Raw genomic sequence first — 143434 nt, forward strand, 5'->3', positions numbered from 1 at the left:
GGTGACCCTGCTTTGGCGGGCGGGAGGGTGTGGACTGGATGATCTCCAGAGGTCCCTTCCAACCTTAACAATTCTGTGATCCCACCGGGATCACGTCCATGACGGCTGGATTTCCTGCCACCCTGCAGCTGCCGGCACCGGCAGGTGTGTCTGCGCCACAGCGGGCCGATTTCCCTCACGGTTCCCGGTGTGTCTGTGGCACGCCGGCCCTGTCTCCCCTCGTGGTTGCCGCTGTGTTTTACCGCAGCGGCGGTTTACCGCCCGGTTCCGTCCCCGGTACCGCAGCGGGCCGGTTCCGCCAGGGTTCCCGGCGCAGCGGGCCGGTTTCCCGTACCGCAGCGGCCGGTTTCCCGCCAGGTTCCAGGTACCGCAGCGGCCGGTTTCCCCCCAGGGTTCCCAAGCGGCGGTTTCCCCAGGTCCCCCCGCGTCCCTCCCCTCCTCGCGCCGGCCCGCCCGCCCGTCACGTGCGGGGCGCGCACCGGGTGCCGATGATGGTGGCGGCGGCGTCCGGCGGCGGCGGGTAGAAATGGCGGATTTCGAGAGAGCTGCGGGGTGAGGGGAAGGGGGGGCGAGAGGCGGCGGCGGGACAAGATGTCGGCGCGGGGGGGATCCGCGGCTTCCCTGGGAGGGACGGAGGGCGGGGCCGCCCCGGCCTCCCCGGGGGGCGGCGGGGTCTGCCCGGGACCCTCCCTCTCGGTGCCCGGTTCTCCATCTCCGCCGTGCGGGCTGTGCTGCTGCCGCCGCCGCCGCCGGGGGGGTTCTCCCCGCGCCTCCCGACATTTTAGAGCCGCCTCGGCCCTGCCGTGCGGCCCCGGGGCTCGCATGGCGCCTGCCGGGAGCCGAAGGGAAGGCGATGAATAACCCCCGGGTTGCTGAAAATGCTGATAGTTGTGGAATCTGTGGGAATCCGTGGACTGCTTTCCCGCCGGGAGAGCTGTGCCTGCGGAGCGCGGTGTTGGCTTTTCAGACCTGTTTTATCTCCAGTTCAGTGTCTTTCATGTTGTGCTGTAGCAGATTTGTCTGTGTGTGTGTGTGTGACCTTTCATTTTTTAAGGTGTGTACACAAAAAGCTGACTGCACAGTTTATATTTTTCCTCCCGTTTCCTGAGCAATCCGCGGGTATCTTTGTTCGGAAGGAGGAGGTTGTTCCTTCTGCAGCATCCGCACCTGCAAAAGTGGAATTCTTCCTGGGAATTCCGCGGGCACGCCAACCCCTCACCTTGTCCCCCCGACCTAGACTTTGCTACAGAAGGGATAAAATCTGGTTAAATAGGAACTACTGTGAGCTGGGCTTTAGTTGAGAGGAAGGTCTGAGGGCTGAGCTGATGTTGGTGCGACCAGGGGCGGGAAATGTGCTGCAATCGCCAGAGAATTTCCTACACCGAGGCTTCTTCCAGCACTAACACGGCTGGGGTGCAGCTGAGGAGCTCGCTTGTAAAAATATAATGGGAAGAACTGAGTTTCTTTGTCTGAGGACAACAGCGCTCTGTCTCAGTTTTAGGTTTAGGAATGGTTGGTTCATTTTTTCCTAAGGTAACCTTCTGTTGTTTGTTTTTTATTTTTCCCTTTAAACTTGTTTGTGTTTTTGCTCGGTGTCCTCATTCATTCTCAACCCTCATTCCAAGGTGTCTCCAAGGGTTTAGCGAACACCCCAGTGTAAACTTTGTGGCAGAGATGACCCTTCTTCTTTTATCTCCTCCTCTTCAGGTTTAAGTTGGAGCTGTGATCCATGTTTCTCAGGGCACTGTGATGGATATCCATAAGTATTGATAGTCTCCTTCTGGGAATTAGATACCTAAATACCTTTGAAATTAACAGATAATTAATAGCAACTCACTTGAGTTGCTTGCCAGAAATAGTATAGGAGGTATGGAGGGGAAAAGGAACTGGGTTTCAGGCTGGCTGCAGGGCTGCCCTTTCATCACTCAAAAGAAGAGGTGCCAATAGTTAAAAAAAAAAAATTGTCTGAAGACGTGTTTTTGATGTTCCCATTCATCCTATTTGTAAACTGGAGTGCCTATGGGATGAATCTGTTAGCCTGGAGCTTTTCTAAATGTTCAACATACGTTTGATAATAATTCATGTCCTGTTTTGGGAAGGCTCTAAGTATTTTTTTGGAAGAGAATGTAGCAGTCTGCCTCATGCCTGCAAGGCCTTAGCTGCCTTTTTTTTTTTTTTTCATAAAGAGGATACATCAGATACACCTACGGCTTAATGCTTTGGAACAGTATTTCTGCTGATTAATCATGGTTGCTAAAGTTTAGTAATAAGAAACTTCATATGACCTTCAAGTATGAATTTCAGGGGGAAAAATGTTTCTGGAATATAAAAGTGCTTGAATTATGTAGTCTGATTTCCTTCTTTAGAGTTCTGTCAAACTACTCTTTGTGTTCATGGAGAAACATTAAAACTAGAATAGCTTTGGTCTTCTGTGTTAAAAAGGCTTTTTTATTGGGCTGTGCAGCTGTAAAGAACTTCTCTTAAGAGAAAATTGATGGCATTTACACGACACAACTTGAATGTCTAATCTTAATTGAGTGATGTGAAAAGCATGTTAATAACTAGGCTGCAGTCTTCTGCAATATTGCTGGAACCTCAAAAGAAAATAACTTGTTAGGGTTTGTTGGAAGCAATACCTGCCTTGCACCGTAATTATAAATGCTCCAAAGTGTATGTTGTGTCCATAAAACTGTGTTGATGATAAGAGTGTCCACTTTATGTCTGTAAATCGAGTAAGAAGGTAAAATGTGTATAGAATCATGGATATGTTTGGGTTGGAAGAGACCTTCAAAGGCCATCCAGTTCCACTCTCTCTGCCACAGCAGGGACACTTTCCACTATCCCAAGTTACTCCAAGCCCTGTCCAGCCTGGCTTTGAATGCTTCCAGGCATCTAGGGACAGCCACAGCTTCTCTGGGCAACCTGTGCCAGGGCCTCACCACCCTTTCAGCCAAGAATTCCTTCCTCATATCCAATCTAACAGTGCCCTCTGGCAGTGGGAAGCCATTCCCCTTGTCCCAAGTCCTTCTTCAGCTCTCTTGGAGCCTGTTTAGACACTGGAAGGAGCTCCAAGGTCTCCATAGAGCATCACCTGGCTGAGCAACATTCTCTACCCATGCTGTGTTTGTGCTTGGGATTGCCCCTACCCAGGTGCAGCACCTTGAACTTGGCCTTGTTGAACTTCATGAGGTTTGCACATTCTCGCCTCTTTTATTTCAGATTTGTCAGGCAGAATTGGTTGATCAGATGAGGTGTGTTTTCATTTACATGGTGGTTGTTGCCTTAAAGTGAATGTAGAATCAGCTTTAGGGGGGAAATGTTGTAAAAGCCAGTGTTTAAATACTTACAGTAAACCTTACCCTTGCAAGACTTATTTCAAAAGCCTGAAATGGACAAAACCATGTGTATTTTTTTATACTCCCAGGCACTTCTTAATGTAGGTGTTAATTTAAAATTTTTCTGACCATGGTATTGAATCCAGCCTGTGTCTTCTAATAAAATGGAATCCATGGTGTAGTGAAGTGCTAGTTTGTGGAATTTCCCTGTGAAATGTTAGCTGTTTTGAGGTGTGACTGACTGCACATTTCACCTTGATTAACTTGCAGGAATGCACAGAAGGCAGCAGGCAGGGTAATAGATGGTATTTTGCAATACATGCTGTTTCCTTAATCTGTGTAAGGGATTATTTTGCTCATTTGCATTCTGATTATGGAATCCAGAATCATACTTACTGCCTGCTTCTGAAATAAAGGAGCTGGAGTTGCTATCAAACTTCTGCAGCCATCTACAGAAAAATGTAACATCAAGTTCTCAGTAAATTCATGAATATGAGTATTTTAACACAGCTCCTCTTTTATGTGTCATAACTATAAAGCTATTATAGTGCTTCAAACCATTTTTTATGAATGCTGAAACACTTTTTCCTCACCCTGTTTGACTGAGAGTAAGGAAAAGTAGAAGGGGAATGCCAGGTGGAAACTAAACTTCTCCAGCAGTTTGCAAACTCTGTGGAATTCTGTTTCCATCTCCTCTTGTATTATATTATTTTCCTGTTGAAAGAAGTTGCTGGGATGAAATTAAGGTGACATCTGCTGTTGAGCTCTTCAGAAGTTTGGGTGAGCCGCTCAGTGCCAAATGTGACTGTTTTCTCTGCCTCCTGTGTCTGTGGTGCATTTATAGCCAGGGTGTTGGGGGGACTACTTGTTTCAAGGCTGCTGTGTTAGCTCTGATCAAAATATATGCTTGATAGAAGCATGAGTATATCTTAACAGGCTACCTGGAAATGTTGAAATTCAGTGTCTGAATTCATGTCTCCTCAACAATGAAGAAAGGGTGTGCCTGATGAGAGTACTGCCATAGTATTTTTAGATGGCTGTTTTGATGTGCACAAATAATGTGGCCTTGAAAAGTCATGTCCTGGCTACTTATTCCTGCTGTCTTTTAATGGCACAAGAAATGGCCATTGACAGCAGCTGGACACGAGCCCAGGTGTGCCCAGGGGGGCAAGAGGCCAGTGGCCCCGGGGCTGTCCCAGCCGTGGTGTGGCAGCAGGGCCAGGGCAGTGCCCTCCCTGTGCTGGCACTGCTGAGGCACCTCCAGTGCTGGGGCAGTTCTGGGCCCTCAGACAAGAGAGACACTGAGGGGCTGGAGCGTGTGCAGGGAAGGGAACGGAGCTGGGGAAGGGTCTGGAGCAGCAGGAGAGGCTGAGGGAGCTGGGAGGGCTCATCCTGGAGAAAAGGAGGCTCAGGGGGGACCTTCTGGCTCTGCAACTCCCTGACAGGAGGGGGGAGCCAGGGGGAAATCGGGCTCTGCTCCCAGGGAACAAGGGACAGGATGAGAGGAAACGGCCTCAAGTTGCATTGGGAGTGGTGATAGTGCTTAGATTGGATATCTGGGAAAATTTCTTCATGGAAACAATTGTCCAGCCCTGGCAGAGGCTGCCCAAGGCAATGATGGAGTCCCCATCCCTGGAGGGATATAAACACTCTGTGGATGTGGCACTTGGGCACATGGGTTAATGGGGGCCTTGGCAGTGCTGGGGAATGGTTGGACTCTGATCTTAGAGGGATTTTCCCACCTTATTGATTCTGTGGTTCTAAGTTCAGTTTTCATCTGACACAATTTGGTGGTCTGTCTTACTCTCAAAACAATTTTCACAATGTTAAGGGGGGGGGGATAGGGACCAAACAGCCAGGGGCACAGGGGAAGTTTTGAGTTTTTTGGTGATTGACTCCATGGTTGAGCCATAGTTGTGTTATAACTTCAGTTGAGATCAGATCTGTGTTAGAACACATGGGTGTAAGCTCTGTGTAGTAAGGATTAGGGAAGGCAAAGTCAAAACACCATAGTTCAATCCTCAAAGTCTTCCACAAGTAACCGAGATCTTTGTGTCACATGTTGCCAGAATGTGATACGAAAAAGACAGGAAGATTTTTGTGACATTTGAAGAATCAATATTGTTGGCTAAACAGTCTGTGTCTATTGTATGATGTATATAGAATGTATACAGTAAGATATAATGTGGCTTTTTAAAAACTCTGCCTTGCTGTGCCATATTTTCAGCAGTGAAACCTGATGTGCCTGTCTCTGTTCATGCCTGCTTTTAACACTCTGTCCAAAATAAAGGGAATTTCACAACAAACTATGCAGAAATTGAGAAATAAAGTAAGGAAGTGCTTGAAATGTGTTGGAAGGCAGGTCACAGTACTGATTCATCTGATTTTTTTGTTGTTGTTGTTTGCTTGTTCCTTGAAGTGAGCCAGTTACTTTGTGTTACAGAATGTGCTTCTGCCTGTGAGTTTAAGGTAATGCTCCATGAGTTGCATTAAAGGTTTGTTAGTATTGTTTCACTGTGGAAACGAGTCTTTGAAGTTATTAACTCAGCCGAACTCAACCTGCATCCTGGACACTTTGTTTCTTCACTTTAAACCAGCCGTGCTCTTTTGTTTTGTCAGGGTGCAGGTAGTACCTAAGGTGCGATGATGGAAAGTAGATGCTTCATCATGCTCCTTGAAAAGGCCTCCTTGGGGCACTCTTGGCTCACCTGTGCTTATCTCTCTCTCCTCTCTAGAATATGGTATCAAGTTTTCGTGTTTCTGAACTGCAAGTGTTGCTGGGGTTTGCTGGACGTAACAAAAGTGGGCGCAAACATGACCTCCTGATGAGGGCTCTGCACTTAGTGAAAAGCGGCTGCAGCCCGGCAGTTCAGATCAAAATCCGAGAACTCTATAGGCGACGGTACCCCAGGACGATCGAGGGACTTTCAGATTTATCGGCAATAAAACCCGCGGCTTTCAACTTGGACAGTAGTTCCTCTCCTGTGGAGCCTGACCTGGCCGTTTCTGGCATTCACACACTCCCTTCCACTTCGGTCACGCCTCAGTCTCCTTCCTCGCCTGTCAGGTCCGTGCTCCTCCAAGACACTAAGTCCCACTTTGAGATGCAGCAGCCGTCCCCTCCAATCCCACCCGTTCATCCTGATGTTCAGCTGAAAAGCTTACCTTTCTACGATGTGCTTGATGTGCTCATAAAACCCACCAGTCTAGGTAAGTGTTTACCACCTCTGCGGATGGCTTAATTCGTGAAATAAGTGTTGCTTCTGACAGTACTGAGCCCAGACCTAAATGGCTTTTTGCTCCTGGGGAGAAGTGGCAACACCCTTCCTTTCTCATCTTTACGCTTGCCCTCTCTGCACCACTTGTCCCCAGAAGTGCAAAGCTACACTTCATGGAAAATAGTGCTCTCTTTTGTAAATGTGATATGATTAAAGACCTTTGTCTTTTGAATATTAAATAATAGAGCCAGGTAGTTTAGTTGGAAGGTACCTACAATGGGCATCCAACTGCCTGACCGAAAGTTGAAGAGTAATATTTAAGGGCATTGTCCAAATGCCTTTTAAACACTGACAGGCTTGGAGCATTGATCACCTCTCCAAAAAGCCTGTTCTGGTGTTTGATCACGCTCCTGATAAATAAATGCTCCCTAATGCCTTGTCTGAACCTCCACTTTTTGGCTGAAAGATTTGGACCTGAAAACTCTGCCTGTTACAGATGAGGAATAGGTCTGGCGGGGTCAATAGGAAAAGGATTTCAGAGTCTCAGTAACTTACAAGTTGCAACAATGTAAAGAGAACAAATTCATTTGTCTATTTTACCCTTATCTCACTGCAACAATTCTGCAGGCTCTGACATCTGTCACTGAAAGAGATACTTTGTGTTGGGATGTTCAGTGTTGAGCTCAGAGTGCTGAAGGTTTCTTAACCTGAAGGTTGTTGCCATACTGGATGTTACAGCGTGGAGTGGACCTTTGTCTTCCAAATAACCTGAAATCCAGTTTGTCTTCCTCAAGTGCCTCAGTCTTCTACGTTTAATTATTTGGAACTACATTTTCTGTCTTGAAATTCAATGTGGCTTACCTTAAAAGGCAAAAAAAGTTCCCTAACTATTTAGTAATAAGCTGTTTGCATCCTATTAAACATTTTATTTTTTGAAACTGATCATAAAGCCTTTTAGTCTGTGACTTATGTTTCAGTGAGGCATATACTGATCATTGGTCATACTCCAGTACCTAAAGCAGAAAACTTTACTAAGAAATGTTATTTACAGTGCCAGTTGTCACTTCTTTGTGTCTGTTGTGACACCCTGTTAGAGGAGGGTTTAATATCTACCTGGGTATTGGTGCAATAGCTATTTTGGTGTTGGACAGCTCTGGCTTGTGCTGTCATTACCCTTGCAGAGATAACCTGTCAGTGCCACAATGTACTGGATGAGCATAGAAATCAGATATGAGGAGTAATTGATATGCAAATAATGGGCCCTTCAGATGTTATAGGGATATGGTAACACTGACTGAGAATCATGCTAATTGAGGACTCATGTGCAAATATGGCATCTTTTATTTAATATTTTTATATTTATGTGGATAGCTTGTATTCCCAGTTAGTAGACCTTGGCAACTGGGACGTGGAACAAACAGTTTTTGGGTGTTTGGGAATTAAGGATTCAAATAACAAGTAGGTCAGAGAGTTCAGTCCACTTCACTGCAACTCTTAAAAGGCATGAGTGTAGGTATTGTTTTGCACTAACATGAGAGCACAAGTGTAGGTGTGTGGTTTTAACCCCCACTTAATTAAACAGCAAAATATTTCTATGGTCTTTTTGACATGTACTCAAGTATTATTTTAAAATATCAAGTGCCTCCTGTGGTGTGTATGTGTATGTGTGCACAGTGTAGCTGTTTGTAACTGTTTGAAGAACTTGATGTGTGTTTGCTCCACCTGGGCTCTATTTCAAGTTTGTCTTCTTTTTTGTGTGTTTTTTCTGGGCATAGAGATATCTGCTCAATACTACAGTGTCCAAGGCAGTCCAGCTCTCACAAGTATGCCTGGTTTAGTTGTGCTGTTTTTGCATATGTCCTCCTTGCTGCTTGTTTTAAATTGGACATGTCTAGTCTTCCTTTATTTCAGGTCAAGATTTTTAAGTTTTCAAGTTGAAGGAAAGTAGAAAAGTAAAACGTGCGTAGTATTGACCTTTAATACTAAAATCTTGCTGCTTCCCATCACTGACAGACAAGCTGGACTCTGATGTGAAAGTTGTAGTTATTTATTTTTTTGCCAGATGCTACTGATGGGTAATTCCAGACACAAAGTCTAGCTGGCTTCTCTGGCACTAGGGGTTGTGGTGTCTCCCTCCCTCCCCAAAGGTTTAGTTACCTTTAGCTGTTTCTGAATTTCCCAGCTGCCCATTGATAACTTCTGGTGCACATTTTCTTCCTGTAGTACCTTACAGAAGTTGTCAGCATCTCTGTGGTCCTCCTTATGTCAGGTATCCAGTGTAATATTCTGTTGTGTGTTTGTTTGAGCCTTCCTCCCTTGGGAGAAAGGATTGTAACACAGTTTGCCAAGCTGCTTTAGTACTGAAGTGTAACATGATGTTAAGCCATCTGAGTGTAGTGGAATGAGTGATTTGTTCTGTTGCTTTCCTTGTGACAGTTACATGCAATTCAGCCACAATTTGAGTACATTCAATGACTTCTGCCTGATTCCAGGAAAAACTCAATTGCAGATCCTGCTATAATCAATGACTTTAATCACTGTGGTTCAACCTCTTTTGTGTCTCTCTTTTTCTAGTACAGAGCAGTATTCAGCGATTCCAAGAGAAGTTTTTTATCTTTGCTTTAACACCTCAGCAAGTCAGAGAAATCTGTATTTCCAGGTAAGAAATGAGTGTGGCATAATGTAAGTACACTTCTGCAAAATTTCAAGAGAAAGTGTGCGGGTTTTTGTTCATTTTGTTCATCATGTGCTCTGTAGATGCAGAGTGATAATCCTCAAGTTATGCTGAGTTTATCTGTTGTGTTTTCTTCAGGAACTACTGTGCATAGAATTTGTGTGCATTTGGGGTAAATCCTACCCCATTAAAGAGTTAACATTGACTGATTTTTAAATAATTGACACTATTTAGAGGGGTGGAAAGCTTCTCTTCCCTGCATGTTTCCTGTCTGCAGGAATGGAAGACTGCTTTTATCGTTTGTCCCAGGGTTCATGTTGTTGCAAGACCTGTTGGTGTAAACCAAAACAATTCATAGGTGCTTTTTCCTCTCTGGCATCATCAAACTTTATGGCTACTATAAACTGTTGATAGAGGATGCCGATACTGAAGTCCTGCATAACTTAGCAGTAGCCAAACGGAAGTGTCACTTGTAAGACTTGTTCATAGATCAATAAAAGAAAAATGAGAGCAAAGTTTAGTGATGCTGGGGCAGGTGTGCCAGTTCTGTCTGTGTATGACTGGGATATGAGTCCTGCTGTCTTAATGAGTACTTCTCTTTTTTTTTCTTCTCTTTGTCATAGGGACTTCTTGCCTGGAGGCAGGAGAGATTACACAGTCCAAGTTCAGCTAAGGTACCTTTTCTGTAATGTTCTCTTAAAACTTCTTAATTGGCTAATGTAACATAAGTGTTTGTGGGGACACTTGAAAATGATGCTTTCTCTTTTTTGTGTACACAGGTTATGCCTAGCAGAGACAAGCTGCCCTCAAGAAGATAATTATCCTAATAGTTTGTGTATTAAAGTAAATGGGAAGCTTTTTCCATTGCCGGTAAGTGTTTGCATCATTTGTGCCTTCTTGGTGGCTTATGGGGGGGAGGTTGCATTCCTCTGTAATGTTGGCTTTCTAAAATAGTCAAGCTATTAGTCAAATAGTCAAATTCTTCTAAGGTTAGGCATGTGGTTTGTACATTTGCTGTATGAGATAGTCCATGTAGTGGCTGTAACATGATTAATAGCAGTAATGGCTAACTGTGTTGTAGCCACCTATGGTGAACCTCATCTGTTGCAGTTAACATAACAGAATATGTCAGGAACAAACCAGTGTCTGCATGGAGAATCCTCCTCATAAGTCCTTAGACTGAGTTTATTTGCGGGTGGTATTTCTTACTGTGTGGGCAATCTGAGTTTGTGATAGGCTTGAGTTCTTCATTGTCACAAGGGAACGGCATCACCTTCTTGTGTGCCACTTGTACATTGCCATGCATCTGTTCTGGGTAGAGCAGAGTTAATTATGGGGATGAACAGGCACTTCTTAGGCTTTCCAGCATTTGCTGATACTGGGACAGAACGGTGTTGGCAGTCACACTTCACTGGTGTCTGATGTTGCGGTACATGGGCAGGGTCACCTGCTTGGATACATGCAGAAAGGGAAAAGCGCACTCATTCTCGAAATATCTCTGGAATAGGTTTCTCTGTTCAAGAGAACAGAGAGAAGCTCTTACACAACCCACTCAGAAATAGTTCTGGAACCTATAGAAGATGGAAAAAGTCATAGTACAGAGGTGTTTTTCAGCAGTGGGTTTGCAAAGATGCTGCTTGGCAGGAGAAAGTGTGAAACTTCTTTTTCAGAATGCTTGTAACCGTCTTGGTGTGTCAGATGTGTTGTCCTGTACCTTCCCTCCTCCCTTATGCAGCCATGACTTTTTTTTTTTTTTTGTGCCTCTATGCAGCTTCAATGAGACTCTTCAGTTTCTCTTCCCCCTACTTATGTCTTCAGGGTATAAGAGGGTTTCTTTTGTATGTTTTCTGGTCAGTACTTTTTGCAAGTGCCACTTACGTTCTCTGCCATGACCTTGAGCATTTTCTCCTTTCTTTGGCAGATTGTCTTAATTTCTTGCAGCAACCAACCAAAAAGAGTTGAGTCTGTTGTTATCTTGTGGACATCAGTGTCTTGTTAATACAGTTTACAGTTTTTATAGGAGTTAATATAGTTTACACCCTGCTGTGCTGTGTTGTACTCTCCATTTTGTGCGTAACTTGTCACAGTCACGGCAGAAACTGTAGCCTTGGATTATTGCTTTGCTTTGGATCTAAATCCTGTAGATTCTTCCTGCATGTCATAAGATGATTCTTTCATCTGTTTAGCAGAACTTTAGGTGAGAAAGTGAAAAAAACCCACTGTTGTCTTGGCAACTTCCTTTCCCCTCCTCCTTCACTATGAGCTGAATGAAAAATACAGTCTCAGTCTGAGTGCTTCTGCAGACATTTTTTAGTTGATCTGGTCACTGTCTGCGTCCTCTCGTGGTTCCTTTCTGTTGCAAGAAGAGTAAGATAACCTCTTTGCCTCAAAGACTGGCATTGTCCACCTCAGTAGTGTTGGTGTTAGGTAAGTAATGATACCAGTCTCTGGTGCCAGCTTGCACAGTTCATAAGTGAGCATTGACCTGTCTTTCTCTGGTATGGCAGTTCTTGCCTCTGCAGGTGTCTGTACGTTATTCTTGGTCATCTCCTTGGCTGCAGTCCTTACCAGAAGCTTCATGGAAATGCTGCCAGTGTGCTAATGCTGGTTCAGGTTGTGCCAGCTCATGTTAACACAGTGTTTCTTTGTACTCCTACATCTGTGTCCTCCTCTTAGTGTTGGATCTGAATTAAAACGAATAAATGTAGAGCTTGCCGTGCTGGTAACAAGGATTTGATACATGTTGCATTACAGCGAGGGCTTCTCCTGTCGAAGTCTCCTGTAGGGAAGTCAAAAGTGACCTCCGTAGGCCACTGCAGGTCCCTTTCAAAGGCCAAAGTCCAGTAGGGCAGGGCAAGTTGGAAATAGCCAGATAGAAGAGCAGTCTTCTTTCTGTTGATAAATTTCCTGGCTGTAGCAGATGATACCTGCTTTGAATAATATGGTTCTTGGAAGAAGCATGGAAGACTTAAGGTCCAAATAATGTTGGCAGTTGCCTGCCACTGGAGTTGGCAGCCTGACTAAACAGGCCATTCTGGTTGTGAAAGGCAAGCAGAGTGCTCTCAGCTCCTGGAGGATAGGAAGGGAAGGCTTCAAATTTGTTGTAGGAATTTTAGGGTGAATCTGTTCTCAAGAAAAACGTCTGTGGAAGAAAACCTCAACAGAAGCTTCACTGAAATGAGTCACGTGCACTGCAGAGTCTGTCTCTAAAAAAAAGAAAAAAATTGGGAAACGTAAGGGAATTTGCATTCTTTTTCTTCTGAAAGCAGGGCAGCTTCACTGTAGGTTGGAGGCAGCAGGGGTGTTTTGGCTGGTATGGTATGGGTGGAAATACCCTCCTAAATATTGCAGGAATGGTGTATTCATCCACATAAGCTCATTAGTAGAGAAAGACCTACTACAGCAAAGCAATAGGGATGTATACTCTGTAAATGGCTGCAGCTGTTTTGTCTGGTTAAAGAAAAGGCAAATCATTCCATCTTTTAAATGTGAAATTGTCAGCGGTCCCCTTGAGTCTGCTGCCTCTGTGTTCTGGGGTAAAGCACACGTGGTGAGGTTCCTGGTCACTCATCTGTGGTGAGCACCACTAAAGGCAGTGATTATCCTATGGTCTGCTGGTCTAGGGGGTGGAAGAGGCTGTTTTTATCTTTTTTTTTTTCTTTTTTTTTTTTTTATTATTACTGTTTTTATTTTTAGACTTACCATATTTCAAAGTGACTCCTTTCCCAAGCACTAGTCTGTGAATGCATGAGTTTCTCTGGGTAAAGAAATACACATTTTTCCAGCATATTCTTTCTGGGAGCATTTCTTGTATAAAACAACACCGTCTTGAACTAAATGAAATCTGTCAGTCAGTTCTGTGCAAGACAAAGCTGCAGTCTCCTGTTGGATCCATGCTTCCCATGGATCTGTTTAAAACAAGTCTGTGTCAGCAGACTTGGTAACACATTAATTGTCCTTTCTTCCCACAGGGATATGCTCCTCCACCAAAAAATGGAATTGAACAGAAGCGACCTGGCCGTCCCTTGAATATCACATCTCTAGTTAGGCTGTCGTCAGCAGTGCCAAACCAGATTTCCATTTCCTGGGCTTCTGAAATTGGAAAGGTAACCTGTGTGTTCTGTAGGGTATGGGAAGTTTGTCTAAATAACCTCTTCTAGCATTCCTGTCCCCCTGCTGCCTGGCAAGGCAAACACCAGCAAGTGTTTGGTGTTAGGTGGCTGAACTCACCATCAGTGCCAGGAAACAAAGTTTGCTCTAAAACTGTGGTAGTTTTCAGTAACACATATATGTAAGATTCACATACAGATGGAAAGACTTCCTTATGGGATTCACATTAGAAAGCTTCCTTTAAGGGTTTGCCTGAAATGCATGTCAAAAATAGCAAATTCTTTTTGTGTAAATAGTAAATCCCCTTGTGGATTTATTACAGAAAGAAAGGGAGAGTGCAAGGAATTTCTGACTTCATCCTAGGTTTAAATAATTGTTGCAACACTCTTTCAGCTCTTGGCAAGTCAAAAACTACTTATTCCTTTATCTCTGACTAGTTGTGTAAATTCTGGATTCAGTTAGCAAAGTAGTTTGCTGCTTAAGTTGTTCTTCAAAATCAAATTCTTTGGACTGAAGTCACCGCATGTTTCAAAGTGAGACTCCAGTATAAGCTTTTATATTAAAATTTTGAAAATAAATTGCAGAGAAAGCTAATGTTCATAAAATAAATGAAGGGCAGTGCTGACATCAAAGGGTGATTTTTCTAAAACAGAAGTGGAGGGAAAGATCTAAGTTGTTGCTTCCCAATCAAAGCACAGAATCTTTAGATGACTCCAGTGCTGTGTGTGGTCTTGGCTCTCCTGCTGACTCCTGCTTTCTTTCCCTCCTGTACTGCCAAAGCAGATGACTTGGAATGCTTGGACATCCTCCCTCTTGCCCTGAGAGGTGAAGCGAGTTCTTTGGTTTAAAGTTGGTGCCAGAACTTGCATAGCAGCCGTTGCTTTTCATCCTCAAAGTGAGACCCTGGGGGACAGCGTGGGGTGTCAGCAGCTCATGTGGTGTTGGCATGGACTGGGTTGATAGTGAAGGGCTGCTGAGTGAAGGGGGTGTAAACCCCTCAGAGCTGGGCAGACTTGAGCCTGTAGCATCCTCTCTGTAGGTAACAGATGGTTGTTCCTTAAAAAAAAAACAACAAAAAAACCCCCCAGAAATCCTTGTTTCTTAGTGGCTTCACATGCAATTAGATCAATTTATATGCTTGTCTAGGTAAGAGCTGGTTTTCCTCTACGTGGTAAAGGAAGAGCAGAGCTGTAGGTGTTGTCTAAAATGCCTGTGCAGTACCCAGGCAGTACAGGAGCCAGAGGGAAGGTGGCCGGCAGAGAGTGGAAATAAAAGGTCATGGATTGTGCTCATTATACAGATGAAACCATTATTATCCTGCAGCAGTGGGGCTTGCAGACTTTTCATTAGTGACCTCAAAGAGGGAGTGAGCACTGAACAAAAGAAGCTGGCAAGTGGTGTGAGTTAGGGAGGAGTAGGAAATGCCAGGGAGCGGGGCCAGGCTCAGCAGAGTGAACACGGTGTAACAAAGCTGGGCTTAGAAGTGCAGAACAAGGTAAAGAAAAGGTACAAAGAAACTGGGGCAGTTCTGTGCCATCTGAAGGTGTACTGTTTGCACCATAAAGACCATATATCTTCTGTCATGTGATCCTTTGAACTCCCCGCTGACACTGGTGAAAAGGGAAGGATTTAGGATACAAATGTAAGGAGTTCCTAAAGACTGTGTGTATGAGATGTGTCATTATCTAATTGATCTTTTCAAGAAAAGAGCCAAGGTTGTCTCTTGGTTGTGGAATTATTTTTCTTAGTTGTCATAACTGGAGTGAGACAGTTGAATTTGATTGGCCAGAGAATTCCGGCACAGCCTTAGTCTTCCACAAAATTGAAGTTGTCTGTCAATGCTTTTAATAACAGTTAAGCAAAAAGTCAGTTTTGTTTTTTTTTTTACTGTATGCTACAACTAGTGTAAATAGTGATCTGTTGACATAGTGGAAGTACTGTATGAAATCAACATTTCACCTTTAATCACTCTCTTTGTAGAGTTACTCCATGTCTGTGTATCTCGTCCGTCAGCTCACTTCAGCTATGCTTTTGCAGAGGTTAAAGCTGAAAGGTATCAGAAACCCTGACCATTCCAGAGCGCTAAGTAAGTCTCATTAACTTGCCTGTCTGTACTTTTGGAGGGTGGTTGGTGTCTCTCTAAAGCTAAACCTGGTAATACAGAAGGGATTTGCAGCATTTTGAGATGAAAGTTCGTGCCCAGGTTGTCACAGGTTCTCTTTGCTGTTGCTGAGGTGTCACACTTTTTTTGAGTGGGGGTCCCCTGTGCTGGTAGGGAGCACACCCAGAGATCCCATCTGAAATGTCCTTATGGGAATGCCATGAGCACCCCTTACTGGACTGTGAGGTGCAGGTAAATATCTTAAAATTCTCTTCACTCGTACCTTACTCATCGATAATTGTTTCATTTCTCTCTTCACATGTTGGGTTGAGTTTGCTCTACTAACCATGTGGCTGTTAGTGCATCTGCAATCAAACAGCATCAGATAATGTTGTGATGCAGTTTGCCAATTGCTGATAAGTAGTGAAGCTGTTGTTTGATATTGCTACGAACTAGTTTCCTAGATGCTTAATTTTTTTAGATGGCTGGAAGAAAGTACATGTACCAGTGAATCAAGATTAGCATTTGAAATAAGGATGTCTGTGTGTAACTTCCTACTTTATTTTAATAGTTAAAGAAAAGCTAACTGCAGATCCTGATAGTGAGATTGCTACAACCAGTCTGCGGGTATCTCTGATGTGTCCTGTAAGTATGGCTGGAAATTTACAGATACAGATTTGTATTTTCATCTGTAGTGCAGAATTGGGCTGCTTTTCAGAAGCCCTGCTTTAGAAACCTCACTGGCTTTATATTTTATATTAATGAGCCAGTATAAAGTAGTGGGGAGAAGGCTGCATCTAAAGCACCTGGCTGTAGCAGCAGTCACCCATCTGTGGTTTAGAACTGTGAATGCCTCAGTTGTGAAGCACCGAGGCAAGTTGCTGCTTGTGCCTGTATAGTGATGTCTGTAGAGGGAGTAACCTTGTATATTGAGGTGTTGAGGCTAATGGGGCAGGCTGGTTTATAATTAAAGGATACAGTAAAAGTAAGTAAAATCCATACCTCCTCGTCTTGATGGCTTTACTGCAGCTACTATAGCAAACAAAAAGTTGATCATCTTGTAACAAGGTATTGCTGCCTTGGGGTTTCTGTTCTCGGGCAGAAATTGGTCATTCTGAGTCTTACTAGTACATGGAGCTCGGGAAAACGCCTGAATTTTTCAGTTAAAAGAAAATTGTGAAAGCAGGTACTGCAGTAGGTAATTTATTAAAAATAGGATCCTAGAAATAACGTGGTTGCAGGTCCATTAGAAATGTTCCTGACTGTTTTCTGCTTTGGGAAGCCTTTGAATGTAGATTAATTGTTCCTTTAGGAGCATTGTACGTCCTGTGGTGGGGTGGATTTGTTGGCAGCACCCTTATCCCAGGGCACCTCTGTAGGAGCAGAGAGAGCTGTTTCACCCAGTGCCTCTGGATTCATTATTAACCATCCAGGCCTGCTTCTGTCTTCAGTTTTGACACTCTTTAAATGCATCTCCTGCAGCTGGGAAAAATGAGACTGACAATCCCCTGCCGGGCTGTGACTTGCACTCACCTGCAATGTTTTGATGCTGCTCTTTATCTTCAAATGAATGAAAAGAAGCCTACCTGGATCTGCCCTGTCTGTGACAAAAAGGCAGCTTATGAGAGCCTAATACTAGATGGGTAAGAGACTGGGTTTGCAGATTACACAGTTACTTAAAAGTTTTCATTATGTACTTGACAACTACTTTCGTCCTTGAGGTTTAGCCATTCCATACTGTTTTTTGTCAAAATGCTTTAGTCTGGGAGGAACTGTTAGACTCTTAATTTCTCCTCTCATGTAAAGAACTATGTGAGTTATCTCCTAACGGCATCATGAGACTCTTGAGCCTCAGTGTATTTCCTCTGGAGAAATCCAAATGTGACATCTAGGGATAGGTCTTCCTTTCACATGTCCCTGTCTCTGAAAGCTGTTAACTTCAAAGTTTAACTCATAAAAAAATTGCCAGACTTGGTTCAAATGGTGATGATTTCTGCTTTTGTATGAAAATCTTTGAATTACAGTAATCTTGGAGTGAAAGAAATATGGATAGGTTGGGATAATCTTTTCTGATATCTGCAAAGGCTGTAATTACAGGCTTTCAGGTAAGCAGGAACTAAGGAGAGAGAAGAGTGGGTGGAAGGTGATCATAATTATCTTTTCTACTGTGTCTCCTTTTCACTTAGAAGAAAAATTTCACTTGGACTCAAAAGGGAAAATTTATTTTTCAGGCTCTTTATGGAAATTCTTAATGAATGTTCAGATGTGGATGAGATCAAATTCCAAGAAGATGGCTCCTGGTGCCCCATGAGGCCAAAGAAAGAAGCTGTGAAAGTCTCAAGTTCTCAATGTACCAAAATAGAAAGTATGTACATCTGGGTACTGATTGCAAACCAGCAAAAAGTCTTGGAGACTTAATTGTAGCTTGGATAATGTATGTGGGTGTTGGTGTTTGTTTTGTGGAGGGCTTAGTACTTCTGACTGTCTTGTAATTTGAACTAAGAAACAAAGAGTGCGCTTTTGGGCTTTGTCTTTCCTCTTTATAATAGCAGTTAAGAAAATGAAAAGGTTGCTTTTGCATCCCTTAACTGATAAGTGAAGACGAAAGTTTGTGCTTTAATATCCTCAGTGGGACACAGAATGGTCACAGAACAGTTACTGGGCTGTAACATTCTCTGTAGTGGCCAGGAAGGTGATCTATAAAGCAGGATCTGAGTTCCTGGTTGTGTTGCAAATAGAAGCTGCTGATGTCACCAGTGCTTTATTTTCTTCTTCAGGTTCCAGTGTTGTTAGCAAACCCTGTCCTGTGACAGTGGCCAGTGAGGTTAACAAGAAGAAAGTTGACGTTATCGACCTGACAACAGAAAGCTCTTCTGATGAAGAGGAAGATCCTCCTGCCAAAAGGAAGTGCATATTCATGTCTGAAATACAAGGGAGCCCAACCAAAGGGTTTGTCAATTTTAAAGTTAGTTGTTATTCTGTAATGTCTCAGATAAACTGATGTGTGGAGAAATGGACTGGGGATCCAGCTCCACACTTCCAGAGGAGAACTTCTAGGCCTCTTCTTGCAGAAGGTTTTATTGATACGGTAACTTTGTGCAGGCAAAACACTGTTAAATAGTTTTACACTTTACAAAAGACTTGCACTGACTGTTGCTGTGTTTGCAGGGATGTTTCTCCATAGAAAAGGAAGCTGACTAATCTAGTGGACAGTGTTCCCATGAGAAAGTAGATTATGCCGTGTGGAGGAGTTTTGTGCATTCTTACTAAGTTAGTGTCATCTTAAAGTGTGATCCTTTATCTTGCTGTTTGTTACACCCTTTATCTAATCTGCTCTGGTGCCCAGGGAGCGAGGCTGTGTGGTGTCTTTCATCCAAGGGAGGCACTTTGCTGTTTTGAATCAAGACAAACTTTTCCTCCGTGTCTCTGATAAGCTCTGGAATGTCTTGAACGCTGTTGTTGGCCGTGGTTATCAGTCAGTCCTGCACCTTGCTTGGCACAGCAAACGACTTCCCAAGTTCTCTGGCAACTGCTCCATCTTTATAGTCAGGCCTGACTTCAGCACCAGGCTTAACTTTACTGCTGTGCCACCTTTTCTCTGTCCTGATCTGTGCACCTCGGCTCAGGTACTGTTTGTGGCTTCCATACTGTTCTTGCTTGTGGCCTGTGGGGCACTGGAGACCTGCAGGGAGCGAGGGGCACTGGTCAGGCTTGCCAGCACTTGCTGCTCCAAGCTCAGCTTTTAGTAATGGCTCATCAGTTAGTGTTGCTGCATGCGTGTCCATGTCTCTCTTATGTCTTGTACTAAAATAGTAGTAAATAACCCCAAACTCCATCTGTTTTGCCAGAAGAAATGAGCAGGTGCTCTGTGTCTCTAGTCCACAAGAATGTGTGTGTGGGCTTAGGTGAACAGAGAGTTGGTCATCTTCAACCACTTTCAGCAGCAATACTGAAATGCTGTTGCTTTTTTGTGAGCACTGTGGAGGAATCCTTCTGCAAGAGACTCTATTTCTTATTTTTACAAGAAAAAATAGCTACAAGTGCATCTCCTAATGAAGTTTCAGAAGGCACCAAGATTTTTTCCATGCTCCTGTGTTTGACATGGCTGCCTGCAACCGTAATTGTAGGAGGACTGAGTTTTTTTGTCTCTCTATGACCCATGTGTTTTCCTTGCTTTTTGGGTATGGATATGGCATTTTCATTTTTCAAATCCAAGTCAAAGCCAGGCTTTTGGGCAACAACTTGTCTCCTGTAAACAGTGTTGTCTGCTGGTTTTGGCAAAACCGTGGGGTGTCTTATAGGCAGGTAGGTGAAGTGTGAGAGGTGCTTATGAAGGGAGGGTCTGAAATCCAAGTTTCTGACACCAGAAGTAGCTTAAAGACAGGAGTCCGGGGAGGAAGACATGAGTGGATAACGCTCATGGCTGGAGGGAGTGATGTGAAGCAGCTGGGTGCAGGATTCTGGGTGTTTCCACCTGACTTGGAGTTTATGAACTACTTTATTCATGTGGCCTGAGCACCCGTGGTGGTGTCTGTTACAGTGTTGTGAAGAGATCGGGCAGCAGGAGGAAAGGCAGTAAGGTTGGAGCTGCTTGTATGCTCCTGGAGAGCTGAACTTAGCTTGGGCTCAGGCTTTGAGTAAGGTGGGCTTATATTTAATTGCCACATGTATAATCTGTACTCCGGGGGCTGGATAATGGTCAGTCATGCCCCTGGCATGACAGATTGGCGTTGAGGAGGAGTTCTGAGGATGAATCAGACTGAGCACTCCTGACTTTGGCCACCTGCACACCCCTCTGAGTGTGCTCACAGACACCCATTTCTGTCTTTGTCACCAATGACTCCAGCACTGTACTTTGTTTTAATGCCAGCTTGCTCTTATGTCACAGCTGCTGTTGAGAGCCAAGATACGGTCATGTTATTATGAAGACTGTTATGAAAGAGGAAATTAGAGTGGATACTTTGTAGTGAGTAGCCACGCTGGAGTTGTGTCGTAACCCAGTGACTTGTGAATGAGAGTGCACAGCAGTGTGTGGTTTCCCTTCTGCAACTAACGGCCAGGTTGTTTGTAATTTCCCATGCTGTCTGAAACAGGGTTCTCATGTACCAGCCATCCACTGCCAGAGTGCCCAGCGTGACGACGGTCGATGCTGTTGCAATTCCTCCTTCATTAACAGAGTACCCAGTACCATTCCATCACCCACCAATATCCAGTATTTCATCGGACTTGCCAGGTAGGTGCTGGATGTTTTTCGTGTGTGTTCTGACAGCATTATTAATTTAAGGGGGCGGGAGGAGGGGGGTAAAAATTGAAAAATTGATTAACACTTTGTTGGTTTTTTTTCTAATGGAACAAGACTATATGCAGTATTGCTCTGATGTGATGTCTAGACAAGCCCAGTACAGGCTGTTTGCCCAGTTTCAGGTTGCATTTTGCAACAGCAGTGTGACAAACGTTGCTTTTGGGGTACAAATTGGCACTTGGGCACAGCAGCCAGAGACTGCTCTCGCTGTGCTCAGTCAGACTTTGTGTAAACATCCTGTGGTTATGCTCTGTAGAAGTGAGGGAGAGTAGTTGCTTGTTTAAGTTAGTAGAGTTGTGAAGGTGCTGACTCATCCCAGCCCTTGGTATAGATACTCTGCTTGCTGATTGTGGTGGTGCTCTGTCTAGACTGTATGAAAAAGGTTAAGGTGAGCTACAATCTGTGAGCTGACCTCTATTGACTTTCTTTACCTAGACATACCCTAAATGCCTATGATGTATTCTTCAACACTGCTGCTAAATATCAGACAAAAGGTGGGGATACTGATTGTTTTCTATCCTGGCTCCTTGAAAAGAACACTTGTATATAGGGACTCTGGGGGTTCTCTTGGCCGGCTGTAACAAACCCAGAGCCCAGGAAGTGGTGACTTGTGGTGACAGGTGTCACTTTGGCCTCCTGTACTTCCCCTCTCCCTGCTCCATTGCCTGTTTCCATGCCTTCCCTGCAACATCTCTGGGTTTTTTCCTCTTCTTTCAGCACCAGTTTGGCAATGAGATGGATATCATTCCCCTTGTTTCTCTGTCCATTTTGGCTCCCTTACTGCTCCCTCCCTCCACTTCTCCCTTGTTATGAAATCAGTTGTTTTCTCAAATTGGTTAGGAGAGTAAGCTGAGAGAATGGAAGTCTAGAACTGTTGTCCATCTGTATCAACAGAAGTTCTAGAATGCGCATGAACAAAAGAAGCTGTCAATTCTGTAAATGCAACTGAACTTTAAATCTCCTTCAAAATTTCTCTCTAATGGAAAAGAGGAGGAGAGATGTCACTGACCAGAACAGATGTGGAGGTGAGGGGAGAGGGAGGGAGTAAGTCGATCATTTCTTTCTGTTGACATAGCAAACACAAGGCCAATATTTAGAAACAAAACAAAAAAATGTGGTAATTTCTCATTGGTTTCATAATTCTAAACATCTTGCCCTAAATGCTTACACGCTAATGGTGTTTAAGATGGACGCTAGTTGTCACTGCTCTTAGAGGATATACTTTGAACTACTTGTAGTTTCCTCTTCTTCGTTCCTTTTATTTGTCTAGACACAAAACGGGGATGATATTAGAAATGTTTCCTTATTGGCTGCCCGTGGGTGGAGGAAGAGACCTGCTGCTTGTTTTTGGACTTGTGCATGTTGTGACTTTACTTCATTCCAGCATCTTTAATGTGATGACACTCTTCATGTCCCAGTTTGGCCAAGTCAGGTACAATATGCAGTGAAACTTGCATTATGAACCAACAGCTCCAAACGGCAACCTCCATCTAAGCAACCACATTGAACCACCCTGCAATATCCAGTGAATAATACATCATTGTCATCCTCATTCTTAAAAAGAGCCACTTGTACTAGATAACTTGTTTTGCTGCTGCCTGAAGTAGTCATTGAGAGTGGTGTCACAGTGGTATATTCCATTTAGAAGCTGTGTATCAATTGCAAAATCTGTTCTACAACCACAAAAAAAAAAAAATTCCTTAAATTTGTTGTATGTGAATAAAAGAGAGACTTATCAATTTATTATCCTTCTCTTCCTCCTAGGTCTGGATTTTCTTTCGCTAATCCCAGTTGATTCACAGGTAAGTTTCTGAACTGCTGTGGCGTTAATTTCCAAGTCTGATTTTTGTGACATTCTGCTCCAGTAATTATCAGGGTGCTGTTGTCATCCAAACCATGTTTGCAGTCCACTTGCTTGGACCTAACCACAGCCCAGGAAAATCCGGTTTCCCAGTGAGAGCCAGTAATGTAGGTGCACTGAGGAGGGTTCAGTTTAGCCTTACTCTGATAAATCCAGGCCTGGAAACTCGCTCCTTACTGGCAGTTTGCTTTTTTAAAGCAAGTACAAGATCAGCACTAACTTGAATACAGCCAGGGTGGTGAGGCCCTGGCACAGAGAAGCTGTGGCTTCCCCATCCGTGGAAGTGTCCAAGGCCAGGTTGGACAGGGCTTGGAGTAACCTGCAATAGTGGAACGTGTCCATGCCCGTGGCAGGGCAGTGGAACAAGATGAGCTTTAAGGTCCCTTTCAACCCAAACCATTCTGGGATTCTTTGAAAAGCAGAAAGGGGAGGATAGTGGGGAAGTGCTTGTGTATGCCATCCCCGCTTGCTTACTCTCTTTGTACAAGTCTGGTTCTTGCTGTGCACACCCTCAGGGTGTTCCACTAGAAACATGTCTGGTGCTTGTTGTAGGGAAGATGTATCTTCAGAGAATACATTTCCCTTGTGCAGTTAGTCTCTTCACTCTTCATTGTTTGTTTCAAGCAGTACTGTCCTCCTATGTTTTTGGATAGTCTCACCTCAACCTTAACAAGCAGCACGCCTGGCAGCATCATCACCTCAGCCAGCCACCAGGAGAGCAGCACGCTCGTTAGCTCCTCGGGCAGGGCCGAGCCCGAGGCCGGGGTGATAACCAGCAGCAGCAGCAGCAGCGCTCCTGACATCATCTCCCTGGACATCATCTCCCTGGACTGACACTCGGGGCAGCACTGGACTCCCGCAGGCATTGCACAGAGCTGCAGCTCCTCCCTCTGGAACTCCAGCGTCATCACCCCGGAGGTCAATCCTGGTGTTTATTTTGAAAGGATTTCCCTTCTGGAAAGGGGGGTAAATTTGTTGATGCCAGGAGACAGAAGCGATAGGTTGGATGGTTGGTTTTGGTTTTTTTGTTTTTTTTTTTTTTCCCCCTGCTCATTAAGTAGCTGGTGTAGAAAAGGCCCTTGGAGAACATGTGTTTATGCTTTTGGTTTGTTCTGGGAGCACTGCCTTTTTCTTGCTAGGTGGATTCCATACATGTTTTCTAATTTGGTTGTAAGAAACAGCAATAATGTAAAAATTAATAAGGTTGTGGTTGTTTTTTTTTTTAATAAATAAAGGAACTTAATCACTCTAGAACAACAACCTGGATAAAGGTGCAGAAGTGTATGAGTTAGTGAATTCTTAATATTTTCACTGGGGCCTGTAATAAACTTCATTAAGACAATGAAGCTTTGAAATAGCCATGATGTGTTGTTTGTCTTGTTCCCCACCTCCCCCTTACCTGGGGATATATAAGAAACCTCTGTAAATGGGATTGTTTGGGGGGGTTTTTTCCTAATTTCATGTCTTTCTCAAATGCAACAAAATCCTAGGCTGTGACTTCTTCCTCTTTTGTGTTCTTTGGGCTGGGAAGGGGACAGACTATCTATGCAAACCCTGCATCACACGGTCTCTGTGCTGCCATGTCGGAATCAGGACACATCCCCACCACAAAAACTCCAACTGTGCAGTTGAGAGTACAGTTGCTTTCTGTGCCAGCTGTAAGGAGATAAAATGGGAATTAGTTTCTCAAGTGCAAATGTATTTGCAAGGATTTCTTGCTCATGGTTTCTGTCACTTCAGTAACTGCTGTATCCCACATGGGAATACTGCACTTAGACTGTGGGGGAGGCTTGGCTTTTTGGAAGGCAGAAGCCATAGCTGCACAATGTCCCCACCTAATTGGAATTATGTGTTTAGGGCTCAATGATGCTTTGTCCCATGTTTCCTGGCCTCCTGATTGTTGCTTTTCTACTTCAAAGGGAACAATTTCCTCCTGTTTTACTCCTCCAAGTGTGCTGCTTTGTTCGTGTGTGTGCAGTGTCTGCCATACACCTGGGGATAACCTCAGCAGTACTGTATGTGGAAGAGGTTACAGACTAGGAAAAACAAGTCATTTCCATAGAGCTGGAATAATGGTATTGTCTATGTATGCTGACATAGCAGCTTTTCCAAGTGGTGTGTTTCTGTTGAATAAATGTATTTGAGATTATTCCTTCCCTAATGTGAAGGTTTCACTTTTTTTCCTAATTTTATGTTCCTCTTTCGTTATTTCTTTAATTGGATGTCTGGTGCTTTTTGCTCTCCATTGCTGTTACAGTGTTGAACGAAGTACATGGATGAGAAATATTGAAGCAGAATGTTTTGTAACTCTTGTCTGCCCTGTACTCCCACCTTTAATGCTGCATTACTGTTCCTTATTGCCTTTTTTGTATGATATTTCACAGCAGTCTTGAGTTCACATGTTGGTCTTAATAGTGCATCTAGTCTTTCTTTCTTCTCCTTATCTGTTTAATTTTTTGTACCTGTTAAGGATCAGTTTTCAGCATGATTTATTTCCTATAAAACCATGCTTCTCAGGAAGTTTTTCCTGATGGCCTGCAGCAGATCAGTGCTTTCTGCATCACCATTGCACAGTGACTTGACCTGTAAGTAGAGTGTGGAGAGGGGCTCCAGAATAAAGCATTTAAAACTGGTCTTTGTTGTTGAAGATGCTTTTATTTGCTCTCCTCAAGACACCAGAGAATTTGTTGGGGTGGGTGGAGAGGGTGGATGGAGGAGGCTGCAACTGAACTGAGGCCTGCACCTCTCAAGCCCTGCTAAGCAGGACTGCAGGACTGTGCTGTAGCTAGATGAGGTTTTGGTTTACTTTTCCTTTGGCAAATTCCCAAATACATTCTTGTCTATCCAAGAACTTCTCACACAAGGAAAATCTTGGAGAAAAAGTTAGATGACACCTTACTACTTTGAGTGAACTGTATCAAACCTTCAGGCCAACTGCAGAAGGAGATAAAGGTGAGATAATTAAAAATGCAGTGAGATAATTAAAGGTGCAGTGAAAGCCTTCCTACACCAACTGGCCTCTTTTTTTTTTTTTTTTTTTTCTTTTTCCCTCACCCATCAGTTAGCTCACTTCCAGGAACTGCAGAAGTTGTAGCAATCTGCTAAAATCCTAGTGACAGAAAGGCTCTACCTTCCTGAAGGCTCTCAGCCTGAACTGGCTTCTGATTTTCATACTCCAGGAGGTTCTGCACCTGTCGAGCAGCAGGAATTTGGGTGTTTCCTGAATGGGAAAACAGTGTGTCCAGTGGGACCAGGGGGCAGTGCCCTCCCTGTGCTGGCACTGCTGAGGCACCTCCAGTGCTGGGGCAGTTCTGGGCCCTCAGACAAGAGAGACACTGAGGGGCTGGAGCGTGTGCAGGGAAGGGAACGGAGCTGGGGAAGGGTCTGGAGCAGCAGGAGGGGCTGAGGGAGCTGGGGGGGCTCATCCTGGAGAAAAGGAGGCTCAGGGGGGACCTTCTGGCTCTGCAACTCCCTGATAGGAGGGGGGAGCCGGGGGGGGATCAGGCTCTGCTGCCAGGGAACAGTGATGGCTGGCCAGGACAGGGTTAATTTTTTGTGCAGCCAGGAGGGGCACAGCCGGGACCCAGAGGTTATTCTGTACCACATCAGGTCCTTACTGCAAGTGGGGGGAAAGGGATTCTCTCCCAGTCAGGGTAGTGCCAGGTTGGGCTCCCCCCAGAGCATTTTGCATGTGAATCTCTTTTGTACCCTTTAGTTATTAGTATTGTTGCTGTTACCATTGGTTTTCTTATGTCATTGCCATTTCCAGTAAATTCTTATCTCAACCTATGATCTTTGTGCCTCCAATTTTCCTCTCCAGCCACCCACAGGGGCCTAAACTAGGACTTGGGACAAGAGGAAAGGGCCTCAAGTTCTGCCAGGGGAGATTTAAATTTGATATTAGGGGAAAATTCTTCACAGAAAGTGTTGTTGGGCATTGGAAGGAGCTGCCCAGGGAGGTGGTGCAGTCCCCATCCCTGGAGGTGTCCAAGGAAGGATTGGACGTGTCACTCAGTGCTCTGGGCTTGGGGACAAGGTGGGGATTGGGCACAGGTTGCACTCAATGACCTTGGAGGTCTTTTCCAACCTAAATGACTCTGTGATTTCAACATTAGTGGGAATTCTCTGTATCTGCTTTAAATCTGGGTGGTGGATGATCGAAAGGTTACTCGGAACTTTCCAGCCTTTTGCCATCAGTCTCCAAGAGCAGGGAGGATTCCAGTTGGGAAATTGAAGAACCCGTTTTCTGGCTGAGAGGGCAAAACCTCAAAAAATTCAACAGGAATTCCTGCAAGAGCAGCGGGAGGGAGATGCTTCCTAGGCTAAAAATGACTGTGGATTAGGTAAACTGTAAAGATCACCATTACTCATAGGTGACTGACTTTTTTAAATGTGGATTTTTGACACAGGTAGGGGTGATCACAAACAAGATACAGGCAACAACAACCACATAAATCGAATTAGAATGTAATTTTTATTTCTTTCATTTAGTGGGTAATCATGCCATCACTACACTCGGTTAACAATGTGTGTGTGTGTTCAATGTGACCCTCTAAAAGCTTTCCATTTCCTTCCTGATTTTGTGAGGAAACAATATCAGGACAAAACTGGGCATGAAACAGAAGTGATTATAACTTCTCTAGGAAGTTACCCACAGGTGGAACACCTCCTGCAAGCCTTTGCTTTTATGTGTTTCAGCCACAAGCTGCCAAGGATAAGAATGCATCACAAGGATCTCCAGGCAAAATCTGCCAGTGATCAAAGACGCACTGGAAAAACCTGCCTGCCAGTGCTGTATCTCAAGTTGGCAGTAAAACCTAGTGGGAAGGAAAAAATTAAAATTAAAAAGGGATGAGCCAGCTACAGGGGAAAAAAATAAAACTGGCTAATTGTGAGTTTCTGCACAGACAAAACCCTAAAACACTATTCCTAACTGCAGTTAGGAAACTACTACTTTGCAGGTTATTCTTTCAAGGAGGTTAGAGGTTAAAGGGAGGCCAACTTCCAGCTGCAGAAAGATCTTGTGTGACCAAGTAAATTGGCAATAAAAAGGCAAACAAAATTCAATTTAGATGGATAGAAAAGTATATGGGGAAAAATATGTTTCGTGTGTCTCAGGAACTGACCTGATAAAACTTAAGATCTGTACTGCTTACCATAACTCCAAGAAGTGTTAGTTTAGTGTTCAGAAGTGAAGTGAGAAGTACCTATTAGGCAGTTCTTGTACCTAGTAAGTGCTTGTACCTGTTAGGAAAGGAACAGGAAACAAAACATTGTGTCCAGTGAAAGCCTGTCCCTTTATTATGTGGTTCCTTTATTATCGAAGGAGTTACTGCAGCGAAGGTTCCAGAAGGGGAACAGAGGTGACCAAAGCCCTGGGCTGGCTTCCACACAAAGAACACACCTGAGCAGCTCGACTCTTCAGCTTGGAAAAGGCAGCAGTGTAGCAGGCAGGACACAGAAGGCTAAAAATCAAGCAACATGTAAAAAAAACCCCAAATACTCAAAACCAGCCGTACAAACACACATATAAATTATTCTTCTAAGATGTTAAATCACCAGTTTATACTTTAAAAGTCAACCATCTCTTATTTCATCACTGATTATTTAAGCAGTTACCACAGTCATGTGCTTTGGCAGAGAAGCACTCTCCAAAATAAAACACATTTTTTATAGTTTTATCATGTGAGGAGTTCCAAATGTGCCCCATGAAGCCAGTAAACTTTATGTCCCACTGTCACAGGCTACCCTTGAAGTGCATTTTTAAATGGGGAGGAGGGAAATGGGTCACACACACTAACCCCAGGGCTCTGTACCACACTGAAAAGCTGAAAGTTTCAGGGGCAGTATAAGAAGGATCACATTATAATTTTCAAGGTAGTCTTAGGATTGGCAGAAGGGTGTAATGCCATAGAAGCTGCTCAGGCTGGCACTCTGTCCTCCCCTTAAAGATTCAGATTGGTACTGAATTTTCTACCCTGCTGCTGCTGGTGACCAATTCTTTCTTCCAAACTTGCTGCAAAGGAAAACCTTTACTTAAAATGATGGAAACCCAGCCTGGTGTGCAAGGAAAAGTCAGAATGTGCAAAAGCTGCTACATTTTTCTGGCACCCTCTGCTGTCACCAAAGCCTAGGGGAGCTGGCTGCCAGGAAAAAGGGAGTAAACTATCTGTTCTGAACTGGAGATGCACAGGCATAACAGGCTGACAAGCACTCTGATAAAAACTGTGCCCAAAAAACCCTGACGCTGGCTTAGACACGTTATCACTAAAGCTGCAAAACTCCCCTGCTTTGTCACAATGGGTCTCACGAAGCCGTCAACGTGAAAAAAATTCTCCATTTTGCTGTTTTGTCCTTACTTGCACAAACCTTTTTCAGCCCTGATGGCCAAGATATTTTTTTAAGCGACTGGTCTGGTAGATTTCCTGCCCATCACCCAGCACTGCAGCCTGGATTTTATTTTTAAAGCAGATTTTAAAATCTTGCAATTGCTTTTAGGGCAGTTAAGACAAACTGGTAAGTGAATAGGTGCACTTGTTGATAAATAAATACTTTCAGGATCGAATATATTTTCCAGGCTTTTCATGGAAGAATTTAATGTACTAAGAAAATCCATTTATTCAAAGGACAGAAGTTAATGTTTAAACAGTTCAAAAAGAGCTTGTTAAAAAAAAAAAATCTTTGCTGCTCTTTGTGATTTTCTAGGATATCCACTGTTTGTTATCCCGATTGTTTACAGTGGCAGAAAGAAAGGAGGGGAGAAAAAACCCCACCCAAATCACAACTTTTCCAATGGTACTGGTAATTCATACAGAACAACAAAAAATGGTGGTGTATTTGTATTTTTGGTAGCCTCTGGTATTCTGGGAATGTGTTTTTTACCCATAGCAGCTTCATCATCAGGTGGCCCCTCACAGAGAAGTTTAAAATTCCTATCAGAATGGGTTCACACACAAGACACAGAAATCTTTGATCTAGTGAAGTGCAGAATATGTTATTCCAGCTAACAGACCATTCAGATTTGCTGTATTCTGCTTCTGTCCCACCTTTGTCACATTGTTCTTACTTCTTGTTTCCAGTCTCCACAGGAGGTATGGACCCACTTTAGAAGAGAGGTATCTTTCCTAGAAGTTAACCTGCTAAATTAAAAGAAGTCTCCCCTTACACCCCTGCAATTAAATGAAGACAAAATAGTATTCTACCCTAAAAACAGGATCCAGAACTAGTTGGCAGAATGTCCTTAGCAACTTCTTTCCATGTGGCCTAGTGGCTGATTTACTGAATTTTCCAGCTGCTGGATCAAAACACCTAAAGGAGATGTTTATTTTTATTCAGTCAGTTTGAACTTGAGGAGTATCCATTTCTCCTGCAAATTTCCACTTAGTTATTTTAAAAAAGAACCCCAACAACTTTGCAAAGTTTCATATTTAAGCCAAGATTAAAATAGCAGAAGGTGGCTAATTTGAATATAGCCATAACTGTTAGAAGTTTGGGGAGGCAAAGGATGGCTTTTTGTTTGTTTAGGTTTTTGAGGTTTTTTACTATAAACACTGGACTTCAACATGCATTTTTCCAGGTTGGACTGGGCTTTGAGCAACCTGATCTACTGGAAGGTGTCTCTGCCATGGCAGGGAGTTGGAATGAGCTGATTTAAGGTCTCTTCCAAGCCAGACCAGTCTATTCTATTATTTTTGGGCTTTTACAGAGGACTAGGCCCTGCAAGCAATACTGCTGTCAAGAATTCTCTTACTTCACCCTGTGATCTTTAACTGTCTTTTGAAGCCTTGCTAAAATACCATCCAAAATGAATCCTGGAAGTATCCTGTGAGCTAAAGAGAGTCAGAGTAAGTTAATTTATTATAAGGCCTCAGAAGACCAGCAAATACATTGGGCTTTCACACAGGTATAAAGAATTCAGCTAATTGTGTACACATCTAATAGGAAATTCACTCCACCACTCATGAGATACGGTTTCAGGTTTATAAAATGCACAGAAATACTCACTGAAATCAAAAGACTGTGTTTGCTCCACAGTGTTGTGTCTGTGTAACTCAGTTCAGGAAAAGCATTTGTGCTCTGAAGCTGTAGGAGTGAACCTTCTCTCTCTGCTCTTATGGAGCAGGTTATCAGAGAAGGCTCTCACAGCATATCTGCTCAACAAATGCCTCTCTCAGTGTCGTCCTTGAACACTCAAATGTGTAAATGTTTTTGTCGTAAGAGTTACAAATTCCTGGCTCTAAGTGCCTGTGAAAGCTCAGTTTTGCAGGCTGAGCAGGCACTGGTATGCACCACTGACATCCTCAGAGTGTCACTGTGGTATCTAAACACGGACCTACAGCCATTCCATGAGTGTTGTAGTTCTCACTCACCACCCCAGAGGTTTTTCATCGTGTCTCCCTCTTTCTTTGGATGCTCAGCTGGAGCTTTGAAGCAAAAACCTCTCTTTGTTCCGTACGGTGGGAATGTTTTTAGCAGAGGCTAAAATAAAAACTTCAGAAACACATTTGTAGAGCCCTGCGTAGGATTTGGGGGATGATCACTTTGACAAGAGTATTAACTGAATTGTTAGTGAACTTCCTCTGGCAATTAAAGTAGAGGTGGCTCATTCCTGCCAGACAGACAAGACTGAGCTAAGAATGGCTGAGGTTCATAGAATCCAAGTGTCAGAATTAAATCCTGAACAAGAGACCTTTATTTCAGCAACTAGGTTAAGCTGCAATTTTAATTGTAAAACAAGCTAGTACAGGACAATCACATTTGCACAAAGGGAAACAAGTCTAAAATCTGGTGAGAAGGTCTGTCTTGTAGCTGTTAGCTGAAAAAAAATAGTATCTGAAGTGACCCAATTCTGACAATTTCTCACTCTAACAGTTGGACCACCAGAGAAGACTTCTGGTTGACTTTCCTTTTTTTATTTTACAGTTCTCAGCTGCAATACAGGAAATACTACTTGTCTTTCTATCAAACCATCCTTCCAGAGACATCCAGCACATTATGATACAATTACTGGTAGAAAAACAGACACTTGCATCTTGGTATGAGAAAAGAGGAAATTAAATGTCTCATTGATCAGGGACAGCAGAAAGGCCATGTTTCTTGTTGTGTGAGTGACATAGGCAGCAAAGTGAGGCACAGAAAGCCCATGTTCTGGCTTTAAAGACCCACAGCTTCCCTTCAGCAGTTTGCCCCAGGCAAATGTCTGACATCTGATGTTTGAATGACACTGAGAAACTGGCTTGAGGTATACACATTCTGTCAGAGAAAAGCATCACTAAAGGATGATCTGCTTTGTGATTTCTGTCCTCTCTCCCAGCTGCTTTCACTCCCCAGCTGGCTGGTCTGAAAAAACAACCCCAAAAGGAATAGTATGGAGCAGCGTGGGTGGGAGGGGATGGAAGAATGGCTCCTTCAGGTTGCAGGGATCTGAACTGCCATAAATATATGCCGTTGTTTCCTATCAAGGCTGGCAGTTTCCAAAACAAGACTTCAGCCAGAGCAGAGCTTTAAAGTTTTCTTTACAAATAATATCACCCATTGGTCCAGTTTCACCTTCTCCATGTGTGGGAATGATGACAGTGACATCTTCCACAGTACACTGGCAAAGTTCCTCCATCTCCAGCTGCAATTCCAGCACACCAGGGTCCATTTTGTTCATCATCAGTAGTGGTTTGACATGTTCTGCAATACCCTGCCCCGGAACAGTCTCTGCCTGTACACAAAGCCCTTGATAAAACACAGGCACAATTAGCACTTGCATTATATACAGGGAAGATCTCTAGTCTACTTGATAGAGTGGTGACTGGCAAACTCAAATTTGGAATTTGGTGGTATCAAACCCATCATTCTCAGTTGCATGCAGAGCTCTGTTTTCTGATGGAAGGAGAAGAGAGACAGGCAGCTCCACTCTCCAGGATTTCACTGAAAAGTTGTCTTTATTTCCTCAGTTACTCTATGTTCAACCCAAAAGTTGGGTATGGGGTGGATATAATGCCCTAAGATACAGGAAATGCCATGGGCTGAGGAGGCATATCAGAGCTCATATCATTAGAAGTTAAACTTTCAGAGAAACAAGCTTCTTCCATCATGATTTTTCCTTTTTGAAGAAGAGGAATACAAAATACTCTGATTGCACTCTGAAAACTGGGAGCCTCCGTTCTGCAGTGCCCAGCTTGATTCACATGTCAGCTTAAAAAAAAAAAATCTGGCAAAATGCAAGGCTTTGAGAAAACTCTTTTTCTCTCTCCAGATTTTGAAGAAAACAAAAGGAAGAGAAGAAAGATACAAACAGAATCTTACGTAGACTTGATTCTCTTATTTCTGCGTGTCTGTGAATCAGGTTTCTTCAGCTGTGGCTGAAGCACATAGTATGACAAGGTTGATTTGGTCTGGTCTGCTATGAAATTCACCTGGAAGTGGGAGGAAAAAAGTTTGGAAAATCAGCTATCACTTCCTTTAAAAGCATACAGATGTTGATGTGAAGTTTTAAACTTTTACTGAATTCACGATCTAAAGAGGAAACGAAGTTGTTCATACCTTTAAGCTTAGTATTACAAATATCTACCCATACTTTTGGCATGTTTGTGTAAGTATGAGACTTAAAACAGAGCTCTGACTTCGTACCACAAAATGTTGACTACCACGGTAGTGAAGAATCCACCCATGGAGGCAGAACGGCTCATCCCTTCCAAATGTTTCTGGCTTCCAGAAAAGCCTGGCTCTTCTCCTTTCATATACCAATATACCAAAATTTTTAGAGCTCCTCTCGCAGATTATATCACAGAAAGAAATAGTTCTTGTTTCCATAATTATTCTATCTCTGGCTGAGAATAATTCCCCTCCTTCACTTGCAGAAAAGAAAGAAAAACTACCCCATAGAAATCTTGACCCCCAGAGGTGCTGGTGATTGTCTATTAAGCACATGACACCTTAGCAAAGGCAGGTGAGATGTCACTAATCTCAGCCTGCCTCAGTCTGTAATGAGTCACTTGTAAATCACAGGAGTGGCTATTCTTGTAAATCCCTTTCAATGCAGGAAGTGCTTCACAGGAACGGGGAAAAGGATAGAGCTGGAAGGAAAAATAATAGGGAAGAGTAAACAGGCAAATACAAAAATCACATGCTACATCAGTAGTTCATACTTGTTCAAGTGAAGAAAAATAGACCTCAAGAAACACCTAAATGTGTTCCTAGTCTGCACTGGAGCTGCAAATATCATAGAAATAAAATGAAATGCATTTCTACTGCTACACCAACAGAAGTTTCCAACACAGCTGGGCACATCTGAACACAGGGAACCTGTCTTCACACAAGGATAAGATCTTAATTAAAAAAAAACCAAACAAAAAAGCAAACAACCCAGCCCAGCTAAACGTATACTTATATGTAAGGAACAAAACAGGATTTTTTTTTTTAAAGAACAGATACACTGCTGATATATGTATTGCTGCATATTCTCATATAACTTCAGATTCAACTTTTGCATTATATATTTTCTCAAAAATTGGTTCTCATTAAAAAAATGAACACTTCTTATTAAAGTAGCCAAGTTCTTTTCAGAGATGAGAAATATCTAAGCAGCAGCCTGCCCTCTTCACCCCAAAATGTATTATTTTCCTACTCTCTCTCACTTTTACAATTTTTTTCCTACTTCAAACTCTGCACAAATCAACCAACCCACCTGCCTTCTTTTGCTGATAAAGAAAATTTAGTACAAACAAGACAATTTTTAGTGTGTGCTTATGCTTTCATCAGTGACTCATCCCACACGAAGGTACTTCATTTCTGAATTTGATCCTTTGAGTTATTCTTCAGCTTAATCAGGAAACAGTGATATTTCTTTTCTAGAACATTCTAGGATGTCTCATTCTCACACCATTTACACACATCTTCTGAGACCTTGAGATATTTCTTTGATCTCTTGCTTTTCCATTTAGAGAAAACAGGACCCCTGCCATTCTTTTCTACTTTTATAATTTTCCCACTTTTAAATTGTACTGTGCTAAAACAATTAAAACCAATACTTACAATTAATACTACAATTAAGTATAATGCCAGAACTTGCTGTATACAGTTATTTCACAATGCAAATAAATACTTAGGTGTTGAGAAGTACACCTACCTGCTCTTTGTTTTAGCTAATTTTACACTTTCTTAATGATACAAGTGAAATTCACTTCTGATTGACATTTAACCTGCACAGGTGCCACATTTTGAAATGAAACCTGTGTTTTTCCTGTTGTCTCCAAGTTTCCAAATCATTTATACACACAGGCTACACTATTCTTTTATTTTAAGCCTCCTACAGGTTTCCATTTATGCTAATTCTAAATGTAAGGGTCATGGACATGTTACTCCAACAGGCCTGGATGTTCTCCTGTGGTAATAGTAATGTTCTACCAGACCTTCTGTCAGGAACTTCAGGATTATGTTTTAATAAATGCTATCTACTTACAAACATTTTACTTACCACTTCACCTACACAAATGCCAAAACAGACCTTGCTGCTCTGTGAGAGAGAAAGGAACTGGTGTCGCAGTTTTTTTGGTCATAAATACAACAGAAAACACGAAGTCGGATTAAAAATTAACAGAAACTTTCATTTTAAGTGTTTTTCGTTAAGGAACTGTTACAGAATTTCTCGTCTGCTGCGACAGGCAGCAACCAGATCACAGGTATCTTGCTATAAGATGCTTTCTACAGGGGAGTTAAGGTTGTCCACGTGCTCCAGCAAGCCAGAATGAGTGAGCTCAAACCAATATTTGTAGAAGGGGGAGAAACATCACCCCTTCATTGCAAACAGAACCTCACTTTCGCCAAGAAAAGTTTCATGGCCAGTACAGGAAGAAAATGACCTTGCTCCTTTTAACCTGTGCATTATGTTATTTGGGTAGCCCATAGTGCAGTGATGTCTGTCCCTGGCTACCAAAAATGCCTCCAGAGTAGACTCCTTCCTCTTCTGCAGGGCATCTCTTTCTCTTAAAGATGTTAAATTTGTTGTTGTATTGAAGTGCATGCTTCACCTCAGAAATAAATATTCTGAAAACCAAAGAAAAATAAAAACTCTTATGGAAGCTGATGTTGGTGACTAGAATGTCTATTTCAGTAAAAAATAATATTAATACAACAAAAGATTACAAGAATTTAAAAAAAAAAAGAAGAAGAAGAAGAAAGAAAAGGAAAATGTTTTGATAGCATTAATTATCAAGAAATGCAAATGTGTACAAGCATCTGTTTATCACTGATTCACTAGAATAAAACAAGGTGCAAACCAGGTGAAACGTTACCAGAAACGCAGTGATTTAAAATAATAGAGTCACAAAATGGTTGGGGCTGGAAGAGACCTTAAAGATCATTTTGTTCCAACTTCCTGACACCTTCCACTATCCCAGTTTACTCCAAGCCCCGTCCAACCTGGTCTTGGACACTTCCAGGGATGGGGCAGCCACACCTGCTCTGGGCAACCTGTTCAAAAATAATAGGGCAGGTTTGCTAAGGGCAAAAATAAATGAAAAGAAAACCAAAAGAACTACCCTGCAGCGCTTCTAACTTATTGATTTCCCTGAGAAAATGCTGATCTGATCCAGGTCAGACCGTGGATCTAGGAGGTTTTTTCCAAGCTCATTGATTCTGTGATGCTGTGATTCTTCCCCAAGGTGAGTGCTTTGCAGCACTATATAATACACACACACACACACACATATACACGTAGCTTTTACTTCATCAGAAGCAGTGCTTTTATCTCTTATTCTAAACACTGATGATCAGGGTTTAACCCCAAACCTTACACTTGAATTCATGGCACACATTTGTGGGCAAAACATACAGGAACGTTCAAATTCGTGACCTGCGCTGACCAGGAGCACTCCCCATACCTGCAAAAGGAGGAGAGAGAGAACCAGCAACACCCTCCCTGGAACCCTTCTGATGAAATAAAATGAGGATGGGAGGGGTAAAAACAAATGAGTAAGCTCAGGGAGTGCTTGAGTCCCACAGATGGGCAGAAAAGGATGCGTTCAGGAACACCAGCGCTACCTCGTGCCATTGTCTTCCTGGGGTCCCAGGGTACCAGGAGGGGATGGAGGGCACAGGGAGGCAGTGGCACCCCCACCTCAGGGATGGTGGTATCCCGGGTTCATTCGTTCTCCTGTGGCTGGGAACTCATGTTACAGCACAAGTTGGAGGAGTTGCACAGATGTGGAGATGCAGGAGAGCCCCGAGTGTGACCATCGTGCTAATCCCCCCTCGGTCCCTCTGGAGGAGAGGAGGGTTCCTCAGAGTAAAAGCAGACTGTAAATACCAGCTCCTGGTGAAGGAAACTGAGAGGGATGAAGTCATTGTGTCCTGCAATGTGATGGGAGCTCTGTGTCTTCTCCCTTCCAGCTGCAGGGAAAGAGGAATATGAGTCTTACCACAACACACTGATTCAAAGCTTAGCTCTTTTCAAACATGGAATCACCGAACATCCTGAGTTGGAAAGGACCCACAAGGATCATCCAGTCCAACTCCTGTCCCTGAGAGCGTTGTCCAAATGCTCCTTGAGCTTTGGCAGGTTTGGGGCCAAGACCACTCTCCAGGGGAGCCTGTTCAGTGACTGACCACCCTCTGGGGGAAGAAGCTTTCCTTGACATCGAACCTAAACTTCTCCTGGCAGAGCCCCATGCCAGCCACGGTGTTCACTGCTCTGCTCCAAGGACCACCGCCACTGGGTTTTCCCTCTGAGGATGTGTAGTTTTGATTTCTTGCTTGGAGCAGGCAGTCAGGCTCGGTGCTGTAACCCCTCATTAGTTACCTTTAAAAATCAGTTAAATGACTGATCAGCTCCCTGTTGAAACTCAAAGATGACATCATGTCCCTTTAAAAATAACTCACTATCACAGAAGGCACTGAAGTAATAACAGCACTTCACATTTTTAATACAGACTTTCATCCGAAAATGTCTCTTAGAAATATTAGGTAATTAAATTGTCAAGCACAGAGTGAGTATGTGAATGTCTCCACGGAAAAGCATCAGCTTCTGGGACCAAACAAAGGGAAAATTTATACAGTAATACTTCCTAAGAACTGAAGGTCAGAAAATATGAATATCAAAACAAGCATATTGTTATATATAAAGAACTATGTATGTGTATATATATTTATATATAACACACCCTGGCTGTATCAGCCATACAGATTGAATGGTCTTTTCTAAAACCCCTGCCAGCCTTGGGTGTGGAAAAATGCTGTCCTGTTACTTTCCACAGAGCTTCTGCTCCACGGAGAACTTGCAGGATTTTGCTCAACTGGATAAAGTTTAGTACAATTAATTATGTATTAAACTTATATAAGATAATAAAATAGCAAGAGCAAGCACTCAGAGAGGGGCGAGAATGTGGGGATGTGGAAATTCTGGCCTGCAGGTTGTATTTTTTTTATTAAACAGCAATTTCAGTGGTCATAAATGTGCAGACAGGAGTTCAGAATTACATGTTTCCTCAAGGGCATTACTCATTTTATTAAAATGCAGGTAGTAGCTGCACCATGCTCCTCAAATGAACACCATAACAGAGGAAAAGTTACATCTAAGAGCTCCAGATCTCCTTTGTCCAGACACTTCACAACTCCACATTGAGCTGGCCATAAGCCCAATGTGTTTGCTGCCTGGTCAGTACCTGTATTCAAGACAAAACAATTTATTTGACCAAAGTTCTTCTCTTGGCCAAGAAAGAAAAATGCAGCTCTATTCATCTCTTTTCCCTGAATAAGAGGAAATATTCACCAGGTACTTCTCTGTCAAGCTTTTCCTACCCGAAGGCTCATTTTTCTTTAAGCATATCTTCCAGAAGTTGTGAAAGTAGATATGAAATAGCTTCCTTTAAACAACCTGGTTGTGTCACAACAGAGGAAAAGTGCTGTTGTTTTGTTCTGAAGAGCTGAGCAGCACTTGCAGGGACTTGCTTATGCAGCCTGAATGTCAGCTCTGTGCACAGTTGTCTGTCTGCAAGGAGAGTTCTTTCTGAAGACTTGATGGTTGGTGACAAAACCAGCTTTTCCTTGTGTCTACATGCATGCAAATACACAATTTTAGGACCATTTTGCACAGCTGGTGCTCAGCCATGTTCCTCTACATATGATTGAAATGAAATTTATTTTCCTCTGTCTTTTTATTCCTTTACAATTTATGCCAGTCTGTGCAGGAAAATAAACCTTACAGAACTGCTGAAAATTTTGCAAGCTAACAGGCTGCCTGAAGAAACCACACAGTGTTTACTGGCATGCCATCTTCATGGGTATTTTATTCTTTATATGACCTCCTTTCCATTTAAAAGTGACAGCTCTTGCACAAAGTATCTTTCAGCTTATATACTACCTAGAAAAATCTTCTTACAGATGCTAACCATTCCTCTTCCCACATTTTTTTTTCACTAAAAGCACAGTCTTCTGTGTTTCTGGAGCAACTACTGTCCTTATTCTCTCGTCCATAGCACCACCTTCAGCCGTGGATGTGGAGAGTGTTGTACTGAACCCCTTCTGCTTTTATCTCCAGTAAAAAAACATTCAATGTAATCACCTAAATTGTGCCTGAAGAATGAAAGGGCTGTGTGCCATTAAGCACACACTTTAAGGGCAGGATGGAAATTGAAGTGGTACATTATTTTTGTACCCACCTTCTGCGTAGACTTTGTCTTCTTTTCCTATGCCAGGATATGCCTGTGAGAATCAGAAATGATTTTTTGTAAGCGATGAATTGTTCTTTTCAGGGCACTGTAAATAAGAGCAGATTGGCAATTTTGGAGGATTGGAAAACACTGAAAAGAGAAGGTTTGTTAAAGTGCAGCGGAGGCTTCATGAGAAGAAGTTGGTTCAGACTGCAGCCAGTATTGCACCACCATGGTAGTGAGGGCACAAAGAGCCAGAATCATTTTCATTAAAGATATGTTGGAACAATAAAAAAAAATAAAAAAAAAATATCATGCTAGTTAATACCTGTGTGGCAGGAGACACCATTTCCCACTTCCATTGTTTCTCAGAATTATTTGTGCATTTTCACCTACCCTGTTCTGCAGTGGATCCTCATACACGTGCATAAGTTTTCCCTGTGTGTTTCCTGTTTTTCCTATGTATTTCCTGACTCATTTTGGTCTAGATTCTGCTTTCTATTCAGCTCAGATAGATAGATTTGCCTTGCTTTGCAGTGCATGGAGTACTTGGTTTTCCATGCCTGTAACTGAGCCAAACAGTCCCGTTGTCTGTTCAAACCCATTTCTATAACATTCAGTGGTTTAGAGGGTGGGTGTTACCAATGGTTGTTTATACAGGGACTTGTGTAGACAGGCAGGACCTTCTCTGGCTGTCATCCAGGTTAGCCAAGCAGAAGGCCAGCTCTGACCTGAAAGCTGAAGAGCCCATCAGGGTAATAATATGTGTCTTTTCTCAGGAGTGTGTTAATTCAGGTGTGCCCCATCCCTGGAAGTGTCCAAGGCCAGGTTGGATGGGGTTTGGAGCAACGTGGGATAGTGGAAAGTGTCCCTGTCCATTGCAGGGGGTGGAATGAGATGAGCTCTAAGGTTCCTTCCAACCCAAACTATTCTATGACTCTATGGCATTATCATTAATCCATAGTTTCCACGTAAGTGCTGCCTGAGATCTCAAGAATTCCAAGGGCACCTGAGGAACTCAAGTCTGCCTTCAGCTGCTTGTACATAGGATTTTCCCCTGAACAGTTCAAATTTGAACCCTGCCTGGATAAGGAAGACACTACCTGAGCTAAAAACTTAGCTTGTTTGTAAATCAAATGTATTGATTAAAATAATTTCTCATTTGCAGTATTAATACTGTTAAAACACTGCAGTTAATCTTGATCAATATGTAGCCTATTTATTTTATTTACCAATTAAGTTTCTTTAAACCTGCCATTAACTACTCTGAGGGCTCCTCTGAAGACAGAAAGTTTATCCATGTTTCAGTAGATTGTCTATTTCGACCTGATTTCTAGTAACAAGAAGAAAAAACTCCCAAATTTATTACTAAACCACTCTACAACAAAATCTTTCCCTGTTGTAAAATACCTGATGGGGCAGCTGTTTCTCTACAACTGGTGATTTCACTTAATAACAGAGACTGGTTCTGTAGATTTTCCATCAAGAAGTGGTGGATCTCAAAATACTCAAAACATTTACCTCAAAAATACTCAAAACATTCCTGTGAATCTTCTCCTTTACAGTATTTCTATACAAATAAAGGCCTGTGATGGATGTGCTTATGGTAGCAAAAAAAGGAACCTGATCAACACAGTGTTAGAAAATCTGTGGAAATGATGCCAGTAAACCTTGTAAGGAGCAGAAAAAACCTAAATTTTTGGATTTTTAGGAGTGTGAAATGAAAATCCCATAAGTAGTTAGTTGTAGTTTTATGATACAATAATTTCTGAATAATTTTGCTACCAGTTTTTGGAATTTTCCAAAGTGGTACTGAACTTTCCCTGATCTGTTGCCACAGTTTTTTTTTAACTTTGCAACCTCAAGTACCCTGCGGGTTTGAACCCTTGACTATCCCTATTATTTCTGCTCCTTCACTGGATGATGTGCAAGAGTATTCAGAATTAATACTAACACATAAAACCAGCACATATGATTTTCAAAAGTGCTGTCTCAATGCTGCCTTTATTCTGTTCTCCTTAAATCAATGAGGTTGCTGTTGTCACTGGAAATAGTTTGGCCCCAAACGACTGTTTTTGAAAAGCTGTAAAAATGAGACCTAAGCAAAGACCATCGTGTGAGAATCTGAAATGGATTGTGTGGCCATTTGTGGTAGTGAAACACACCAGTTTGTCTACCCAAACCAAAAGAATGAGTAGGTAACTCAATCGAATTCGCTTAGAGTTTGGGGCTGGCCTCATAAATAAGGCATCTGACTTCACTGAGAAATGAATGAAAGACATTACTGAAAAATTACATAATTTATTCTCTAAGAGGTCCCTGCTTATGAATGAAATTAGTAATGCTTCCTTACTTTGTCACAATTTGTTATTACAATATATTTTCTAATTATGTATGATTATATTAAGTTATAATATGGTGATATGAATGTAGAACTGGTTATATTTTATCAAAGATTCAAAAAAGATTAGCTGTAGTGTTAGCTCAATTCTGGCTGCAAAAAAACCAGAATGAAAAGGAAAGGAAAGCATAAGGAATTAAGGGTTTTTCTGCTTCAGGAAGGGCGCAGGCAGATTTTCTGCAGTGAATTAAATAAGGGCTACCACTCAGCTTTGTGGTAACTTTGGTACATTGAGAACATCTGCCAAATTGCACTGGAAAGGTCACATCTGTTTATCTGTGAGCAGGATGTGTTCTGAAACTGATTGAAGGAGGCGGTGTGGGCCGAGGGGCAGCAGCTGTGGGTGCACCCTGAGCAGAGCCCAGGCAGGAGCAAACACGTTCCAAGGTGCTCCACCGGGAACAAGCAGCCTCCGGTGAACCCTCGGGTACAGGGGTTTGGAGCATCTGAGGAATCTGTGGATCTTTATTACTCAGGAAATGAACTGATTAAGACTAAAAGCTCCCAGCTTGAGCCAGGCCCAGCAGACACGGCCCCTCAATCCAGGGAAGACTCTGAGGGGCTGGAGCGTGTGCAGGGAAGGGAACGGAGCTGGGGAAGGGTCTGGAGCAGCAGGAGGGGCTGAGGGAGCTGGGGGGGCTCATCCTGGGGAAAAGGAGGCTCAGGGGGGACCTTCTGGCTCTGCAACTCCCTGACAGGAGAGGGGAGCCACGGGAGATCGGGATCTGCTGCCAGGGAACAAGGGATAGGAAAAGAGGAAACGGCCTCCAGTTGCACCAGGGGAGGTTTAGGTTGGACATGAGGAGGAATTTCTTCCTGGAAAGGGTGATCAGGCATTGGAAGGGGCTACCCAGGGAGGTGGTGGAGTCCCCATCCCTGGAGGTGCCCAAGGAAAGCCTGGATGTGGCACTCAGTGCTCTGGGCTGGGGGACAAGCTGGGGGTCAGGCCCTGGTTGGACTCGATGGTCTTGGAGATCCAACCTAATTGTTTCTGTGATACATTGGTAAAAACACTGCTAGCACTTTCAAATCTGGGGTGGAGGAGCTGTCACTTGAAAGCCCGACTGGATCAGCTGCCTGGGGCAATCAAACTCAATGTCTGGCTACAGCTTTCCAAGGCACATGTGCCCCTTTCAGGCACAGGGATAAGCTGCAGTTTGGGGTGGCCAGAGGAGGGGCATCCTCACTAAAGGAGGATGGAACCAGCCTCCACAATTGTCATATTAATCCAGGCTGGTGAAGCAAATCCAGAGCTTCACCACCTTCCCCTTATACCCAATGGTGGTGTGGGGTGGTGAGGCTTGTAGTAATCAACTGTTTTTATTTTTTGAAGTATAGCCCTCTTCAAGCAGAAGTGATCCAACACACCTCTCTTAAAGCTACTGTGAAAAAGGGCAAAAAGCATTACTGATGCAATAACACCACTGTTAACATATTTCTGATGATAGGGTAGTTATAAGAGCTTTTTGTGTAGTCTCTTATTATTATAGGGACTGCCATCTTCTAGCATAACTACTTCCTTCACCCAGCAGCAGTCATAAGCAGTTTGCTATAATGATGAATGTTCTCACAGTAAAAAATGGCATTGTAAAACTGACTGTAATCAGGGTAAAAGCGACTGTGGTGGTGCTGAATATCTGTTCATGGTCAGTTCTCCACAAAGCAGTGTTTTTCATTTTATAACCAGAAGGATGATTTTTATCTCCCACAGTGTACCCTGAGAGCTAAAAAACAAAATTTGTACGTTTTAGTGTCCCTGCTATAACTGAGAGGCATCAGGTTCCTGCAGAGGAGGCAATTTTGTCAGTGACGCATGAGACAAAGTGGCATCCAAGCCATTCTTTCAAATTTTCATTTGGTGGTAATTCCAACAGGTCGATGGACTGGGTTTTGTCATTAGTAGGAACAGACAGGAACATTTTTTATCCTTGGCCTGAGCATGTGTCATAATCAAATGTTCCTACAAAGCTGGGAAATAACATTTACATCAGAGCAAAAAAAAGAAGAAGAAAAAAGAAAAAGAATAAGAAAAAGAAGAAGAAGAAAAAAGAAAAAGAAAAAGAATAAGAAAAAGAAGAAGAAGAAGAAAAAAGAAAAAGAAGAAGAAGAAAAAGAAAAAGAAGAAGGAAAAAAGAAGAAGAAAAAGAAAAAGAAAAAGAAGAAGAAAAAGAAAAAGAAAAAGAAAAAGAAAAAGAAAAAGAAAAAAAAAAGAAAAAGAAAAAGAAAAAGAAAAAGAAAAAGAGAAAGAGAAAGAGAAAGAAAAAGAAAAAGAAAAAGAAAAAGAAAAAGAAAAAGAAAAAGAAAAAGAAAAAGAAAAAGAAAAAGAAAAAGAAAAAGAAAGAGAAAAAGAAAAAGAAAAAGAAAAAGAAAAAGAAAAAGAAAAAGAAAAAGAAAAAGAAAAAGAAAAAGAAAAAGAAAAAGAAAAAGAAAAAGAAAAAGAAAAAAAGAAAAATTAAAAAAAAAAAATAAAAATAAAAATAAAAACAAGAAAAGAAAAAGGAACATTTTCTGTCCTAGGCACTGCCATATGTCTTTCCAGGTGGAAATACAACAGGGTGCAGTAAGGCAAGGACTGTGCAGGGACCCTGTTGTGCTTGGCTGTGGGAAAGCATATGGTACAATAACATTCCAGCTCTGACTGTGAATTTTCCTTCTCTTGTCTTCTCTGGCAAACATGACTGTTCTAATATATATTTAACTGTTCTGTTTGTGCCTAGGAATAGAGTGCTCCTCTGTTTTCTAAACTACCTATTAGATCAGGTCCCACTTCAGAAAAAAATCTCACAAGAAAGAGAGAAGAGGTATGAAAAATTTTCTCACTCATTGTTTGAACCACTTTTATAGTGTTGAAGAGGCTTGGATTTCAACAGCCTTTATGGAAACCTTAGGACCCTGAAATGCCAGGCAAGGGAATCTCTCCCTGTCTTGAAGCACTGGCAGCTTCAAAGAAAAACAGAGGTGGTCCTCAGCCAATTTTTGTTCCCCTGCAACAATGCAGACATGCAGCTGGCTTGGTCTCAGGACTTCCTTCCTGGCCTTGGAGGTGATTGCATGGAAAGTATTGCATTTCAGGATTTATTGTTTATTGTTTAAGTTTCTCAGCACACTCTTCGGGGCATGATGCCACAGAAGTGTTAGCAAAACCCGAGTTCCTGTCATCCTGGTCTCCTGTGCTTGGCCATGCATGTCTAGGACTGCATTGTGAGCTTCACATCTCCAGGGCCTTAATTTCTGCGGAATGTGATGAAATGCTTCGGATAGCTGTGAAATCAGAGATTATAGAAAAAAGCAGGAGAGGTTATATTTGTTTCAGTATCTTATTTCAGCATACAGTGCAGTTTCTGAGAGAGGCTGTTGCTTGTGGCTTCCGAGGAAAAAGGCATAAATCTTGGGCACTTGGCAGTTTTGAAATAAGAAACCTGTGCAGGGAAGTTCATCTGTGATCATAAGCAGTTTCATGGCTGGCTTCTATTCCAAAGCTGGAAAAGGGTTTTACGTCTCCTAAAATATATCATTGTTATCTCTAGAGATCATATCTCTATCATAACTGTGGGTATTTGCATTGTCCAGTCCATTTTAAAAATCCTATTAGGCTTTTGACCTCTGTGATTTTTATCTGCACAAATTCCCTTGCAGAAAAACTGACCATTCACAAGGTTCCCTGCACTGAAAGCATGTCTACACTGCATTTCTGCATTGTGGTATCCAAACAGGGGTGTTTTCAACCTGAAGATGTGTCTGCCAGCATGGTTGAAAGCAAGATGTGAATGTATATTTGGGCAAGGCTGTAATCAAGGCTAGCTTTGCAGCATGGTTGTAGTACTGTTGTAAGTGACAGGGCTGGAATAATGAGCTGTTGACTACACTTCTGAAAACTAGTTGTGCTTCCATCTCTCTTCTTCCTTTGCTTTTGTCACCTTATCTCCTTCATACCTGTTGTCCCTGGAAGATGAAAATGCAAAGTAACGCGAACAAACTCATGCAAAGTGAATGCTAAACAAATATTGCAGATTCTGTTATAAAGTGGAATCTGAGTTGTGCTTCCCAGCAGTGACTTGTGGGCATCATCTCTTGTTAGTGGCACGTGGAGCATCCATTCCTTTGTTTATCTGCCCTGCTGCAGGGCCCTTGTTGACACCTGCAAATACAGACTGAAGGATATGGGTTTCATCAGCGTCATTGCTGTGTTCCTCACAAAAACCCTCGCTCTTACTTCGCAAATGTTGAGCAGAGCAGAGTTGGCAACATTTATGGGAATGTCATTTGTGACATTAGCAGCAAAATGGCAGCATCATCTTGCTTTGGCAGCAAGTGTGTGCTCTATTAGCAGTGCCCATGCGCTGAGTTTTTAATTTTATTGTATTTTGTGTTTTAATGCTTTTCCTCTGTGGTCAGGGTACTGCTCCACAACCAGACCAAAAGAAGGTAGTAAGGTTTTCTAAAGGTGTCAGTGGACACTGCTGTGTTGATAACAATAGCAGTAGGACCTCATCTTGTCACTCCTCTTACGCACCAGATCTCTTCAGTGTGCATGCACTTTTAAAACATTTTTAACGTCAGTGCCTTTTGATCTGCTTTGTTTCCCTGAGATACAACTCTCTGTGAAAAGCCACTGCTGAGATGCTTAGTCTGAACTTGCCATTTCTGCTGGATCCTTAGGATCGGATGAAAACAATGTCAACTCTTTCTTTCTACTGCCTCTTCTGTGGGATGAAACAAAATTCTGAAAAAAAATACAGAAATGTCACCCTGAGGAGCTTGTGATCCTTTCTGTCCATCTCCTGCCAGCCCACTGTTGTCTGGTGATGGTGGTAAATCAAGAGTGAAGTCATATTTCTGTGAGTGGGAGCACTGTAAAAAAATAAAAGCACAGGGAGAAGCATATATAGCAAACATTCACAATTCTGATTTTAAAAAAAAATAACTCACAAAACATTCAACAATTCTGACAAAAAGCCAGCTCTTTCATGAGAAGTTCTGAGCAACATTCCCATAAACTGTAGGACTCTGAGTGTATTGTGAGGACTAAGGTGCTGGGAGCTACTTATGACCACCAACACTTCTCCATCAGAGGTATATTTGAGTGGCAGAGAAATATTTTATCCCTCCTATCCCCATTTATCTTAGGGAATCCTGCAAATATATCTGGTTTGGGAGTTCTAGACTGCCGATGGGAAAGCTGGAACATGGTGAAGTCATTAATTTCACTGAGTTAAACTCTAGATTTAGTGCTGGTTTATTTTAAACAGAGTGAGTTGTTCAGAGCTTGGGGAAAGCACTTTTTAAGTGGGAATGCCAACTAAACTCCTAAGTTATGAGAGAATTACAGTGATCTGGTACAGAATTGTACCAGAAATGGAGAAGTCCTGCAATGCAGCTTCTTGTAACTTCTTTTCTGTATGAGTGTCCCTAATCAAGCTCGCACATTTACCCAGCTTTAAAACTTCAGATGTGATTTGCGGTGTAAAATTTGATGGAGAGTTGATAAGGCAGGAATGCTGCTCCAGAAGTCATCAGCAATCTGCTGTTATTGTTCAGTCTCACTGGAGATCTACCCGGAGGCTTTTAGCAGGAGCAGAAAGCTGCTTTGTGCTGTGTGTTAAACAGACAGTAGCAGGCAGTCCTGGCCTCACTCAGATATTAAGATGATACCCCAGATTCTGCAAATTTGAAGCTGTTTTGTGCTACCACTGTACTCAACGTGAGTGGCCCCAACAGGTCAGTCAGTGATTGAGTCAAGCTACTCTTGAGCCAGTTTGCAGGATTACCCTGTAGATTCAGCATTTAACTAGACATTATGCCAGTAATAAGTCTCCTGCTCCCTTTTTTCTTTTTTTTTTTTTTTGCATTTCAGCACTCATACCTATAAAAAGTTGCATCGATTTAGGATTTTAGATTTAGAATCATGTTCCTATTTTAAGATAAATAAGCCCCTCTAAAGACCGTCTCAACGTTTCTTGCAGATTTGAAAATAAAGCTTGATGGTAAAAACACTCCTCAGAGAGGTTTTATTGACTTCAGGGGATTTCAGTGTGCCACTGGAGCAACTGAAAGATCTGTTTCCAGAAAAGGCATGGATTTAGCTCAAGAAAAAGGCTTCCCCCAACACAAACAGCTGTTTCTTGTCACATAAGAAAGCAAAGCTGCAAAAGAAGTTGGGCATAAATTACAGGGTGAATAAAACTGCTGCTTCCCTGCAAAAATCCCTCAAAAAGTCTGGAGCATAGGAGGGTTTTCCGGCTCGTGATGCAAGACCCGTGGGCTGGGCTGAAGCTTGACATCAGGAGGAAACTGAAACCCAGCATTGGTGGAAGCTGCCTGTGATGCAGAGGTGAAGGCTGGATCTGGATGCTTCGGGGAGGTGAAAGAGGGGGACAGCCCGCGATCCAAAGAGCGAGAGAAGCAGGAGTCCATGAGTGGCAGTGGAGGAGAAACTGGGAGAAAGGGGCGGTCTGGCAGAATAGGAGGGCAGCCTCAGCATTTGTAGAAGGTAAATAAGCAATCACAGTAAAATAAGGGGCAGTTGGAGTGCAGAACGTCTGGTTGCTGCTGCTCTCCTGGTCTGGCTGGATTCCTTGCAGATGGTGTGTGCTGTTCTCTCCTCAGCACGTTTCTGTTCACTCGTGCGAGGCTTTACAGGGAATCTAGTGATCTGCCTTAATCTAAAAGCCTTGTTAAAAACTGTGAATCAACTCCAAACACAAAAGAATTAGTTTTCAGTGGGTGATTTTTCTTTTTGAAGTACATTTGTATGGGGAAAAAAAAAAAAAGAGAGTTCGGAGACAGGCATGTAACATCCGTAAGATGCATGCGCTTTAAGGGAGGGGGGATTGAAAGATAAAGATCTCCTGCAATTAGCTGCTGAACTTCATGTTTACTTTAGATCGCTTCCTTTAGGTCTGTTAGCAAGCTGTTAACACCTGCAGGGAACAGAGTCGCCAAAAAATCTTGGAGTATTTAAATAGTTCTGATTGTATTTTCTATGTTAAGAGAATGGTGTGAGATTGCAGAAGCAGGATATAAAGAGGGATCATAGTGGAAACTGACTGTGTGATGAAGTGTAAACAAATCAGAAGTCAAATTAAGTCCTATTAAATCTGACTCAGAGATGATTTGCCTCAACTTGACTTCTGTGGGGTTGGAGGGTGTTTTCTCCTGTGCTACCTAAATGGTATCTGAGCATTGTGCAGATGCTGCCGAGTTAATCAAACGAACATTCATTCGAGCACGAGCTTTTAGGGATGAGTGATCAGGGCGTTTGCTGAGGCTGCAGGTCACACAGGACCCCCTCAAACTAAAATAACAGAGCACATCATCCTGTGTGGGGGTGGGAATGGGAGAAAAAGAAACCTCTCTCTTGGCATCTGACCCTACAATTGTGACACTGGCTCTGCCCTTGAAGAGAGAGATTTAGGGTTTTGTTTCCTGTTTTCAAGTAAATCTCTTATCTAGGATCTAGTATCCACTATCCACCAGTATGCTGAGAGGCAGCAATAATGAATTTTTCCATCACATCCAGGGGAGGCTGATGGCAGCACTGCACCTCTCTGGCATTACACGCTCTAATTACATGCCAGGTTTTCAAGAGATGCTGAGGCATCACAGAAGAGAGAAAACAGATAAAAGCCAAGATTCCAGAAAAAAAAAAATGACAGAGCAGATCAGACAAACACCAACAGAGAAAATGCAGCTCATTTCATGGGCGAAAAACAGCTATCACAAACACAGGCTGCAGTAGCTGGAATTAATTGCACTCCAGAGGGATGATGCAGCACCCATGTTTTGAAGATCTCAATGACTCTCCAGCCACACACCAGTCCTGTGCTCAGCACTGTTTGGTAGGAGGCCAGGATGTTTATTCACTTAACTCCCTTCTCAAGACTTTTCCACAGGTATATGAGAATGGGGGATTTGATGGAGTCATTAGGCATAATATTTTAAATTAACAGTAACCAAACGACTCAGTTTTTTGCTCAAAGATGATCCAAATTTTGGACAGGGCCCAAATAAGCTTGGTTCAGATCAGTGTACAGAAGCACCTACACTTGTTTCAAGAATAACTCTAATATTTCTAAAGCATATCAATATATGTATGAATCATAGTTTTGAAAGACTGCAACTATTTTGGAGTAAGGAGTTTAAGGGTTACAGGTGTTTTTGACCACCAGTGTTGGTTTCCTGCAAATCTAAATCTCTGTCTTTGCAGAGTGATTTTGTTCTTGGCTGTTATTATGTTTACTGTAATTATAACTTATTTTTAGGAGTCCACTTCATATTTGAGGCACAAGTGTGTTTCTGAAGTATTGAAAAACAGCAGTGTCCTCTTGTCAAGAAAAGTGAGAAAATGGGAATAGCCAGTACTTGCATTTGTATAACATCAGTTGCCCAAGATCCAGGGAATTTTCATTAAAAGGTTGTGTGATAGCTGCAGATCTACTCCTGAGTACACTGAATATGATGGAGTACATGCAGACTCAGTCCTCTAGGATTTGCATGGGAAAGAAAACTTGGAAAAATGGGAAGATAGGATACTCTGGATGACACCTGGGGGGCCATGCATGAAGAAAGGGACAACCTTAAGCTCTAGTAAAGTTGTCAGGTGGCTTTTACAGCTCAAGCTTACCTGTCTAGAGCTTTGGTACTATAGACAATATTGGTATAGGGTTAAATTAGAATCCCTTTTTGTTGAGTTCTCTGAGCATCAGTTTGGTAATTTTACCTCTATCTCCTTTTCAGATCAGTTTTTACTTGGAAACTATTTTTTAAATTGGGATGTGGGAGGCTTACTAGGTCACAGAAAGTGACAGACTGAAGATGTAATCAATAGTTCATTTCTGGGAAAGAGGGTGCCAGAGGAGGTGATGCAGGACAGGTGAATTGCTCTAATGGGGCTCAGTCATAGACTGAGAAAATTACTTTTTATTGCCTTTGCTCATCATCGTCAGTTCTAACCCTTAGTGTTCATTTATTAACTTTGCAATGATTCTCTGAAGAATTGGGATGCATTTGCCTTACAAAACTCTCAGGAGTGTGCTTCTTGCTGTTTGGGTATTAAGACACGTAGTAAAATATTTAAAGTTATCGATTATAACTGTCAATACAGTCTCTGTTAGGAAAATTAGCTTTAATTTGTAAAAAAAAAAAAAAAAAGAGCTCACTAATAAATCTCACTGTGTCTCTCTGGGCTTACAAGTGAGGATGTAGAATCACTGAGGAGCTTCCACCTCCCTTTTTCAGGAACAGAAGGGGAAGTACAACCTCTGAAGTGAAATCTCACACTACTGTCTTTGCCCTTTAAGTTAGAAGAGAACCCTTCTGTGTGGCAAGTTTAACCACAGGCAGCATTTTTGCATTCTTAGCTACTCATGTGGTTTTAGCAAAATGCCACTTTTTGGAGCTCTAAGACTGGGCCAATCAGCAGTTCCAGTTTGTGAACTCAGTTATATATATCCCAACTTGAGATCTGAGAAGGAAATAATAGCTGCTGGCCTGTTTTTACTGGCAGTGTGAGAACTGTGTGCTCAGTTATCAGTTCCGTTTTGCTGCTGCTCCTGTCAATATCCCACAAGTGATTTTACAAGTAAAAATTGCGTGTGATCATCTTTGTTGGAGGGACTGTATTTTCCACGTGATCCCAGCAAGGAGCCAATATTCTGTAGTAGTTCCCAAACTATTAACTGCTATCTTCTCTGTTAAAGACCTTTCTTATATTTCAATCATGCTCATTTTACAGTTACTTTTAGTATTTCAGTTCTGAAATACCTTTCAGCGTCCTAGTAAGGGGCTTTTTTCTATCCTTGATTAAATGATGCATTGTATGACATTTCAAGCTTGCAACATTCTGTTCTGAAAAGTGAGTATCATTCAGTTTCAGTACCTTTGTACTTGTTCATGTAAAGGTAACCATATATAGACCAAGAACCTCAAGTTCAATGGGTAACTAAATTTTGGAAATAAGACAACAGCTGGTGGAATTTCTTAGCAATGGGCAACCTTCTAGACCTGCAGCTGAAACTGATACACTTCACACTTAGACAGCTAATAATAAAAATACCAGTTCACACCTCAGTAGATCTGTTTCTCAAGAAGCTTGTATTGTTTATGGTGAAACCAAAAAAATATTGCTGTGTTGTATGTTGGAGCAATCCACATCTTCTGGTGGCTTCTGGCCTGGGATTAAAATCACCAGAAAACCAATAGTGTTGTTACTTGCAAAACAGTTTAAGCTCAGCAAAAGTGGCATGGCTCCTGCTTCTTTTCATTTAAGCTTTTGATATCTCTTAAGGCTTAGAACAAAATGAGAGGTATTATTAGTTAGGTAAATGAATACCATCTGCAGCACTTTTCTTTATCTGACAAAGGAAAAAAATGGCTTCAGTTAGGGCTGAAAGCAAATTGCTTGTGGTCCTGGGCCTCAAAACTCACCAGATTTTCTGGGCCACATACTGAATTATTTTTTTTGTATGAGATTTTCACTGTTGATTATTTTTTGGCAGCATTACATAGATAGAGAGAAAAGAAAATCTGTCCTGAAACAGATTAATAAAGTTTTGTAGAATTTCAAGGCAAATTTATTAAGTGGACTCGTGGGAGCATTCATTCAACATTACAAGAGGTTGCTAGGAGAAACTGTGGAATTTCCTTGGAACTTCCCTGAGCAGACTGCCACAGTTTAGGGTAGACCTTTCTCCCAGTGGAATGTAGGAACAGAGAATGTCCAGAAGTAACAACCTTCAATAAATTGTCCCTGGTCATGGCAGGTGGGGATATTAGGCAGAAATCATTGGCTGTGAGGGTGGTGAGGCCCTGGCACAGGTTGCCCCATCCCTGGAAGTGCCCAAGGCCAGTTTGGATGGGGCTTGGAGCAACCTGGGGCAGTGGAAGGTGTCCCTGCCCATGGCAGGGGGTGAAATGAGATGAGCTTTAAGGTCCCTTCCAAACAAAACCATTCTGTGATTCCATGATTAGAAGACAGCTCTTGCTGCCTTACAACAAAACTGAGATAGAATTTCCTCCTAATATCTGGTCCAAATCTCTCCCCTTTTAGTTTAAAGCCTTTCCCCTTTTCTGATCACACTCTGCCCTTGTAAAAAGTTGCTCTCCATATTTTTTATAATCCCCCTTTAGGCACTAGAAGGCCACAATAAGGTGTTCCTGGAACCTTCTCTTCTCCATGTGAACACCCCCATCTCTCCCAGCCTACCTTCACAGCAGAGGAGCTCCAGCTCTTGGAGCATCTCCATGGCCTCCTCTGGACCTGCTACAACAGGTCCCCACATCTTCCTTGTGCTGAAGATCCCAGACCTGGATGCAGCACTCTAGGTGTAGGCTCACTAGGGCAGAGTAGAGGGGGAGAATCTCCTCCCTTGACCTGCTGGTCACATCTAAATTAGTCATTTAAGCACTTTCTGAAGTCAGTGGGGAGAGAGGAGCACACCCAAGGGCTGATTTGCCTCAGTACCTACCTGAAAAAGAAATGGAGCTTTCTTTGGAGGTGCCCTTTTTCATCTGCTGGTCATATCAGTTGTCTGCTGAACAGCTTTTCTACAGATTATCACCAAGAGAGCTAACATTCAATCAGACAAATTCTGTTTTTTTATGCACCACACACATGTTCTGAGCAGGCCCAGGACACTTTTCTTCCAGAAAGGAAGCTGTATTTAATTTTTTAAAAACTTCAGTTCAGAAAAAAACACAGAATATGTCTTTAATGCTATCAAGATTGGGTGTTAATCAAATATTTTGTCTGCCACTTCTAATGTAATAAGCTTTTTTTAAAAGAATCTTTCTGTAAAATGTGACATCCAAAAAATGTAGTTTCTACTATTTGCAATAAACAGAGCAAAGACAGGTAAAGCAGGCTAGTGCCTGACCTTTGGAAGCTGAACATGTAAAGAGAGGACATTGGGATCATGAAATTAAGGAGCCGAGTACATTTTTTTTTAATGCAATTTTTTTGTCAGATGGTAGTCTGAAAGTCTACTGTGTTATTTACAGTTAAAATATTTGAGTGAATGGACTTTGCATTACTATTTTGTGTTAAGAATTATCAGTGTAAAACAAGAACAGGGCTTGTAGTTCTCATTAATCTACATGTAGGACGTTCCATTGGTTCCCAGGGAAACCATTACGGTAGCATTTGAAGAGTACAAATGAAAAAATATGATGAAGCACAGTTGGAGGCACAATCTCTTACAGAGGACTCTGAGAGCGAGTGAGTAACCCTAAATAATAACTAGATTTGAGGTGGTTTCCCATTAGTGAATGAGGACCTAACAATTGATCCTAAGAGAATGCAGAGTATTAAATGATACTAAGAAAAGTAATTTTAGAGATGTGACGTAGTGTTTTCAGCCTACATAAGACTTTAATCCTCAGACCTACTATTCTAAAACTATCAGCTGGCGTTAATCAGGAATGCTTGCAGCAGGGATTGAAATGGTCAGTTCACTCCTTTTTTTTCCAATCAAATTTTGCTCTCAGCTACACCGCTGTCCCGTGTACTTGTGCAGGTAGGATTTGGTACATAATTTCATCTTCTTTTGATTGCAAGCCAAATGAAAAATTGTGTTCAACTCGCTATACAAGCTGGTTAGTTTTCCCTCTAGATATTCACTAGCCTGTATAAAACCCACCATTTTTAGGTGATTTAAAATGTGTTTTCAGTGTGTTTTTAGGAGATCTGGACAGAGCTGAGCCATTGTTCCTAACCTTGTCCTGTAGTGGAGTGGTTCTGTAGGATGGGGGATTTTTCAGTCTGGCTGGTTCATGTCACTGAGTTTGTGCCTCTGACTTCCAAGTACCCTCCCAGCCTCTTACACCTTCTCCCCTGGAGTTTTCCTTATGCAGGGCAGGAGGGATCATACTGGGATTGTAGATTAGACCCTGGGGACAGATAGGAAGGCAGGCAGTGTCACATGCCGAGTGACACAATTTCAACATCACTGTCTTTATCTGCAGTGAAGCAACATCTCTTATTAACTAACCAGTGTGGTGGTGCTCACCATCCTTTCTGAGTCAGATGACCTCTTTCCTCGGGGCTGGAAGGAGCTGCCTGGGTGTCAAGATAAGCACAGTCCTTGCCTCTCTCAATAGCTTGGCTCTGTTTTTGCTTGTGATAGATGACTCTCCAGATTCTGAGAAAGCTTTGTCTGTTACCCTCCCATATTAGACCAACATCTGAGCAATAGTCAAAGTCAGTGGCTCCAGGTTGTTGTGTGAGTCCTTTTCAAATCAGACAGTGACTGATGTGTCTGTTACCTTTTCTGGAAGGGACAAACCACAATAATGTGCCATAGACAGGGCTGGCCATTGCATAGCCACACTAAAAGCTATCACCCCAAAACTGGAAAGACTCTTAAGCTTGATACCATCTTCAGGTGTTGAAAGTTTGCCCAGCTGGGGCTGATGGGTCTGGTCCTCTCTTTCACAGAAATCCCAAATGGTTCAGGCTGGAAGGAACCACAGTGAGTCATCTGGTCTCCTGCTCCAGGAGGGCCATTGCAGAGCACGTGGCACAGGATTGTGTCCAGACGGTTCTGGATTATTCCTGGTGAGGGAAACTCCACATCTTGTCTGAGTAGCCTGTTCAGTGCTCGGTCACTGCACAGCAAAGAAGACCTTTTTCATGTTCAGGTGGAAATTCCTGGGCATCAGTTTCTGCCCATTCCTCTTGTCCCATTGCTGAACCCCCCACCCCGAGCAGAGCCTGGTCCAACCTCTGCCCCCTCCCTGCAGGCACTGACAGACATGAGGTCTCTTCTCAGTGGCTCCTCTTGAGGCTGAAGAGCCCCAGCTCCCTCAGCCTTTCCTTGTCAGGGAGATGCTCCACTCCCTTCCCAATCTCTGTCAAGCTCCACTGGACTTGCTCCAGGAGCTCTTTGTGCATGGATGAAGTGAGGGAACAGTGCTGGATGCCCTTTTTCCTGAGCAAGCACATCCCTCTCTGACCCATATTGAAAATCTTTGCTGCACACTGGCATGTTATGAACTTCCTGGTGGATGTTGTGCACTTCTCCATGTGCAGGGATGCTGGGTGGAGCTGCAGTGCAGTACAGCTTTGCAGTGGGTATGGTTCATAACCAGAGTGTTGTTTTAAAGGCTTTTAGTAGTGGAAGTGTCGTGGATGAATTCTTCATCCACTCTAACTAGATGAAATTTCATTTATCATCGGAGATCCTTGCTTTTCAAGAGTTTATTCCTTTTCAGTTCCATGGCTGGAGACTTAAAAAATAAAATTCACATCTTGTTAGTTTATTGTCATTTTGAGAACTCATTCTCTGAAGCCCAGGGTTATTATTTTGTCTGAGTCTCTCATTGTATAATAGGGAAGGGTTTGTGCCCTTCAGAGTGGCCTTAAATAGCAGTAGCGCAAAGGAAAGTGATCAGATGCCATTAGCAGCCTTCTGCTGGATTAATGGCCAGCAAAATCTGGTGGAGATGCCTGGAGCTTTCTAGCATCACTGCTGTGACTTTGGACATAATTGCCCACGAGCAGCCACACAACATCCAGCTCGGTTACGCAACATCCAGCTCAGCCACAGCACCCGCACGTCCCTCCCCACCAGCTCTCCCAGCTGAGGCAAACAGAGGCCAAGCCCTTCTTCTGAGGTGTCACAGGGTGAGGCAGCAGCTCTCCTCTGGTCGAAATCCTCCATCTCCACACGGCTCTTGGGCTTTCTGTCCCGGCCACCCGAGTGAAACATCTTTATCTTCCTGCCTGCTTGGGTGGGGTGGTTTCGTTGGAAAATCAGCCTGTGCCGTGCAAAAATAGAGAGATGTGATAGAGATGTGATACTGTGCTGTCCAAAGATTCAGCAGGGCTTGCTGAAGTCACTTTTTCAGCCACAAGTCACTTTTTCAGGCCATCATTTTGCAAACACTTTCAGCTGACAGAAGAGTCCAATCTTCTCACTCCTTCATCTCTATCTTCCTCTCTAGCATCCCTTCTTCTGTTGTTCTGGGGTCTGTTTGTGTGCTGGGAAGCTAACCTTTTTAAATTGTTTTTCTTCTGGGTTTATTCTAAACTGGATTACCTCTCTGTTAATCATGAAAAACCCATGGCAACACTAATGCTGTGCAAGAGAAGGAGCAGGGCAAGAGCAGACACAGGTAGATGAGAACAGGACAGGTGTGATTTTTCCATTTGTATTCCAGCTTAAGCCAGGTTGTAGTGCTTTTAAGGCTGCAGCTTCATGTTTTCTTCAGCCATTAAAACACCATTCTGCCCCAGCACACCGTGAACTTTTCCATAAAATAATGTAGTCTGGAACACCTAGTTGGAAGTGTTTGAGAAAATCATATTTTTTTTTTCTTTTTAATTAGGGCCTATTAGACCAGATGCTGCACTTTCATTAACCAGTTGCACGGATGTAGGAGAGTCAAAGAAAACCTTATCTGTACCCAAAATACAAAATAATTATATAATTCAGTCGCTTCCAAATCAGGAGATGCTGTTTCACCCCAGGGTATCTTTCAAGCAAATGCACAGACCAGGCTGCAGACGCAGAAAATGTGAGAGGAGGAGAAGAGGCCTTTGACAACCTCCCCAAGCTGGGAGGCAAAGGTCAGAGAGGGGAAGGGAGCTGTTGTACTTTGGATGTTCGGCTTGTCAGAATTTGTTTAGTGAAAAAACAGAAATGTTTCCCAAAGCTCCTTTCCTGATCCCTGGGTACATCTGTTGGTTTTTTGTTTTTTTTTTTTCCTGAAAATGAACTAAAATAACACAGGGGGGAAAAGTTAACTCCCTAACATCAGACACGGGGAAGTAATGATGCCCACTTCTGGCTATCCCGTTCTGTGTGTGAGGGGGGAATTGCCACCCTCTACCCTCCCTGAAAGAGTTGAGAACAAAGAGGAGCCAAGCAGCATGTTCAGGAGATGATGTTGCTGTGGAACTTCTGGAGAAGAGGATCTGACCAGCTCCTGGGAATGCCTGACACCCACCTCAGTGACCTTTATGTGATGTAGCTCATCTTTAACCCAAGCAGGATTTTGGGATGAAAACAGGGAGGAAACTGGGATGAAAATCCCAATCACCTCCCCTCTTAGTTGTCACAGAGCACCTGTAAAAGACTGTAGCCCAAGCAAAAATGAGTCAGGAACATGTGGGGTTTGAGATTCCAAGAGACCCTTTCACAAGGCCTGAAACAGGAACGGGAGTAGGGAAAACACAACAACGTCACTTGGAGCCAAGCAGGAACTCACCTGCACTAAAAAATGTCTCCTAAAGAAGGCAACCTCTTTTCTACACTTGCTGCCAATTGTACTTGATTAATCAGGTTTCTGTGGGGGTGTTTTCCTTTGCTCCATTCCTAAGAGCTTATTTTTCCAAAAGTGATCTGAATCTTGTTGCAGATAATCCATCACCTGTGAGATCATGACTCTTCCAAAAAGCTGTGAACGTTTTGCCCCCAGAAACTAATAAAATTCGTGTTGAAAATCCATAAACACCTTTTTCAAGGCATCAGTCCCACAAAGGTGCATTCGTTCCTTTTAAAGTAATGGTTGTGTGTTTGCCTCCCCACTAAAAAAGGTGGGGTGGGAGTTTGGCTGGGTTTGATTCCTGTGAAGCTGATTGAAGTTTTCCTGCTGGAGTCCATCAGGTATTTTCAAGCCAGGGAGCATTTACGTACAACACACCTGTTTCCAATAGCTCCACCACCTCCACAAAGACAGCTGCAGCAGAAAGCCCCGTTCACTCTGGGGAAAGCACATTTTATAACAGCTTCCCATCCCCCAGCCAGATGGGAATCAAGCTGAGGCAGCTGCAGTCCAGGTCCCATGAGAAATACTACAAAAAGTGCAATTAAAATAATTAGTTAATGCCTTTTTATCCAGCATGGTAACAAATAGGGAAAAAGAGCTTGAAATAGCTGTTCTGTTTATCAGTCCAACGTGATATTGGATGCTTCCCAGGGTTGCTGTAAGCTCTCCCTAGGGCTTTAAAAGCTTGAGGGTGCTTGGCCAGTTGCTGGATTAAGGATCTCTATTACTGGTGGTAGCAGGGATGGGTTAAAACCACTTGAGCAGTACATTTTGCTGTAAGAACATAAAAAAAAAAAGGAAAAAAAAAGAAAAAAAAGAAAGAAAAAAAAAAAGAAAAGTGAGTCTGAATTGATAATAAAGTGATTTAGATTCTGCTTCCTCCCTTGGAAATCAAGATTGCCTCCCATTGATTTCAGCATGTACTGGCTTAGATTCTGATTAAGCAGAATTTGCCTGATGATTCAACTTTATGGGGGATGTACAAACAAAAAATACATGGCCAAATACGTCCCTGGCACAACTCAGTGAAATCTGGCATTTACCCAGTCATTGGCTGCTTGTTGTTTGAGGGTTTCTCTGCTACCCTGCAAATGGTGCAGCAAGTGAAGGTTTCTTTGCAGGCATTCAAATTCCTTTTCCTGAAGTGTTCTTAGCAAATAAAGAAGCGCACCAGGAGCTCTGCCCCCAGTAAGCTGTATTTGTTATTGCCATAGCAGGTGTTATTTATTCTGTAGGCAAGTGACATGGCCAAAGGGTGAAACATAACCTAAAAACCACGGAAGAGTCTCTTAATAATCTCTAGATTTTTCAATTTCACTCTAAGACTTCTTCCAGGGGCCGAATTATGCAAACATGAGTATTTTTTTCATTTTATATTCCTGTCATCACTCCCTGTCATCCCTGTGGGGTGACCTGGAGGTCAGGCATGTTAGTGAAGAGCATGAAAATAAGGAAATGTTGAATAATAAATGCTTCAGGTCATGCAAGCTGTCCCTATCTCCCACCTTCCTGGCAGATGATCAGAGAATAGCCAAGCAGAGCAAGGTCTCAGTGGCTCACAAAGTGGTTCTGGAGTGTTTGTACCCAGCCTGTGAATCTGTCAATGCTCTTACCCTTTGCATGGGTCATCAAAGGAGTTTTTGAAGCACAGTAAGGACTTTGGGTTGAGTCAGGAAGTTCCAAAAGCTACCTGCCATGTAACTGGGCATTTCCTTTTAACAGTTTCAAATTATTTTACTAGTGTTGCTTTTGAAATCCTTTCAGTTCTATGAGAAATGGTATTACAAAGTATCTGATCCTCTTATGTTGTCTGCAAATGTAAATCCCGGCCTCTACGCATCCCAGACCATTTCTTAATGTTACTGGGGGAGAAAGAAACATCCCAGATTTACCTTGTCTTCCTTCTGTCTGTGAGAGGAGGGTTAATAATAGAAGTGGGAAGAAGGGTTAGCAAAGGGGAGGGCTAGTCATGTGGACAGAGTGCCAGCAGCAAAGCTGGCACATGTTGTTCCATTCGCATGAAAGTATGTTTTATTCATTTGCTGATGATCATCTACAGTAGCTATGAGATAGAAATAAGAGGGCCAGAGTATAACCAGGTGAAATGCTGTGCCTTTGTCCCCCTTCTGTGGTATAAGGCTGCAGGAAATGTGATTTTCTGTGACAACTTCACTTGATATAATATAGGCACTTTCCGGGGATTAAATATTAAGGGGAAAACAATCATAACTCAACTCTTTATGGAATTTACTTGACATCAACTTGTTTCCATGCTATTTTCACACTTGGCCCTTTTGCCATCCCACCTGCAACTGTACTGGTCATCCCAAACTCCCATTATAGTCAGGAAAGACAAAGGCATTTTTAGGATGTGATTTGTTTGACACATCTTTGAGATCCCTTGGGATTAAAAGAACTGTTTTCTCCATAGAGTGTGTTGACTAAATCTCAGCTAACTGCTTGGAGGATTTTGGTAGGTGTAGGCACATACATTGGTGGTGGGAGTCAAGTACATCTATGTTTAGTGCCATTAATACCAAGATTTCCTGGTTCCCATGAGCTATGTATGATTTTGTCTGTCTTACATGATCTAGGGGGATGTAAAAGATGGAATTGCTTGGGAAAGTGAGTCCTGTGCCCATTCAGATGGATCCTGCTCTTGTGGTCCTCAGAGTGATAAAATCAGAGGTTAAAAGGCAGAGGAGGTTTTTTTTTGCCTTATGAAGTAATTGGAAAGTTGTCCTTGTTACTCCTGCAATACAGCTGCAAGGCTGAGAAATGTTCAGAAATTGCTGGTTCAGAAATGAGGGAAGAGATGCCAAGGAGGGCAAAGATACTCGCCTGCACTGCACGTGGAGTGTGAGGCGAGCTGATAAAGTGGTAGATGACTTCTCCCCACCATGCAGAAATCACAGTTCAAGTGCTGAAAGCAGCCACACTGTTGCAGAAGTGTCTTTTTGCCTTCCCGAGCCAGCTTGGAGACCTCAGCACTGTGGTGCAGCTCTGCCTGCAGTCATGAAGAAAGCCTGGTAAAATATAGAGCTCCGAAACAAAACCTTCAGCTAATCAGCTGAAGATAGAGCTCGTGTCCCCCCTTGAACGAGGATTAGGATGAACTTGGCTTTTGGAGTACTGGGAGAAAGTTTAAGGTGTTATGTTAAAAAAAGTAGTGGATAGTTCTGCAAAAATAACAAAACTGTTAACAATTTTTTAATCGAAGCTCTTACATTTAACATTAGAAACCTATTAAAACCAATGGGGAACGAAGCGCTTGGAGCTGTAGTTTGAAATCAGCCAGGGTGGATATTGAACTGCAACTTTTTTGTAGCTCTGTAACTTTTCACTAGCAGCTGGGAAGATAATACTTCTAACAGGAACACGTTAAATTCTGGAGCACAGACATGCCATGATGGGAGAGTGGACATTGCAAGGAAGGGCAGTGGTTATGAAATGCTGAGTTAATGGCTTTTTTGTGTATTTTAGGGAAGGGTGATGTGCTGGCTCCAGGCAGCAGCTGGTGAATCTAAGTGTAGGGCTGGTCAGAACTTGCAGGGATTTGCCAGGTGCGTGGCCCGGAGCAAGGTGTGTATTCCTGTGGAACTGGTGACCATCCAGATTAGATCATGTGCCACAGCACGGTGTTTGTTGTGAAAACACTGATTTTTGAAGTGCCAGCTAGTTCTGCTTCACCATCTGGAAGGAGCAATGCTGAGGAAAAAGGTTTGTCCTTCCTTTCCCCAGAGAAATGGATGCTCTGTGCGTAGACCTCAGCTACAACTTCCTTGGATTGTCAAGGCAAAGCTGTAGTGGTACCCAAGGAGAGAGCATAGCACCTGAGCATGAGCTGTCTGAGGGAATTAGATGACTGTGCTGAGCTGTGCTGAAAGTTTCCTATTGCTTTGTATTTGAAATGATAAATTTTTCCAGCTGGGAAAAGTCAGTGGAAAACCTCTACCTGGTGCAGTGTATTATGAGGGATGTCCCCAGGCATAAAGGAGGAAATTCAAGAGAAACTGGGAGTCTAGAAATCTGTAAATTAAAAAAGGGTAAGGGTCACTCTTCATATACCCTTTCTACCTTGCTTTTAATTTCTTTGCCTGTTAAAGCTCAGAGCAAAAATTGAATCAGGTTATAGTGACAGCATGCAACAGTATATATCCTCCCTAACCTCTTTGTCACAGTGAAAAAAAAAAAAGTACAATTTAGTAAGATTATTGCCCCTGTTATTAAGCAAATGTTTCGCCTGTGATTCCAACGAAGGTGAACTCACAGCACTGTTCTTGTTTGCCAGCTACTTCCACAGACTGCAAGGACCCACTAACAGTGCTAGTTATGATTTTTGTTGTAACATCAGGGAAGAGCTCTCCTTATCAGTTAGCCAGTTCTTGGACCTGTGACACTTTCAGAGTAATCTGACACGGTGGTTCGTTTTGTGAAGTGCAGCATGGATTGCAAAGGAGGACTGGGAATGCTGGTTTGGGTGTTCCTGTGTCATCCACGTGCGTGAAATGGGAGCCAAAATGACATCACAAAATGAAGATCAAAAGTGCAGATGCAATATTTAGTTATAAACAGATGATGAAAAAGGCAACAAGTAGGAATATCTTCATTGGTGAGTTTTCACTGTTGAATGTCTCAACACACTGAATCACATTTGAAAGTCATATGCAATGAAGAATAGTTTGGTAGCCTCTGAACTCAAACAACCATGGTTTTGCTGTGTTTGAGTCCCAGATTTATCTTCCTCTGTTACCCAGGTCCAAAGCCTTGCTCTCTCACTGCCACTAGCTACTTTCTTGCTGCTGCTTGCTCATGCAGATATTATTTATTGTCATATGACAGAAACTAAAATTGCACTTCAGAAAATGCTTTACCAAGAGTAATTTGTTCCCAGCAAGACCTTTTAGCTACACAGTAACATGAAAGCATCAAAATACCAGGAGAACATTATAAAAATAAACTGCCCTGATGCTAAAATAAGCTTTAATTGATTGAGAATTGCACCGAGCCTGACAATCTGAACCATTTATTATTATTTTCCTTTCAAACTTCAGCTACATGTGATTTAAAGTGACTGAATTATAGTTCCCACATACCTTCCTGCCCACAGTGCATGCAAGAAAACCCACGCACAAATTTCTTAGCTCCAGAGGAGCAGCTGGATACACCTGGAAGAAAATAAAAAAGCTGATTGAAAGTGAAGTTTAAATAAAGGTGATGGTGATGTGAACGTTCTGAAAAAAACCACCCTAAAACCTAATCTAGCTAAATGCCATGCTGTGCTTCCCTCTCCTCAGAGGAGAGCTCTCCTGGGTATCTCTCTCCCTGACAGAGACATTTCCTTAATATCTGCTGGTACAGCACTGGATCCTGTAGGCCAGATGCTGTTGCAACTCCCTGTGTTGGAGGTTGATATTGGCTGTGGATAAACTACCATTCTGTCTTCCCCACTTAAGGTTCTTAAAGAAAAACCACAAGCAATTGACTGTACTCAGCTATTTTGCTCTCCAGCAAAAGGTCAACATGACTACGGAAGACTGTGGATAAATGTGAAATACTTTCCGTCTGATGGATAGGAGGCTGTACTAGTGGTCCTGTGCTAGAGAGAAGTGGGTGGAATATAGCAAATATTATATCATAAAATCACAAAATCATAGAATCATAAAATTAGAGAATCTCGGGATGGTTTGGGTTGAAAGGGACTTCAAAGCTCACCAAGTCCCACCGCCTGCCATGGACAGGGACACTTTCCACTGGACCAGGTTGCTCCAAGCCCCATCCAAGCTGGCCTTGGACACTTCCAGGGATGAGGCAGACCCATTTTCTCTGAGCAACCTGTACCAGGGCCTCACCATCCTCACAGTCAAGAATTTCTTCCCAATGTCCCATCTAACCCTGCCCTCTGTCCATGTGAAGCCATTCCTCTTTTTCCTGTCACTCCAGGCCCCTGTAAAAAGCTTCAGCTATGAGATTTCTTGTTGGTATTTTCTTGTGAAGGATATGAGAGTGGACAATCATTCATTAGTGGCAACTACTGATGCTTTTAAAAGTGTGTCAGCTGTGATCGTGGCATCTCTGATTGTGTGAGCAGGGAAGGCACAGACCTCTGCCTTCAGCCTGGGAAGGGTTTTTAGGCTCATGCTGGGGCTCTTGGGTAGCTGCAACTTCCCCAAACGCTCTACCATGTTCAGGTCAGGCAATCCCCAGGCTTGACCCAAGCTTCAGTGAGTTTAAGATCTCATCGTAAGTCCTCATTTGAATTACAGGCCTAGACAACTCACTCGCAGTCAAGAGCTGAACAGGGATTTTCATCTAACTCCCAAAATTTCAAGAGGAGGGAGATGCTTAAATACCTGTTTTTCTGTGGCCCTCCATCTCTCTGCCCATGTCAGCACTGCCTGTGACAGTGCTGTGATATTTATGTTTAGAGCCAGCAAACCTCAAGCTGCTGGTAGAGGTTATGGGTGATCCAGGCCCAGTCCATGGATGAGTTTCTCCACCTACCTGTCTGTCTCTCCCCTTAGACTCCCAGGCTTGTTTGTCACCCAAAGGGACAAACAAGTTGCCCTGGTTTTGCATCCCAGCACGTGTTTGCAAGCTGAGCAAGTTGCATGCTGTCAAACACGGTTTCTTAAATTGCAATTCCTGCTCTCTGCCAAGGGGGCTGCTAATAAATCCCTCTCTCACCTTCCCTTCTTGCCTGCTTAAGTTATGAATGCTGGTGGCAAGAAGTGGCTCTGCTAATGCCCAGCAGCAGTGCCCAGCTGTTCCAGGAACAGTCTTCGTTTGTTACCCTAATACAGGTAATCAAGACCCAGGGATTCACGGCAGATCAAAAATCCAAAGGAAGGAATTTGAAAGGGGTGGCCAGTTTTGTTAACAGGCATCTCTGTAGCCACATGCAGGTCAGACCAGACACTGTGCAGGGCTTAAAAGTTGAATCCACACTGTCACAGGACGGGAAGAAGGATGTGCCTGGTCACACTGCTGCAAGGATAGAGGTTTCTGTTCTTTGGGTTGGTTGTCCAGATTCCAGTGAGCATTTCCACAGTGACAGAAGAGCAAAATAATATATGCTTCATGAAGAATGAGGGTTTTTGAAGATCACGGAAGCCAGATTTATTTTTTTTTTTTTAATTTATAATTTTTGTCATGGACTGAACTAAGCATGGACTAACATGGATGTGTCTGAATATTGGCTTTGGGTAGAGGAATAATTCAGGTGAACAGGCAGACTACCCAAGACAACACTGGTTGCTACAGTATGTAGTTAGGAATGTTATCAGTGCTGTAGGCAGACATCATGAGGAAGGGTTCAAAAACTGAGTGTCTGGGCTGCTTGAAAGGTCATGTGAACTGAAGCTGATGGTTAATTCAAGAGGAATATAATTAATTCCTTCGAATACAAAATCAATGCAGAACTGAGATAAAAAGGCAAAGGTAACTTTTCCTAAATAATTTTCCATAATAGGTCTCTTCTACGTCTTGATTATAAGTGTAGTGTAAAATTTTTGAAGTATTTAATTAGCTGATTAATCAGAGGGATAATTTCTTTTTCGTATTTACCCCCATTCTAATTAGTGCTACTCACTGAAAAAGCAAAACTTATTACAAAATCTGCTACGTTGTCTCTGAAAATTAACCTTTATCTCTGCAAATTACTTCATATGCCACACTAGAGATTTTTTTTAAATATTTCAGATTAACATTTTTATTTTTGCTGTAAAATACATGTTAAAATAGTGAAAGAATTATTAATTGTGGTTTTTGGCATTAGATGATGTATGATCCTTATTCTGGTCATGGGAAATATTTGTTCATTGTGGTGTTAATGCTGGAATGTTTTCATCAAAAAGAAATATCAAACTTTCAACTGCCATTAAACTTGTAAAGTGGCTGCCACTGATTCCAGCACTTTCCAGGCTTTCAATAGAAGGTTTTAAACAGGGTTTTGATGAACTAGGTGGGAGTTATGACTTGCTTGGGATAGAGGCAGGATCATGTTCCTGCTCTGAGAGCAACTGTTGGCCATGGAAACCCTTGGACTCCTCTGTGGTTCTACCAACATCTCAGTCCTCTTGATTTGGTGCTAAATCTGAGGCTCCCATGCAGTGCTCCAAAATCAAAGTAATTCTTTTAGCAGATGATTCCTGTAAACGAAATTTCATCCTGTGCCTTTTTCCCTGCAGAGCAAATGAGCTTCCACTGTTACCAGCTATTTGCAGGGCTGTTGTTGTGAGCCTGAACAGGATCGTAACAACCACACTAAACTTCCTGTATTTTCTAGGAATCTGGAAATGCCCCTGAGAAAGCAAAGCTCTCCCTAGCATTGAGCCCAGCTTGGTTTTGCACTTGGCTATACATTTTAGCAAAAGAACTGTCAATAGTAACTGTACAGCACTACAGCCATGGGAGCCTCTGCATCAGAGCTCCCTACCAGTGAGAGGAAGATGACATTCCTTTGGGGAAGACTTCATTCCTTTTCCACACAGGGATGGTGTCAGCAGCATAAAAAAAGGGATGTTTTATTCATGGGGACATTTTTCCCCCTATATGATCCATAATTGGAAGGAAACTGGCCGTGATTCAATAGGTGATGCAATGTATATCCAGTGTACAGACCATATGTTGTCTTCAGGACACTTCCTCTAATTCAGGCACCTCCACAGGTAGCAAGCAGACTGATGCCAAATTAGCTGTTGTCATCTCCTTGTGGCTTAACCCAGCTCAGAAGAAAATAAATATTTACATCTTAGCTGAATCCTCTCATCTGCCTTCAATATCTCAGTTTAAGACATATGGATTTGTGGCAGTGATGGGGGACTAGACGTTGTGTTAAGCACTAGATTATGCTAATAAATTCATGGTTTATATCTGCAAAAGAATTAATATTGATAAGCATATGTTTATGAGTTTCATATTCAGCAGAACCTTCTAGTCATATACCTACGTGCCAGCTCTTTGCAAAGTCAGGGATCTAGTAGTTTACACAAACATTGTAGAAACTGTAAATAGACATGATTTAATTTTAATTTAGGGGGGAAAATGAGATGTGAAAAATGTTCTACTCGAACCATTTACAGCCCGTAGTACTCTGCTATACTGAGTGTGAAGTTCTTTAGTCAGTGATGGAAAGGAGAGCAGCTGAGCATGCAGGGAGAGAAAAAACCCTGATGGGGAATGTGAAGCATGTTTTGTTTTACTCTGCACCCGTACAATTCTGTGAGTTTAACATGTCCAGTTATGTATTCTGTGATTTCAACCGCCAAGAGACAGATCCTGATATCCCAAGCACTAAGTGCTCTTGCTTTCAGCTGAAATTAGAATGCATGATCAGTCAAACACTAATTCAAATGACAGGTTCAGTGAAAGGTACTTAAAAAAATTCCCAATCAGACCTGCCTATAAGAAATGAATTTTTCTGATTCATTTGCATTAAAAAACAAGCTACAGCTTGGTTGTAAGGGCTGTGCATTGCCCTTTCAGCAGAGAGATAGAGATAGAGATGACATGTGCTTATTCCCCACCCAGGAGAAGCAGAGTCTGACTCTCATCAGGTTTTGCCATTTGACCAATTCATCTTTCCTTGTGTAGAGCTTTGGTAACCTGGCCTTGGTTTCTTTGTCTGTAAGATTTAATATTAAGTTCTTCTCAAAAGAAAAGCTGTGACCTGCTTCATTAGGACTGAAGAGAAAATGATGGACTCCCATGGGAGGTGTCACTGTAAGGAGCACGTTTGTGTTTGTGTTAGAGGACTCAGAGTCTCCCTGCTCAGGCTGGAGGAGTTTCTTGTGACAGATTATCTCTGATGATATTTAGCAAGCAGCTCACATGCAACAAATAAAGGCCAGACACGTGTAAGACTGTCTGCTTCTGGTAGCTTCATATTAAGCGAGGCTATGAGCGGTTCCATTTTGCCACATTTGCTTTAACCTCTGAAGTCTGTGCTCCATCAACCAATGTTGGAATACCCTTTCTGAGCTTGTGTCTATCATTCTGGAGGTGTTGAAAAATCGTGTAGATGTGGCACTTGAGGACATGGGTTGTTGGTGCACCTGGCAGTGATTGGATGGTTGGATTTGATGCTCTTGGAGGTGTTTTCCAAACCTTCTCAAAATCTGGGAGGGGTAGGTCTTTTGTTACCTGTTGCTTGCTTAGGTGCAGGGTGTAAAATTGTTTTAAAAAATTAATTTTTTCTCTTCAGAGGCCTGATGCTTTCAAGGAGGCCTGTAGCTGACAAGTCAGTCTCTCCAAGGCCCCTGGGAACGAGTGCTGACGTTGCTCATTCAGCCCTTCTGCATGAACCATATGACTGTTTCACTCACAACAAATATTGCAGGCAACCTTGAGCACCGTTTGAAAAATTGTCAATAGGCATCCTATTCCTTTATGCTGGCACAGAGCTGCTCTGCTTCCAGTTCTGCAGTGCTGTTGTCATACTGGGCTGAAGGCAGCAAACAGATTTCTTTTCCATGTGGCATCAGGAACGATGTCTGTGCGAGATCTGGCACAGAAAACCCTCCACACTTATAATAGATATCTTCTTACTTTGCTTTTTGCTTTAGGTCTGCAGCTCTTCTGCTCACAGGCCTCTCAGGTGCTGTGTCTTCTTGCCAGCTGTGATACAGCAGAGAACGATGAGAGGACACAGAGAATCAAAGACTGACAGGGTACATGGGCTGTTTGCTGCAGCCCTGGCTGGCTGTCAGTCCAGGAGAAAGAGTGGCTGCTCGGCTCAGGAATTTGGTGCACTACAGCAGAGATGTCAAGAAAAAAATCCCTTTGGATAGAGGGGAATAAAGGAGGAAAGGCTCAGAGTGTTTTCACCAAAACCTAGGTGATATAAGAATCTGCAAGACAGGCATTACACCCATAGGAGGTCATAAAAAGCCAAATTCTATTCTCTGATACTTTGCTCTTACTGTAAAATAACTCCTGGAGCAACTGAGGAAAATTTCTCTGTGAGGACTTTCAAAACTACAAGTAGAAACCAAACAATTCAAAGCATTAAATTCCTTTTCCTTCACATCTGACCTTACTGGCCTCGTCTCTCAGCTTCTCCATACAAATCTGCCTGTATAGAGTCTTGTGGAGTCTCAGACTGAGATTCTGATGGCTGTTTCTGATTTTCTGTTTCTTAGAAGTGTATATGGTTAGATCCATCTAAATGGTACAGTTCCTGTATGGAAACGATCTCATATTATATGGCTTACATAAACTGATCATTAAAAGAGACATATTTGGCCCTAGAGATGATGACTTTGACAACAGGGAATCAAACTGGTTTTGCTGTTTAATTTGCAGTCCCCTGATATGTGTATTATTCCTAGTACAGTACAAATGATTGCATCCAACTCAGTTATTTTTCTAACCTAAATACTGGTTTTCTTTCCTTGATTCTGCGAAACTCTGAATCACAAAATGGTAGGAGAGTGTTTCCAAGAAGGAATCAGTGTGTCCTTGCCCTCTACTTCTGCTTTTGCTTTTGTATCCATCACTGGCCACTGCCAGGAACAAGGCTCTGGGCTGGATAAACTCTGATCTGACCCGGGATTATCACTCTTTTGATATTGCACAGGTGATAATTGAAGCATTTAGCAGGGTTCAGAAATAGAGGTGTGGGAGCTGTGAGAGGGACTGAAGAAGGACATCTCAGGGGCTGAATCCCTACAAATTCTCTGCAAAGTCAGGGATGTCTAAAGGACTGGTGTCCTGCCTGTGGGAGTTCAGGGTGACCAGGTTCCTACCTTAAACACTGGTGTTATTTTCACTGCTTAAAATTAGGTAAGACAAAGCCTGCTTTAGCCACTGATTGTCTCACCTAGGTTGCTGTTGCCCTGGCTTCAGGATCTGGGTTGAAAGGGTTGCACAGAGTTACCTTTGGCCCTCCTTCCCATGCAGCACCAGTTACAGCTGAAACAAAGTCCATGAACAATCTCTGTTTGCTGTTTCACACAGCTGGGCTGCTGGCACACTACAGCACTTTGCATACGCTGATTTAACTGTTGAAAGATTTATTCACACAAAAATCTTCCTATTCTCTTACTCAAAGGATTTTTTTCCCCCACACATTTTGTTGTCAAAACCCTTTTCCCATCTGTTATTGGGGCAAAACAACCTCCTAGTCTGGAAGTTTCATTCATGGATAAAGCTTTTCGCTGGGACTTGTTTTAAGAAGCCAAGGGTCGGGGGCAGATTTTACTCCCGGTGAAATGAACAACAAAACTCCCATTGATTTCCCTGTGAGCTGAACGGAGCCTCTCCTGACAATGGGGAGATTTTTAGAGGAGTTACGATGGCCGTGGACAAGGTCTTGTTGCTTTGCCCTCTCAAAAGAGAACTGTTCCTGGTGGAGGAACAATCAGAATATTTGTCTCTTTAAATGAATGGTTCTCAGAGCCCGCACTGAGAGGCAGGCTCCCTCTCTGCGGCTGTGAGGCTACTCAGAGCCTCCAATAAATCAGCATGCAGGAGCTGAGAGCTCTGTCCTTGAAGGGATGCACAGTGACCTTGCTTGTGCTTACTCTAGAGGAATAACCAGGGGAAAGAGAGGAGCCCAAATAGTGAGTGGTGTATGACTGAAGGCACTGCATGCCGCATGCAAATGCTACGGCAGGGACAGCACGCTGCTGCACGGAATGCAGCTTTCCTGACATTCCTGATAGCCTGACCAGATTGCTGCTGCTGCTGCCTTTTCCTTTTCTTTCTTTCTTTCTGTTTTTTTTTCTCTCTCTTTTTTTTTTTTTTTTTTTTTTGCAGGGGACTGAATGAAACCCTCATGATTGTTACATGCTTGTTCAATAATAGCACGCCCCAGTCACGTCTCCTTGTGAGCACATTTCGTTGGAATCACTGAGCAGAAGCGGAGAAGAGCTGACGACTATGTGTTTCCAACGCAGGTTGCCGGAGCCCCGTGCTTGCCATTGGCTGCAGTTTTCTGGTTTATTTGCAGCTTCCCCCATCTGGAATATGAAAATGGGATTGAAGTAGATAATTGCTAGCAGCGGGTTTTCAAGAGAGGCTTAGAGGGAACAGAATGCCTCTCTCACAGCATAAGCTGCCTGCGCTGGAAGAGCTCTGAGAGATGATTTTAGATGTTACCCACGTCTGAATCTCCTGGAAACTTTACCATGGAAGCAAGCCATTACGCACAGTCCTGGAGCTAACATCCAAAAGGGGCAAGGAAGGGGCAGCAGGACCAAACAATGGGATACCTTGTCCTTGGACTGCTCACAGAAAAGCCAGCGAGCTTTCCCCTCCGCTTCCCGGCAAGAAGGGCATGAAGGTGGCAATGAACTGAATTTTACCCGGTGGAGCTTCAGTGGCTTTTAGGAAGGATGGGATACACTGACCCTTCGTCAAGCCGGGATTTGCTGGGAAACAGAACTTTGTTCTTCATATTCATCTGCGCCTTTGCTGTGGTCACCTTGCTGCAGCAGATCCTCTATGGGGGAAACTATCTCAAAAGGTAAGGGGGGATTCTGGGGAACAGGAAAAGTTGTCTGATAGGACTGGTGGGAGCTACAGAGCTCCAGCCAAACCATTATAACAGTACAAACCACTTCCCGGTGTTGTGCTGACAACATTAACACCTTATCTAGGAAGGTGCATCTGGCATCTGTAATGTCTTAGATTATGAATGCTGGAGAATGTCAGGCAGAATACAACGTTTTGTGAGTTTCTTAGGTTATATTTTAATCCTCAGCTGTCGCAAAAATATAGGTTGCATTTACCTTAAAGTGACTTGCACCACCTGAGTGTTTGCTCCCGATCAGGTCCTGCCTTACGGGATTCCCACTCTGTGTAAGTTCTGGCTGAAATACCTCAGGGGGTGGGGGGAGGTTGAGTTAAGGTAGCATGCTCATTGCTTAGATTTTAATGTCTTTAGAAACAAACATGCAGATGCAATTCCTAAAGTCAAAGTGGCAATAATACTCTTGCAAATAACTGAGGGAGCGCTTTATTTTCTCACTGTTTTATTCCTATGAACTGCTGCTGAGACTGCCCTGCTGTAGAGCACATCAGTCCTTCATCTGAAAATGGTACTGCTCTTTTCACAGCAAACACCAGTGGGGATCTCTAAGTGTTTAACCTTGACCCATGCAGAGTTTGCTTTACTTAAATCTAGTTTGAGGAGTTACAGCTTGTATGATTTTATGAAGAGGAATGTGCATCTTTCATGCTTTGAGGTAAATGGGTTTCAGTAGTATAGGCAGCTGCTGTGGAATTTTTTACTGGAATTAAGCTGCATTCTGCCAGAAGAGATCAATGGTTTGGTTCTTGCCTTGTTTGCAACCCGTGTAGTTGTCTGCCTTGTGCCAAGAGCAAGCAAAATGCTGGCAAATCAGCAAACATTTCTCTCTGGGAGGGAAAAACAAGCATGATACTAATATGTATAGACAGGAGTGTTGTTTATCCACAAAGAAACTTGTGTGCCTTGCACAGCCCCTCTGACTGGGGGCTCTGTCTGCTTTTTGGGCACCTCAGTTCCAGAAAGATGTGACTTTCTCGTTTGGAAGGAGCAAGAATGAGCAGAGGTGTAGAAAACATCTTTGTTTGGTTGGAGAAAAAGGAGGGGAGATATGATAACTGCCTTGAAATACCCAAACTATTTCTGACAGGAGGAAGGCAATAAATACATGTCTGTAAAGATTGATGACATGATAAGAAGTCATAGTCGTAGGCTGTAGCAGGAAAGATTTGAATTTAACCAGATGGAAAACTTTTAAAGAAAAAGGTTATCCAAGGAGGTATAAAATCTCCATGTTTGGGGGCTTCAGGAACCTGGTAGGTAGAAAGAGGTAGTGCCAAGCTGCCTTGGTGTTGAGGGTCTGACTTTATGGCCAGTTGAGGTCTCATCTTGCATTATTTTCTCAGTTTTTCGCATCTATGCTGGAGGTCTGGCAGCCCTAGCAATCCTTGTTTCTCTAAGTCAAGTGACTGAAACAGGATCAGAGCAATGAGAAATAGATCCCAAGCACAAACTGAAATGAAAAATGCCAGAGTAAAGATAAAATGATGAGAAGATGCAACCAAAACTCTTCCAGTGAGTGATCTCTGTGGCCTGTCTCTGTCCTGCCTTGTGCCCTGGGAGCCTCTGCTGTCATCATCAGGGAATGAAAAAAGACTGATGTCCAATTCCCAGGATTGAAAGGAGAAAGTCTGGTTCTGAGCCCTCTGCCATCAAAGTGGCTCAAGCAGGGACATGTGCATGCATTTCATCACTTGGACTGGAAAACGCTCTTTATTTATTTATTTATTTTATTGCTTATTTATTTATAATTCCAACTTGTAATTATTTGTTTCTTTTCCTTTTTTCTGATTTTTTTTTTTTTTTAAATCATGTGAGAGAGTCTCAAAGAGGGCTTCACCCCTCCCCTCATTCAGAGCAGGGAAAGAGCCCCTCAGCTCCTTTCAGCTGGGAAATGGCAGCTCCCATCTTTCATGGAAATCAGAATGCAGGACATGGCAGTCCCAGGCTGCCAGTTATTGACAACAGAAAGGTGATTTATGTAGCAGCCTGCATTGTTGCCATGAGGTTATCATGAAGTTACTTTTTTCAGTTTTCCTTTCCCTCTCTCAGTCCTAACGCCCTGAAGTACCTTCTGGTGACCACTCCCAGGCAGTCTGACTCCAACCTGCTCCGTGCAGGGGTAGCTGTAACCTCTAATTACTCTTTTATTTCACAAACCTCTGGTGCTAAGTCCCGTCCTAGAGGCCAATGCTGACTGTGAGGTTCCTTGGACAGGTTATAACTGGTCCCTCAGGGACCACGGTGGAGCTGGTGGTTTTGGAGAGGATCCTTGCAGAGCTGAAGTGGGATATTTATATCTCTGGTGCCACTTGCCAAGCTGGATCTTGGGGACACTGCCTAAACCTGCAGCCATTTACTCACTGGGATTCCATGTGCTGCTTGTTTGGTGATGGCCTTTACTTGCATCCCAACACCAGCAACAGCAACAGGCCCTCAGGACTCTTCCCAAGGCAGAGGGAAGAAATTCCCCAGTGTGTTTAGAGAAACCTGAAAACTGCTACTCCAGTAAATGTACAATGCTTTTTGAGTCTAAATACAACAACGGGGTAGCTCTTTTCTCTGCAAGAAGATGGTGGAAATGGGCAAAGGCCAGCAAGGCAGAGGGCATCTGACCTAAAGCAAGCAGCTTGGGCTCAGTGCAGGGGACAGCATAAGCTCAGGACTGGTCCCAGAAAGCAGAGTGGAGAAAGCCATCCTTTTCTGGGAGAAAGATGGGAAAGCTGACTGTAAGCTGTGCCATGCCAGATGCCCTTAAAAGAAGGGAATGGGCTGGTTTGATCGCCACAAAATCCCACCTGAGACTGTCCATAGAGGTTCCCTGGAGGCTCATGGTCTGTGTTTGCCCATGGCCATGTTCCCAAAGCATCTGTGGGGGTGGCAGGACTGCGGACAGGAGAGGAAATAAACTCTGCTCAGTGAAATTTGATAAGGGGCCCAGCCTCTGGTCAAGTCCTCTCTTTCTCCTTATGAGATACTGATGAGCTCCTGGCATTGCTGGAAGAAGGGGAGGATGCAGAGATTGAATTTCTAGGCATTCACACCTTTTCCACCCACCGCGTAATGTTCTCTGTTCCTTCCTTTGCTGTTTTATAAAGGGGTCACTGGAAATCAGAATCCTGCCCGCCTTTTTTTTTTGGCCCTTTTTCAGTTTTCCCCAAAGTGGGATGGACGTGGGTGCTTTCATCAGGGCCAGTGCCTCATCCCTGTAGTGGCAGTTGAAGTCCCAACAAAAGAGAGAAAAACTGCAAGCTGGAGAATGATATCGGGGAGCTCCGGTCCCTGTAGCTTCTGATCCCAAGTAAAAAAGGATGATGAAATGAGATATAATTAAGGGACTTTAATACGGATCTCTGGGGTAATTATTTTTATTTTAGGATTAATGTGATGATTAAAAATCCACTGCATTGATCTGCTAAAGTGGGTTAAATGCTGTGGACTTCTGCTTAAATCCAGAGCTGCCTCTTGCTTTGGTATTGGCTCCTCTTTCCAGTGCTCGCCTTTCAGTTGAATTTTCTTTTGAATCAGAAGCTCAGCTGAGGGCTGGCCTGTTTTGTCAACTCTTGTTTGGCCAGCAGGGAATAATCCTGGATTACATCAGGAAACTGCCACTACAGTAAAAAAATGTTGAAATCTGTCTTCATCTCCCAACCTGTAGCATGGGAGACATCAATAGAACAGTCCTTCCTCTTGGCAAGGGAAAAATATCAGAGCAATACTTTCCTATATGCCAATACTCTACTGGCAGGAAATTCACTAAATTCTGGGTGTTTTACCAGCCTGACTTCTCTAAAGGGTGAGTGTTAGAGTGTTAGCTGAAGAAGGGAAACTGCACCTTTAAAACGACTTTTTTTTTTTTTAGCCAAGTGAAGAGAACACACTTTCAAAATTTTTAAAGACTCTAAACATAGATTACCCTGGGGCCTGCCAGAGGGGGTACATACAATATCTCTAAGAATCACACAGCAAGAGGCAGAAAACCTTCCCATGCAGGCAGCCTGCATTGTTTGAAAGCTTTACATCTTTTAAATGAGAATAAAACATTGCTCTTACGTCTGTGTATGCCCTAATTAATATCAGAGTCTCATGACTTCAGGTAATACCACCATTTTTGTACATCTGAAGTAGTTTTTATTCAACAGTTGCAAATCAACTCCTAGACATTCCTTATCACATAAGAAAGATAGCTTATGATAATTTTTTGCACTGTATGGGCAAATAAGGAATAAACACACAGAATAAACCTACAGAAAATAATCCTGGACTACACCTCGAGAGATCATTTGTCCTGTACCACAAGAACATGTTGTACTTATACCAGCAACAGTAGGAGTTGCAGAGGCTGCATGTGCCCTGAGCTGTATTTTGTCCTAAACTGGTTGTTTGAGGAACTACAGGCAACTCAGGTCAGCTGAGAGCTCCTGCCCCATTCCTGCCCTGTGCTCCTCTGGACTGTTCCTAAGACCCTGTGGAGGTGTTAACTATAACCTGAGACCACCTATCCCAGTGTAAAAAGTCTCTTTTCATTGAAATATTTCCCCCAGGAGACATAAGCTGAAGGTCACCTAGTGAGTCATCTCTGTGGTCAGGTAGCTCTGTGCCTCCAATTCTAACCAGAGGGAAATGTTATGCCAGAGAAATGACATGTATCCTGTGAGTCACCTTGATGAATCCCTCACAAAGCTACAAAGCAGGTCTTGATTTTGGGTGGTTTTTTTTTTTCAGAGAAGAGCACTGCAAACTTCAGGACAAAGCAAAGTCTTGAAACTACACATAATACAAAAAAAAATTGTGTATTTATGGAATATGGCCATCACCTTAAAGTGACTGTGTCTAACCTGGCATAGCAGGAGAAGCTGAGAATCCAGCCATGCTGATCTTTCTACAAGGTATTCCCAAGGGCATTTCAAGGCGATGAGGACTGGGGTGCAGGCATCCCTGTTGTGCCTAACTAACCTGGCAAAGACAAGGAGCTGAATCACCTCCCCAGAGGTCAGAGGAGCTCTGGAGCCTGTACTGGGGATCACAGGATCAGGGGAGAGATGGCAATGGGATGGAAGGGGCAGAACCAGCAGCGAGCAGATAAACTCAGCTGCCTGAGAAGTCACAGAATGATAGAATCACAGAAAGGTTTGGATTGGAAGGGACCTTAAAGACAATCTCATTCCAGCTCCCTGCCATGGACAAGGACACCTTGCACCTTGCAAGGACACATTGTTCAGAGCCCCGTCCAACTTGGCTTTAAATACTTCCAAGAGTGTGGTATCTACAACTTCTCCAGGCAATCTGTTCCAGTGCCTCACCACCCTCACAGCAAAGAGTTTTTTCCTAATATCTAATCTAACCCTGCCCTCTGTCTGTGTTAAGCCATTCCACCTTGTCCTGTCCCTCCATGCTCTCGTAATAATGTTTCTCTCTCTTTTTTTGTCAGCTCCCTTCAGGTACTGGAAGGGAGTCACAATTAGGTCACTCTGAAGCCTTCTCTTCTTCAGGCTGAACACACACCGTTCTCTCAGTCTCTCCTCACAGCAGAGCTGCTCCATCCCTCTGATCGTTTTGGTGCCTCCTCTGGACTTGCTGCAGCAGATCCATGTCCTTCCTGTGCTGAGACCCCAGAGCTGGATGCAGTCACCAGTCCACTGGTCATTCCATTTCTATTCTCATTGCTGCTGTTTGTTTCTTTAGGCAATGCTCCTGAAAACAAAGTCTTTCCTTCTGCTACTTAGAAGGGGGAGTTTTTGACCCAGAGTTTTAATCTGCTTTTAAAGGAAAGCATCAAGTGGTGTACCAGAGTACAGAGTGTGAGTACCACAGTGTGAGGGTATGTTATTTCCTCTCCTGTGCTCCCTGGCAGTGCTCCCTATGGCCCTGATGCAGCAAATAGACAGGGTTTGTGTCCCTGCTCCTTCTAGACCTGCCATACTTCTAGGACTGTTATGTTTCAGGTCTGCTTTTAAGATAGCAAAACCACTCTGTATGACAAAGTAATGGTTCAGTTTTACCAATACCCAGCATTCAACACCCTCTCATCCAAAGTGGTTTTAACCCCTCTGACATTTCTGTTAAAAACATCTCTGTTATAACCTGCCATCAACTTGTTTTATGTTGTTTTGAAGAGAATCACCGTTTTGGCATCTATGTGTGCGAGCAGGTGCAAGGTTCAGTCTTGCCTCTCTTTGTAGGAAACCAAACCTGGAGCCCAGTGCTCCTATTTTGGGTTGCTCTACACCTGAGTCCCCCACAGCCCCAGCTGAGAGGGATCACATCCTTGGCCACTGACCAGTGTTGCTGACCTGGTAATTTGGTCTTCTGTTTTTGACCTGATTGGAGATCCCTGATGGTTCTTACACTTGCTGGATTTGTTTCAGACATAATCACTGTGCAAGGCTTTGTATTTTCTTACTTTTCGCTGTGCCTCATTCTTACCCTTGATTGCTTTTTCATTTCATCTCTTAATTTTTAATTCAAGTGCATTCATTGCTCAGCAGTCCATGCCTCCCTCAGGCAAACTGTGGACTTAACCTCTTATTTCTTTGAGGCATCTTTGCCCTCTGTTGCTTGCATACATTTTGCTTTTTCATCAGCCCTGCAGATAGTCACTGTCCTTCCATGTCCTTTTTATTTAGTCGGTTTTATGCTTTAGTTCTCTTGAGGAAAACCGTAAAAGCAGCCTCTGTCACTGGAATGGCATTTTCCATCAGAACAAATAAGCCAAAGCTAGGCTTTTCACAGTCCTAGCCGAACATCTTAGATCATCAATAGTTTTGAGGGCTTGCTAAGTGGTAGGAGGAGATTGTGCCATCCACTTCAGTGCATGGAGAGAGGGAGCATTGCCTATTCCTGTGCCTGGTACTGGATACACAGCCATTGACTCTAAATGGCATTTTCTTCATTGTTTTCAGCATGAATCCTCAGGGCAGGGTAGGGACACTTGACCTGATGCTAAGTATATTAGTACTTGAGATACAAAGCAATTAGTTTAGTCAGATCTCTAGTGCTTTGCTGAGATTGCTTGTGGTACTCAGCCTGCATCAGGCATCTTTGCAGTGAGATACCATCTCAAATGTAAAAATTTGTTGGTATCTGAAAATATTTGCGAGTCTCTGTGCTTGGGGCTTGATAGTTTGTTAGGTTTTTTTCTTGAAAACCATGTGCCTCACCATCAATTCATTCTGTTGTGGGTTTTGTGCTGCCCCTAAGTATTACAAACAATAATATTTTAATCATTTAATATTTTATTACAAATAGAATTTATAAAGATCATCTATTACTCCTTAGGCGTTTGTCTTCCAGCCACAGACGAGAGAAGGTAAGATTTCATTGCTTTGAAAGGCATCCTTTGATGTTCTTGGTGTCCTAGTCAACATTGCATCCCCTGTAAGCCCACTAGTTGAATGTGGTGTTGAGTCTGTTTTATTCTTCTTGGGAAGTGATTTTGGACCGAGTTTTTCAGACACTGCATGTGAATATCTAAAGCAAGGCTTAACCCAAATGAGAAATGTGATACATGAAACAAAACCTCTTTCTGTCTAATAATGGTTATAATCCAGAAGCTTCCCACCTATGTTTTCAGTTTTGCTTTTTGCACTAGTCAAAATATACTCCTCCACCACTTTAATACTATTATTTCCCTCTAACACGTAGAGCCAAACTTGTCCCTGGTATAATAATGTAAGGCCAAGTGAGTGCTGTAACCAGATGTGCTCATTTCCCACATCCTCGATCCGTATTTTGTTTTTCATGGGACCTATTTTATTTCATTTCTTCCTTCTGTTGTGAATATACCATTCCTGCTCTTCCATGTGTTTTCAAACATTTTCCAAACCTTTTAATAATCTTGTCCCAGTAAGATGGCAAGTGATCAGCTCAGTAATTACCCACTGTCAGTCAACTTGCAAAGCTGTAGGTCACTGAGACAAAGGCTGATCTCTATTAGTGGAGCAACTAGAAGGATTCATGTATCCAGACTAACACTTGCATTTTGCTAATTTTACTGGAGAAATAACTATTTTTCTAGACCAGACTGGTCAGATCCAATGCTGCTTCCACTGGATGGAAATGTGAGTTTTCATATGGACTCACATAAAAAGGACAGCATCCTGCTCGAGGACATGAGTTGGCCCCAGGAATGTTTCACTTATTTGTGCCCTGCCTAGTAGGGTTGTGCCCATGGATTCCCAACTGAAAGAAGCCAATGGACACATGGTATTTTTCTGGCATTATATAGCACAGATGAATTGGACCTGGACTGCTATAGGCAGATTTATGTTTCTTTCTTTCATCTGTGCTGTGTCTTTCTAGACAGCTGTGCTTTGAATATTTATTTCAAAATGGATTGGGGTGTTTGAAGTGATATTAAATCATTCAGGTTAGCATTTGCCTTGTCCTTGTCATCTGACTTCATTGTCTTCAGGGACTGAGCCTGGCCCTTTTTTCAGGAAAGAGGTTTTGGACACAGAGGCTAATCTGACTGGACTCTGCTGGGCTGGGTTTGATCTCAGTGTCTCACTGTTACCTCATGGTAACTTTACTCCTTTTGAGCACCTCTGAGGTCTTTTCAAGTGCAGTGTAAATAAACTTGCTGTTTCTGGCCTGTGCAAAATAAAAAGAGACCCTTGTTTTTAATCCAAATCTCCTCTTACTGTTATCTCTGCTGGCTGCTATGCTTGTCTTCACTTGTGCAGCAGTCTGTCACCCTGGAGATTCCTGATGTTCCCCTTACCCAACCTCCTTTTACTCTCTGATCCATTTTAGTGAGTGTTTTCAATCACTTTCATCTGCAGGTCACTCGTGCATACCACTGCTTTCGTTTTATTTTCCATACACCCTGTGGACAACAGTGAGTCATAGTTTCCCTATTTTGCAGAAAGAAGGAATTGGATCTCTGGCAGGATTAACCATCTGACTTTCCAACACCTCTGTGACATCCCTGTTAATAGGCTGGGGGCATCACTTTCCGTTTTCAAAGAGAGTAGCACAATCATTTAACACTAAAGTCTTCAGTTCCTCCTCTTCAAGGGCACAAGAATTATGAAAGAGGGAAACTGAGGTACAGTGCTAGGGAGAATGCATGCAGAGCAGGAATATGAGAACTGCTAGAAAGCAAGAGCAGGAAAAGTGAAGACAAGAAATAGAGGGAGCTCAGAAAGAAAATGAAGTATTTTGCCTTGCTCCTGGAGACATTCATATCTTCCTTCCCCCTTCTAAAAAGGAGGCTATAGACTTCTCTTTTTCCCCTTGCTTGACCACTTGTGTAGGCCAGCAGGCTGAGTCAGGTCTTGGCTTAGCATCACTGACATAAGACAACATCACTTTCTATCTGGTTTTGCTTGTTTTTTGGGTTTAATTTGCCTCTGGTGGATAGTGGACGAGGATAGTGGTAGCTGTCACCTTGAAAGATGAGTGGAAATAGCCTGTTGGCTGGGATTAAATGGGATGAGCTGGTGGTATTTGGGGAATGGGTTCTCACTGGAGTGGCAGGTGCTTTCTCCTTGTACCACCTTTGTGATGCCCCCGTTGCCACTCTGTCCTTGTCACCCAGAGGTGCTGATTGCTGTGTTACTCAACCACTTGCTTCAAACAGCTCTTATGCCCTGAAAGGCCATGGATCTTCCCTGAATAAATTCTGCTGCATGCATGGTCATGGACTGCTCTCTGTACAGAGCCCAGACAGGACCTCCAGCTGTGCTTAAAGCCCTTTGGGTCTTCTTCATTTATTAGCTGTAGAATGGCCCCCTTTTAAAGCTTTGCCTTCTGGTCTAAACTGAATTTTCACCTTTCCTTTCCTCTTCAGAAAGACAATGAGACCCCCCTGAGGTGGGATCTCAGTGTGAGAGCAGGATGGATACAAAGCTTCTTGCTGCAACCCATCCACACGTTCGTTCCTGCCTCGTAGTTCAAAAACCTCATAATTACCTGACATCCTCGGCTATTAAAACCTCTGCTTGTGTGGGAGTTGTTTTTTGTTTGGTTTGCAGCAACAGGCTTTTAGTATTTGCGTCCTGCTGTTTCCTGACAGCCGGTTTTGACAAGCCCTTCAGAATTACTGCTGCTTTGTTAATTTTCTGGTTTTTCACCCCCTCCCGCTATTCTTACATTACGCCACTGTTTATTTGGCCACACACTGATTCAACATTTACAGTTACCAATTAGGATCAAAATATTCCTTTGACATTTACCTGGAACTCAGGTCTTTGTTGCTAAGACATCCAACTTCACTGAGCTTCTCCAACGCAAGGCACAACATTATTCATGCTCCTATTTGTTAGGGGTAATTTCTGTGATTAATGATGTCCATAAATGACGTCCATCTTCCTTGATGAGCAATTTCCTTGCAGTGAATGGGCAAAACATAGCATCTCTGCACTGAGAGTGTTTCTGGCTATTACATCTTTTATGAAGTCGTCATCAGCATCACACGTTGGGAAAACAGAGTAATTTTAGAAGTTATCACAATTTGCAAATTGAGCAAATGGCAAAGTTCCACTGTTGGTAATCATTGGTAATGATTCCAGGTGTAAAATTAGCTTTTCTTTTCTTTTTTTTAAAACTGTTTTACGTGAACTGTCTCAATCGTATAGTAGACCTCTATGTCTGAGTCACTTCCTCAGCTTTCCTCCCATTCTTTTAATCTTTCTTTACCCTCTTTTTTATGCTCTGCTGCTTTTTCTCTTCCTTTTCTGTGTTTCCATCCTGCATGTGCTTTTGTGCTGCAATTCTGATTCACAGAAGATTAATTTGCCTCTTCTCTGTTTACCAGTTTAAATGTAGTTAGTGCTGAGAATGAATGTGGTAGAATTTAACTGCAGTAATATGCCAAAGAAATATACTGATGGAGCAGTTCAAGTCTCTTTTCTGTTTTCTCAGACTGTTTGCAAATTTGTCCAGGCAGCTTTTATGGACACTTAGAATTCACAACTGAGAGGATTAGAACATTTTATGTTTTAAAAATTGAATTCTCCCAACTCAAGGCTGATCAAAATCAATGGTAAAGCTCTCAGTAATCTTGTTAGAAACAGAATTAATTCAGGTCAGTGTTTTTTAAATGTCTCATCCTTGGTTTCTACTCAGTCCCAATACTACAAACCATTGTTCATGGAAGTTGTTCTTACCATGAGGAGGAGGTTTATTGTACCACCACTGCAGAAAATGCAGAGCAGCAGCTTGGTCTCAGCCTTACAGACTCACAGTGAGACACACAGTCCTAGAAGCTGTGCAGCACTTCTTTGGTGGTGTGTTTTGTGTATCTATAAGCCTGTGTGTTGTTAATCTCTGGAGCACCTGCTGGAAGAAGAGCCCTGTGTGATCTGCCTGGTTAGGGGCTGCACACTTGGATTTCTCCTGGCTCTATAAGCTCTGCTCACAGCTCTCTACTTCACCCTCACCACAGAAGGTGTCATACTCAGACCCTTGCTTGCCCTTGGTAGATATTTTTGTACCTTAATTAGATCCCCCTTCCTGCCATTTCAAAGCCAAGTATTTTAAGCTGGTCATCATAAGACATATCTGCCATTCCTCAGCGTTAGTCTTCCCACCTCCTCTTGGATCTTACCCAAAATGTGAATGTCCTCCTTCAAACTTGGTGCCCCTGCTGCAGTGCACATTGTTCCCAAAAAACTGCTTGATGAGAGGAGGGCATTCAAGAGTAATTTACTGTTTGTTTTGCTTTATGGACAGATTCACCCCCCTCCACCTTTGGGCATTTGCTTAGATTTCCTTCCAGCTGTTACATGTGGAGTAAAGACATAGAAAAGGGAAGGACTTTATTGAATGTTTTAATTCTTCATTTAATCTGCTTGAATACTGGCTATACTTTTAGGAGAGTTCACCTCTGAAGGACACACAAACACCAGCTAATTATCTGAATTAATGCTCTCTATTTCAGTTTGGAAGCAAATATCTGAGCCTCAAATATGTAAATTAAATCAAACTAAAAAGTATGATTCCAACTTGGTTTTCCCACACTTCTGTTTTCTCTCCCCATGTATCACTTAGAGCTGCCCTTAGCAATTATAAGATATTTTTAAGGCCATATATTTAGATGTCTTATACAAAGATATATATTCAAAGGATGCATGTTTCTATACCAGTTACAGTGTGGCAAAAAATGTGTTAGACTGTGGTGCATGGGAGATAATCACAAGTGTGTATTTCAACAGGCCTCAGAGTGAAGGTGTTTTAGTCATTTTCTCCTGTTTTCTTCACGCCAGTATTATACTCAGAAATTGTACCTTGAGCAGTGTCAGCTGATTAAAAACTGCCAGAGCAACATACAAGGTGTGGGGCTCCCTGATTATCCAGAGCACTTAATTACCCTGTAGCCATTGTAGCATAATGTATACACACTTGGATATGATTCACAGAATCCCAGAATCCAAGATTGGTTTGAGTTGAGAGGGGATTAAAAGATCATCTTGAAGCTCATCTTATTCCAATCCCCTGCCATGGGCAGGGACACCTTCCACTATCCCAGGTTGCTCCAAGCCCTGTCCAACCTGGCCTTGGACACTTCCAGGGATGGGGCAGACACAGCTTCTCTGGGCAACGTGGGACAGGGCCTCACCACCCTCATGGGGGAGAATTTCTTCCCAATAAGCCTTCCATCTAACCCTGCCCTCTGACAGTGGGAAGTCATCCCTTGTCCCAGGTCCCTCTCCAGCTCTCCTGGAGCCCCTTTAGGCACTGGAAGGGGCTCTCAGGTCTCCCTGCAGCCTTATCCTCTCCAGGTGAACACCCCCAGCTCTCCCAGCCTGGCTCCAGAGCAGAGGGGCTCCAGCCCTCAGAGCATCTCTGTGGCCCCTTCTGGACTCTCTCCAGCAGCTCCACGTCCCTGTGCTGTTGTTCCCCAGGGCTGGAGGCAGCTCTGCAGGGGGGTCTCACCTGAGGGGGCAGAGGGGCAGAATCCCTCCCTGCCCTGCTGCCCACGCTGTGGGATCAGCCCAGGGCAGGGGGTTTCTGGGCTGGTTCATGTCCAGCCTCTCCCCCACCAGCCCCCCCAGGACCCTCTCCCCAGGGCTGCTCCATCTGTTCATCACCTGCCTGGATTGATCCCAGGAGCTGCCCCAACCCAGGTGCAGCACCAGCACTTGGTCTTGTTAAACCTCATGAGAGTCCCATGGGCATATTTAAACACCCCATGTTGTTCCTTCCTGATTTCCTGTGCTTATACTGCTGCCAATTAGACCAGAGGGTGGATGTGGTCTGAGAGACTCTCCAGTCCTTGTAATAAGCCTGTTGACCAGAAAAACTACAGGGGTCCTGGATGCCCTTTCTTTTGGACAAAGTGTGCTGGGAGATTATTCCCTGACCATCTCCACACAATTCAGCTGAAAGTTCACTTTCAGTATTGGCAGCACCAAATGTTCACGACTCTGCTGCCAGGCTTCTGAAATAATGAAATTGGGTTAAAATGGAGAAGTCTAAAAATAACAATCTGAAAGGTTCGTTTTTGTTGACTTCTGAGCTAGGGGAAGGATTTGACCGTTGTCCAATATTTTTTTTAGCATTTTTAGATTTCTACCTAACTGTAGGTGTAGTTTCCAGAAGACTGCAGGTATCATGGAGCTTGGAATGAATTTGTGGAAGTTTGGAAAACAGGGAGTTGTGATGATTACGTTGTGCATTGGCTTAAAAAATGTCTTCTGTCCAAACAGGGAAAAGAAGCAACATATTGTGACAAATCCTTTGCTAGCATGGCCAACAAATTAGAGGAAGGACCCAGTGTCCATCACATTTAACAACTACTGTAGATGTAAAATTGAAATTTGGAGCAGCAGTTTTCCACATCTCCAGCTCTTTGCCCTTGTGTCTTTTGGAATGAAATTTCTACCTTGCTCCACTCCACACATATGTATCCTGTTTCTGAGCACAGATGAATAGTGAGCCTTCAAATTTGGATGGGGAGCCTGATTTTCTTTTCAGCCAAGGACTTTTAGTGTCTATGGGAAGTGAAAATTAATTGTTGCTACTAGTAAAGTGATATCATGTGCTTCTTGGTATCTTTTCATTGGTTTTGGTGAATGTGTCGTAGTCACATTTCTATGTTAAGAAATAGGACATGAGAACTCATGCTGATAGACTTGACCTAATGAATTATATCAAATATCAACTGCCTCATTTTCTTGCTAGAGGGCTGCAGTTTAGCTGGCAGAATGGAGAGGAATTGGCAAATTGGACCGGCACCTTTAATTTCACGGATGACGGAGCAGTGAAGAGTGGCAGTGACACAGGCACCAGGTACCAACACCCGAGGGGATGACTACAGAGATATTTCTCTCCTTGTATGAGCCATAAATGTGAGCACAGGCTGTATGAAAAATGGGATTTGCAGCGTGCTTTGGCTGTTTGGCACTGCTGCTCATAGCACAGAAGATTTCAGGGGTGCCCAAGTGCAGCAGTTGTGCCTAAAGAGCTCCACAGCTATCACAGGCCATCTGCATAAACTCAGGCACAGGTGTAGGGTGAGTATTTGGGCTATCTACCCGGAACATGGTCAGTTGTAGAGGTTAGAAATCCTGTCACATGTGGTATCAATTTCAATAAGTAGCAGGGAAATCTTAAAAAGACTGTAAGATAGAGAAAAAACCCCACCAATAATTCAAAGGACCTTACCTTTAATATAAAATAAAACTTTAATATAATTAAATTAAATTAATACCTTTAATATAAAATAAAACTCTGAGTAAATTGCTTATTTATTCAAAGTATTATCATTTTGTAACCGTACACAACCAGACCTGTGGAGCTGATAGCATTTCAAAGGCAAGCAGATATTACGGAGTCTAACCTGCCAAAAATCATCCTGTCACTGAACTGCAGCAATGCTGCAGTTCTTGTTAAGGCTCTTGCTGTACTGTGATCCTGTACAAGTGTTGTCTGCTGCTCTGCTAATTTATTTAGTTAAGACTCCTTATAAAAAGAACCAAATTAGGCTGAAGTTTTTCACTCAGAGCAAGGGAAAAAAAGGTTCATGTATGTATGTATGTATGTATTTATCTTCTATTTTTTTGCACTTTTAGTGTATGCACACATAGTCTGTATATACGAAGTCTTCAATTTAGGCACTTGGCATATAAAAGAACTAAATGTGACACAAAGACACATATCTTCTTAAAGGCATGAGAAAATAAATTAATATAGATTTCCCACTCAAGACACCTTTGACGGAGGCAATTGAACCATCACTGACTGCAGGACAGGGAACCAAAACCCTTGAATGCAAAATACATCCTTGTGAGGTTCTGAACCACAGGACTATTCTCAGTCTCTTCAGCCTCTTCAAGGACAAAGAGGTTGAGGATGCAAGTGGCTCTTACACGAAAAACTCAAACTGCAGGCTTGAAACTGCAGAAGCTAGATATAAACTTAAAAGGTTATCACATCAATAAAAGTTTATAGTATCAATAAAAATGCATATGTCACATTCTGTGTCACGACACAACACATGTCTCTGTCTTCACTGGAACAGGCTCCCCAGGGCAGTGACCACGGCCTCAGGGCTGCCAGAGCTCGAGGAGTGTTTGGCCAACACTCTCAGGGACAGGGTGGGATTCTTGGGGTGTCCTGTGCAGTTGGACTTTGATGATCCTTGTGGGTCTCTTCCAACTCAGAACATTCTGTGATTCAATGTTAATGACAGTGGAGCTGACAGTTGGGGGTGTTGAGTTAGGGGTAACTCTGGATGCAACATATTTTCATACATAAGTGTGTTATAGATGTTATTTATGCTTTTGTCTACTGTATGAAAGCTGAGAATACAGGAAAATAAAAACATACCTCATAAATGTGGAGATAAGACTGTGTGGTGACTCCTGCATGTCAAAAGTTGTTTACTATTTATCTTTGATCACCTTGCTTACTGTGTTGTCACTAGGCATCTCCTGAGAGTCTTAATCTGACACCCAACTTCAGGCTGTTGATATAAATTGAAAACAAGCCTTACTCTAATGAATAATTCTTTCCACTGAATGGAAAACTTGCAGACTACATTTTACTGAACTGAATTTACTTGTGTATATTTACAGGACTCCAGAGAGATGTCTGAAGTGCACAAAATTAATTACATGTCAGCATAAGCACAGTAAATACCTTTCACTGCATGGCTCTGCAGGTTACTGTGTGCTAACACCTCATTGTCAAAGGTTTGGTGGTTAAAGTTATTGATTGAAATATATATTAATACGCTTTCCATCAGTTCATATCTTTTATATATGCATATATAGACACATGTTTATTCATGCTTAGTGGTATCAACCCATACATATTCTAGAACTACTCTTTATCTTTTAATTACATAACTTAATACAGGATGTAGAGACACTGACAACTCATTCTGTAGGAGTGATTTCTTAGATGAAAATGAAGGACTTCAAAGCAAAGGCACACTGAAAGAATAAGTGCATTAGAATTGAAAGACAGCCAGACTTCATGAGAATAGTGGCCATATCAAAACCAGTGAACAGTGAAGATTAAATGTTACATGAAAATGATCAAGAAAGACAGAAATGAAGATTAGTATGTTATCTGATTTCAGCAGAAGCTGATTTCAGTAGAAATTGATTCACTCCTTAACTAGGATAGAATCACAGAATGGTTTGGGTTGGAAAGGACCCTAAAGCTCATCTTATTCCACCCCCCTGCCATGGGCAGGGACACCTTCCACTATCCCAGATTGCTCCAAGCCCCGTCCAACCTGGCCTTGAACACTTCCAGGGATGGGGAAACCACAGCTTCTCTGGGCAACCTGTGCCAGGGCCTCGCCACCCTGATTGTTGAGTCTTCTAGGTGGCAAAAAGTTGTGAATTCTTGCAAGAAGTAAAAGTGAAGTAAAAGTGAAACACTCAGGAACTCCCCAAAGTCACAGGGATTGCAAATGAAGGAGGACTAGATGGGCTGCAGCACTTTGAAACACCCACTCAGATGCAAATGTCAACCAGTTGTTGAATACCAGCATATTTTTGATTCTTATGTATCAACCATTACTCATATTTCTATCTTTTGCGTTTTATTTTGTGCTAAGTGTTATAAATCTTGCAGCATCCTTGTGGAGAATCAGGTAAAGGGTTCTATCTGATGATGAGAAGTTTATAAGAAGTGATATATACAACCACTTCCTAGAGCCCTGATTCCTCTGTTCTCCTTATAAAATGTTTTGCAATTTTCTGGGATTGTGAGTTGTCATGCCTAAAGGATTTTTCATTGCTAAGAAGCTGCCTTAATGATACGATGATTTATCTGTCATATTGATTGGTTTATGTTGTTCTCTTCAGTCTGTTGGAGCTGAAGATAAGATTTAATGTAGGACTCCAGTGGTGAGACCACAGAAACCTTTGATGGGTGAGAGGAGATGTGATCTTTATACTTTTGGGCCTGTCAGTTCTCTAGTATGACAAATCTGAGGCTTTATCCCCAAAATAGAAAGTAAAATCAACTGGATTCATCAAATACACATATAACAAGAATGAATGTAAGGGCTTGAGCCTTTGACTCATCCTCAGCTGAGGATGTTCCTTAAGTCACACTGCTGAGTTTCTCATAAAAAGATATTAAAATCTGAAGAGCCATAAGAAAAAAAAAAAAAAAAAGCAGTTGCTTGCAACAATAAGCCAAAATGTGGCTTTTGAGATGTTATTGATGTATAAGTGTTGTCATGAGTTTTGTTATGCCTTCTAGGTGCTCACATGGATAACAACATCAGCAGCTTATTTCAGTCAGAGTGATGGGAATGGGCTTGATTAAAACAGCCACACAGCAGTTTATTAAAAATTGGAGGGTTTTGAAATGACAATTGGTAAAATAGGGCTCCCTGCAGCACACTCCACTGCTGCTTGTCAGCAGACAGCGTTGTTTTGATACGGTGAAAGAAAAGAAGCACCAAAGTGTCCCTAAAACTACAGTTCAGTGTTCTCTGCAGTACATCATTCACTCATTGCACAGTGGGGAATTTAGGGCTGGTCAGTGGGAGCACTTCTGGTTTTCTGAAAGTAAAAATCTTTTAATTTGGAAAATAGGCAGGGTATCTTGGTAAACCGCTCTTGCCTTGGTGGATCAACATTTCTGTTGCCATTATCAAAACCCAGAAAAACTTATGACCTTGTTAAGGATATTTCAAAATATCCTAAGTGGATGATCAGGAGGTTCATGAATCAATAGCTTTTAACCTCAGCTATGTGAATCTCCAGGGAAGAGTGAATCCCTGTACAGGAATTCCAGCTCCTGAATTTTAATTACTCTGGTTCTTCTAGAAAGAAAACCTGAACTAAAGATGCCATTTCTATCTTTAGCTTCCAGGCTTCCTTGCTATACTGTATGAAAACTTTCCTGCCACTAGTAATTGCTTCCTGGTGCAGTATCTCCTTACTCAGTCACCATATGTTTAGATCAGGCGTCATACGCCTCTCATAATTTTTTAGAATCCATATAATTTCCACAGGTCCTTTTGTAACTCTTGCCAGCATCTTGAACCCTCGAAGATGAAATGTCAGAACTGGATGCAGTAGTTCAGAAGAGCTATTACCACACAATGTATAGGAAGGTGTATGGCCATTTCTGCTTGCTTACATTTAAATTTTTTTACCTGACACAGTTTATAGTGACATATTTTGTTCCTACCTACATACACATACTGAAGGTTCATGATCAGTTAGACATCTAATGCATCTACTAGCACTAGAGATGAAGATGGTAAAGGATTTAAACCAGTTATTGCCAGTGACATTGTCATCAGCAGGTGGTAGCCAGGAGGAATGTGAAACATCTCTTTTGATATTTGTTGTCTCTGAGGACGAGACAGTCAAATGTTTTCATCAACCTGCATAAGAGAAAACCACTGCTCTTCCAGTCTCCTCCACTGAGCCCACAGCTTCTTCCCTCTCAGCTCAGTTTTTCAAGCACCATCCTGCTGCGGGCAAGTCAACTCAGGTTATCAAACAGCAGAAACAACACAAGCAGCAATGTGATTTTTTGTGCCACAGCCTTAGTGAAGTTTCAATTAGTTCTGCTTCATTTGCCAATTCTCAGAGCAGAGGGATCTCATTTAACATTGGTACATCCACAGGCATTTTCTTTAGCAAGGTGTGGTGTGAAAGGTCATTATGATTTCCATCAGACTGTTCCTCTTCTCGGTGGTAGTTATGGTTTAGGTAGGGTCTACAAAAAGAGAGTCCAAGTTCTCTGTTCCCATCTACCATGGATTATCCTGTCAATCAACATCTACATCAGCTTCTTTACCTGCCAAATGGGGATCGTGCCTTCCCAAAGAAATCTTGGGAGAACAGGCCATGTGAAGTGATAGGAAGCACTCTTTGAGGGAGAAAAATCACTGCATTGATGTCAAGCCCTTAAACCTTTTGACCAAATCTTGTAGTTTCTGATGTTGCCACACAGAAATATTAACAGAAGCAAAGGCCAGAGGGATTTGGTCATTCACTCACAGCGGCCTCTGGTGAAGTCAGCACCTACTGTATTCTACTCTGGGTGAGTTTTCCAGAGCCTCTATAGCCATGATATGCTCCATGTGGGGAGCCTGAAGTTCCCACGCTGACCTTGCCAGATATGAGTCCCCATGTGCTTTGGGGGGTGTGCTCTGGCCCACTTGCAAGGTTCCTGAATAGGGGAGGTGAATCTAGACTCGAGGCTGGCTGTGGATCTGCCCATACTGATGAGAGCAGGCACTGATAATTGGACAGCACTCTTAATAAGTATTTAGTGGAAGCCTGCAGGGCTTGGTTCATTTATTCTCATTTCTTAGTCACTGGATAATGTATATTTTTGGAAAGATCTTTGTTTTTCCTGCAGGGTAGGTGGAATCCTTCCTGCAATGCTCTGCAGCCTCACGGCAAACAATGTCGAGTACTGGCACTGCATGAGCGAGAAAAATGAATGGGAAGGCAGCTTCTGTGGGGGGAAAGATGTTAAATCTTGTTTAAAAGATGCCTGACCATTACACTCAATTATATTTTAAAACCTTTGTTCAACATATCAGACTAATCAGTGTCTCAACCCAAGCGTCATTTGAAGGCAGGATTGAAGTCTTGGGCTTTTCTATTCATGTAGTGTGATCAAGAAAAGCTTACTTCTGATCAAAGCAGCTGCAGCCCAACTGCAGATGATCAAAGACCTAGGAGTTAGCTGGTGTGCTGAGAAACCAAATGTGTTTCTAACCAGCGAGCTCAGCAGGCTGCTCAGCTGGAAGTGAGGTTGCAATGGGGGACATGAAGGTTAGAAAAGAAGAAAGTCTCAGTCAAAAATGGAAAATTACAGAGTGAATAGCATCTCATTTCCAGGCACTCAGTTCTGAGAGCCATAAAACACCCATCCCCTCTGAGCACTTGCAGCTTGTGTGGTGTTCGTGTTGTGTGGTGTTTCCAGGATTTGATCCTGGAAAAGTGTTGTAGATTTGAAAGATACAATTGAGGTGAGTGCACACAGAGCAGTGAGTGGTGTGTGGTGTCCACTACACACTAGTGCCCTGAGAAAGGACACTCCAGCTGTGCTGTTTGGTGTGATTCATTTGTAGTTGGGCTCTCTACTGCAAAGAACCATGAATTCTTGCATTGGTTTTCCTGTAGACTTGTGACCTTTGAGGGATAAAAGTTATTTATATTTCAGCAGGGGAAGCGAAGCCAGTGAAGAGACAGGACATTCTGGTGGTGACATCAACTCTGTTTTATGGATCATAAAACTTGACTGTCATTTGTGTAAAGCTGAAACACAGACCTTTCCTGTAGCAAAAGGAGTAAGCAGTGTAGTCAGGTTTGTCATTTGTCACTAATCAAGAGCCTAAATCAAAATAAACTGAACTACACCGTTGCTTCTTAGCTGGAGATCAGACCGAGGAGGATGATGGGGAGGACGGTTTCCATTTGGGCTAATTAAGCTTTCTGACAGGCAAATGCATCTTCCTTCACAGGGAACTACATGTTTTAGAGTGGGAGTTAATAGGCAGAAGGAGCTCTCAGAGCCCAGGGAGTGGGTGAGAGTGATGCTTCCTGTGGGAAAGCACGGGGGCCTGGTCTCCAAACACTCCCAGCAGGACCAGACCCTGGCAAGAGGAGGAGTTGGGTTTAAAGGGCATCTCTGGGGGTTGAGGGAACCCATGTTCCTTGTGTTAGAGCCTGGTGTTGTGCAAAAGCTGTATTCCAGGGAAGAACAACATGAAGCACTTCTGTGGGAAGAGGTTGGCTGGTGCTCCAGGGAACTGCCTCTGCTAATTTGCCTCCGTGTCTGTAACAGGAGGAGAATTGCTGTGAAGCAAATGAATAGCATGAACACTCCTGGGAGAAGGAGAGGAATCTTCTTTTTTTTTTTTTTTCTTAGTTTATTGACCAGATACTGCCTTGAAAAATCCTTAATGATGTTGCAGCATCATTAATGATTACAACCTCACTGCTGCAGCATCAGCAGCACTAAGATTAAGAAGGCTTCATTGACTGGCTGCCTGCTTCAGTGTGGTTCAGGGTTTATGAAGGACAGCCCAGATGATTTTTCAGTGGCTTGGGCACACTGGGTTAGTTTCAGTCGAGCTCACCCCGTGGCCAGCAGCATCTTCTCCCCTCTCAGCACAGAATGACAAGGCTGTCAGTGTCCCCTGCCTTTTCCTCAGGAGGGAGGTGTCCCATCTGCAGTGTGTCATCCAGCTTCTTCCATATATCCTCCCTCTGCATTTCCACGAGGTGCCAAAGGGTGAATTCAATACTCCCAGTGGCTCTGCTGGGGAATCTGGAGCTGTGGTGAGAGTTAGAGACTTGCAGGACAGTCCTGTGCTCTCCGAAGCTGTGGGCTGATGGAACACCTCTACTACAAATGCAGTGCTGCCTCATGGATTGATTTCCCTTCAGATCCAGAAGTAGTTTATTTTTTACCCAGCCCTTTCCTCCTTAACCTTCCACCACTTCGGTAACACATCCTTTCCCATCTCTATTTTTGGTTTGTGGATCGCGTAAACAGGCAACGATCAAAGGGAATGGCTGGGACACAGGAAATTTCATCTCCATTTCATAAAACGATGTCTTTGACTCCAGTGCCACAGGCTGAAGCCAGCTTTCCCCTGCTGTGGTGCTCCCACGTGACAGCATGTGCTGCTTGACATCTGAGCTGCCGTTCTCCAACTTAGCAGCAGAGCCAGAAGTGCACAGGGGAGATAAAAATACATGCTAATCTAGATTTTTGCTGTTCTTATCTGTCCTGAGGCACATGCAAGGTACTGAAATCCAGTGTTAGCTGACAGGCAAGGGTGAGACTGATAGACATTGCTATCCCCCCTACATCTTAAGAAGCAGCAGTGGTGTGTAACGTGCTGAGTGCTGTGTGGGGGTGTATCCTGCCTCTAGCTATTGTGTAGAACATGCACATTTAGGGTCCCAGCCTTGTCTGACTCGAAGAACCAAACTAAAGAATTGATAACGCGAAAGACAGTAAAAAAAAAAAAAAAAAAAGGAGCATTTCAGAAGGATGAAAAGATTGCCTGTACTGACAGCCAAAGGGGACTCCTTAAGCCCTGGCAAACTGTGACCAGTACCCAGTCCTATGATGCTGTCTAGAGAGAGACTTTGGTTTAGTTTGGGGAAGTTACCTGGAGTACATGCACACAGGGCTTTGGTCTGGGGCAGGCAGGTGAGCTCTTAATCCAAATTCAGTTGAAGCAGCTTTCAAAATGCACAAGTTTCTCAGCTCCATCTCAACAAGACAAGCACTACAGGAGCTGTGCCAGTGCAGTGGATTTCAGCTGCTCCGTAGTAAATGCTCCATGCCCAGGTGAATGATTGAGCTGGAAGGAGAGCCCAAGCCTTTTGGTGAGAGCCCAGGTGAAGATTCAAGTTAGATCTCCCTTAGGGAGGCTGAGGAAGTCTTTTCACAGAGTTGTCATGGATTATGGAACACTTTAAATACATAATTTCCTCTAAAAAACTCTTTTTTTTTTTTTTTTTGCCTTGAAGACTAGGAAAACACATTTTCAAGGAGTCACATTTTTTAAAGATTGATGAGCTATTGTGTTTTTGTTTTTGTTTTTGTTTTTTTTCTGACAGTAATCAGTTTACTTCTTTATTAGGAATTCATTTTTCTCCTCCTGCTACCTTTTAAATATGGGCTTTCCCTTTTTATTTTCAAGGTTTTTGCCCCTCACTGGATCACAGAATTGGTTGGTTGGCGATTTAGCAAAGCTGAGGTAGTGAAAACCTCAGGGAGAGGTGAAGGAGACACTTCCTAAAGCAGCATTTGACAGGATAGAAATGTTCCCAGTTACCAGCAGATTGCTTTGGGAGGCTCTTGGACTTTTTCCAGTCACACACTATAGTCCCTTTCTCCTTTCTGTGGGTTTTCTTTTTTCCTTGCTTTGTCACATTGATTTCTGGATCAACTTAAAAAGCAAAATTCAGAAGCTGCTTGATTTTAGATGCCTCTGGCCTTTGGAGGCCCTGCTGGAGATGCCTGGACAGTCTCTCTTTTTACAGTTCCCCATGGAGATGTGAGTGCTTAGCACTTCTCCAGAACAGATCAATTTTGGATCCCCGAAAATTCTAATATTAACTGTAAAGGTGAACTACTGAGGAAACTAACAAGGCTTTCCTACTCAAGGATGCAGAACTGAGCACATATGTTTGGGTCAAACACAAATTTTGATGTTATTTTACAATGACACAAAACATTGCATTTCCGATTGTGGCTTAAATAATGCTCTCCCAAGAACATTGTGTTTTTATTTCCTATTGAAAATTCAGAAGATAGTTTGGGATAGTTAGGGACTCACGAATTCCAAGATTTTCAAGGATCCATGAACTTGCTCTAGCCTTGTTCATAATACCTTTTTCTCCTGGTCATCTTCTCTTGTTTCTTAGTTGTCCCCTTAACTGCTGCATGGGAATGTGCAGGCTTTAGGAATTAGGTTTTAATCCAGATGTCTAATGATAAGTGGTGAAACTGATACAAAGCTTGGTTTAAATCCTAAATCTTGTCTGCTCTTTCAATACAGACTCATTGAATTCCCTGGACAGCCCGAGCTTTCTCTTGCCCCTAAACGTTGTGTTTTGTTTCCCCTTCACTCCAGTCCAATGTCTGAGGTAGAAAAATTAACCAAAAAAGTAAAGATTTATGCTTATATTTTAATTAAGAATAACACTGTTGTCTGTACTGTGTCTGAGCATTCAAATCCTTTCCTTCTCAAAATTTTTTTTTTAGAAGAAAATCCCTGCCTCCTTTCCCCTCCAAATGTAGCAAAAGACTAAATCCTAATAAAAGGCTCAATTGCCATGGAATAGTCTCCATAGACAGGATACACCATTAGCACTTTGCTTTCCACCCAAGAACAACACTTATAGTACTGTTTTTTTCATCTCTTAGCACATTCGGGCACCCAAAAGATGGAAACAGTGTTCCATAAGTGATCAGTTCCAGCTGCCGAGTGCTGGCTGCTGGAAAAGGTAGCTGGTCCTTCTTGGTGATCACAGGAACCACAGGACGGATGAACTCCTGTTGGGATGGACAAACTGGACATGGGTGACTGTTCTACAATCAGCAATGACATGTGTGGTCTCCTGTGAAGGAATAACCTGCCCATGAGACAGGCAGTGTAGTCTCAAGTTAGGCAAAAATCATAAATGACAATATTCAGCAAAGCTTTGTTGATGTGCAAGACAAGAATTCCAGTCTAAACCTTATTTATGGTATCTTTCCTTGTTCTTCTTCAGGTATTTTGAGTTTTATGAAGGGCCTTTGGAATACAACTCTACCAAATGCCTGGAATTACGGCAGGACATCATTGAGGTGAAGGTTTTGTCAATGTAAGTATGAACCAAAGCTTGCTTAAAAGGTTACATTTCAGGCAGGATATGAAAAATGATAACTTCTAGTGACGTTATCGAAAGATGCAAGGCTCAGGAGATCCCATCAACAGGGATCTCAGCAGGGATTCCTGAGATTCTCTTACATGTGCAAGCAGCATTTGGATTTGACCTGAGGTCCATTTGAAAAAAATGGAGGCTTTTCCCACACATTGAGACATTTTGATCAGACTCAGTGTTATTGTTTGGAGTCAAATACAGTGTTTATAATACCATATTTCCAGTAATTGAAGAGTAAGAACAGCCAGACTGACTCACAGCAAGTGTCCCTCTAGCTCAAGGGTCTATCACTGACAGTGGCCAGCAGTGAGGGCTAAGAAAGGAAGCAAAAAGATCAGCTCTTCCTGATAATAAATATTATATTATGGGGACTTGTGGAGTGGCAGATGGAGTCCAGACTTCAGTAATCAGAGTGGACAACAGACTTCTCTATTAATTTACTTAGATATTTTCCGAGACCATATGTATTTTTGACCCCCTCAAACTGCAGAGAGCTTCACAACTGCATAAACCTCAGCAGAAAGGAAAATGTTACTCTAGCAACAGTAAAAACCCTATAATTTGTGCTTTGTGGTCCTGAAAGTAGATCAGGAAACAAATTAGTTGAATGAGATATGTCTGTGAAGCCATAGCAATGGAACTGAGGAGGGGGGGAGGGAAATGAGTTTGCCAATGGAACTTATTGGACACAACATTCTGCAGTCAAGGCTTCAGAAAATACAGTTTGTTGCTCCAGGTCTGCACGATTTTGGACGTGTCTCCCTCACTGACTTTGTGCACAGAAAAATGTAGGTTATGTCCTTGCCTTCTGTGTTTGGTACTGGATGAAGGATACACGAGTAACACACTTTGCACTGCTTGCTGACTTGCAGTGCTTAAAAATAAATGGAAGGGGTGAGAATGTCACACCTCTGCCAATGCTCTGCTGAAGATGGGGAGTTTTGAATTGCCTTTTTTTTTTTTTTTTTTTTTTTGCACACTGATCAGAGGGCACAGGGAATTGCTCATTTTTCTTCATCTTATCCAATAGCCCAGGGAAGGTAGTGGGCTCCTGCTCCATCCTTACTTCTACAGTAGATGCCATTTGACACTAAGCTCTCTTACTATGCTGGGCTCTACTGACGTTCTTGCTTCTAATGTGCTACATTTCCAGAGTCAGACCTTATGGTAATGGAAGATTTCCAAGTTAATGTGCTCTGGTGGGCTACAGAAAGTACAATATGACCTAATTCCTTCCTGTAACTTCCACAGCCTGGGAAATCCTAAGTTCTACTCACTCTAAATATATAATTATCTTAAAACTCTTTGCTTTATTCAAGTATTCAAAGCCCTCAAGCCTGAAGAGAACTAATTAAGACTTACCAATCTAGAAGAAATCACAGACTTCCAAATTTCTTAGCAAAATTATGCAGTTGTTCCCTCCCTCTAGATATTTGCAAGGCCTTCTTTATCTCTGTTGTCCAAATACAGAAGGCTATATGTGAGCTTTAATGCAGGAGTGGCTGGAATAGGCGATATCACCAAAAAATATGCCATCTTGTATCAGCCTAGTAGAAATAGGAGTCTCATTTTCTAACGTGACTGCAGGTACATTGATTAAGAGAAGAAGAGGGAGAGTTCCTTATGTAAAGAGCTTTTCATGTCCTCTTACCATCACAGATGCCTATCCCCACGTGTGTGCTCTTGCAGTTCAAAAAATAAGTTTACCTACAGTGCCATGCTGTAGGATCTCATGGATTAAGTTAAACTCTCTGAAACTCAGCCATAGTTGGCCTAATGTATCCTCTTTCCCAATACCCCCTCCTGGGCCCTTCTGAGAGATGAAATTCCCCCCCCCCATCCAAACCCAGTTGCCAGACCCTCACTGGCTTCCCAGCAGATTTTGGTAGAGTAGGTGGTTCTTGGTCAATTTTGCATTTTTTTTATCCTGGAGAAATTGAGAAAGCAAATCAGGGAACAGAAATCGCTCCCAAACATCAGTACCTGTGTACATGTGGCTAAGAGTGGCTATGTCTGAGCAGAAAAACAAATAAAAATGACACATTTTGTACCAGCTAGGCTGACTGGTCAAAAGCCAACAGCATGGTACCCTGCCTGCAGCTGTTTTAGGAAAAGAAGCCCTTCTAATAAACTGAATTTTTATTTTTCTTTTCATTTTATCTTTCAGGGTGAAACAAACTGAATTGTTCGACAGATGGAAGAACCTACAGATGTGCAAATGGGAGATGAATGTCACAGAAGCCAATTTATTCAAGTAAGAATGGTCCACATTAGTGAGACTGAGTAAAACATACTTCAGTTTTAGTTTAACTTCCTGTAGAGAGATCAAATCTTCATATGGATAACAAGAGTAACTATTATAACATTAGCTCTTGGGGTACCATCCTTTTGAATAAATATGGACTTTTTTCCTACTTTTGAAGTGTCAACAGCAAGATAAAAGTATGCTTTTCTGTCATGTGGAAGAGTCTTCAAGGAAAGGCAAGGAATTTGGTAGGGGAAAGACTTACAGGTATGATTCAGGCAGAAGTGAGGATGGTGACAAGCCTTAATGGCTGCACCTAATACATCAACCTAACTCTGTGGTGATCTGGAAGGCTAGAATTATCGATACTGCAAATTTGGCAGACAAAATATTAAAATTGGACTTCTTCTGTGGTGTTTCAGGTATTGTCAGACCTTGTTTATGACGTCCTTTTGTTTTTTTTAATTGGCTTCTCAGCTATTATTCACAGGCTACCTACATATTTTTTTCTGTTTCCCAAGACCTCTCAGTTTTTTTCTGAAGAACTCTGTCTTCCTTCCTGTGAATTTGTCTTTGCTGAAGGTCCCCCATGATCCTCTCAAGATACAGCTTTTGAAACTGATCTTATGAGGGAAATAGTAGAAAGGAAGCCAAAACAATTTTTGAATGCTGTATATTGATATATTCAAGTGCCATATTTGTGTAGGTTTAGACAAAACACGTTATTTCAGAGACTGGTTAAGTCTGTAAGCCACTGGTACAATTCAGAGCTGTTGTTTAGAATAAAGCCACCAGCTCTATCCCAAATTCTTTTGCATGATTCCAGGAAATAGCTGTCAGGAGTTAATGAGAGAATGTGAGAATGCATGTGCTGAGTTAGTCACTGACATCTTTAAAAATAACGTTGTTAGTCCCAGGCACACAGGAGGTTTTCCAATGTGATCTGCACCCATAAAATTTTTACAGATATTTTACTATATTTTTTTCTGGAAATTACTTGGTGTGGGCAATTATCAGAGCCTGTTTTGAAGAGAGGAGCCATTCAAGATTACAGCTCATTATCTTAAAGACAGCTTGGAGTAAGAGCAGTAATGATTGTTCCCAGAGTGCAAGGAGCACACTGAGGTGTGAAGAGGAATGGGACCAGTGCAGTGGTGGGAGCAATGGCAAGGGACTATATAGAGACCATCAGGACAGGGGGAGCATCAGTCTGTCTGAGGCCACCAACACCAGCATGTTAAACAAAGAACTCCTCTCCTCCCTGTGCACGGAGAGAAAAAAGAGAATCGATTTTGAGAAGAGAAAAAGAGGGGAGATTGATGCATCGCTGCGTCAGAAACCCCCACTGGCACCTGGATGTAACCTAGCCCTTGTGAGCTGGTTCCAGGAACACCAATCATGGTAGTCATGAGAACAAAACAAAACAAAGAAAGTGTTCAAAGTCTGTTTCATTTCTGTGCAATGAGACAGAGACTTCAGTGTGTGAGTGTGTGGGGGAACTGCAGCCTCTCCAATCCAGACCAAAGTCTCTGAGTTTGGAGGTTGGCTAGTAGGAGGCTGAAAGGTATAACAGCTCTGAGCTGTGGGATTTTGAACTTTGCCAGTTCTGGACCATCTGGTGAGATGGGAAGAATCCAACAGAAGTTAAATGGTAGCTACTTAAGCAGCAGGGAGAGAGGAAGCACAAAAATCACACTAGTGTTTATATCTGAAGACTAGGGAAAGCAATTTCATTGAGTCTCTTCCTCCATCAGATATCAGACATTTGCATTAAGGAATGTGACTCTGGAAAACCAATTGGTCATCATGGAAAAACATCTCTTTCCAGTCCTTAATGCAGAACCAATAAAGAGTTTTTTTCACATCCCAAATATCACAACTTAATTTCAATACTCGCTTGTAATTATTTAGTAATTTTGCTGTTAGAGATTATTCACTGACTTATACAGTCTCATTTGCTGCCTTGATCTATCATCATATTGTGTCATTCCACATGAGTCAAGTACATAATAGTAATTGGACATCACTGAAATGTTTGCATAATTCTGTGTTTGCTTTCTGGTGCTTGTAACAGAGCCCGTAAAGAAGACTGGGTTATTTTTTCAGCTCATAATGAGGCCACACACCCTAGAGGCAAGGTATTTAATCTAGGTTATTTGAGAGCCATTTGGCTTTGTCTTCATGTTTGTGCATTTGCCATGACGTGTATTTTTCATTAAAAGCACAAAATGCATTGGCTGGGAAATAAACTGTCTCTGGAATAAGAGGGACCTGAAGTCAGGGCTTTCAGTTCCACCAGTAACAGAAGAAAAGCATTCAGGGAAAGATGGGAGTTAAGAAATGGAACCCTATTTGGAAAGCTGCTTTTCCTATTTGTTTCATAAGAAACGTGGTAAAGGGCTCAGAGCTGAATGTTTTTTCTCTCATGTCATAATTCCCATTTTTGGGATTTCATGTGGTTCTTGTTTGCATCAGAATACCTGTGATTTTGTCCCAGAGATACAGAAAATTTTGGCCATTTGTCTGAGGTTTTGGAGTCACAGCCATGACCAGTTTGCCTGGCACCCACCCACCTGTCAGAGCCACATCATCTTCCTGGTGCACATATGCTGGACCAAAGACAAAACTAAGACCTTTAAAAGCTTTTTTTGCACTCAAAGTTTGCTGTGCCTCACAGTAGCCTGGTAAGTGGGACAGTGCCTTTAGGTATTTCTGTGTTTAAGCACCTGCCCTTCCAAACATCCACATCCCCAGATGAACTCTTTAGCCCCTGCATTTCCTGCCCAGTGATGAGAATATAATTTGCAAAGTGTGGAAGATCTCTAAAGCAGAAAGGCCTAATTCTTTAAGGTGGTGTCCCCAGGATACTGGGGGCAGAAGCTCAGCTTTAGATACTGGAGCAGGGCAGAATTTCCACATGTATTTCCCACAGCTTAGGAAAGACAGATGCACGTCTCATTTATTCTCTTTTTTCCCCCCCCATAATTTTCTCAATCAAGGAAAATTTCACCAAATCCAATATTTGCTGAAGGAAAATCCAGCAAAGCACATCTTACCCCTCCTACAGCTAAAAGGTTTCTTTTTGCTGAAAAATCCCTTTTTAGGAGTAACAGCAATTGCAAATCCTCTATCATGCCTTCAGCTCCTTAATCTTATTTCTCTCTTTTTCATTTCACAGGTCTACTCTGTCGAGGTGTTGCAATGCCCCTGCCTTTCTGTTCACCACCCAGAAAAACACTCCCCTGGGAACTAAACTGAAATATGAAGTGGACACTAGTGGAATCTTCCATATCAACCAAGAAATCTTCAAAATGTTTCCAAAGGTGCCTCTGCCTATTTGCAGAATCAACTTCACTATACTTGCTGCATTAGACACTATCCTGTAGCCAAGCATTTAGCAGTTGACTGACATTTCTACAAAATTCATTGCTTATACTTTGAAAATGTTTCTTTCTCATACAATATTTTAGCCAACCATCCTATTTTTTTAGTGGTCATCTGCAATATATACAATTTCCTGCAGAGTGTTGCTGACGTAGGAGCAAAGTAGCTAATGAAGTGACTTAAGAAAGCTGAATAAAGAGACACTCACTGGTCAGAACTTTTCAGAGTACAATTTTCATGTATAATAAATCCACCATTTGGGGCAGACCCACATTTCTTGATTATTTTATAATTCATATTCAAAAGGATTGACTATTTTTAAACCTATTTTCATCTGCAGATTATCCGTGAACAGGCTGCACAATTTTTAAATATATTGTTTAAAAATACAAATAATAAATTATAAATTATAAAATGTAAAAGGATTAGACAAAACATTTTTAGCAAGTAATCCTTGACCTCAGGGCCATTCAAGGTTATATGCCCACTGCACATAGTGACTGATGCACAGGAATGGGCTTATGTGGCTGCTGATTTATCATGGGCACACCTCATCAATTTACAGTGGGGTATTTGGAGGGGATAAATGAAATCAGACAAACATTCAGGTTAAGTACTTAGGTTTGTGCCATTGAACTTGCCCTTCAGGGTCTAACCACTTTTAATCCAGTTGCCTTCTGAGCACTGCTAAGAGGTAGGGTAGTGCCGTTACCTAAATGTGCACACGGGGGACTGGGGCTGAAGCAGAGGAAAGGCTTGGATCCAGAAAAGCACTTTGGCATCTGGAGACATGCAAAAAACAGGCACATCTAAGTCCAGGAGTATTATCCGCAAAACCCTGCCTGATTATGCAGCTGATTGCATGAAAGACTAAACACCTACACTTTTGCTAGGAGTGTGCTATAGCTGCTGTTGTGTTTATCCAGGTAGGATTGAGGATGCTTTGAAGGCTTTATTAGGTACCAAAATGCCTTTGGGATTCGCAGGGCAGCACCTGTGTGGCCAAAGCCACCCCACTGCATTAGAGCAGGGCTGCAGCGTGGCAAATATAGATGATAAAGGGCTGAAAACACAGAAGCAACACTGGGAAGGCAGGAGCCTTGTGCTGAGCACAGACACCTGGCTTCTGACTTCTCTTTCAGAGCTGCCGAGGCATTTTGTGTTAAGAGATTGCTGCACAAAGTGCAGACAGCTCTATATTTCCTCTCTGCCAGACAGCTGGTGCTTTTCTCAGGCAGGTGTAATTGCATGCCCTTTTGCCTCATGGCTTATGAATGCCGTGGAAAGATCCTGGGAATAATCACCTAGAAATGTCAAGCCACCACTGCATCCCTCTGTAGTTCGCAGTAATGAAATTATTGATAAAATATGTATGTACCAAAACGAGCACTCTCATGCTTATATAAGCACATCTCTACATATTCATAAGGTGTAGCGAGGCGAGGCTCTGCATCACAGGCCTCTCACCCTAACAGCCCAGTTTGTTCCCAGGATGTGATTTTTCACTCTCTCTGGCTCCAGCAGCAGCTGCATGTCTGTGTGTGAGGGCAGAATTTTGCCCAAAGATTACAGAAAGACGAGGGATGCTCCTACAACAAGTCCAAAGAAGTGTCTGACCAAAGGCTCTAGTGCTGGTAATACAAATGTTAATTCATAACCATTAATACTATTAGTACAATTTGGGTTAGTAAGCACTAAAATTTGGGCTGTTTTCTGACAAATGGCTGTAGTGTGCTGTCAGACTTCTTGTGTTTTCCTGGCTGCTCTGGAACTCTGTGTGCAGACTTCTCAGAAGCAGGACATAGAGCCCGAGGAGCGAGAAGTTTGCAGGCAGCTCAGAAAACAATGCCTGGGGTTCACTAATTCATGGTTCATGCCCTCGTGTGGAAACCAAAAAGGGAAAGCAAGTGCCTAAAAGTACTCCTTCTATTATTCAATTTAGGAAGAAAGCAAGCTATTGTTTCTTTCTTTTTGTTTTTTTTTTTTTCTTTTTTTCATCCGGGTTAGTGGCCCATGATGTCTTGAATCACACAGCAAACAATCCCATCCTTTCACGTACAGCATAGGAATATTGCACCCCAGAACCAGTGTCAGCATCCCATGATCAATGCACCTGCAGCAAGGTGCACCAAAAAAAAAAAGGAAAAAGCAGAAAAGAGGCTTGTTGCCTCCGTGGTTTTTGGCTTTTTAACTGTTTCCTTGCTGTGCTGTTGCAGGACATGCCGTACCACCGCTCCCAGTTTAAGAGGTGTGCAGTGGTTGGGAATGGAGGAATTCTGAAGAACAGCAGATGTGGCCGGGAGATTGACAGTGCAGACTTCGTGTTCCGGTAACCACCACTGCTCCATTTTTCTTTTTTTTTTCTTTTCTTGCCTGTTCTAATGACAAATAAAGCAATCCAAAGCTATTCTTTCTCACTTGGAAACAGGGGATTTGCTGAATTGGCTGTATCAAGCCTGCTTCTGGCACAAAAGGCCATGTTTCAAAAAAAAAAAAACCCAACGAAACAGCTCACCATATTTATTTAAAAATTATGCTTTAGGGAATTATTTCTCCCTAAATACATGGAGTTAATAATTGACTTGTTGACAAAGTTTGATGTCCTCTTTCAGGATGGCCCCTGTCACTCAGGCCATGGATTTATCTTTCCATGGACATTAGCCTATGAGCAGTGTCCTGTGAACCTGGCCATGGTTTACTGGGGCAGATCTGAAACAGAGGCACAGCCTCTATTGCTTGGCCAGATGTTAATAGCTAGCAGCTCATGTGCCTCAGAACTGTGTTTCTGAACTGGTGCAGAGCTCAGGTGCTGGATAACAGGGGTTATCAATAACAGTAATCAATAATCAATCCAGGGTGTGCAGACACACTGGAATAACTTTGACAGTTGAGCGTCTTCCTGCTGTGTGCCCCTCTGTATGTGGAGTTATCCAGGTTTTGCATGAACTGGGATGTCCCTCAACTGCTGGTCCTGGGTAACGGAGCCTAGCAGCAATTTTATAATCCTTAATATATATGAGAAAGATTTTTTTATTATTATTATTCATATGCATGACTAATCCCTTTCTAAATCCTGTTAAGCTCTTTGGCTGGGTCATGGCATATGACCGCTAGCTCAAAGATTCACGACCTGTTCTGGAGAGAAGAACAATCTCTTTATTTCTGTTGGCCTATTTTCTGATCTTGGGTGTGTTGTTGTCAGTTTGGAATAACTGTGAACAAAACAATTCATTTCTCTGACTTCCTACCACCAAAAATTAGGTCAGGTTTTGGCTCATTGCAGTCTTAATTTAATTTGACATCACATTAGTTACAAAATTTTGCAGGTCCTACTTTCAGTATTCATTGTTTTCAGACCCTTGCATTTGCCTCATTCCAACTTTATAGAAAATTATGGTCTTAGTTTTTGATGAAAAAAAAAGAGTCTGTGGAACAGTTCAAGTTTCACATAATTTACTTCTTAAAAGCCTCGTGTACCCTATACACTTCAAATAGTTATTGTAGATGTTGTGTTGGATCACAGCTATCAGTATATCAGAAAGGAGCAGTGCATGTTACACATGGAGATGACAAGTTTTTAAGCTGAAGCAGAAAAGTGGACATCAAAAAAATCTCATAATTTACATTTAAGGACTTCTAATGAAAGTCCCTTTTTTACCACTGTTACTCTTCCTTGAAAGGTACTGAAACTGATAAAAAAAAAGAGCAGATGATTACAGAACTTAGAAATTGAGTTGTATTTGTTAATAGTAATTAATTAAGTAGAGGTCTAGGTAGAACTGAAATATGAATAAATACATCACTATTAGTGCAAAAGAAACCCCTGGTTCACTATCTATCTTCAAAATATGTGGATTATGCACAAAGATGTGACAGTGTTTTAAAACTCAAGATCTGCTGACTTCAGTTTTAAAGTAAAGGGTTGGGTCTGAACACACCTGCTTTCCAGGCATCAGTCCACCAAACTATCAGGAATCATCATCTTGATCACCAGTGAAATAATTCTTTGAAATATTTCACAAGGAGCATGACTAACACTCAGCAACACCTTCAGGACACCTGGGGGAATCTTTTCTTGTCAGGAAGCTTGTGGCCAGCAGGGTGCAACCCAGATTGTTCTATGAAATGAATTTTGAAAGCAGTTAACTGTAGTACAGTAGAATATATACAATATGCACAAGAATTGCAGTTACTAGTAGTTATTGTCTATCTCCATCTACTGGCCAGAGCAGAGCGCTGTGAGGAAACACTGGGTGCATTTAGAGATGCTGTCTTTGTTGGGGTGAATTTTTGGAGTGTTATCAAAAAAAAATACAGTTTATGCAGACTTTATAGTTTTTATAAGGAATTACCACTTCCAAAAAAATCAGTCATTCTTAGTCCTGGTGGGAATTTACTGTTTAAAAGTATTGAAGCTGATTATTTGAAAACCCTTTTTCAAATGGTCACAGTGCCCAGTGCTAGGTGGAACTGAGGATGCTGGAGGACTTCAGAAGAATGTTGCATGACCTAGCAGAGAAAAGTGCTGGAAATAACACTACCTCTGAGAAAGATAGCTAAAAAAAATTCTTTGACCTGATAAAGAGGGACTCTCTGGAAGGCAGATGTGAACCTCTTGAGTCTCAGAAGGATTTTGAAGGATTTTTGTGCTTGCCCTCTCCCTTTGACTGAGAAATCATCCTGACAGCTGAACTGTGGTAATGTGAAAACACTAAGGATCTCTTACCCTAAATACCTTCGCAATTTTCTCCTGTTCAGCCACAATCTTCAGAAATATGGAGAACTTTGTGAATCAAGCACTATTTTTGAGATGTAGGGATCTTTACCATGATGGCTTTTATTGAGGCCTGTAGCTCACTTCAAAAAGTTTTCAAAATGTCAGTCCCTTACACTAGGTTAAACTGGGTGTAAAACTACTTGTCAGGCCACATGTTTTGTCTCTGAGGCTTTTTTTTCAGCTGTGTTTCCTGTGGAAGTCAAGCCTGTATGATAGTTCATGTGTGTGTGTTTCAGTAACTTCAGCATCTCTTGAGGGATGCTCTAAATTTTGTGAGATGATGTATCTGGGACAAGGCCAAGGTGAAAGGAAGCTGGGCAAAATCAAGGTTTGCAAATCTTCACAAGTTTGCTCCTAATAGGTTTGATGTCCCGTGGTGAACCTGTACAGTCAGAATTCCTGCTATTGCACTTCGCTGGGAGATGCTTATAAATGCAAAAGGAAGTGATGCTGATACTTTTGGGTTAATTAGGACTGGATTGATTTGTCTCTTGTGGAACATTTCCCCTAAATCCTCTTAGGTATAAACCAAAGCATGTTAAAAGCGATGTTATAGATATAGTTTATTAATTATTGAAAACAGCTATTGCTGAGCAAGCCTTTGATTTTACTGGCTGATTGGCCTTGGGGCTTCAACCCATTTCTCATCCTAAAATGCTAGAGTAAATAGGTAAACTGCTATTAAGGAAGCAAAATGAGCATTGGCACATCTGCAAAAAGGGATCATCTTTCACAGGCTGGCGGAAGAGGTCTTCATACAGCCCTCAAGAACTTGTTACTTTACTGCACAGTTTGGGTATCAACAGGTTCTGATGCAATTTTAAATTCTCAATCTGCTTCTAGATCTGCTGCTTGGCAGAAATGCTGAAATCAATTCTATTTTCTAGTCCTGAAAAGGTTCAAGGAATTTTTTTAACTGTCTTACTGATTTCTTTCCTTTATAGATGCAATTTGCCTCCTATATCTGAAAAATACTTCATGGATGTTGGGGTAAAGACGGATGTCGTGACTGTCAATCCCAGTATAATCACTGAGAGGTTGTTTCTGCTTTTTTTATTTTCATCTCTTTTAACTGTTATGGAGAATTTTTTCCCCAAATATTACTTTAAACTGATGCTATGAATCATACATTAAATTCTGCATGTAATTTATTCAGTATATGGAATAAGTAACAACTTGTAGAAACGTGTTAAACACTTAAACCTGCACTTTGATGATAGAAAAGGAAAGGTCATGAGCTAAAATTAAAACAACAGAGGCATCCTTTCCCTGGAAGTCTTATGCCATGTTTGCAAGCCCCAGGCAAACATCTTAGAAACATTCAGGGTGGAAGCAACTAGATTATAGAATCTTAAATTAAATTTAGCAACTTAAATTATAGAATCAGAGTTGTTAAGGCTGGAAAAGACTTTAAAGATCATCAAGTAAATAAAGAAACAGACACTGTCATACATTTTAAAGAAATGACAGTTAAACTTTGTGGCCAGGATTGGCTGGGTGATTTCAATTTAAAATTTGTTAATAACCTATTGCCACCTTGCTGACAGGTTTGGGGCCATGGGGCTAATCACGGCTTTCCTTTCTTATGGGGGAATGTGTTTCTTTTCTCAAACAACAAAAAAACAGTTGTTTGATGTTGGATTTCTTTTAAATGTTAAAGTTAGACATTTTAGACATTTGCTAGCTTTGGTGTTTGCTAGCTTTGGTGTTTCTATACAGCTCTGCACTGCATAGTGCACCATCCAGCTGCTCCACACCTTGGAAGAATGACATATGTCTAACAATAAAATGAGAAGTGAGACATGATCAGAAATGTCTACAAGGTTTTCCCGCTGTTTAACGAATTTATAGCCAAAAGAGAGCACAGGATGAATTTTTTCATCCCCTGAATTTTTGCCCTAAGTTTCACGCTGATGCCGCAGCTACAGATCTAAACAAATTCCCCCTGGCAACCGAAACACCACTTCGATTACCTCTGCATCAGAAATACCGTGGCGAAAGCCCACTGGTGGTTTGGTTTTGTGCTGGGTGTTGACTGACCGTCCCTCACACCCTCTCCCCCCTCTAGATTCCACAAGCTGGAGAAGTGGAGGAAGCCCTTCTACGACGTGCTGCAGGTGTACGAGAACGCGTCCGTGCTGCTGCCGGCTTTCTACAACACCCGCAACACAGATGTGTCCATCCGGGTCAAATACGTCCTGGACGACTTCGAGTCCCAGCAGGCTGTTTATTACTTCCACCCCCAGTATCTCATCAACGTCTCGCGCTACTGGCTCGGCCAAGGGGTGCGGGCCAAGCGGGTCAGCACCGGGCTGATCCTGGTGACTGCTGCCCTGGAGCTCTGCGAAGAGGTCCACCTCTTCGGCTTCTGGGCCTTCCCCATGAACCCCTCAGGGATTTTTATAACTCACCACTACTACGACAACGTGAAGCCCCGACCGGGCTTTCACGCCATGCCCTCAGAAATATTCAATTTCCTCCACATGCACAGCAAGGGGATCCTGCGGGTTCACACGGGGACCTGCAGTTGACAGGGACACTGGGAAAAGTGTAACGGGAACTCGATGCCTGTGTATGGTGTAGGAGGTTTTATTACACATGGAGATTATGCAATAATTGTTTGATATAAATTTCCTCAAGGCATTGCATCCCATAGGATCTAGGATACCAGCATCTTTCCTGCAAGCAGAGTTGGGTCCGTAGTAGTGTAGGAGGAGAAAAACTCCTGTGCCCCAGGGTACACACTGCCCTGGAAAACAAGTCAGATAAGAAGCACATTTCCAATAGATTTAGGGATACACAGAGCACATTAATATATTTATCATTTCACTATCAAGAAAAGCACCAAACTTTTGAGGAAAATCAGTGGTGGAGAATTTCAGAGTAGACTGTACGACTTTACATAGGTTTCTGAATCGAGTACCTTGGGGCATTGTCAGGTTTTATTGAGAGCACTGCTCTCTGGCATTTAGGTTTTTGAAAATACTCTTTAGCAGTATAGCTTAATGGGGATATATAACTTAAGATCTTTGTTATGTATTGTCACAAAGTGTTGTTCAAAAATAGCAAATAGATGTATTAGGAATAAACGAAATCACTTTATGAATTTTTTCAGCCAGGATAGAACAGAATGTTAAACTCCCATTCACAGCAAAAGGTAATTGTGTGAATCATGTTGTGATATTGTTTTAGAGTTTCTTTCTTCTTCGTTCTTGTGTCATATATTTCTGTTCTCCTATGCTTGATCGTGTTTTCTTTCTCTTTGTCTATGATGCTTTCCTTCTAACTATCCCATGGGCAATGTATGTACTTCCTCCTGCAGAGACCATCTCAGCTTCAGATTGGAGTCCTTGTTGAGGAAACGTGCTCCTTCACACTCCTGCAAGGTTTTCTCAGGCTGAATAGCAAGGAGATTACATACTTATATTTTACAAGTCGATTTTTTTGGATAAAGTATCACAGCATATGATAGAAAAAAACCATTTCCTCATTGATTTTTATTAAAGACTTTGTAAGAGTATCTGAATGTTGAGTCACTGGGCAGGTCGAGTTAACATTTTCAGGTATCTATAATAAGTAATGTCAGGAAATGAAGTTAAAACACAGAGAAGATATTTTGTGGCTTAGATTATGATGCTTATTTTAAAATTATGCATCTCAAGATGTCAGATGTCTTAACATGGCATTTATGTATGTTGAGAATGTTACTAGGATAGTAAAAGGGCTGGTGTATTCTTTAAATGTTGTCAGTGTAACTCTGTCACTTATGCCAAGCTTAGTTTTTCTGCTGCAGTTGAACTGGCAAAATCCTGATGCAGAAAAGCTGCTACAGGTTGCTGAAGTTTATTTTGCTGTAGCACACTGCTGGTTTTTGCCCTTTCCTACTGGTGTGACTGCACACACAGGAAGGTAAGGATTGCTGCTTCAGATGTGTTGGCGTAGTTAAATGAACAGAGTTTCCCTGTCTTAGTTCTTAGTCTGAAGCACTTGGGCTGTTGTCCAGTGCCTTGTCTTGTCTGACGTAGATTACAGGATATATGATCAAGGATTTTAAGTTTAAAGTTCTCTATGAGGGATACTTTATTTTTTTTTGTTGTTGTTTTGGTGTGGGGGAGAGGGTTTAAATCCAAATCTGGACTTGGATATTGTAATGTATGAATGCACAAAGCTTCTTTTAAAAGCACCTGTGCCATGCTTAGAGTTGTGAAATTTGCTCACACTACAGATGAAATGATCACAAAGGAGGTGAAAGCTGATGGTCACCATTTCAAAAGTCCCTACTGGTCAGCAGTGACCTGGATGGTACGTGAGGGTGTATTTACTCAAACTTTACACTGCACTCCAGAGGTCTGATTACCTTAAAAGTAACGCATATCCTTGAAAAAGGTGTCAGAACTCACTTGAGAAACACCAGCCAGGGGCGGGTGAAGGACCAGTGCTTAAGCTTTATACGTTTGTGTTGTCGTGGTTTCGATCTTAGAGTAACACTGTGTGTTAGTGAACACCCCCTCTGTGGTCTACCTGTGAAGTAGGCAGCGCACTAATGAACCTGTGGGTGAAACGGTTTCCTTGGTTTCATATGCAAAAGAGATCGTTGTCTTCGCTGTGTTTTGTGAATTTGTGTGCAAAGGGCTTTGACAATGAAGTGCTGTAATGAAAGTGCTATTTAGAGAGCAATGACACCCTGCGGGTTGGCCGTCTTGCTGTGCATTAAAGCTTTATGACAACAGTAATGACACTGAAGCTGGCACCTAGAGCCCTTACTCCTTATCCTGCCTGAGTTTGGGACTGGTAGTGGCTTCAGGATTGCTTTGCTGCTGCTGCTCTGCTAAGGTTACCTTCCCTAGTAAGGGATTTTTTCTTTACTGTGGTGATCGAAGTGAACAAAATCAACGGAAAGGAGTCTGACACTTTGCAAAAGATACTTCAAAAAAAGATGGGAAAGCACTTGAGAAGCACCCATGTGTTGACAGAAATGGTGCCAATCCCTCTTTTTGGTTGCATAAATCCTTTTGGACAGACAAAAGGACAAGCAAAACTTGTATTACAGTTCATCTGTAATTACAGGGTCACAGGCATTTCCTTTCCTTTGTTTGCTTCATACAAATGAGCAATGTAAATTCACTGTAATAAGTGCAGTTTTACTGTGTTTAGATTTTGATTGCTTACAAATCTATAGCTACTATATTTTTTTAATGATTTTAAAAAGTGTGTGCAGGATACTCGCGCGTATGCACCAAAGGCCCAATCTTGCCACATTTATCTCAAAAGAGCTCCCACTCAAATGAGTGGGCATTTTATTTGTGTAGGGACTGCAGAAGCAGGCCCAGACATGTCTGTGAAGGTGTACATAGGTATATAGTTAGATATAAGGAGTGATTGGCAAGCCAGTGAGATAATTCAAGAAATATATATAAAATAGTCCTTGAGATGAAATGCATGTTGCAACATGTTCACTTTCTGATTCATTTTTCAGATGTTGCTAAAAAATGTGATTGCAAAACTATGGCATTTGTCAGAAATGCCATATGCAGAAGGGCTTTTGCAGAAAGAAGGACCCTCCTTGTTTTCTGCCATCATTCTTTTGTGTGCTGAGCATAAGAAAATATTCTTTGACATCAATGATTTGTCTGAATTTAAGGACGTTTTGTTTTCCCTTCTCCCATGTGGTCAAAGCTCCAAATGTCCAGTGTTAACCTTTGGACAAGGGGATAGCTGAGTGATAAGAAGTGACTGTCAGGTGTGTCTGCTGCAAGCGAAGGACATGCACAGCATGCCATGCTTTCCCACAGAAAAGGCTTCAGGCCCCAGAGGAATCCCCCATACAAAAGTCTGATCTGTCCAGGAAGAAAGTCTGTCAGCTGTCTGCTACCACATCCTAAACTCAAGCCGTAATCCCAGCTCTGTTGATGAGGGTATAAAATCTGAGACAGGGAGGGAGGAAATATGACAGTTTAATCCCCATCTCCTCATATTTAGAAGAATCTCATAAGAAGTTCCTGAGATTTGCACACATTGGCAATACAAATCCAGTTGGAAAAACATAGCTAGGATTGCTTTGACTTTATTGTCAGGTCAACAGAGGAAGCTTATGAATCTGCCAGTGCTTTCATCAAAGGGAAGGAAGTATTTAGTCAGAACAGTTTAGCTGATTGCTTCTGATTTATGAAATCCAGCTTTGCTGTTGGACAGAATGGATTCAATGGTGATAGGGCCATTATAATATTTTAGTATATTTTCTGTGATTGCAACAGGGTTGTCAAAGCCAGCTCATGAATTGCAAAGGGAGAGCCACGCCATGGCAGCTCCTCCTGCTGGGATCTTGGGGAGGAGAGACACCATGGGGAGTAGGTCTGTGGTCAGCGGGAAAAGCAATGTGAAGGGAATATAGGAGATTGCAAGCACAACTCTGGTCCAGAGCCTTTAGTGCTCTGAATAACATGGAATGTGGAATACCATGGCAGAGATGATAGATGAAGCTTCACAGCTTGCAGCAATCAGGGGTAGCTTCTCCAGTCCCCCAAAAATCTGCCCCCATGCAGGCTTGACTGATGATAAATTAATGGTGATGTTCACTCAAGATGGTCAGATGTAGGAAACGGAAGGAAATCAGCTCTAAGAATAGTCCACTCTGTGGGGGCTTGGTGAATCAGTAGATATGTTGCTCAGACCTTGAAGGCAAAAACACTGGTAGTGACGCAGCTGTGTGGGTGGACTGCCCATGCTCAGCTCTCCCTGGCAGCAAGGAGCAGTCTCTGGTTTTGTGTGTGAGGGAAACAGAGGTGGATAAACACTGAGACGTGGCACGGTAGGGAATCTGCCCTTCTTGATCCTCTGAGGATTGTCCACTTGTCCACTTGGGTGGCGAACGTGGAGAGCTCTGAAATGGGCATTTGAGTGTGCTTTCACGAGCATGTGAAGAAGAGTAAAATTCTGCAATCCCTGAAGGGCCAAGCTCCCTGGGAAATTCTGGAGTGAGCTGAGGTTTTTAGGAATAAAGAGGTCAGTATTTATGTGTAGGGCCTTTTCTGAAATCCAGAGAAGTGTGTGGAAATTTTGATGTACTCCAGAAACAGGCCCTAACCACGGGTAGAAAGAGCAGCCTCTTGTTTCTTACTCACTTGACTTCAGATACATTTTTTTTTAATATCTTTTAGATACGGTGCAGTAGCAATACCATGTTTTTAATGCGCATAAAGAACAAGCTCATCTGGAAGCAGAAGTGTTGTGACTGTCACTCTCCCTTCCAGATTTTATCAAGTCATCTTTTCAAGCTCATCTATGCAAAGCACTTCATCGTGGTAGTGTAAATTGCTGTATGAAATTACACATGGGTCCTCTGTACCCTACTGTATGTATGAGAATCACAGGCCTCAAGAAAATAGGGTTTTTTTCTGCTTGCTTTAAAATACCAGCATGGAATTCATCAGTGATATGAATGTGTTCAAGGCAGGATGCAGCCTGTTCCCTTTGAAGCCAGCACAACATTTGCATTTGGCTTCAGTAGAAAGAGAAATCAGGTCTTCAATGTTTGTAGGTCAAGCCAATAACCTGCTTCTCCCCAAAAACCCTCAGAGATTATTATCATTTTATGTCTTATTATCATCCTGTCTAATGTGGGTGAGGCTGCTGGGCATCCCTGTGTTGTCCGCATGGAATTCAAAACAAACAAAAAAAATTGTATTCAATTGAGAATTTTACTAAAGTGCTTTTTTTTTAAATGAACTTAAGGGAAATCCTGATGTTTGCCAGGGGTTAGGGTGAGGGAGCCTGCTGGATCCCAGGGTGTCAGCACCTCCAATGCTCCCCAAAGCCCTGAGCATACAACAAACATGAGAAATGAGGGATTGGGACACAGTGGGAAGCTTAAAGAAAGACAAATCTGCCTCAGCACTTCAAGGATTGAAAGATGTAAATACGCTTGACTTTCTATTTAGAAGCCATAAATGTTCTCAGTGTTTGATCTTTGGGTAAGTTGATGTATGTTTTTAACTGTACTAATCACTGTAAAATGTGTTAGCATGTAAAGCAGTGACAAATTAAGCCAGAAAAATCAGATACTCTGTTGGCTGGTTGTCTGTTCTACCTGAAACTGTCTGAGGGACCAAGACACTGAAGTATCTCCAGTGCTCCAAGTGGCTTGTGAAGACTCTGGTTATTCCCTGTTTTAGCATTGTGAAACAAGCAGAATTGAGTTAATCCCTATTTGTTAACCTTGTGTTGGCCAAGTGATACACACTTACGTGTGCATTAGAGCCTGTTCCCTTAAAGATAAGGAAAACTGACTGTCCCTGCTCTGTCTGGGACAGGACGTGATGATTTTCGCTCCATTTCTTGGCCCTCCTTGTTGTCATCCACGAGGTCCCTGATCAAACCTCTGCATTTGGCCCATGTAAATCATATTGAACAGCTGCTGCCTGTTGAATATGCCCCTGGTTTTCACCTGGTGGAAAACAAATCCTTAGTTCGGGAGTACTGGAGTAAAACTTCGTGTCTTCACGCCGGGGGAGCTCGGGCTATGGTGAAAATAAAGCTGTTTCATGTTTCTTATTTATATAAGGTGGTGACAGTGAGGGTGGAGAAATCCAGGCAGTCATGTTGGTTTCATGCTGATGTTAATCCACTGACTCACCTTTCTGTTGTCAAGCCTACACCCTGTAACTTTTGCTTATTATTGTTTCTGTGGCTGTACTATGGTTGTAATAGAAAGCCTATCAATTGCTGTAAGCCATAACTAGAACAGTAATCAGGGTATTTTTGTTTTTTGGTCTGTGTCACTGTGTTTGAAAGATGATTTAATTCTATTGAATAAACAAACCACTTTAACAGTTTCCTGTGAAAGGAAATCTTTGGGCCACTTGTTGTGTCTTCAATCTAATTTTGCATTTTCTGCTGTTCCCTGTCTCCGAACAGGGAGGGAGTTGGAAGTTCAGCTGATAGAAATGAGTTCATAAAACTAGATAATACCACTGTGGAATTATATGGTGATGCAGCATCATTTAGAAATATGTAAAAGTATATTTAGGGTTATAAAGTGAAACAAATTGAAAATTTGGTATTTTGATCACTGAACATTCAGTGCATATTCTGGATTGTTGCCTATAGAATATCTGGGCACAGTAAGGTAATTTTTTACTGACAGTAGCAATCTGTGCAAAGACAACCTTTGAAAAGCTTCTGCAGTCCCAGGGATTTGCCTACTTATGCCTTCCTAACAGCTCTGTCCTTTACAGTCCTCATCCTTCATATAAAATCATATTCCTTGGATCTGCTCTGTCTTATTCAGGCTCAGTCTTACAAACTTACATTTCCATCAATATTCTAAGAGAATTAAAACATAAATGTAAAAATATTTGCAGCAATACAGAATAGCAGATGAAACAACCATCTATTTTTTTGAAATTGGGTATTTTCCCAATTGGCATTCTATTGTTCCTAGATTATAAGCTGAAATAGGAGTAGGTAATAGAGATAATGCAATCTGGATATTAGTGCTGGTATAAGGAAAACGTAAATGACTTTGAAGATGCAGAGCTGTGGTGAATGCTGGAGGAATCAGTTCTCATTCCTGCTGACATTAAAACTGATGGATGTACTTCCTTCCCCCAGCTGCTTGTGATTATTGTTAGTGATTATTCAATCAAGGAAAGGAAACATGTGGAGAGGGAAAAATGAATAGACAAATTGACACTGGATGATATAATTTCTGTCTATCACAACGCAAATTGCTCGGCTAAGCAAGCAATCAGAGAATGGTTCATTTCCTAAAGCCTGCAGCATCCATCATTTTCCTTAGTGGCATTTGCAGCCTTGGCTCTGAGAAAGTCTCAATAAAAAGCTGTAGTGAATTACAGAGATGCTTCACCACAGTCTGACAGTGCCCAGAAGTGGGCACTTAGGGAAAGAGCAGAAGAAACAGGGGAAATAATAAATGGCCCTTCTGCTGGTATTCCCTCAAAACAGTATTGCCAGTTTGTATTTTTGGCCCTGGCAATTCTATTTGGTACTGAGTGTCAGATTCTAGCTCTGTGTTCATGATGAATTGATTCCTTTTGCTTTTGTGAGTTCCCAAGGGCACCCGGAAAGATGTTTTTGGATTGTGGGATCTGCCAGATGGAGCCAGGGCAGATATTGACCACCCTTCTCCCAGCACAGGCATCACAGGCAGCCTGTCTCAGAATGAAAGCTTTAGGTATCCCTATTTATCTTCTGTTTTCCTTTTTTTTTTTCCCCCCCTCCCTAGCACTGCTAACCCAAATCTTCTCCTGTGTGGTGAAGTGTTAGCAGTCAGGTAATTTTATCACCTAGTTGTTTTCTTGCTCTATGGCTTCAGTCATCTTTTAGTCATCCTGGTAGGTCTGGCTAGAGGAATGAACCATTTAAATCCATAAAGAAACGACTGCCCATCACAGAGAAGGAAAAAAAATGTTGCATTGTGTGTAAGTGCTGCCACAGGTACATTTTTAGGTGGAGAAGACACTCTGTTTACAAGGATGTCGATGCCAAAGCTTCCTATGTGCAGACGCTCAGACACCACTTGTTTTTTCTACTCCTGGAAACTATTGAGGTAGCAAGTTCAGGGAGCATGAGTATTTTGGTAAAGGTGGGATGTAGAAGGTTGGTGTCCCTGTAGACCTCAGGGACACCAACACAACCTCTGGGTCGTACAGGGGTCCTTGCTGTGGTGATATCTGGTCCTGCAGGGGAAGGACAAGGGACTCTTGGAATCCCACTGACTTCCGGGAATTTGGTGCTGCCTTTTGAGACCTACAGACATGCTGATATATTAAAGGTCTTCCAGATGCAAGGTGTGCTTCTAGGCCAGGGTTAACTGGTCTGATAAAGCATGACAAAATTCATCAACAAAAATGAGTTTTCCATCAGTTTTATTGCATCTTTAGAAATAATAAGGGCTAAAATCCACTCTTTTCCTTTTACAGGGTGTCTTTTGTTTATTTCTGGAAGGAATAGATGTTGTCAGCTGTGCTAACAGCCAGGACCATCACACTGTCGGTTTTAACAGCCTTTCTGCCTTGCTGGGCTTAGAGTCAAATTTTGCAAAGTGAAGTTCATCCTTGCCCCAGACGAGGTGAATGAAATGCTGCTGAGGTATCTGAGCTGATGCCTGGAGCTTCAGCGTTTTCGTCTCACTCTCTGTTTGCTCAGCAGCCCTTGATGATGCTGTGGGCTGCAGTCAGGTCAGGCAGGCAAATGCCTTTCATGCAGTGGAAGTCAATCTTGGCTACACCCACGTTTCTAAGCACGCTGTTTCCCTTGAGAAGTGCCAAGGCACTGATAATTTTGCAAATAATTTGCCATCTTTGCTGCTGGATCCAGAAGCTATCAGGCGATAAAACAAAAGTCCCTAATGCCCTGCTCTTTGGATGTTTCCACGAGCATGTGGCACAGGATGATAAATAAGGAATATGTGTCCCTTTCACCTGAAAAGATTAATGACATTTTTTTACTTCCTGCATAGGTTTCATGACGTACTGTCTACTTGGAATGGGTTTTGGCTTTTTTTGTTTCAGATTTGTCTCCTCAATGTCATCTCAGAAACTTCAAGTGGCAACACTTGGGAAAGGTTTGCAATAGTGATGGAATTCAGTATCCCTATGTGGAAATGGATTGAATAGGCTCTTTGAGTGGTGGTGAGAATGAGAATTAACCACCATCAGATATTTCTCTTTCTCCTTCGTGAAGGATCAGATCCTTGTGCAGAACTAATGCATCCTGTCCTTGCAACTGGAGATGTTCTCCTTTTCCCTCTCCAGCTCTGATAGTCCAAGTATCCTATAGATAAAACTGGTCAAAGACAAAATATTTCGGAGAAAGGATAGCCATGTCTCTGGGAGGGAATTTGGCTGAATATCCCCTGTTTCCCTCTCTCATGCCCCTTTTATGACCATCTCGCCCCCACTGTAGGTCCCATGGGTGGTGGGACCCAGATTTGCCACTCACAGGACAAGATTCCCTGGGGGATAGTGGCTTCTTCCCCTGTGCACCTCATGTGTGTGGAGCCCCCATAACCAGGTGGCTCAACATGTCTGTGCTCTCCCTCCTGCTGAGATTTAGGGTGGGTGGCTTTTGCAGCCAAAACCCCTCGAAGGGAATATAGAATCAAAGAATCATCAAGGTTGGAAAGGACCTTTAAGATCATCAATTCCAACCATCAACACAGCACCACGACCACGCTCACCACTGAACCATGTCCTCAAGTGCCATGTATCCACGTGTTTTTTGAACACTTTCCAGGCATCCTGACTCCACCACTTCCCTGGACCATCTGTTCCGATGCTTTACAACCCTTTCCATGAAAAGATTTTTTCCTAATATCTAATCTAAATATCTAAATATTGTAGTGTGGTACAAGCTGCTATGTCCACCAGCTCCCTTCCCTTGTTGAAGTAGGATGAGTCTCACTGTTCCTCCTGCCTCTTTCTGGGAATCTTGTTTGATTTCTCTACAAGGTGATATGGATGTGGCTCTGCCAGAGCATATAACTCCAGAAAAACTTTGGAGTGCAGCAGCCTTCATGTTCTGGGGGATCTTTTTGCTTCTTTTTTTCCCAGGAGCAGAAGGGAGACAGGAGGATTTGACAGAGGCTCTGCACATCACCCTGCACCATCTCAGACCAGCCCCAGAGCCAGGCTTGGTCTGACCTCCTTCCTTGCTGCCTGCCACTGAGAAGACTTAAAAGACAATTTTTCTTGGCACCTTTGTAAACTGCCCCAGGAGGTTCCTGGTCTTTCTTGAGCCACCTTCTTTTCTAACGAAGATGCCTTGACTGAAACTCAGCACAGGAGTTGGGAGGCAGAAAGGAGAGACTGACAGACACTGACTGGGCACTTACACAACGTGTTCTATAAGAAATCATGTCAAAAGGCACTATTTATTCCAAATCCTAAGCCCAATAGATGCTCTGTTAACACTTTATTATCCCAGTGGACACACAGGCACTTTGCCAGGCTGATGCTAAACTTTGTCACAGGGAGGAGGCTGATAAGGTACATACCAATGTAACTCTGTGATTCTTCTGGAAAAGTAACATGTATTTTCATCTCTGTAAGCTCTCATAATTAAAGTTTTTGGGCCAGTTTTCAACTAGATCACCAGATGCTGACTGTCCTCAGCAGGGTCTTTAATGCACTGAACTCTCACCAACTGTGTGTCCTCATGGGGCAGCTCATTTCCAGATCCTGTCCTGAGTATTTCTGACCACCCATAGTGCAAATCTTTGGTAAGTATTGCTAAGCTGTTGCTCAAAAAATGTATTTTTATTAATAGCAAACTTTCTAGCAGCAAGAGCAAAAGATTTCATTTCTGTGGAGTAATTAATCCCTTCCTTAACAACTTTTTCATCTATTAGCCTTTTGACTTTTAACTCTATACTCATAACCAGCAGGAAAAGCAAACAAGATGCATTCACTGAGCAATCAAAGAAGATATTAAAATAGTTTGGCCCCACCCCCTTATCCTAAGCAAGATTATTTTGATTAAAAACTATTGTTTTCTGTATTGTGTCTTTTTATACCATGTTTGTGGCTATTTAAAGCAGCTTGCTATGAAGGACAGCTGTTTGTTAAAGGCTCCCAGTAATCCATCCACAAATCACATAGACTCAGACGGGTCTGGTTGAGTTGTTAGCCTTGACTGTCTCTTTTTAAGTCCAATCATACTCTTTGTGCAAGAAAACTGAATGTGGCTCATCTCAGAGTGTTAAATTTCATCATTTTTGAGTGAAAAATGAGCTTTCTGCTGAGTAGAGAGCTCAGCCTGGGTTTTTCTAAAGCTGAGGTCGAGATCTTCCTTGCTGGACATTTGCAACACAATCCCAAGGTGGTAAGACCCTGACAAACGCAGAGGTGAGAACTTGTCTCTGGCCATTGATTTCCAGCAGCCTGAGGAGCATTAATGAACTCAGCTGTATATTGTTCAGACTCTCAATTTATAGATGGAAAAGCAGAGACAGGGAGAAGTTGAGTCTGTACCTCCTTCAGATTCAAAGCAACAATACTTAGCATGACATTAATCTCTCCCAATTTGAGATGCGTCCAGTGTGGACCCTACATGCGAGCTTCTTGCCAAGGCCCTGTGTTTAGAAACGCCCCCCAAATTTACCAGTTTAAACCAGGTATTGGTTTTGTGCCCCCCAAATGGCATCAGACTGATTGCAGTTCTCCTGAGTGCCTCATCCTGCCTTTCTTCTCCCTGCTCTGTATCAGACAGGAGGTACCAGAGCTGAGCAGAGACATCATCCTGCACCTGTCCAAGGCCAAAGTTAGGCTTCGTTTCTCCTCAAAGATGAACTTGTGTCCTTAAAGAGACCTGTTTGAAAAAATAAAATTAAAACCCTGCTGTCCCTTAAGCTTGGAGCTGTCTGCTGATTTGCATAATTCCAAAACCCGTGAATATCCAGTTGATCTGTAAGGCTGTAATTTAGGAAGGGCACTCATCCCCACAGAGCCAGCTTGTGTTGCAGAGCAGTTTGTGCCCATGATATGGGCTCTGATATTGGGATCTAATTGCTTTTCTAATATCCATGTATTATTTACACCATGCTACTGTTGCAAACTCCTTCTGACTCCAGATCTGTTGTTGCTGTAAGGTATTTGTTGGAGCAACACAAGGTCAGGCTGACCTCCACTATTCCTCTGTAAATGACCCAACTGAAACCAATAGTTTTAGTGCTGGAACACCAATGTAAGTGAGATTCAAATCAGGACCCTGGAGTATTAATTTACTTTATTGCCATATCTTGATAGGTGGTTAATAAGTACTTAACTATTAACTATTAATGTTGCTGCTTTATTTATTACACAGAAATATGTCGTAAGGGTTTCCACGGTGTTTCTTCAGGCAAAGGGCTTGGAAGGAAAACAGAGCAAGACATGCACACCACAGATGTTTGGAGCAACAGTGACTGGGACAACATAAGTCTTCAGACTCTCACTAGAGTTGGTTAATACCTTTGCAAACCCCAGTCCAGAAATCATACACATAAAAATATCACCCTGCAGAAAACTGTTAGTCTGCAATTTCAGATTACTCTGATTTTCTTCAAAGTGAAATTACAAACTGGAATGGGTTGAGGGGAGTGTGAGAGCTTTGTTGGCTTAAAATCTAACTCAAAATATCAATAGAGTCCGCCTGGGCAAAGAACAGCCCAGGGAAAGAAAGCAGTGGAGTGCCAAGCAGAGACATTCTCAGACATTGTTTATAATTTGCCCTGTGCAAGTCTAGGGTCATGGTGTCCCTGCTCACTACCTGTGCATTGTTTTCCTTTCTCTAAGCTTGTTGTCCCTGCCTTTTTCTTCCCAAGGGCACATCCTTCACCATTCCATATCTCCATCTGTTCTAATCATGGAGCCCCAAGGCACCCAAAGGGCCATCACCCCTATCACCATTTCAGTGTTTGACTACGGCTTGAGTCCACTGACGCTCATGTTGGATGGAGACTGCTCAAAAAACACAATTCTGGCTGCATGTGAGGCAGTTTGGGATGTCAGAACCCTCTCACAGCACTGATGGGCACATCAGTGTGGTGCTGGGACACCCATCCCGGCTGTGCAGGCAGACACTTGCCTCCCTGTGCTCATTCCCTCACACAACCACGCAGAAAGTCTGTCTTTAATGCCAAAAGATCTCAGACATTATCCCCAAGCCGGTTGCCTGCACTGGGTTTAGGTGGGAGCTCTGTGTAAATGAGGGTGGTGGTTGTTCTGCTCTTTGCTGAACTCAACAGCTCAGGTTGAGCCTCACTGCTCGTGTGATGAAACATCATCTTCACCCCACCAATCCCTCTGCCTGGTTTGAACAGGGGCAGTCTGCCTGTTTTTCTACTTTTCTGTCTTTTGGGGGAGTTTTTTCTGGGGCTGCATATATACACCCAGGAGGGGTGAGTGTTGCCAGATCAAAGGGATGCCAGATGAACCACATTTAAAAAAAAAATCTAAAAATTTCACAAGCATTGAATAATTTTATTATTCAATGAGGATGTTAATGCAGCACACAAGTTGCATTTTTTCCTCTCCTATCACAGTCAATGAGAATTACATGAAAAACAGAAAAACAGCACAACCCAAACCACTGGTCAGCTGCCAGATAGGAAATCCAGGATCAGACGGATGAGGTGGGCAGGCTGGCACTGGGAGCTGGTCTCATGTGCCTGGAGCTGCTCCATATGCTTGGAGCGTATTTGCACCTGAAGGAATGAAAAGACCTTTTTCTTCATATTGATTATTCCTGTTGTTGTTGGTGGTGGTTTTTTTAATTAAGTCCACATCTTTTATTCGCGCACACACAAGCTGGCTTTCCATTTGATAAGCTCTGGCTCATTTATTCTCCTTTCAGCAAACCCCTCTGTCTCTTCTTCCCTGCCCAACACTTGAATCAGTCCACACCTTCAGAAGCAGAATTAAGTTATTTTCCACTTTATGACAGACTAACCTGCAAATATAAGAGAGGTGGTACATTTTCATTTCTTAAAAAACACTCATTAATCAGAGAAAGAATTTATTTTTGTTCTCTCTGTTTAGAAAATCCATGTTGCAATATATCTTATTATTTATTAAACTCCAAAGTCTGACTCAGACTGACTCTTGCAGTATGCCTCCCATCACCCCCTTAAATTATTACTCATATTTGAAACAATAGGCTTTGAACCTCTGACACAAAAAGTTTCCAATACTTTGTTCCTTCAGCTCTTTGAAGCGGTTGAGTTCACTAACTGGCTCCATTATTTGTTCCAAGGTCTGTCTTTTTGACTTTTCAAAAGCCAGTAAAGCAATATGCTTCATTGGATGTGCTCACATACACACACAGGCATGGAAAACTTGGGCATGTAAACTTAAACAAGGTGTAAATTCAGTTACTCCTCTGAGGAATGATGTGCTGCAGGGTGGACATGCCTGGCTGGGACCTGCTGGTCCGTGCTGTGTTTTGGGTTGGCAGTGACACCCCAGATAGGGCCTGAGCACCCTGAGACCCCCCCCCAACACCCCTGTAGCACTCTGTGACAGGGCTGATGTGTTTAATACCTTCAAAGTTCAGCACTAAGCCTGAAAGGCTGCTCTTTCAAACAGGCTTTGTGAAATATCACTTTGCTGGCGGATGGATCCAGCTTAAACCGGCTCTGCAATTATCTTGCATTATAATTACAGTGAAAACTATTTGTTCTACAAAAGAAAGTGCATCTGGTGAGTTGTGACCTGAGGAAGAACAGCAGATGGTGTCCTCAGCGCAGGGTTTCTGCATCACAATTTCCTAAGGCTCCTGCACTGACCTGATTTTGTTCCCATTGCAAAGCACCTGTCCTTTGGTCAAGTGCAGGTCAAGCTGGACCTCTTGTACAGCTCTCCCCAGTCACCCTTTGTTCCTTTTTCCAAGAAGAAAGTGCTTGGCAAAGAGGGAGGGAATCTGTGCTCAGGTCTGAATGCTGTTAAGCACAAAAATATCGTAAGGACTATTCATCCTCAGGACTGAATATTCTCAATTGTATAGGATATACTTCATCAAACAAACCTGGTCTGTGCCTTGAGAAGAGGATTTTACTGTTCTTTGATGTTGAAAGTCAGAAACTGCAAGCTTTTTCCTCCTCTGTAGAAAAGATAAAGTGGATCTAGTCTGTAGCATACAAAGAAAGACGAAGTTAGTTAAATGGGAGAAAGGAAATTAGAGGTGCATCTGCAATGGCAGAAAATCTGGTTAGTGGGCAATTAGTTATTTCCATAAATTTTTTTTATTTTGTTATCACTTTCTTATAACCTCCCCACCATCTCTCAGAGGCTGATAGGTCCTTACTGGCTTCATATTTTTTTAAAGCCCTCATTAACTCTGTCAGGGCTCTCAGCTGACTCCCTTTGGCACGTAAATACCCTGACTCCCCTCCTGGCTGAGTTCCTCTGCTGAGGGCACCCAAGACCTCGGGAAGAACCTTTTTTCCCTTAAGTGGCTTCATTTATCAATCTGCAGCTGGGAGCTGAAGGAGGGAACAGGCTGAGCGCTTCCAGAACAAGAACAGGCACCATGGGACTGGGGAAGAGACTCCAGTCTGCTGGTGGGTGTACTTGGGTAATGGTTTTCACTTTTCTGTCTTTTATACCCCAAAATCTGTATGCAGAAAGTGAGCCCAACAATGTTGAGTTACAACCAAAAGTTATAATGTGACTTTTTTTTTTTTTCCCCTGCTGTAGTTAGAGAGGAGAAAAATAATTACCTTAAGAATCTTTTATCTCTGTAAGGAGAAAGTAGTTAAAAAATGCAGATAAAAGGTTTTGGGCAGCTTCTGTTTACTTTGAGCCTGATACCACTGATTTGCAGACAGGTAAAAAAACTAAACTAGCACTATTTTTTTTTTTTTAAGTCTTCTGTCATTATCATCTGCAGGAGAAGACAGGTGACATCAAAAATTAGTGCTGCTCTTTAGCACAGGTGGAAGATGCCTGTAAGAATATGCATAAATTGGGGTTAAGAGTAATGGAGTGCCCTGTTCACTCCCTGCCACAGCTTCACCCTCAAAGGAGCTGAATTTACATAAGTTAATAATGAGGAACTAAAAACTTAAATGATGACTTGGTAGCTTATGATTATAATAAGCTTCTCCAAATCCATATGACTGGGGAGGTGCATAGGTTAGACTGCTGCAGTACGAGACAGGAGGTTTATTAATATTTTAAATGAAATAACGCAGACTGACGCAGACTTGAAGATCTGGGGGGATTTGACTAGATGATCCTTAAAGGTCTTTTCCAAACCAAACCATTCTCTGCTCTGACCCTGGCAACGAGGGTTGAGCTGTGTTGAAAATCTTTACGGCAAAATGGTAGAGGGCGAGGAAATATTTGAGCTTTCTCTGCCTTATTTCTTTTAATTTTCATACGAAATGGTGTGCTAGTAGAACTTGTTGAAAGCCCAGAAAGAATTATACTTTCACAGGCTCTTTATTAACAACGTAGTTTAATTATTCTGCTTTGTAGGGTCACGTAAGAAAAAGTGTGTCTTTCAAACGCGCTCACGATTTGTCTTTTGTGTGTTGGAGAAAATGTACAGCTGAATTTTGGAGCAGTGCCCAGTTCTTTGGGCAGCTTTAAACGTCACCACAGAAATCCCTGGTTTGGGCCCTGAGGCTTAATTTTAAGCCCATCTTGGGTGTGTTGCTGGAACGAGCCCAGGCAGGGGATGGAGGAGACCCAGTGATGCAGGGTCCTAATCACTGACCTCCAGGGCAGGGATCTTCTGGTGGGTGCTAAGTGTCTTGAAGACTGTTCCCTGTTGTGATAAGGGATAATGAAGGGGAGGTGTGTCCTTAGCTCTGCCAAGAGCCCCTTAGGAGTGCACAGGCTGCTCTTCCAGTGACACCTGTAGGCACTGGTGGCCTCTGTACAAAGAAAACATCAGTCAAGGGATGTGTGAGAAAGTTTCCCAGAAAACCTTCTGACATAAAGAATTTCCACAAAGGGAGGGGGGGAAAAAATTAAACAGGGTTAAGTAGCTGAATGCATTAACTGGCTGCATATCTAGTTATATATCATTATCTAGATGTAGCATTTCGTACCTGTTGAAGATGTCCCTGCTCATTCCAGGAGATTTTGATTAGATGACCTTTAAGGGTCCCTTCCAACCCAAATTATTGCATGGTTCTATATCCAACACCATTATGTGCTGCAAAGAGCATCACCCTACCCACACAGGAGGCAGCAGTGAACTTTATCTGCTCTAACACTTGAAAGGCTGCTTAGTTTGGCATGTGCTGGCTCCAGGGAGACTGCTGACAGGGTTACAGTGAAGGAGGTAATTATTTTCATGGGTTGATGAGAACAAGTCTCAAGCCAAGTCACAGAAAGCCACCCTTGAGAAGCTAAAGCTGGGAACCAGACCTGCTGATGGCAGGATGAGAGGATGGGAGCTGCACTTATCTAGGCCTGGTGAAAACAGCACAAAATACGTCTTGTTGTAGCACAACGAGATTTGGAAATTTTGGCCTTGTGCAATTTCTTTGTTAAGGGAATAAAAGAAATTTCACAAATGCTTTCTCTGCAGAGATCTGAATGGAATTTGTGACTTGGCTTTTAAGCACTCCCAGATCACAGACACGCAGTGATGACATTTCCCTCTTCACCTCCTCTTGTAAAGGTGTCCTTTTTTGTGAATATATATGTATATGTATTTTGTGGCAGGTTATTTCATCTGTTTGATATTGTGCATCTGCTTTGATATTTCATGTCCTTCATGTGCTGCAGCCCATTGCAAAGGCAGTGCTGGCTGGGCTGGGCTACTACCTCCTTTCTATTTGTGCCAGGGCTTCAGCTGCTTGTTTGCTCTGTGTGTGTGTGCATATATATCTATATGCACATTATCCCAGCTCTCTCTGCTCCTGTCATGTTGTCCTTTTCTCTTAGCACATGGGAAGGTGACTGCCATTCTCCTCTTTGCTTTGGAGTTCAGCTGTTTAGAATCACAGTGCTTATTAATGATCATTTATGCAGATGTTGAGGGTTCACCTTGAAACAGTGAATTTCAGAAACCTAATTTCAAAACTAACAGCATGAAAAAAATCATCACCTGTTTGCTTCTTGGTGTCTGAGTATCTGGTGCTACAACACAGAGCAGAGGGGACGTGTTTAGTCTGGAGGAAAGGAGGTTGTAGCCAAGTGGGGGTCAGTCCCTTCTTCCAGGTGACAACTGAGAGGACAAGAGGAAATGGCCTTAAGTTGCACCAGAGGAGATTTAGAATGGATATTAGGAAAAATTTCTTCACTAAAAGGGCTATCAGGTCCTGGCACAGGCTGCCCAGGGTAGTGGTGGAGTCCCCATCCCCGGAGGGATTTAAAAGCCTTGTGGATGTGGCACTTGGGGATCTGGGTTAGTGGTGGCCTTGGCAGTGCTGGGGAATGGCTGGACTTGATGGTCTCAATGGGCTTTTCAAGACAAAATGATTCTGTGTGCAAAGTATTCCAGAGCTGGCACAAAACCTTCTCAGGTGTGAAAACTTTTTGAGTGTGCTGGGGTTTGAGTCATACTCTATTAGGTGATTTTGGCTCTTAATCTTCATATTACAAAATGAAAAAAATCTCTCTGATGATCTATCAGTACATACAGTGACATGAAACAAGTCCACAAGTGTGAAAGAGAGTTAACCATGAACTCCTACTGCAGTGTCCACATGGAAATAGAGTTCAAACAAGAATAGTGACAAGCTTGGAAATCGGCCTGAAAATGGAAAAGTCTAGCACCTTAGTTTACCCCAGCATGGAACTTGTGTGCCAGTGCCTACCTGGGCACCCGAAGTCAGTCTTGCTTCAACATGGAAGGTGTCAATATAAAAGACGTTGGTGGAACCTGAATTCAGACATGAAAGATGATTTCCAGGGGAAATGGCAAACTTTTATTATAACTATGTTGAATTTTTCAATCCTGGAAGCTTTGCTGTTTTAAAGCCCCAACATTCAACTATGGGTATAAGTGCTGCCATCCAGTCTGACCAGCCTCAGTGTGAGCAGTAGGACCTGGAATCACCAGACCAAAATCCAGCTGTTTACCATGGGAAGGGCTAGTGCAAAAAAAAGTGTTAAACTTGGTTTGCTCTTTGGCTGTGCTGTAACAGAATTCATTGGTCGTTTTGCAAGCAGCAGGTAGCCAAAGCAGGTTTTGTCTTGAAGTGCTGAAACACCTGGCACAGGCTGCCCAGAGAAGCTGTGGCTGCCCCATCCCTGGAAGTGTTCAAGGCCAGGATGGACAGGGCTTGGAGCAACTTGGTCTAGTGGAAGGTGTCCCTGACCATGGCAGGGGCTTGGAATAATATAATCCTTAAGGTCCCTTCCAACCCAAACTGTTCTGTGATTCTATGACCTGAGCATTTTCTTCTTGCCCACTGTTGCAGGAGGGAGAGCCCCTGTGCAGCTGTGATGGAGTCACCTATGGACAAATAACACCAAGGATGCTGGGGAAGGGAATTGAGGATACCTGTGGAAGGAGCTGGCATGGTGCATTTTGAGGAAACTTATTTGCATGTGTACAGCTACTTACAGCTGCATTCAGATAAGGAATAGGAAGCAGTGAGTCCTGCTGGAAATAACTAGATCGAGTCTGACAGCGTGAGAGTAAATCCATGGCACAGACAGATAAGAGTATTGCTATTTCTTGGGTTAGGTCTGCATCCTTGTTAACTCTGACAGCTTTTCTATTCATTTTTTTTATGTCAGCTTAATAGAAAGTTTTGTATTTGTTTGCTGTTATCTAGGCAAGTTCAGCTGCAATTACTTTACTTTTATCCTTGCCCAGACACACGTATATGCGCTCGCACTCTTGTTTCTTGGCAGCTTGTAACAACGTCTCTAATCCTCTTTGGCAGAAGTCTTCTCAACTAATTCTCTTAGAAAAAAAAATAAAATTTGGTGGTGATAATTTTATTGCTGATACAAGAATGGAGGTGAAAAAAAAAATACCTGAAAGAAGAAAGTTTGGCCAGAAGTTGATTTTCAGTACTCCTTTATGTATGTGTGCTGCAAAGCCTTAATACCTTTTCAAGATAAGGAGCTCTGGGAGGACGAGGGTGGTATTTATGAGAGGTAGACAATGGTACCGGGGTGACTCAGAGATTTGATGTGAATAAAGAGAGAAATAAACCCATTCAGCCCACATGTGTTTACACAGTCTCAAAGGTACCACTTCAAATCCCATGTCAGAGTTTGGATGGGGCTTGTAGGACTGATAATACTTCCAGTCTGTAAAAGAACTGCAGAAGATTTTCTTTGATGCCTTCTTAACATCAGGTCCTGGAAATTCTGCCTTTGCCCGTGTTGTAAGCCTTCTGGGGTTGTTTAGTGTTTGAAAGGGTGAAAAGATGAAGAGACCACGATGTTTGTACAGGACTGAAAAAACAAAGCTTTGATTTTTCTTTTTTTTTTTTTAATTTTATTTTAAAAGGAAATAAAATTCCATCAGCTTTGCACCTGTTCTTAGCTCTCCCTCCTCTCTGATTTCTAATGCACAGTATTTTCAGCTGTGGTCAATCAATGGCCGGTGCATTTCGCTCAACACCCAAAACTTTTGGGGTTCGGTACATGTTGTTGCTGGTGACTCATTGATGAGGATTTAGGATTAGCAGGACAGCTCAAGGAGTCAGGAGCTGGCCCCAGCTTGGCTGTGGTGACCTGCCTGGTGCTCATGGCCACGCTCCTGCCCTTTTCCTATCAGCTCTGTGTCTCTCCTGTCTACACAGATCCTTTGGAGCGAGGACTTTCCCTCTCCATGTGGTTTCTGCAGCATTCAGCACAGCAGAGACTCAGTCTCAGCTGGAAACACTAATGTCACTGCGGAGCAACTATGGAATTACAAATGAAGACAATTTTTCTCCCTATTATCTGAGAACAGAGTGTGCAAAGGCTTCTCCGGTACTGGATACACTGCTAACGACTATCTTGAAAGCTAAAACAACATCTGGAGGCACAGAAAGTACTTCAGGTGCAGAACACAGGTGTGTCTGGGCATTGCTGCTAGGAAATTTCTGCCTGAGGATGTGCAGGGGTGCAGCTGGGCCAGGCAGCTTCTCCATCCCCCAGGACAGGAGGTTCAGAGGCAGCCCAGGGAGGCTGAGGGATGCTTTAGCAGGCTTTGAGGAAAGGCTGTGGGCATGTAGGAGAGGAACAAAATGACTGTTTCAGAGGTAATTTGGCAGCATCTGAAGAGCTGTGTGTCTGGGTCCTTCTGGGGTTACTGAATTAGATTCTTCTCTTTTAGCAAACAGAGCAAAGGTAGTTAAGAGAATTTGCACATTTGCTGCAAATGTCCCCAAATTCAACAAGCTGAGTACTACAGGTTTTAATCATTACTGCTTCTCTGGTATCTGACACGTAGCTCTGATATGGAAATTGGAGAAGTTGTGCCCAGAAAAGCAGGGGCTGTCTCATCCTTGGAAGTGTCCAAGGCCAGGTTGGACGGGGCCTGGAGCAACCTGGGGCAGTGGAAGGTGTCCCTGCCCATGGCAAGGCTTGGAACTGGATGAGCTTTAAGGTCCCTTCCAACCCAAATAATTCTGTGATTCCATGAAATCCCCTGAAAGCTTAGCTGCATTGGAGGACATGCATCGGGGTCTGCATATTTACTGTCATCAATTGTGAATCTCAACTCTGCAAACACTTATTCCTGCTATGGAGTGTCAGCAGTGGTATTGGCTTCACTGGCAGCCAAAAATTCTCATTGGGATCATACTGTTTAATGGTTGGGCTCAATGACCTTGGAGGCTTTTCCAACCGTAATGGCTCTATGATTCAATGCTTGCATTAAATTTTAAATGTACTTAGATTTAGTAGCCTGTCCATACGTTTAAATAAAAAAAAATTAAAATGGTGTTCTTCGGTTGTGTAACTTCTAAATAAACAGAGCTGTAGAAGCATTCGTTAGCTTTGATTTTAATTTACTGTATAACAGCCTACTTCATAATAAATGATGTTGTATGATTTGGTTGGAAGCTCAAAGCCAAATCACTGAACTTAATGGTAGTTCTGCAATCAGTTTTGCTATATGTCAAATCAGAGGAGCCATTATTGAATTTTAAAAGGCTAAATTACTGTGTTGTTTGTATTAAATCTTAATGCTGTTTCGAATAGTGGGAATGCTTTCCTTTGGAGGTATGTGCTGGAAAAGGTTTCTGTTCTGTTTCCAAACAGAAAAACCAGGCAGGGTTTCAGCGAAATTGCTAAAATTCCAATTTTGAAGGGGTTAGGTACATCCAAAAGTAATTTCAAACCTGTCCTAAAGGAAAGAATATATTTCCCATGTTGGATATAGTGCTGTAGTACAGCCCTTTTTATGAATTGGGAGAATTTAGTGGTGCACTGTAATGATGTCAGTCACAGAAGTTCATGTGCTGATGCAGCTTATCATTAAGGGGAGGGGAAAAAATACGTTTACATTCCTTTAGGGATAGAAAAGGAAGGGAAACTGCCCTGTACTTGCTTGCTTTGAGGCAGCCTCACTTTCCCTGACTACAGCAAGGTCTGCTGAAAGCACTGTGAGAGCATCATCTGGGATTCCTCAGGATGGGCTGGAAACTAGTAGATGGCTACATGTATAATATTCTTAGACCTTCTAAAATTGGGAATGGGGATGGATTTTTACTTCTTCCCCAGAAGCTCAAGTCTTTCCAGAGTCTTGATGTCCTAGACTGATCGTTTCTGAGTTTGTATTTTAAAATAAATACGTAATTTTTTTAAAGAATAATCTCTTCCCATAAAGCACTCCTGGAGCTAAGACCATGCCTCGCTAAGTCAAAACAAGCCTCCCTGCCTTGGCAAGGTGCCTCCCTCTGCTGACACTGGTGCTGTGGGGTTACATGCCTGGTCCCCAGAAAGGAAAGGCTTCATCAGCCAGTGGTGCAAATGGTCAATGCTTGTGCCAAGCAAGGGGGTGACATGGGACTCCTCTGCCATACTGATATCCCTGCTTTGCTAAATCAGCCTGGGCAAGTGCTGTAATAAATTCATTATCTCCCCAAGCCTGAAATTACCCGTTCAGAGGGTGGCAAAGCTTCTGGGCTTGACTATTTTCTGTAAGGGTTGGTTTGTCTTTAAGTTCTCTGATACGTTTGAAGAAAACCAGACACGCACAGCAAAGTGACTAAGATTGATTGTTTCCATCACTTTCAATGCAGATGATGGCAAGAAAGTAACCTGGCCCAATTTTTCCATTGTTTTCCCAAACACAGACCAGATCCTAGAATGGTTTGTTTTGGAAGGGACCTTCAGGCTCATCCAGTTCCCACCCTCTGCCAAGGGCAGGGACATCTTCCACTGGACCAGGCTGCTCAGAGCCCCATCCAGCCTGGCTCTGTATGTTTCCAGAGGTGGGGTACCCACCACAACAGAGAATTTTTGTGGCTTCTTCTGGGTTTGCTAAAAGAGATCCATGTCTGAGGACCCCAGAACCGGACGCACTTCTCATGTGAGGGTGTACTCATGATTTGCCGTAGCAAATTTCTGTCTGGTAGGTTTTTCTTTTTCTCTTCTAAAATTTTTGTCTCTTCATGCGGTTCCTAGGCCAGCGAAGCTTTTCACGTGCAGGAGAGCACTGGCCCGTGGCATCCCTGGTGTGCTGGGAGAGCTTTCCTATCTCCCTCAGGTGGTGCATGACAGCAGTAGATATAATGGACTCATTTGGATAATTTAGTACTTGCTTAGTGTATCTGGTTTCTCTAGTGACACCCTGATGTTCATGCTTGACTGCCCCACCTCTCAGATAATAAATGAAATAGGTTTCACCTTGTTGGCAGCACTGGCATTTGGCCCATTATCTTTCCTGACATTGTGTACCTGAGAAATTAAATTACCTAGTTTCCTGGCTACCTCCCTAATGAATGCCATTAATTAATACGCTTTTCAAAGGGAGAGGTATATTTATTCTTAATCCAAGGGAGAATCTCTTTCCTTGTCTGTCTGTGAGCAGAGTGCCCAGGTGGGAGCAGGTTGGTCAATTTGCAGAAGACTTGTCCACATGAGTGCTCACTAAACATGCCCTTTGGCTCCTAACTTGTTTTACAGCACTTTTTGGGGGGGAAGATCTAGTCCCAAGAGCATCCAGGTTAATGAAAATGATGATTACCTCTGCAGGTGGTAGATCAATGTAGCCCAATGTGTGCTGCTCATGATGCAGCGAGAAGATGGATAGAAGTGCAGCTTGATCCTTTGGTAAGAATTAGCAGGAAAGTGTGGACCTGCCACCTTCCCTCCCTTTTTCCCATCAGATTTCCTCTCCCCAGTGGAAGTGGCAGCCCTACGTATGGATGGATGTGGGGCTGTTAACCCAAGCTGGGGAGAGGTTTGAAAACCACACATCTTGGAGGTCAGGGATGGCTTTGAACATTCTTCTGGATGGAGAAAAATGCCCTCAGCTAGGCAGGAAAAAGATTAGGGCTGGGATAGTTGTGTCCGCCTGTGTTTGCGAAAGATGGTACTGGAGAGAGAAGGGGGACATTTGGGGTGTTGGGGATATTGGGCTGGGATAGCTCCTGTCCTCCACTGTTTGACAGGGTGGTATGGAATGACTTGATACGGGCACAAATTCCCACCTCTGAGCTGCCCCAATGCCTTGGCAAGGGAGAAACCAAGCAGGGCCTGGTGCTGTGGGTGGTTCCTTGGCCTGTGAGCAAACAGTGGTGCTGGGGCTCTGCAGGGAGGAGCAGCCACCTGAATGCCGGCAGCAGTGCCATGCTGAGTGTCCCTGGGACAGGAGCAAAGCCCTTGGGGTTGCTCAGACCTGCTCTGACTCATGTGGTGCTCCAAGCATCAGTTGGTTCCAGTGACATCAGCCTTTCAATTCATGTTTTAAACCTCACCACGCTCAATACCTTGCAGAACTGAACTCTTTGGGTTCTTCACCCCTGCTGACGTGCCTGAAGAAAGCTGCTTTTCTCCTCGTACCTCTACCACTTAGTCACTTCTGCTGCTGCCCCTCATTGAGATCTGTGGTGCTCTTCATCGTGGGGAAAGAACAGTGTCCCTTTGAAATACTTAAAGCTGATATGAGTCACAGCTTTTTTAAGAAACACTGGATTTTTTTTAGTCTTCTGGCAGAACGGGCATATCAGGAAGTTTTAGGATGCAAGTAGGTAGATTGATCTGTCCTGGAGGAGACTTAAAATAACCCTGCACAAGGTGAGGAAGAAGACTCATCAGTGGGATGTTCAGTACTTGGTACAGAAGTGGCTGGTTCTCAGAATCCCTCTTCCCACTTTTCATTGTCCAAATATATATTATGATCAACAGGAAAAGATGAATTGCAGTCTTGGGGCTGAATCTCTCATTCTCTTGAAATCAGTATGACCTGAACTGTTAGTCTTTAAGGAAAAAGTCTCTTCAGTAGGAAACCAGGTCCAATGTCAGTAATTGTAGCTAATGCCTTAGCTAGGGCTGCCTGCACAGCTGGTTTAAATAGAAATAATGTCCTTTAAGCTGTTTAGCTGATAGTTTAGTCCCTCAAGCATTGGAGTTATACCTTGTACACTTGAAACTCCTGATCTCTGTGGGTCTTACTTTCTTATCACTTTCCTAAAAGGCAGCTGGAGTCACAGATGAAAATGTAACAAGTCCTTTTATCATTTTTTCATGTTGATAAACTCCCTTGAAGGGAGTTTGGATTACATTCTGCTCAAATCCCTGTTGAACAACAACCTTTGGTGACAGAGTTTGATTTCGCAGCATTAGAACCCCTCTTTTTATGCAAAAAGCTGCAAATAGAGACATTTTTTTGAGCTTGTATTTGCTGGGTACATGTAGGCTCAGCTTGACTTTAGAAGGACACATAATCACAGCCATGATCACAGTTCAATCTGTTTTTAATTGTTATTAATCAATTCTTAGCAGTGCTTAAACCTTGTGAATTAAATTGATTAAAGAAGAGCACCTCTTTCACCAGACTTATTCTTTTAAGGGTTCACTTTTATACTAACAGCATCAAGATGCATTTTCTCAGACTTATGGCTTCTAAAATGATTCATCTGGAGTAGATCCTACAGTTCTGGAAGGAGCCTTCAAACTGGAGGCACTGCAGCTCCAGGGAAAAGCAGATGAGGGCATCACACTCCTTATTTCCATTGAAAGTCTAAAAAGAGAAAAGACCTCTGGGAAATTATAGAACAGTTTGGGTTGGGAGGGACATAAAGACCATCTCATTTCAACCCCCTGCCATGGGCAGGAACACCTTCTACTAGACAGGTTGCCCCAAGCCTGTCCAACTTGGCCTTGAACACTTCCAGGGATGGGACAGCCACAGCAAAGAATTTCTTCCCAGTATCTAACCTAAACCTACCCTTTTTTCACTTTGCTGAGCCCACACTGAGTTCTGTGCTCCTGCAGCTCCTCTGGCACCTGAAGATGGATAGGTATTGTCTCCTACCTGAGTGGCTCCATCTTGGGTGGTGCAATTTTGCTCCAGGAGGTGCCAGAGATGCCAGAGGGGTCCGTGCTCTGATGCCTGTTTGTTCAGGCAGTGGGGGAGGCTTCATTCTGCACTGTGGAAAAAGTCCCACAAACACCTGTGTCAACACGGATTTAAGATCCCAGCTTCAATCAACTTCTCTTTAAAGAAAACGGAGATATATATAAATATAGATATATAGATATAAATATAATTTTTTACCCAGGCAAATTCTGTTAGAGAGCCTTCATGCTTTATTCCTGTTTTCAAGGCTTTTTCTTACAACCTTGAGTGAAGCAGTTTCCCTGATCTTGAGTCTGGGACAGCTACAGTCGTTGCAGTTTCGAGGCCTCAGGGTCTTTAAGAATGTCCCCGCTGATGGATGCCTGCAGTTCCCAGGGACCAGGGACTGCTGCTCCTCTCTGTGGGACACTTAACATCTCACTGCGTTCTGCAAGGAAATATTTCTCTTGACTAAACCCCGTTTTACCAGCAGAGGCCGATATGCCCATGTGCTTGAAGGCAGGGAGCTCCCACTGAAACCCACGGACATATTAAAACCTCTCCAGCCTGCCTGAGATGGATTGGTCTCTGTACCCCAGAATCCCCAAACCGCCTCTCGCTGAGCTGCTGGGCTGGTGGGATTGCAATGCAGATTTTGTTATTTGACTTTAAAGAAAAAATGTTTAAAAAAATGTAGCGAGTAGCCATCTGGGGCTGGAATGAAAAGCCAAGCTGTTTGTAGGCACTGTGTGGTCTGATTAAACCTGTCATGACTGGTGCTGCAACACTGGCAAGCAGCTCCCCCAGCACCTCCTCTGCCCAGCCTGGTGTAATCCTGTGCATCACTCATGTGCATGGCAGAGAAATGAAATGTCTCCGTTAGAGCAATCCTTTGGTATTTATTCCTGTGGCATTAAATAAATTTATTTTCCAAAGGAGGTGGACTGTGTGTACATATATTGTAAGTATGTGACATGCTGGGGCTGCAGGGAGTATTTTCAAGAAACTATTCAGAGATAAGGGTAGAACCTGCTTTAATAGCAAGTACATGCACAGCAAAAATTATGAAATCTGAGGCTGTGCTCTTGGTGTTGCAGATGCCCTGGGTAGAGCACCGTGTGCTTCAAACTCACCCAAAGCTCTAGTAACTGGAGATCAAAGTTGCCCATTTTTTCTACATTATACCCCAACCTTTACCTCCCACTGGAGCAATAGGGGAGGGAAAGCAAAACAGCTGCTTCATAAAGCAGCTGGGAAACTGCTTTGTCTGTATCTGACCTGTGCCTGCTGTCTGCCCCTGGCAGGGAGTTTCTTTGCCCTCGTCTCTTTTGGTCACTGAAAGAGCATCAAAACTCACAGATCACGCATGCAGACAACAACTTCTTCTTTAAATTGCCCCAGACTGTGCAAAGAGGATGACAGACTTCCCTAACCACAAGTGCAGAGCAGCATGTGTTGAAAAATAACTTCTGAAACAGGAGGCTACCCTGCACCTGCCCTGGGAAGGAGACTGGAACAAATGTTTCTTTGGGATATATCAGCTGTGTCGCAATGGCAAATGGGTATGGACATCTGGATTTTATGGTAATAGGTGCAAAATAGGAATGACATAGAAGAGAATGAACTAAAGAAACGGTTTGTTCCTGCATTGCCTAATATTTATGTAGTAATTACTATTATTAATAATATCATTACATAAAAATGGGTAATTCCAGGTTAAGCATGGTACAGGTTTTAACATTCTAGGAAAAAAAGGAATCAGGTGAGTCAGGACCTTGAAAAGCCAGGTTTTGACCTCTTGTACTCCACCAAATCTGTTCTAATTCAAGAATTCCCCCTGGAACATGGTGGTCTGGTGGACTCTGGCCTAAGCCTTTTTGGGATGGAGTATTTGGGGAAAGCACTTGCTGAATGGGGTGTAAGAGTATAAACCCATATAAATACTGCTGACAGTTTTAAGTAATGGTTCTCACCAATAGCTTGGTTGCTTTCCTAGTAGTTCTTTATGCACCAATAAACCCCATTGTTCTTCTCCCAGCTGTTATTCACAAAAAGAACAAAAGAGAGCCGGAGTGTTCTCGGCACATTTCTTTTTAATTAAAATAAAACGACAGACAAAGGAAGCGTGTGGAGCAAAGTTTGTATAAGACATGGCAAATGTCTCTTCTCCCCATAATTTTAGCCCATTGGATAGAGGTGATTTATTTCTTGGTTATACTTGAGGTCCTGCTCTGCTGCATCAGGAGAAAGTGAAGTGTAAGGCTGGAAGTACCTCAGAGGGATGGTTGTCTCTGGGAGAACTACCCTGGACTCCCATGGGTGCTTTTGGTGCCTCAGATTGTTCTTCCTGACACATGACACATTAATTGCAATATTTCTGCAAATGTAGTTGGGTCTCAGCCCTCACTGGGGCTGCACCAGCATGAGCATCTTAAAATTGAGCCCAGAGCATCCTAAAACTGAATCTCCCAGTGCAAGAGGGGAAAAGGGCACTTCTCCTACCCCAAGAGCTCTACTGTCCAAGGCAGGTTTTGGGTTTTTTTCCTAGTGAGGTTGGTGAAACACTAACACAGGTTGCCCAGACAGGCTGTGGCAGCCCCATCCCTGAGAACATACAAGACCAGGATTTGATGGGGCTTGGAGTAATAAGGTCTCACTGAAGATGTCCCTGCCCACGGCAGGGGGTTGGAACAAGATGAACTTTAAAGGTCCCTTCCAACCCAAACCCTTCTGTGATTCTGTGCTGTCAGCATTTTGCTGCACAGAGCTGGAGCTGTTCAGAGCAGCAGCACTCAGGGACTTGGTGTGAGGAACCGTTTACCTTGTGTAAGCATAACAAAGATATGAGCTTTGTTTTTCTGAGAGATCCCGAGATTTTTATTTTTTTCTGAAGGCATGTTTTTATTCTGTGCTGTGGGATTATTTTTTATTTTTTCCTTGGTGGAAAGGGCTGGCTTTTCTGCAGCTAACACCTAAATCTATCTCCCAAATTTAAGATGCAATATTTATGCCTGTGACTTCTGCTGTGGGCTGATGGCTGACCCAGGTAGGGGAAAGGTAAGAGGAACGCACTGTGCTGCAAAGTATCTGCCTGGGGAAATGTGCTGCATCATCAGATATCCCTGCAGGCTCCCCGAGATCCTTGGGATAGTGCCTTTGGAGCAGTGTGCCCTTGGTGCCCACTGAGCCAACAGTCCCATACTCACCCTTAAAAGTGCCATGCAGAGATGCGCCCTCCACCTTTCTGCTGCTTTCCAGAAAATAAAGACTTGGCAATAATCAGGTTATTTCAGGCACAGTGCAGGTCCTGCAGTGCTGATGTCCCAGGATTTTGGCAAGTGGGAGCTGTATCATAAGGACATATAGTGCTTATTTCATTTTCTTTATGATTTGAAGAGCTTGGAAAAATCATTCTGGTGTTTAATCTCAAACCTGTGCTTTAACCTACTTGGAAGCTGTCCCTGAATAATCCATTTTAAAATGCTTAATAGAAAGATTTTCATTCAGCAAACAGAGACCATTAAAAATACAGTGCTTTTAAAAATATTATCCACATCAAATTGTTGGAAACTAATGCCAAACACCTGCTAGGGAGGGAGGGGCAGACCCCACCAACCCTGCAGCCTCTGGCCTGGTCCTCTCCATCCATTTCTTCCCAGGGCAACACTGTTGCCATCCTCCTCGGGGCTCCACATCCTATCATCAAAACATCTGTTCCCTGTGTTCCTGATCACCCAACACCGATGCCATCCCCTCCTTCCAGCTTGGATCATGGAAACCCCCCAGATTTATCTAGGAAGAGTTTTAAATCATGTACATTAAAGACCCACCATGGAGGAAACCTCTGACTTACCAGTGCTCAGGATATATTAACCATCAAGCAAATCACATTTAATTTATCATCTGAGGAACCTGTGGGCTGAGTTATCCCACAGACAGAATGGCTGGGGCAGGAGGTTCTCTATCACCACCTTACAGCCCTGCCATGAATCCAGCTCTTCTAATAGTGGGAGTTAGTGCCAGGCTGACTGCCCTTCTTGCTTTATGTATCCTTGTTCTACACCAGAGAAATTCAGTATGGTTTTCTATACACAGTTTTTAATTAAACTTAATTTCCTGTGATAAAGCCTATAACCTTTGAAGGAAAGAAGTAATATTTTTCTTCTATCCTCTTCTTATTCTGTCATGATTTAAATCATCAGCTCTTTACTGCAGCTGACATTGATCTGATCTCATGGTGTTTGTCCTTCCCTTATCTGACACGAGAGCCTGTTGGAGCCTCTGGATACCAGCCCAGGCTGAGCATTTGTGGCTGTGCACTTACACCGTGGTGGGGCTTGGACCATCACTGCATCGTTGGTTCAGGTGAAAAGAGAGAGCTGAAGATTCCTAAGTCCCTTCCTATGTCCCACTAAAATATGCCTCTGGATATGGGACTGAAACACCTCTACTAGATGCCAAGTGAGCCCCATGCTGATGTCCCAGGGCGGGGTGCTGGGCACACTTTATGCTGAGGGGTGCCCTTCTAACCACAATATTACATCATTTATTTTTCCCATCCTCCTCTTATTCTCCTCAATATTCGCCCTTGGGAGTAGTCAGGCAGGAGAGGCCTGAGGGAGCTGGGGCTGTTCAGCCTGGAGAAGAGGAGGCTCAGGGGAGACCTCATCACTCTCTGCAACTCCCTGACAGGAGGCTGTAGCCAGGTGAGGGTTGGTCTCTTCTCCCAGGCAGCTCTCAGTAAGACAAGAGAGCACGGTCTTAAGCTGTGCCAGGGGAGGTTTAGGTTGGACATTAGGAAGAAATTCTTTACAGAGAGGATAATCAGCCATTAGAATGGGCTGCCCAGGGAAGTGGTGGATTCTCCATCCCTGGAGGTGTTTAAGGTGAGACTGGATGTGGCATCAGTGCCATGGGCTGGGAACCACAGTGGGGTTGGATCAAGGGTTGGACTTGATGATCTCCAAGGTCCTTTCCAACCTGACTGATTCTATGATTCTATGATTCTATGATTTGTGCTTGTGCCCAGTTATTAATCTGTTTTATTTCTATTTGGTTGGCCAAGATGGGCAGTTACCAGGGTACCTTGTATAAAGCACACTCAGTGTCTTCTTCTGACTGTTGTATTTATTAATTATCAATTTTTGGAGGTAGACCCCAGTAATGGGCTGGAGGAACCGGATGCAGGAGGGCATTGCTTATGCCACAACATCTCCAGACACAAGTTCTGGGAGTGTTTGTCTTTTCTGGTCGCTGGCTTAGCTGGTCAAAAGGAAAAAAACAAACCAAAAACAAGTGAAGTGGAGACCTTTGCTATCAGTAAGGTGATCCTGACACCATGAATAATGGAGAGGAAATACAGACCAGTGAGATATGGTTGCTCAGTGGGTCTCCTTTTTCACCTGCCCATCTGTCTTATAACCACATGACTGGGTAGGACTGAGTAATTTTTCATGAGGTTTCTGAAGCTGCTACATTTTATGAGGAGCAGGAATGTCTTTGTTTTCCCCCAACCTGGGCTGGCAGGCGAAGGACAAGAAGCAACTTGACCACGTGCCATCACCTGACCGATTTTCCAGGGAGCTACAACCTTGATTGGCACATCGTGATACCATAGACCCAGATTGTCAACTGACCCTGAGCAGAGGCTGAGGCAGCTCTGACAAAAAAGGAGAAAGTTCTCAGCACAGACCAATTAATAAATAATAATAAGGAAAAGGAGAAAACCCAAAGACAGGGAGAGGCAGAAGAGAGAGGAAGGTGCCTCAGTCAAGGAAGGTAAGGAAGGCAGGAAGAAGCAGAAGGTGGTGATTTGTTGGCACCTGTGGCTTGGGAAGGACAAGAGAATCCAGGATATATCCACACTGAGCCAGTGGGGAAGAAGGAAATTGTGTAACAAGGGCAGCCCAGCCCTAGGCAGGGAGAGAAGGAGTAAAGGACTTTGGCAACTGGGAAGGTGGCAAAAGATTAAGGCACTCCCAGAGTGTTGTTAGAAGTGTAGGGGTCCAAAACAATGACATGAAAGAAAAGACTGAGAAGAAAAAAATGGAAGAGGAAGAAGAGGAGGAGGAAGAGGAAGAGGAGGTAGTGGAAGAGGTGGCTGAAGAAGATGAGGAAGATGAAAGTCATGAGAAAAAAACCAAGAAGAAACCAAAGTCTGAGGATTCAGAGATTGATGAGGAAGTGAAGAAAAAGAAAAAGAAAAAAAAAAAGCGGAGGGAGTACAGCAGTGAGGATGAAGATGACTATGAGCGCAGAAAGAAAAAGAAGAAAAAAGGCAAAAAAAGCAAAGACAAGAAGAAGAAGAAGAAAGGTGACAAGTCCAAGAAAGGAAAGGTTGATGATAACTTTTTGGAGATGTATGAACAGGAGCTTCGGGACTATCATTCAGACTCCTCCAATGCGACAGAAGACGAGTACAACAAAAAAAAAGGTCAGCTCCATCCTTCCCCATTTCCCCTCCTTAGCAGGCACTGTTGGCCACTGCAGATGCCCTTGCTGGGATCCTTCCTGGAGTGCAGATGCTAGTTTTTCCTGTGTGGAGAATATTTCTAATTAAACAAGAATTTTATCTGTGTGAGGTGTCTGTAGGAGCTTTTCAGTTTACAATGTCACGTTGCCGTGTGTGTGTTACTGCAATAATTACATTCTCCTAATTAATATTTGCATTGTGGGGCTGTTCAGAAGCTGCACTCAGCAGACTTGCCCTGTGTAAGCAGGATCCACAGCAAAGGTGCACAGTCCTGCTCAATTAGGAGCATGCCGGGGATTTTGGCAACCAGATGAGCGGGCAGTGGAACATAGGATGGATGTAGAAGCAGGAGGTCCAGCACACTGAATCTCTCACTCCTTTAAGTAACCAAACAGGCTGGGAAAAATAGCAATAGTAGCCTCTAAACCTTAATGCTGTGTCTCTACAACAAACAGCCCACTTGTTTTATACGCAGACAGTACTTGGTTCAATGCATGGTGAGCTGCGTCTCAAGTTGCACCAGAGGAGGTTTGCACTGGATATTTCTTCAAGGAAAGGGTTGTGCAGACCTGGCAGAGGCTGCCCAGAGCAGTGTTGGAGTCCCCATCCTGGGAGGAATTTAAAAACTGTGTGGATGTGGCACTTGGGGACATGGGTTAGTGGTGGCCTTGGTAGTGCTGGGGAATGGTGGGACTTGGTGATCTTGGAGGGCTTCTCCAATCTAAATGACTCTGTGATTCTATGACTTAAGGTTTTAGATGATGCACTCAGTTTCATTAGAAGACCACGGTGTAGTTCTATGATTAAAAGCCCTTGACATGTAGCAGGATCCTCCCAGGCACAGCAGGGTTATCTCCTCGTGAGAGAGGTGGGTGGAAAAGAGGCAATGGATGCTGAGGGGTGGTACCAGCAACTGTGCAACTGGACCTTGGGGCAACTGGGGCAAGACACTTAACCTGTCAGCACTGTGGTTTCCCCATCAGTTAATTAGAGCAATAACATGTCATGTCTGTGGCAACTGGGAGAACCAAGCCTAAAGAATAGTGTAAAGCACTTGACACTTGTGGTGTGGCTTTGGGTTGACTATAACTCATGGATTTTGTGTGATGGCACTGTAGGGCTGTACTGGGAAAAAAAAAAAAAGAAGATTCAGTGGCTCTGAAGCAGAAGAGAAGTGAGTCTCTAATATATATGCTGTATTTAGGCCATGCATATCACCATTTGTGATGGCTCTTAAGGGGAAGAGAGGCTGTCTCATCCACACTACATTTTTTTATAGTTGAGGGATAATAATTTACACTTTTCAAAGACAGAAGTTTCAACAAGTGTTTCTAATAATCTCTCCATGGTCTTCTGATATTAGATATTGG

The 143434-nt window shown here is 42.8% G+C and overlaps 3 protein-coding genes across 9 annotated transcripts in view; all 3 read left to right on the plus strand.

Annotated features, from left to right (window-relative positions):
* The first annotated feature begins 5931 nt into the window (after positions 1-5931).
* On the plus strand, positions 5932-25243 carry PIAS2 (protein inhibitor of activated STAT 2). 7 transcript variants are annotated; one of them, XM_029962141.1, is made up of 14 exons: positions 5932-6545; positions 9128-9212; positions 9851-9901; positions 10007-10097; positions 13199-13333; positions 15318-15423; positions 16010-16083; positions 16921-17081; positions 17670-17803; positions 18216-18403; positions 20532-20671; positions 21176-21234; positions 22505-22542; positions 23226-25243. In XM_029962141.1, the coding sequence occupies exons 1-14, from the start codon at positions 6074-6076 to the stop codon at positions 23433-23435; spliced, it is 1944 nt and encodes a 647-aa protein (XP_029818001.1). In that variant the 5' UTR covers positions 5932-6073; the 3' UTR covers positions 23436-25243. The 7 variants fall into 7 exon arrangements, 4 of the variants coding, with proteins under 4 accessions (XP_029818001.1, XP_029818000.1, XP_029817998.1 ...); XR_003916037.1 differs by having other exon boundaries at positions 5940-6545; positions 18216-18387; positions 21176-22172; positions 23255-23326; XR_003916036.1 differs by having other exon boundaries at positions 5940-6545; positions 18216-18387; positions 21176-22172; positions 23229-23307.
* A 22733-nt stretch (positions 25244-47976) lies between these two features.
* ST8SIA5 (ST8 alpha-N-acetyl-neuraminide alpha-2,8-sialyltransferase 5) lies at positions 47977-114388 on the plus strand. The gene is made up of 9 exons (XM_008928625.2): positions 47977-48129; positions 70665-71373; positions 85564-85671; positions 96120-96212; positions 98440-98526; positions 101696-101840; positions 104118-104230; positions 107623-107715; positions 108747-114388. The coding sequence occupies exons 2-9, from the start codon at positions 71243-71245 to the stop codon at positions 109207-109209; spliced, it is 1233 nt and encodes a 410-aa protein (XP_008926873.2). The 5' UTR covers positions 47977-48129; positions 70665-71242; the 3' UTR covers positions 109210-114388.
* A 27222-nt stretch (positions 114389-141610) lies between these two features.
* The window catches only part of LOXHD1 (lipoxygenase homology domains 1), a 152649-nt gene continuing 150825 nt past the window's right edge, over positions 141611-143434 (plus strand). Inside the window, exon 1 of the mRNA XM_018078765.3 lies at positions 141611-142025. Coding sequence (XP_017934254.2) covers positions 141611-142025 — 415 coding nt within the window. The remainder of the gene's footprint in view (positions 142026-143434) is intronic.

The sequence above is a fragment of the Manacus vitellinus genome, unplaced genomic scaffold, assembly GCF_001715985.3.
Source record: "Manacus vitellinus isolate BGI_N305 unplaced genomic scaffold, ASM171598v3 scaffold_42_pilon, whole genome shotgun sequence".
NCBI classification, from domain to species: domain Eukaryota; kingdom Metazoa; phylum Chordata; class Aves; order Passeriformes; family Pipridae; genus Manacus; species Manacus vitellinus.

What these genes read in the sequence shown, in the direction of transcription:
- PIAS2 (XM_029962141.1), top strand. Translation starts at nt 6,074, where the DNA reads ATGGTATCAAGTTTTCGTGTTTCTGAACTGCAAGTGTTGCTGGGGTTT. An exon ending in GGAAGCTTTTTCCATTGCCG is followed by an intron (nt 10,098 to 13,198) that starts GTAAGTGTTTGC and finishes TTCTTCCCACAG; the next exon opens with GGATATGCTCCTCCACCAAA. An exon ending in TCAATGTACCAAAATAGAAA is followed by an intron (nt 17,804 to 18,215) that starts GTATGTACATCT and finishes TTTCTTCTTCAG; the next exon opens with GTTCCAGTGTTGTTAGCAAA.
- ST8SIA5 (XM_008928625.2), top strand. Translation starts at nt 71,243, where the DNA reads ATGGGATACACTGACCCTTCGTCAAGCCGGGATTTGCTGGGAAACAGA. An exon ending in GGGGGAAACTATCTCAAAAG is followed by an intron (nt 71,374 to 85,563) that starts GTAAGGGGGGAT and finishes TTTTCTTGCTAG; the next exon opens with AGGGCTGCAGTTTAGCTGGC. An exon ending in AGTGCAGACTTCGTGTTCCG is followed by an intron (nt 104,231 to 107,622) that starts GTAACCACCACT and finishes TTTCCTTTATAG; the next exon opens with ATGCAATTTGCCTCCTATAT.